Source organism: Dendrobates tinctorius, unplaced genomic scaffold, assembly GCF_039654945.1.
Source record: "Dendrobates tinctorius isolate UK_male_01 unplaced genomic scaffold, ASM3965494v1 ptg000084l, whole genome shotgun sequence".
NCBI lineage: Eukaryota > Metazoa > Chordata > Amphibia > Anura > Dendrobatidae > Dendrobates > Dendrobates tinctorius.
This window is the reverse complement of record NW_027361752.1, coordinates 40,383,898-40,528,076: the sequence shown is the minus strand read 5'-3', so window position 1 is coordinate 40,528,076 and position 144,179 is coordinate 40,383,898. Positions and strand designations below refer to the sequence as shown.

At 43.6% G+C, this 144,179-nt stretch overlaps 1 protein-coding gene across 1 annotated transcript; it reads right to left on the bottom strand.

The window, feature by feature from the left end:
• Positions 1 to 24,990: 24,990 nt before the first annotated feature.
• LOC141097502 (claudin-8-like) lies at positions 24,991 to 25,710 on the bottom strand. The gene has a single exon (XM_073584725.1). The coding sequence runs from the start codon at positions 25,708 to 25,710 to the stop codon at positions 24,991 to 24,993; it is 720 nt and encodes a 239-aa protein (XP_073440826.1).
• Positions 25,711 to 144,179: the final 118,469 nt, after the last annotated feature.

The window sequence follows — 144,179 nt, the reverse complement described above, 5'->3', positions numbered from 1 at the left end:
GGGAGAATCAAGAGGCTCACTTACACATTAGATGGTTAGCCACGCCTGACGAAATTGGAGAACTTGATGAAGCACCAAACGAAACGCGTGTCAGGGTACCGCTACTACGTAAGGTAACACAGCAATGCCTCCTATATACACCTCTTTGCATTTCAGCTTTCAATATCTCTCATAAGTGCACCTCTAGCGTCGCCACATGGCTTAAACATTTAATTGTTCTACTCTGAGTCACTCAATTGCTTTGGACATTTAGGCATTCACTTGAGCCGTTTTACACTCAGCCCTATAATACTAATAGGACCTGCATAGTCTCCATCTTATTTGGGCATTCTTTTCTTTGTCCTGAGAGTTGATTGCTGCTATTTACACATCTATTTGCATTTGGATTACTTTTTTCAATATATTGTCATGCAAATTTCTTTACAGCTTATTGCTTGCTTTACTGTGTTTTTTTTGCATAGTTTTGTCCCTATTTCATGTATATTTTATATTATATTTTTAACATATATCTCAATAAAGTTTTGTAATTTTATTGTTTGGCATGAAGCTTCATTTATTTTTTTGGATGCACATTAGATAGCTGTTGGCCAAAGGATCAGGCTTCAATCTCCATAAAAGAGCTTCTTGTCCCTACCGCATAAAGGCATCTTCCAGTGACATTCCATTGGTTTGACTTTTTCTCTCCCCGACATCATATGCTGGGGGAGAATCGAGAGGCTCTCTTACACATTAGATGGTTGGCAAGGCCTGCCGAAATTGGAGAACTTGGGTGACTTTTTTCTAATGTGCATGGTGGGCCAAAATTTGGCCCATGCAAAGGAAAGACTTGCTTTGATTGTGGAAGCACCAAACCACCAGTGATGAGATGCACCTCCATGTTGTGATTACGCGGTAATATATAGCCTCTGAAGCTTCTGTGATCTTTGGAGATATACAGTGGGTACGGAAAGTATTCAGACCCCTTTAAATTTTTCACTCTTTGTTTTATTGCAGCCATTTGGTAAATTCAAAAAAGTTCATTTTTTTCATTAATGTGCACTCTGTACCCCATTTTGACTGAAAAAAACAGAAATGTAGAAATTTTTGCAAATGTATTAAAAAAGAAAAACTGAAATATCACATGGTCATAAGTATTCAGATGTTTTGCTCAGACACTCATATTTAAGTCACATGCTGTCCATTTTCTTTTGATCCTCCTTGAGATGGTTCTACTCCTTCATTGGAGTCCAGTTGTGTTTAATTTAAATGATAGACTTGATTTGTAAAGGCGCACACCAGTCTATATAAGACCTCACAGCTCACAGTGCATGTTAGACCAAATGAGAATCATGAGGTCAAAGGAACTGGCCAAGGAGCTCAGAGACAGAATTGTAGCAAGGCACAGATCTGTCCAAGGTTACAAAAGAATTTCCGCAGTACTCAAGGTTCCTAAGAACACAGTGGCCTCCATATTCCTTAAATGGAAGAAGTTTGGGACCACCGGAAGTCTTCCTAGACCTTGCCGTCCAGATAAACTGAGCAATCATGGAGAAGAACCTTGGTAAGAGAGGTAAAGAAGAACCCCAAGGTCACTGTGGCTGAGCTCCAGAGATGCAGTAGGAAGATGGGAGAAAGTTCCCAATGTCAACTATCACTGCAGTCCTCCATCAGTCGGGACTTTATGGCAGAGTAGCCCGATGGAAGCCTCTCCTCAGTGCCAGAAGTATGAAAGCCGGCATAGAGTTTGCTAAAAAACACATGAAGGACTCCCAGACTATGAGAAATAAGATTCTCTGATCTGATGAGATGAAGATAGAACTTTTTGGTGATAATTCTAAGCGGTAAGTGTGCAGAAAACCAGGCACTGCTCATCACCTGCCCAGTACAATCCCAACAGTGAAACATGGTGGTGGCAGCATCATGCTATGGGGGTGTTTTTCAGCTTCAGGGACAGGACGACTGGTTGCAATTGAAGGAAACATGAATGTGGCCAAGTACAGAGACATACTGGATGAAAACCTCTTCCAGAGTGCTCTGGACTTCAGACTTGGCCGAAGGTTCACCTTTCAACAAGACAATGACCCTAAGCACACAGTTAAAATAACAAAGGCTTCAGAACAACTCTGTGACCATTCTTGACAGGCCCAGCCAGAGCCCTGACCTAAACCCAATTGAGCATCTCTGGAGAGACCTGAAAATGGCTGTCCACCAACGTTCACCATCCAACCTGACGGAGCTGGAGAGGATCTGCAAGGAAGAATAGCAGAGGATCCCCAAGTCCAGGTGTGAGAAACTTGATGCATCATTCCCAAGAAGACTCATGGCTGTACTAGCTCAAAAGGTGCTTCTACTCAATACTGAGCCAAGGGTCTGAATACTTACGACCATGTGATATTTCAGTTTTTTATTTTTAATAAATTTGCAAAAATTTCTACATTTCCTTTTTTGTTCAGTCAAAATGGGGTGCAGAGTGTACATTAATGAGAAAAAAATTAACTTTTTTGAATTTACCAAATGGCTGCAATGAAACAAAGAGTGAAAAATGTAAAGTGGTCTGAATACTTTCCATATCCACTGTAGGTAAATAAAAGTGATAATCAAATACATATTCAGCGTAAACTTGTGATAGATAACTGTATAGGAAAAAACGCTTCTATGATGGAGTTACTCCACAATGACGGAGCATATATTTCTCTTTTAGCCTTTATAACGCTACTCACCATTCCTCATCTTCAATTCCTACTTGAATAATGCTATAAAAACAGATATGCACGCATCTGCACCGAGGAGTCACACCGGCAAATTACAGTGCATCATCCGGACGACAACATTAAAATGATACAATTATCTGTATTGCTTCAGTTGTTGAGATGTTTAAAAGGATAAGAGTCCTGTAAAATATTTATTGAAAGCTATGTCATCTAACAAATGCATCTACATCTACAGCCGCATTGTTCATTCGCTTGTGTCATCGCTAAAATCCATAAACATCGGCCGCAGAGATAGAAATAAACGTTTTCTTTAATTAACCTGTGCTCTGTGGGACCGTCTGGTAGTAATGGTCCGCAGCTATGTACGAATGTATGGAGGCTGTAGTTATAGGAATTATTAGTATCGCTATCATTATTAATGCAGATGAGGGTCAGATGTTGGAGAATGAGAAGGAGATATTTAATTATATTTACTTTAACGGGTATTACGGTTTTCGATAGATGGTAACTGTTGTTGGGACTCTCTCACAGGTTGCCAAATCAAGGGACTGTTGTCCAGTTCTCTTATGGATCTTCCCGGATCACAAGACCACAGTGAAGCCATAGATGGTGTATGCAATGTGCAGCTCCATACAAGTCAATGGCACTAATGAACATAGCGGAGAACTGCTGGGACCCCCACAAATAGCAAAAAAAAAGGACAATTGCTTGGCATTCTGGTCACAAGATCATGGGAGGTAGAATGTGCAAGATGCAAACATCACGCATGTGCGTTGCAGCTCCTTTTAAGTCTACAGTATGTCCCTGAGCTCTGTTGGAAGCCCCACAAATCACTAAAATAAGGGGCTATTGCCTGGTTGTCCTCTAGCCGCAAGGACATGGGCAATAGGAGTTCCAGGTAGCAGAAGACCATGCTTTCGCCTTTTTGCTTCAATCAAGTCTACGACATTGACAAAGATAGCCGGGCGCTACTGGGTATCCTACAAATCACTAAAACGGGGGCTTTTGTCCTTTGTCTGTCCTGGCTGTCCTCTGGCCAAAAGATCATGGGCAGCAACTTGAATAGAACATCACCCATGTGCTCTGCTGCTCCATTCAAGTCTACAGCACTGATGAAGATAACCACCATTTGGTTATCTCCATATCTTCAGTATCATTGACTGGTACTGGAGCACCAGGGCAAATATCTAACCTGCCATTTCATGTGACACATATAATCCCCGTTCCGGTGATGTAGGACCCACATTGATCAAATAACTTATCTAGTCAGGAGCACCCCTTTAATAAAAATTGGTCACTTTTGCAATATAATTTGCATCTGTACAGTGAAAAGATGTATGTAGTTGAGCATTTATCTGAATCTGAGCAGAAGTTATAGCTGTATACATGTCAGAGCTCATTCTGCTTCTTCTGTCAACAGTCACATCTCCACTAAATACCAGTGATTCTGTTCCATCTGCAGTCATACATACCCATGCCATAACACTGCCTCCACCATGATTGACAGATGATGTGCTGTGCTTTGGATCCTGAATTGTTCCATTCCATTTCAATACTGTTCTCTTCCCATCATTCTGGCTGAAGGTAATCTTGGTATTATGAGGGAGATGTTTTAGTTAGATGGTTGGATGGAAAAATGGATGGATGAATAATGAATGAATGGATGGATTGGAGGAAAGATGGGAGAACGTTTGTTCATTGTAATCTATAGTCTCAATTTGTATGTAAACCACTGTTCACATGTACAGCCCCATTGAATCAGTGGTGCTCTAAAACGAAATAATAATAATAATAATGGATGGATGGATGGATGGATGGATGGATGGATGGATAGATGGATGGAAGGATGCATGGTGTCAGGAGTCTGAACATTTTTGGTTACCTTTTGGGCATGCCTGCCCTTTTTCAAGATGGCGTCTTTTGCTTCATGTGCCCCTTGTCTTCCTGCCTTATAACTCCATCCCATGCTCTAGTCTGTGCTACAGTATTCTGCCTGTGTTCTGCTCCTGGTGGTTTCCCAGCTTTCCAGCAGCTCCTGCAAACCTGTGTGAATATCCTGCTCCTCGCTCTCTGAGTTCTGCTGTATTCATCTGTACCAGTGTTTCTCCTGCTCCTGACTACTCGTGCTGCTTCCTCGATGCCGCTGACCTTCACTTGCAACACGTAAATAGCTGCAAAGCTCGGGACTGCTCTGCTTTCTGAGACATCCTACCTAGGCCTCCCTGGATAATTTAACACCTTGTTTTGACTTGCTTATCCATGCATGGACTAGACATGGACCTACTTGTTTCCAGCATTCTCAATTGCAAACTGCGCTTCACAGACTGTTTTGCTGATTGCATTTCTCTCTGAGGTTTCCCACAGACTTGTTAAATAGTTATTCTAAGTGTTATGGACTTGAGTTTTCTCTGCACTTGTTTGAAGCACTGTGTGTTTATAATATAGACTTTTTCACCTACAAACTATGTTCTGTAGTGTCTTGCTCCACGCAAAAAGACCCCTGAGTCCCCCAGTATAATTATTACAAATGGATGGATTGATGGATGGATAGAAGAATGGATGGATGAATGCATGGATGGATGCATATATAGATGGATGGATTCGTGGAAGGAAGGAAGGAAAGAATGAAGGCTAGATAGATAGATAATAAATAGATACTTTGGCTCATATTTGATTTAAGAGCTAGATTGACCCCAAGAGCACAGCATTCTGCAAAATCAGTGACTCCTGGGTACAGAGAGATGAGCAGACGGCCGCCGCTCGTGATGTACAGACCTCACACTGTAACAGAAATATCAATTTAGAATTCAGACAACTCAAGCAAGAAAACACCTTGTCCTTCATATATTAGCATATTCCTTAACTGAAAAAAGCAATTTCCAGTAAATATAACTCTCTCTGTCCCTCTTACCAAGTTATTTAGCACTTTACTCAGCCATTCCCTTGTGAAATCTGTTTCTGGGAAATTTGGATTTTAGCCCCTCGCTGCCATATTGGTTGTTGTCATGTAAGATGGGATAATAAGAGTCAGTGATATTGGGTCCGTGGGCCATGTCTGGTATCACAGTGAAAGGGGACCAGCTGCAAAACTGGACACAATCCATGGACAAGAGTGGCACTGTGCTTGTACAAAGACAACCTCTTTAAGAAAGAATTTTCCTGAAAATCAATGAAAGATGGAGGGGAAACTCAATAGTGAGGTCTATTAACAATGGTGACACAACCAAATACAGGCTACTAATCTTTCTACAGCAGAGAAGGAGACAATGATGCACTAATCTAAAGGAATTTCTAATCTTGCTAACCCTATATGGACAGAAGTATGTGCCCCCCACATTACTCCTACAGGAGCTTTTCTGTCAATCCATTCTAAAAATCCCCAGTGTTATGAATGAGTCACCGTAGGAGGCAAAAGCAGAAATACAAGCTAAGTCCAGAAAACCAGAGAAGTTGGCAACTATCAGATTGCAGACCCCTGAACCTATCAACACAACTAACAGTAGCCGTGGGGGGTTCCTACGATGCCCTAGACCCCTCGATCACAGCCAGAGAATTACATAGGCCTAAAGAAAGAAAGGGGAAATCTAAACTGCCCCAGAGCAGACCCCAAAGCAATAGGCAGCCCCCAACATATAATGACGGTGAAGCAAGATGAAAATACTAACACAGACAGAAAGATAGACTGAGCAAAGATGGGGCCCAAAACTACCTAGATAGGAAAGGACAGGAAGGCTGCTGTCTGCAATCTGCCAAAACCCTATCAAAGACATAAGCCAACAAGCTGATATGAAAAAGGCCCTGAAGCAGCTAGGCTTCAAAAACTAAATCAGCACTCAGGTATTTTCAGAAGACAGCGCTAAATGAATTCAGCACACCCCAGCAGGGAATGGCAGAAATCCAGAAAAACAAAGCAAAACAAAGTCAAAGCACCAAAGCAAAAGGCCGAGCAGCAAACTTAGCTTTAGAGGAGCAGGAATTCAGACTGGTCTCCAAGGATCCCACAGAGAAATCACCCGCAGGGCAGAAGGGCTTCGGCAGCCTTATATCCAGTCAGTAACTCCACTCAGCCAGTCATCATCATCAGCCTCAGGTGTTTGATAATCAGGCTCACTACCTTTCTTTACCAGAAGAGGGAGTTCCTCGGGCCTCAGTAATGAAGGGGAAAATGAACTCACAACACCCCAGCACATTAGACTAATGTCAGCTGAACCCACCAATATCAACAGGTACAGCCACCGGTCTGATGTGTATAGGGGCGCCGTACGACTGATGGCCGAGAGAGCTGTCGATCAGACATGTCAATATCGGACCACTGAATGTTATGGGGGGTGAAGGAGCCAGAGGTTATACACAATGAGCGAGGGGTCGGAGGTTATAAACCATGGGTGAGGGGCCGGAGATTACATACCATGGGTGAGGGGCCAGTGGTTATATACAACAGGCGAGGGGCTGGAGGTTACATACCATGGGTGAGGGGCCGGAGATTACATACCATGGGTGAGGGGCCAGTGGTTATATACAACAGGCGAGGGGCTGGAGGTTACATACCATGGGTGAGGGGCCGGAGATTACATACCATGGGTGAGGGGCCAGTGGTTATATACAACACGCGAGGGGCTGGAGGTTACATACCATGGGTGAGCCCCTCACCCTCCAACAATTCACTGATATGTTAATAGTGTCTATATATAATCCTGTGAATACCATTTTTTTAGTGTGCAGCAAATTGGTTTCTTAATTATTTGACAAAAGAGAAGAAAATTTAAAGTAATTATAAAATAAAATAATTTATAAATATTTATATGTTTATCTAATTTTTGTATCTTTATAGGATCTGTGCAATAATTTATGTAGAATCAAAATATAATTTTTAAAGAAAGAATATTTATTAAAAAAGAATATTTTTTATTTATAAATTTTATGACAAAAAAATATATACACATTCAAAAACCTTTCTTTTTCTGTTTATATATATTAATGGTCATAACACCATTGGTGTGACTTGACTGTGGCTCCCTCAAGAGGATGGACTCTTTGGATGGTGTAACTTTTTTTCTGATTTAGAGGTTCGTGTCCCTTCTTTTAATTTTAATTTTCTTCTTTCCTTCCTTTTTTATTTTTTTCCTGAACGCTGCAAATAAAGAAATTGATTATATATTAATTTTCATGCAATGTAAGAGTTATAACATTTTATCTACAGGAAATTACTACTGTATATACCTTGTCAATTATATGCTTATCATGTGTCCATTCAATGAACTTTGACATCTTTTTGATCAGGTGACCTGGCTGGCGCCAAGTGCCTGAATTACATTTGTATGGTTTCTCTATTTAAGACCTTTTTTCATGATACTTGTATGTGTTTTATATCCTGAGGAAGGAGTTTTGTGAAACTCTGAAATGCGTCGAATAAAGACCACTTTAATAATAATCCTTGACTACAGTGATTCGCAGCACGGATTTTTGACCACAGTTTCCTACTCTGTATCTTCAACGCCGGTCCCTCGTGGATCTGTGGTTCTGTAGCAGCGAGTCCTCCATTGCTTGTCATAAGCTCCTTTGGTGAGTGTATTGCCTGCAATTGCTATATGTACCTCGGATAAAGCACTATTGCGCTAGTTATTATTATTATTATTATTATTTATTGTTATTGCGCCATTTATTCCATGGCGCTTTACATGTAAGGAGGGGTATACATAAAAACAAGTACAATAATGTTAAACAATACAAGTCATAACTGGTACAGGAGGAGAGAGGACCCTGCCCGCGAAGGCTCACAATCTACAAGGGATGGGTGAGAATACAGTAGGCGAGGGTAGAGCTGGTCATGCAGCGGTTTGGTGGATCTGTGGTTACTGCAGGTTATAGGCTTGTCGGAAGAGGTCGGTCTTCAGGCTCTTTTTGAAGGTTTCGATGGTAGGTGAGAGTCTGATATGTTGTGGTAGAGAGTTCCAGAGTAGGGGTAATGCGCGAGAGAAATCTTGTATGCGATTGTGGGAAGAGGAGATAAGAGGGGAGTAGAGAAGGAGATCTTGAGGATCGGAGGTTGCGTGCGGGAAAGTACCGGGAGACGAGGTCACAGATGTATGGAGGAGACAGGTTGTGGATGGCTTTGTATGTCATGGTTAGGGTTTTGTACTGGAGTCTCTGGGCAATGGTGAGCCAGTGAAGGGATTGACAGAGGGGAGAACTGGGGAATAGCGGGGGGACAGGTGGATTAGTCGGGCAGCAGAATTTAGAATAGATTGGAGGGGTGCGAGAGTGTTCGAGGGGAGGCCACAGAGCAGGAGGTTGTAGTAGTCAAGGCGAGAGATTATGAGGGCATGGACTAGGGTTTTTGCAGATTTTTGGTTGAAGAATGAACAGATTCGTGAAGTATTTTTTGAGTTGAAGTCGGCAGGAAGTGGAAAGGGCTTGGATATGTAGTTCTCTCAACAGCAATTATAGAAGATGTTTTAAAGAAACTTGACCAATAAACTTTGGTGAGTGCAACCTCTTTTGTTCTATTTGGATCAATAATGGATAGATATATTGCTGTGTCACCCGGGCCACAGTGGGAGAACAAGCACCGCTTTGCCATATAAATGAACGGTAGCGCCAATAATGGCTTGTAACAGTTGGGGGTCCGCATGTATATTTTGTACTTCAGCTCTTGAACCTCTATTATTATCTATGTTTTCCATATATCCATGGTAGGTCAGAGGACTACGTGAGTCTAGATGATTCAGCACACGTGACACTTGGAGCCATGCAGGAAAACCTGGAGATTTATATGTTGTTACTTCTCCAAAAAATATGGTTAACAGCCGTATCATTAAGGAGGGTGATGTCAGCAGACAAAAATCTTAACTGGGCAAGCAGAGTAATGTGTAACCAAGCCTCGTGCCGGAAAATATCTCTTACACCGAGAGAACTGGATGTGCCTCAACCAAACCATATCTTTTCTTTTTTGTTGTTGTTGTAGATGGTGAGTGGACTCAATAATGATATATCTTAGTCTAAATGTACATGTTCCTCCATCCTGACCTGCCATAGTAAATTGGCCTTGGTGGTAAAAACGCCATACTTACTGAGCGTTCTCTACATGTGCATGCTCAATTCAGCTGAGCATGCTCGTGCTCTTAATAGAAAGAGGTGAGTGAACCTGAGCCCGACCCCTCTCTCCCGAGTCTTGGGAATGTTATATAATAAATAACTATTACTTACATTAGGATCCATGCCGCTCTCATAGTTTTTACCAATTCTGGAGTCATCACATCCCATTGTTTAGTCTGCTTTTTTATATAGCACCAAGAGAAAATCTATGTTCCCTAGTTTGCCCGTGGAGAGTGGACGGAAACCGGAGAACCCAGAAGAAACCGCCATGACTGGAATCCGAATGCTGCTGAGTGGAATAATTTTTATTTCTTCCCGGCAGTGGGGCTCTCAGTGCCGACGCCGCACGGTGTCAGAACACTATTAACCTGCAGATTAACCCCATATCTGCAGGTTTATAGCTTTATTTTACATAACAGGTTCCCATTCCGTTCTGAAGAAATCATGATGTTCTTATTAGTTAACGCGTCTGATCTGCCTAATCTTTTTACATCAGTCGGAGCACCGTCTAGCTGAAACAGGGTTCCAAATCCCCTGCATGGCAAAGTAGTGCTGGCATTAACACACAGAAATGTCTAGCAAATGCCAGGTCCCTCTGCTGCTCTAAATTTACTGTGCCCTCTATAATTACTCTTGCACTCCACCCCACAACACTTTAAGGATGCCAACTTACATAACAAGTGGGAGTTTCCATGCATTTAATTTCACCCCAAAATTGGATTTTTGCCTGTACTCAGACTAAGAACCTACTGATACGGAGGGCAGAAACTCTAACAGTGAGCCCGAAGCTACTCTGTAGCCTCCAAAAATATTTTCTCCGCCTAAAAGCTGTAACAGTAATCTTATCTATGGGCATAAGGCATGGACATATTAATATTTTTCTCGAAATGCCTGAACATTGTAAATAATAAAAATAATGGCAAGTAGAAATCAATTTTTTTTTTCTATTTAAATTATTAAAGAATAAAGATTAAATAGAATCGCATAAAAATACAGTAAAGTGAATGATCACATTCTCATAAGACTTTATAAAATAAACAACACAGTAAAAAATACATACTTGGTGTCCCTGTTACTGCAATAATCTGTACAATAGAGTAAACACGTTATTTATGGTGATGTAGTTAAGAAATGTCGTAAGTTGTTTTTTTCTTTTTGCATTTAAAACATAACAGTTAATCTAGATCTATTGGCCATAATGGCAGCTAAGAAAAGATGTTGGCATAAAAAAATAAAGTAAATAAAAAGGGATGAGGTTTTTTTTATGCTATAAAGGTGGAAACGAAAAACATAGAAACACTTTTAAAAATGTATATTATTCGCATTTCCGCCTGTAAAAGTATGGGATGAAGTTTGCAGCGTAACAGTTGCCCGTGTAAACCTGATGGCTGGGGAATTAATTATTTCTACACAAAGCCTATAATGTTTGTCAGTCGCCATGCTGCAATCTTATCACCCTTATCAGATGTAGCGGATGTCGTGCCGAATACATATGTGATCATGTAAACAGTAAGCTATGTGCATAAATCGACTCTAATCACATCTCCGTATGGACACTCCGGTTTTCCGAGCTCATCAGATTCAGGATGCCCCGGGGCTGAATCATTTCTTGAATGTTTAAAGGATAACTAAACTTTGAAATATTGGTCCTTTTCCATTATTCAGACGTCAGTCACCCTCGAAGCTGCATCTTCTTAGCGCAGCTGTGGCGCCCCCAGGAGTATGGCCGCCACACGGGCTTTGCCTTCCTCCAGGGAGGGTAATGCCAGGCTTGGAGGCAATGAAGGGTCTCTCTCGCAGTTAACCTATACATGCAACACAGTTCCACTCCAGGCCAGCAGGGGGGACTCTGAACCAGAATTGAAGGGAGGAGTGCTCTCTGAGGGCCAAGAGGAAGGAGTGGCCAGTTAGTCTGAGGAGGGTAAAGTGTGCAGACGTGGGGAAGAAGCGTAGAGATCGAGCTGAGAGGAAAGGCTCATCTCCAGTGAGAGCGCATGAACTGGAGCCTGGTCTCCACAGTTGTATGGATACTAATGGTCCTGCAACAGACACCAGAGGAGTTGGAGGCTGTAAATGCATTACCCCCATCTAAGACTCAGAGGCACAACAGCACGGAGTGAGCCAAGAGAGGAATAGCGGCTACAGCTGTCTGCCATACGAGGAGTGCTAGTAGAAGAGAATTAGGAGGAACTTCAGTGTAACTCAGTACTAGGAGTACTTCACTCAAATAAGCGCTAAGAAGGAGACTGCACAGCCCATCTGCTGAGAGAATCCCTGAGTTGCTTCCAGGCTAGCCTGCTCCAGTACTATCTGTAATCAGGACCCTGGACTGCATTTATCAAGTAAAGGTACAGAAATTGCACCCCACTGTGTCTTTGTCTGCTTCCTACCTTTCCGGCACTGCTACATTCCCGTGCCAACCGCATCTACACTGCCCTGGGACTACAGCTTCACCTGTGGGGAGCTTTTACATCTTTGCTGCACCATACCATCAGTCCCAGCGGATCTGCATGCAGCGTCGGCCTAACACCTCCCTTGCCGAACACCACAGGTGGTGTCACGAACTATTCATTTAATCAATTACATTCCACCATTCCAATTCCCCCATTACCTGGGCGCCCAGGGCCACGGCCTGGGTCACCGCCGCTGTGACACATCCCGCTGACACCGGCAAGGTACCGAGCACCCCACAGCCCTGGGAGGGCGACCCACAGCATTTTGGAACTCCTTGTCAGCCGGTCAGGCGCTCCTCGTCATCCAGGTTCCACTTCAGTCTCCCACAATTATAGTTATTTTCATCATCATCATCATCATCATCAATAGTTAACATTGCAAAATGCTTGTAATTGTTGGCTTGATGCTTGTTGATTAAGTTACCGGCCACCTCTTCGGTCTGTCAGCGGTGGCCGGTATCCAACGCTTACAAGCTCTTTGCTAAAAAGCTCGTAGTCTCATTGCTGGGTCTGTCAAGCTTAGGTGCACTTGAGCTCCTCCAGAGCTGCCTCTGCTTGCAGCAGCGCAGAGTGCACCAGCAGGTCAGTGACGAGATAGCGCTGCTTGTACAAACTGTCAAGCAGGAACTCAGGAGGCAGGGGAAGACAAGATGAGGATAACCCTTTAAGACAGTCGCCGTCAACAATGGGTTTTCCCAATTTATTCATGGGGAAAATGTGGCACAAAAATATATGTAGATAATGTTAAGACAAGAGTTCTGTCTCCTCACATAACCAATTGATGGTTCGCCCCTGCAGTGTCAGACTGAAATGGCAAAGGCCCACCAGTAATAATAATTCTTGGGGCCCACAGTTCAGCTACATGCAAAAATAACCTGGCCCTAGTACACAAATTTACCCTTGTGTCTATGTAATACTAATTTAGCTAGCTTGCTTATTGAATGATATTGTTTATTGCTTATCTTCACAGGGGCCTACCGGAGGATTCTCCTGTTCTCCCATCAGCCAGTCCAAGCCTATTCCCCTGTTAGGTGACTCATCACGAAAGCCAAAAATGGCTTGCGCCCTTTGTCATTGCCACAATGCTGAGAATATCCAGTCATAGTGCCAAAACGTAGCGATAACTGATGCTCAGATATCGGCAAGACTGGCTTGGGATAGTGCCAAGATTGGAGATGACTGGTTACTCACGGAGTACAGCAGACAGTACCACATGGCACGAAAGCTAAACTTATGCTCAAGCGCAAAAGAGTTTGTCTAAGAGCCTGCATGGGTCTCTACTTGCCTCTTAGGGACTGTATAATCTCTCATAGGACAGAATCAGGTCAATTATGCAAATCACACTCTGATCAAACTCTGATTACAGTGTGATCTAATTCTCTAGGATGAGAAGAAAAATAATTCTCCATCTTCTCCATTCTGTCAGTGTGTGGAAATTGAACTGCACTCAGATGTCATCCGAGTGCAGACCGATGATTTCCAGGCTCTCATTGACTTGAATGGCTGAGTGCAATCTGAATATCGGATCCAAGTGGGGTATACAGATGATTTTTTCCTAGGACTTTATAGAATCACATTGGTCCGAGTGCAATCCTATGTTATGTCAGTAGGACCGAAAATACAGCCAAGTGCACCAGCCCTTAGTCTAAGCTATTGATTGGGGACACTGCACAGGAACCATGACATATTTAAAATTATTTAAAGGATATGAAAACTTTGCAATCATTTTGTAAAATATTTTTCGGTACTCTATTGAGAGCTGCAGAATGAGTTATCTAAGAATCTCTCAGTAAGAATATATTTATAGGGAGTTTTTAGCTATTTTATTTGTCCTTTTTTCTCTACTTCTTTCGCCTGATTTCTGATCACACGAAAGTCCAGCGCTCCTTTAAAATACCTGTCGTCATAAATCATCTGAGAAGAGCCAGTAAAAGAGTCCGACAAACTCACCGATTTATTCACAGTTAACTCATTCTGTAGCCCACAAGGTGCAGGGAGACAAATAGTTAGGATAGAGTCACACAACCGTATTTTCTTTCAACCAAGAAAATTGATTGAATTATGTCACTCACAGTCTGATCAGAATGTCCTTGGATTTTCTAAGGCTAGTTTCACACTAGCGTTTCCTGGAGCTGCGGAGGGATGCACACGGCCGCTGTGAAGCTCCGCCCACAACCGCACCTCCTCCAGTCAGCTCCGCCTATGGGCGCATGATGCTGCATGCAACCTGCGCACCCTATCTTTAGCATTGGGTATGCAGGCCGTGTGCAGGTATGTGTTTGCCGGCGCATGTGTGGCGCCCCTGAGGCTCAGTCGCCACAGAGGTACGACACCTCCTCCTGAGGAGTGAGGAGAGAAGATCCCTGAGAGAGGGATGGAGGAAAGAGGTGCTGCAGCAGATCTCAGTGACCTGGGTCTGCTGGCACAGGAAAGGAAAGAAGGAGAAGGACATTGAACTGAAACCTGATCTTCCATAAGAAGGAGAGACTAGTACGGAACGTAGGAGTAAAAGGGAACAGAGGATGTGGGCTAGAGGAAGAACCCTGCCTAGAAGTTCTAAGCGCAAGGTCGGGGCCCGGTCCCCGAGGTTGTATGGATACTAATGGTCCTACAGCAGACACCGGTGGAGTAGTGGGCTGTAAATGCACTAAGACTTGGGGCACAACAGCAACCTTGATAGTGAGCCGGGACTCAGGAGTAAGGAGTCCCCGAAGCAGGCTACAGCTGTCTGCCGTACAAGTAGAGTTCTTGGGAACATCTGTCAGGAGGCACTCCAATGTAACTCAGTACTGGGAGTACTTCACACTTAAAGGGGCTATAAGAGGAGACATTCAGAAAGGCACATGTTGGCAGAGCGTTGGAAGGGAGCATTCCATCTGGCCTGGAGGTTGATTGAGGACACGGCACGGAGGCAGGCACCTGTATATGTACTACAGACTGTGAGTAAAGCTTTGGAACTACAAGCCTGATGTCCTCCATTGATTCTTGCGCCAACACACCCAGCACCGCTACATCTGGGTACCAGCTTCTACACCGCTTGTGCCTCTCCTCTACCCCTACATCTACACTGCCCTGGGGCTACAGCTCCACCTGTGGGGAGCTTCACCATCTTGGCTGCAACACACCACCAGCCCCTGAGGATCTGCATGCAGCGTCGGCTCAACATCTCACTTGCCGAACACCACAGGTGGCGTCACAAACTATTCCATTAATTACATTCCATCATTCAAACTTCCCCTATTAATTGGGCACCCAGGGCCACGGACCGGGACACCGCTGCTGTGACACATCCCGCCGACGCCGGCCCAGTACCGAGTACCCAGCGGCCCTGGGAGGGCGACCCACATGCGTCCTTTTGACCAAAATGCAACACAGTGCGTTTGGCGCAGGTCAGCGCACCGTCAAAAGGACGCCTGCGCCGGCAAACGCATACCTGCACACGGCCTGCATACCCAATGCTAAAGATAGGGTACGCAGGTCGCATGCAGCGTCATGCGCCCATAGGCGGAGCTGACCGGAGGATGTGCGGCCGTGGGCGGAACTTCACGGCGGCCGTGGGCATCCCTCCGCTGCTCCAGGAAGCGCTAGTGTGAAACTAGCCTAAGATGTGGATGAGATGAATAAAAAAAATTGTTAGTCTTTTCCATTCTATCAGTCTGTTAAAATTGCACCGCACTCAGATGACATCCTATTTTTTTTACGATCCCAATGACTTGCATGGTGGAGTGCGATCCGATTTATGGATGCAAATTGTGCATGCAAATCGGTCCAAGGAAAAATTAGACATGTGCGCGGCCCCATAGAATAACATTGGTCTGTGTGCGATCCAATGTTTTGTTGTATCACACTCTGACCGAAAATACAGTCCTTAAAAGCAAAACAGTGCAAAATTTGTAATGAGACCCAAGAGCAAAATATATAATTTAGCAAATATGTAATGAGACCAAAGAGCAAAATATATAATTGAGCAAATTTGTAAAGAGACCCAAGAGCAAAATATATAATTTATCCAAAAAAAATGCGTTTAAATGGAAAACAAAATGTCTCCAGTGGTGTCCAAACCCTTTAAGTTAATCTTTAAGGTTGTGCTCTTCTTACTTGCAGGTATTAGATGATGGATAGAGATAACTTATTATAGTACGTGTAGCAATGACTTGTGATAAAAGGAATCTGCTAACATTGCTGCCATACGCTGAGGTTTCCGGATTGTGACTTGGCCTTAGCAGGTCGGATCATGAATTACTATCTACTATTGAAATGGTGCCAAGATAAATGCCCACATAGCACTAACATTAGATGCTGTGTTAGCACAATGCCCCCTGCTGGCAGATACCTGACAGGCAGGAAACCAGCAAACCAGCAACCTGGCTCTAATGTGCAGTATTTCTTTTCAGTCTAGTGGTGAAGCTATAGGGGTCACCGTGGAAGAAGATGTGGTCAAGCCTGAAGCCTAAGGGTCACAAGCTGAACCTACTGTATGTGCCATAAGGCTTCAGCCTGTATTTACATCTACATTACAGGTGCTATTTGCAGCCTCCATTCCGGATCCAACAAAAAATATTGCAAGCCAGACACCATGAAAGAATTCCAGTGAACCCTTTTACAGTCAATAGGATTAGTAGGCGACTTCTTGATTCCATCTCATCATCTAAAGGATCCAGCACCGCCGTTATTTTCTGCGTTCTGCTCCAATTATGGTAAAAAACAGCAAATTAACAAACACAGGTGTGAACAGAGCTTTAGCTGCATCAGAGTATTTTTTTTTTAACTGCTGCACTTGAAAGCCACATCATGACATTGTGGGAAGGTATAAGGGTGTGACAGGAGCGGTCCTGCGCCTCTCCCCCTAAAGACAACTTCTGCAGGAACTGAATATGAATACATGTTAGAATATGGTTTTATTGAATGGGTTTGCATTGTATGAGTAATATAAAATGTGAATCTCCATTGAATCTTATAGGTACTAATATGTGTAGTAAATGTATTGTAATGTATAATGTAGTTTATGCAAAACATTTAGGAAAAGTTTGAGCATAAGCTTATGGTAGCATAAGGGATAGCATGGGATATAGAATATAGCTTATCAGATATAAGCAAGTAAAAGTGCAGTTGTGCACACAATAGATTCAGGAACTACGGTAGAAAAGCACAGGTTTAGGATACAGTTAAACATTTGGGCCCAGCCAATGGGAGGGGGAAAGGTTATAAGAAGGGCAGCATTTCATGATTAAGATCAGATAGAGTTGGAGATTAGTTGTGAAGAGTTGTGATAGCAGAAGCTCAAGGCCATTTGGCTGGAGGGCACAAACAGTTACAGACTGTCAGGCAGCATGAGAACAGCTGCAACAAACTTCAGCAGATCTTCCCTGGACGTCTAGGGCCCATGGCCCTAGTTGGGCATGGAGAAGCCAGACACAGTCGCCTATTTCAGCTGGATGTACATTTGAGGAAGTACATTTCCCTGAAGTGTATTGTAGCACCAAGATCCGACTTCTCCCTGCACTGCAATACATGCCATAGGCCAATCAGAAGCCAGCAGCTGACGTCGCCATGCTCATCATAGGTAACGCATGGCAGTGATGTCATGCGTTGCCATGCCGGCACATCGTGGGAGCGGAGAAAGTTAAGAAGAATCTGTTTTTCTTGTGTGTTAGGAAAGAGCATCTGAATGGACATTATTTGAGGAAGGGGCCCAGAATGGGGGTCATTATGCCAGGATGGGGGTCGTCATACCAGGATGAGGGTCACTATATGAGGCTGGAGCCCATTATACCAGGATGGGGGCCATTATACCATGATGGGAGTCATTATACCAGGATGGGGTCATTATACCATGATGTGGGTCATTACACCAGGATGGGGATCACTATAGAAGGATGGTGATCATTATACCAGGATGGGGCCCAGGAGGAGGGTCATTATACCAGGATGGGGCCCAGGAGGAGGGTCATTATAACAGGATGGGGGTCATTATACCAGAATGGAGGTCATTATACCAAGATACACCCAGGATGAGGATCATTATACCAGGAAGGGGGATATTATTACAGTATATTATTACAGGAAGGGGCTGGATGGGAAGCATTATACCAGAATGCGGGCCATTATATCAGGAAGGAGCCAGGATGAGGGACATTGTTACATGATAGTTGTGAAGATGGGTGATATTATTACAGGAAAGGGCCAGGACTGTAGATATTATAATGGCATGGGGCCAGAACTGTGGACATTGTTACATGGAGTGGCAAGACATGTCTTTATAATATCTAGAATGCTACAAAGGCCCAAACATCAGACCAACATGCAGGTGAGGGTCCAGATGTAATTTTTGCACCGGTGCCCAGCAGACTCTAGCTACACCACTGTAAGTGTTCACTATGGACTGTTCCTGTGAGAGCTACTGTTGACCAATCCGAGTTTAATATACATCAAGACTGCTGTTTAGAGATGGGCGAACCTGAACAGTAAAGTTCGGTGTCCATACCGAACACCTACAGTTCTGGCACAGACACCGAACACGTACTTCACCAAGAAGTCCGTCTTACCGTTTGGGTTCAGCTGCCAGAACACTGGGTGTTTGCCACACTGTCATGTGCATGACAGCGCGGCAAACACCGCTTTTGATCGGCAGTGAAATTATCCCAGCTGGTCAGAGAGCCATGGCTCCTATGCTGTTAAAAGACAGTGTGAGCGCTCAGCTGTGATCAGAGCTATAAAGTTTACCACAGGTCGCTGGCGTCAGCTGATGGGACTAGAGCTCCCATCATCCGATTACCAGCTGCCTCTAATAACAGCGAGAGCAGGAGCGGCTGATGACTGTATTCATTAGCCGTCTCCTGTGCTGTAAATAAATAATTTAAAAAAAGGCGTGGGTTCCCCTGTATTTTTGATAACCAGCCAGACAAAACTCACAGCTGGGGAATGTAACCCTCAGCTGTCTGCTTCAGCAAGGCTGGTTTTCAAGAATGGAAGAGTCCCCACGCTGTGTTTTTTTTATTCTATTCTGGTACCCGAACCTGAACTTTTTGTAACTGTTCGACCGAACCCGCTGGACCCAAACATCCAGGTATCCGCCTATCTCTAGTGCTGTGCTATGGTACTTACCGAGAACTCTGTAAATGCTGGCCTGTTTTGTGGTTTTTAAAAACAGCCTTTCCGATACTCTGCAACCAACAAGCTTTGTGTTTACTACCTGCAACCACCAAGCTCAGGGCATCAGTTTTAAAGTGCAACCAACAAATAGAGCTGTGAAAGCTTGTTGGCTCATTCTGTGTCCATCGTTCGCTAAACAACCCTGACGTGTCTGTGTCTTTCACTGTTTATGTCTGTGGGATTTTCAAGCCGTGTTCGGGGTCAATGTGCCACAGACAAGTTCTGACTCGTTAGAAGTCTTGTAAGCACAGAAATCTACACTACATTGTTAAGAAACTTGAAGCTAAACGAAGCACCTGAAAAGTGTAACAGTCTGTCATCAGGAAATGATAGATTTCCATGGAGCTTTCATTTGTCATCTTACTCTTAGGTATCAGTGGAAGCTTTTTGGAAAAGGTGCAAAAAACCTCTCAGGATGTCATCCCTGTGTTCTCCAGGCTGTCAGCTGAAGTGCTGACTCCAGGCTTTCATTTAGCGCTGTTCCAGCAGAAGATGGATAGGAAATGTCAACTCAATGTTTAGACGACTAATAAAGTGCTTGGATCACAATGGATGGGATACTACTCTACTGTGAAATGCGTCATGTGGAGAAATGTCTCTTTGTCTGGGAGAAGGGCTGTAGCTCTTATTAAATCCAGTACAAACAATCAGTTCAAATGTTTTCCACCTGAAGTGACAGAAAAGATTTTTCAGGCTTTTCACGACGCTGAGATTACAACATCTTAATACAGAACGTTCGTCTGTCAGCGCGGAATAGAGAACAGCGCGGAACACAATGAAGTGAAAAAGTACAGATGGAACGTGATATTAAAACACACAAAAAAGGAAAATACAGTAAATACAACAATTAAAAAGTTTTAAACAGACTCTCCATGGAGCAGTCAGGTCCAAAGAGGAAAAGGCAAAAAAGCTTCCCTCTCTCTACAGTCCATATTTGATCAGTGGGGTTTGGACAACCGATCCGAAGTCGGACCTGAACTATTTAAATATTAGGGGTATGTTCATATGTTGCATTTTACAACACAGGCATTTTTATTTGTGTTTTTTGCAGCACAAAAAAAAAACACTGAACGAATTGACATGCTGAGTCTTTCCCGTAGATTTGTGAACAGCGCATACAAGTACCATCCATCAGGGTGAGATTTGAAAAAAATCTCATCCTCATGCTGCCAAATTTTTCTGGATTAACCTGCGGAGTAGACTTTAAAATCTGCAACATGCCACTTTTTATGTTTTGGAGTTTTACATTGGGTGTGTCTTCCTCTAGCTCCTCCTTCCATAGAATTTAAAAAGCACCACCTGTCATCTCCTTTCTCAGTAATGGGGAAATCTGTCTTCACTGAATACAGATTTTACCTGCAAATTGAGAATTTTGAAAATTAATGATCAGTCCAGGAGGAGAAGGAAGCAGAGTTCTCTGATAAGATATACTACAAAGTTATTTCTTTTCATGTGTACTATCGATTTACGAAATAAAATTTAAAATAATGGTTTCTATTGATTCTTGAAGTATCAGACAGAAACCATACTAGCAATGCACATGCTTTAGTTCTAATTGTTTCAGTTCTATCACATGGTTCATTCCTAATTATTAGAGCCCTTTCACACTTTAGTGTTCTACTATATGTTATTCTTTGATTATCGCACGTTTGTCCCACTTATATCATGCTACCCTAAATACATGGGTCATACTTCAATTAGTTCAAATGTTTACAATGAGGTGCCTCCTGAAGAAGCTGAACGAAATGCGCATCGGGGCAGAGGAATGCCATCATATCTTTAGCGATCTACACTGACAGGTAACAATCTCCTTACATCCTTGCTCCTTGATTTTGAACATCACATTTGCTAGATAGGAATGTTTTTTCAGTAGTCACCACAAACCAGACCATTTTACTTAGCTGGGTTATACCATAACACATTATACTGATATAGCAGCAAAGTAGCACTAGTGCCTTTTCCCTGCATGTTTTTTACCTTTGTGAAATTCATTACTAGGTTCTTTCTTGTTGTAAATATATGTTATTCTTGCAGATACAGTAGGTCACAGACCCATTGCAATTAAGTTGACCTTACACATGCCTTTCTTTTTTGCAGAACGACTCTTTGCAAAAAAAAGGAAAAAGGAGACATGTCCCACTAGAAGCCATGTTTCGAATCAAACTTGCCAACTCAAGTAAATTATGCCAGGAAGAAAAATATGGGAAAAAATAAAAATATGGATAGCAAATGAGCCTCCCAATCAATCCGAGCCTCCCACTGCCATCTCCAGTACTTCTCTCATGCTGCACCAGTTTTTTGGAATGCACTACCCCAGGCAATCCTGTTAATTCCCAGCATCCACAGTTTTAAGCAGCCCTAAAAACTTTTTCTTTAGGCTAGCCTCACCTCTGTAATCTAACTAATTATTCCCTGTTTTCCCTTCCACACACTCAGTAGCACTTTGTACCTGTGCTTGTACAGATCCTGGCTGGTACCCGGTTTATTTGAATACCTTATTTATTATACTGATGGTTGGACCTTACATGACAAGAACTTTATTTTTACCTTCTTTACCTCTATTTCCTCATAGATTGTAAGTTTGCGAGCACGGCCTTCACTCCTCTTGGTATGTGTTGACCTATGTGTTACTTTAAGTCTCATCTTGTTTGTACAAGTTCCCTCTGAACTTTAAAGTGCTGCGGAATATGTTGGTACTAGAGAAATGCAAATGATTATTATTATAATGGGAGAGAGCTGCAGTACCATTCATGGCCACTTCATGAGGCATAGCGCTGTCCCATTTCTTGTGTGCTACTCCAACCTCGATCAGCTCAGTTTTTCTTCTGATCGTCTCATCACTTTGACCTGTACTATCACATTTTTACCTATAACATCAGACACGACAATCCTATGTAACTCGGTATCACCCTAAACAGTCACTCCCCGCTAATGACATGTTTGGTACAGTAATAACATCCATCTGAAAGCCATTTTATTTGCTCATCATCTCACATTATAACATCCTGTATATATAGTTTGCTCATAAGGATACACGTGCACCAATATATACAAACAATAACAAAAAAACAACATTAGTAAAAAATATATTTTAATATGTTAAATTTAAAGCAAAAAGTCAAATTTTCTCCAAAATATACTTCCTAACATTTGTTCTTATCATTGTACGCACAAGAAATATCATCAAAAATAGCAATTAAATCATTTGTAACTCATGTAGTGTAAAGTGATTGGCTCCGGCAGCCCCCACAGAGAATGAATGGAGTGGCGGTAGGGCGTCCGACCTATTGCTTCATTGTGCAAAGGGGGTAAAGGATCCCTGCTGGGGATAAAAGTTTCTCGTTCTACCAATCGGCTTGAATCTGACTGGTCGGGCTACAACCGATGGGCGCCCTTTAATGTTATGAACAACTCCTTTAAAACCCAAAGCCAAATCCTCAGCTGGACCTTTCCTAAACACCATGACCACAACACATGGGACTGCTGCTTCCCCACTTAACACCCAGGATCTACGTGTCCATTAATACTGATAATAACACAGGTGTATGCAGAAGTAGACAGATACCACTATATTCTTATAAATACAATGTGTTTTTTATGGTGTTTTACATGAATATTGCGCATTTTCGGCTTTCACATAGAGGGATCACATTTTTGTGCAATATCTCGTCCAGCAAAGTTTTGTACGTTCCATCTCCATGTAAAATTTCCCAAAAGCTCAGGTCATAAATAAATAAATAGAAGCAATGGTCATCATTATGCTAGATACATTCGTCACACTGAGTGTTTGGGTCACATACAAGCTGGTAATGGACCAGTAATTGCTCATTAGCAACCTGCAAACTCAGGATTTTACATATATCGGCAATAATCTCAACTCATTATCGAATTTAAATGCTGTTATATCTAAATTTATATTCACCTTTTGTATCTGCGGGTTGTCAGGAAATGTTCTGAACCCCCCTCCCCCATCAGCCTTTTAGAGCACCGGTCTTGAGTGAATCTTTAAATATTCGGTGCGGAGGAGGGGGATGCAGCTGCAGTCTGACTGGTTAAGGGTTAAAGTACAAAGCACAGCTCTGATATCACACCTTAGAAAGCAGTCTCTATGCTACGACTCCTAGTGGGAGGGTCTAAACAGAAGACCCCCTTCTATGATGTCATTTTGTCCTATTAGGGTATATGGAAAGGTTCTATTATAGTAAGATAAATATATAAATGTATACAAGTATAAACCACTCGGTTTGAGAGAATCATTTCATGTCTGAGCTATATCACATTTTTACATTTATTCACACCTAAAGTTTAATTCAGAATATTACTGATTGCCCTTTGAAACAGGCAGAGATTATTCTAACATATGCGCCTAGAGGGGGAGTCCATTTTATATTAACAAACATATAAGGGACAAGATTTTGTGGCAATTACTGATATATAAGTTCTACAGGTTCTCTTTCTACTCTTATTAGTACCGTCTTCCTCACAGACTTAACAGCTCTGCTGTTCCAAAAATGGAAAATAACGGAGTAGCATGTGACCAGACTTGTCCGTCAGCCTCCTCTAATTAAAAAAAATATACTACACATGGAAAAATTGTCTTTCAATTGGAAGAGTCAGGTCTAGAGATGAGCTGACCAGGCAAAATTAGAATTCGCCAGTTTGTGCAAATTTTCTCAGGAAATTCTATTCACAGAGAAATTATTCTCCTTGATTTAATGTCCCTTTTTATGGACTCTTTCTCCATACCCCAGAGCATAACAAATATAAGATGTGAAAAATGGAAAAAAAAATCCTTATACCCTCCTTACCGCTCTCAAGCCCCTCCACTCCTCACCGTCACCCGTCCGGTCTTGTTCCATCTCCTTATCCCTGTTAGGAGCTCTGAATCTGCAGCCAATTCATGCTAGGACTTTCGGCTCTGATGAGACCCGGAACGGTACTGCGCAAGGTCACGACGTCATGATGTGAACTGTGACCTTACCTGCGCATGTGCAGAAACGTTCCCAGGCCTCATTAGAGCGGGAAGACCTGGCCTAGTGTAAAGCGGGGATTCAACACTTGGAGAGAAGAAAGAAGATGCAACGAGATGAACATGATTGATGGTGAGGAGCGAGGAAGCTGAAGAGGTGCTCGGTAAGGTAAGAATATATATTTTTTTAATTTTGAATCTTTTTATGGCCTTGTATGGTTCAGTAAAATGAGTCTGCGAGGAAGCAAAATACAAAAAAAATTGGCGTATACGAATCTTAGCTCATCTCGCGTCTGGCCACCTGTTCCTCCATCATTAGTCATTTTGAGAACAGGCGACTGTGAAGAAGTCTGAGAACCTGTAATACTTATATTTTAGTAATATAAGGTCTTGTAAAACATTAGTAAAAATAAACATAAAATGGACAGCTCCTTTAAAGTTTCATTCTCACCTGAGCTTCTTCAATGATCTGCAGTCCAGTATTACACAACTCGGAGAATTCTGTAATTTGCATTGTACATGAATGGAGAAGGAAACAACTAGAAATGAGTAAGGGATGGCCTTTGCAAAGTTGCCACCTTTGAAGTGGATTCATACATTGTGCTCAAACTTAGAGTTGCCGAATGTTTATCTATATGATATTATCCTGGTTTTGCTCTTGAATGGTTTTGAGCACACAAAGTTCTTCTGTTAAATCTTTCTTTTTTTGATAGATAGTTGGTTGAATGTCTTCGCTGGGACAGATGCATCTCTCCCTTGAACATCTACATGGGTGATACCAACAAAATATAGATCCTCCGATGAAAAAGAGCATCACTGTTGGCCATGCCAGCATGATGGCCTCACCGATTTCCTCTTGTTGGACAATTTTGCAGTCGGAGAAGCAAACGTTTTTCATGATGTTAAAAGCAATTAATGTAGAGGGTGCGAGAACAAGAATTCCAGCCATGATGAAGTTGATGCCCGCCAGAAGAAGACAGCAACTGCGGCTCCTTTCGCTTATAGTGCAAAATTTACTGAACAGCATGCCGATGAGGGAGGTTACACAGCCCATAAATGCTGCAATTACAGCAAAGGACATGAAAATCCTTGAAACCTTCAGATCTGGAGTCATCGAACCCAATGTTAGGGAATAGGGTTGACAAGACTTTGGGAGGTTGTTTTGTCTCACGCAGGTCATCCAAAGTCCATCCCAACGGCCTAACCAGTGACCATCGATACGCTTGCCGTAAGAGTTGCTTTCTGCAATGATGGACACTCTCCATTGGGGCATTCCATAGATGGCAAATGTCAGTATGGTGGCCACGTTTCCCAATATCACAGCTATGGTCTGGACTATGCAGCTGACCATGTTGTCTTCTAAATGTAGTTCTACAAGGAAAATATCAGATGTCTTATTTCTGGACAAGGCAATGGCACCTCTTCTATTTAGTGGCTCTTGGTTCGCTTGTTTAGCCTTCAGGATCCAATTTAGAAATGCTCATCAGCAGATGATACAGGTCAATTTATCTTTGTTTGTGCACGTGTATAAACTTCTGTTTTCCATTGTGTTACCTAATAGGGTGTTACATATCCTGGATGTCTACACAGGTATCAAACGACTCAGCACATCAACACCTCAGGCTACACTAATCTGCTGCTCGGAACAAATGGAAAGCAGATGTTGAATGTTCGGATCTCTAATTTGTTTGGTATTTCATTTGTGTATTCAGTTATAGCTTGTACAATGCATACAACCATACACAATGCGTGGGTGAAAGATCTGTAATTAAGATTAAGCACTACAGGTTTCATTTTTGGTAGATTTATGCATCACATGAGCTAAATGAAGAATAAATAAAAATGAGTAGCTAACGATTAAATGTTTTTGATCGTTTAGTAGTGTTGATTGATGAAATCGGTAGTGGGTAGACCGTCCACCACCAATCAATCCTGCCAAACATAGACTATAACATATGAAAAAAATGTTTTAAAGTTTGGATAATCTTTATCTCTACATAGTGGTTTCAAATATGAATTATTAGTCAAATGTAGATACAGAAAAATTAGGACTCCTGTAAAAAACAACATATGGGACCCCATCATAACATACTTGTAATTTACATCTTCAGAGTAAAGGCTGATCATTGGAGGTAAAGTAGGGTCCTGAGCTGGGAACCCATTTAACATGTACATAGTTTAATTTTTAATTATAATAACAAACAGTAAAGGATAATAATGTCGCTGGTGGCCGGGAGCATTGAAGAGACTAATGACGGTGTCCCTGGTGACCTAAAATGGTGAAGGGATGAGATTGGTACTCCTCCTGCCTAGAGTGACTGAACAACTGGGCATAGCTATCAGGGGTGTAGTTTTGGAAATGGCACATGTTCGAGAAGGTCTTGTTACCAATTTTACTCTGGGCTTGGGTGCATAAAGTTATACATCTGCTACATCACCAGCATGCACCACCGTTATTTAAGACGTTAGCCACAGACTGCTTGACAATGGATGATTCTGCATGCCCTTGGAAACAGACTGATATTTTTTCTATATTCTTAGCAGGCCTTCTCAATGTTTTTCTGATGGGACTTTACACCCCATGGAAACCCCTAAGCTTCACAAAAATCCATCAGTTCTGCGTCATTCTTTATTGTCGGGTATGTGCATTGTCGATCCATTCTTGAGGGAATAACAGTGAGCCATCGAGGATAAAAGTGTCCTATTCTGCTGATCAGTTTGGGTCAATGTAATTTATTTAAGATTTGGTTTCACTTCCCATCATCTTGGTAATGGGGGTCCCAGTGGCTGGACTTCCACCGATTTAGAAGTTATTACTTGTCCTTTGGATAGGAGATAACTTATCTTCTCTGGAAAACCCTTTACATTTTCTCCCCTTTTTACACTGCTAAATGCATTATTTACCAAAAAATAAAATATTGTTAATTTACGGACCTGCTGACCAGTCCGGTACCTTGTAAATTGATTGGAACAAAATAAAGTCTTTTTCCTTCTCCATTAGTGCCAGCAAGTATATTCAGCACATTTAACACTGACTGCAGCCAAGTATTGAGGTGCAGCAAGAGACATTGTGTATTCTGGGACAAGTCATGAACGGGTGCCAAACAGTCATATCTGTGCACCCATATGTTGGGAGATTGTGTATAGGTTTGTCAGTTGTGGAGAGTGTATGTGAGAAAGCATGTAAGTAATAACTTGTGTTGTGAGGTTAGAACACTACATAATGGATTTATTTGGATACTTGGAACTGGTGGCATCTACGAATTCTTTAGTGCTATAATTTTTAAGGGAATCTGTCATGCCCCAAAAATACTATTACCCTTATGCTATAGAGTTAATCTGCAGGTTAATAGTGATACTAGGTTGTCTTACCAACTTATGGGAAGTCTGGCTACTCTGACCAACTTATGGGAAGTCTGGCTACTGGGAGAAAATTAACTTTTTTTTATCCTGGGAGCAGTCAGCTTTTAGTCGTGCCTGGAATGGCCTCTGTCACCATTCTCGGTATGGCCTCAGTCACCATTCTTGGAGTGGCCTCTGTCACTGTTCTTGGAGTGGTCTCTGTCACTATTCTCAGAGTGGCCTCTCTCACCATTTATGGAGTTGCCTCAGTCACCGTTCTCAGAGTGGCCTCTGTCACCATTCTCGGAGTGTCCTCAGTCACCGTTCTCGGAGTGGCCTCAGTCACCGTTCTCGGAGTGGCTTCAGTCACCGTTCTCGGAGTGGCCTCAGTCACCGTTCTTGGAGTGGCCTCAGTCACCGTTCTTGGAGTGGCCTCAGTCACCGTTCTTGGAGTGGCCTCAGTCACCGTTCTCGGAGTGGCCTCAGTCACCGTTCTCGGAGTGGCCTCAGTCACCATTCCCTGCCTTGTGAGCTGCGGCTGTAAGCATGACCTGGCATTCGACTGACAGTTTGCTCTTCACAGATGCGCCACAAATGAGCTGGCAATCAAATATAAGGGTTTTCTAATTTTTCTTATTTTACTGGAATAAACTTTGCTGAACTCAGTTTTCTGCCACTATTGGCTTTGACCTTACAATTGTTTCATCTTCATAATATATTGCAATATTCCAGTATTGCAATGTGCTGAACTTCACATATGCCGGCTGCCAGAGAAACAAAGATAGACTCCTTCTTTTGTCTACAAACATAAGTGTGTGTTTGCTATTGACCGTGATGTGGTAGGAATTGTAGTTCTGGAATCCAAATGTGACAGTCACCGCAGATAACACGGACATTGGTTTCTGCACTGTAGATTGACGGGACAGTAAAGGATAAACTTCAGACTTTTCCCGTGATCGGCCATTTTGAAAGAGTTGGACCACCCCCGAATGAAAAAGTCCACATCTAACGTGTATGACCACCTTTAGTGCACACCTAAGGAATAACCTTCCAAGCAGTCATACAGAACATCCATGGGGTCATTTGTTAGCCCTGAGCTTCTAATATAAAATTGCCAAAGCAATTAGGATGAAAATCATGTTATCAATGCTTTCTGTGATTGAAACCCATAATGCAGTAGGACAGATGTGATCACATGGACGCGGCTTCTGAATGAAAGAAATACCCCCACTGATGACATCTATGAACATCAGTTTGCGGTAAGAAAAAGAAGAAAATTGACGGTTATGGCTGACATGTTCAAGATCTTCTGTTTTTGGATCTCATTTCACAGCAAATAACAAAACATCTAATTAAATACTTGAGTTGGGTCATCGTGAACCTTCTTGTTAAAGGGATTGTCCTATAAACAACATAAATCACCTATCCACAGGATAGGAATTAATATAAGATCACGAGGGGCTCTCTGATCATGAAAACTAGGATCCCAAAGCCCTTTGGGTGAATGGAGTGGAAGTGAGCATGTGCGACCACTGCTCTATTTACTGTCTTATCGAAGCAGTGGTCGCACGTGCTCACTACCGATCCATTCACTCAGGACTGGTGGATGCTTCAGCAATCAGCCCCCAGGAATTATACATTTATCAACTATTTTTAATGCTGTCTTGTTGAGTAGTTGGAAAAGTTCTTCCTGACTAGCTTTCTCTTTGCATAGGAGATCTCCATTCCGCTTCAAATCATTGTGAAAAACGGCAAAAAATAAACTCATAGATCCACAAAATGGACCCAAAGGTCCATAAACAATAGTTAATTACATGTCTATACAATCACCTGGTTACACAGAGCCATAATACAATACCTACAGTCTTAAAAACACACATGTGACATGCACAATGTGAACAAGTCTGTTGGACCATGTTCACACCACCCTGACTGAAACACAAACAAAAAGCACAGAATGACAAATGTGCAAAAATACCTTACAATAAGACATATAGCAGTAATCAGCAAGTGCTGATAAAAGGTAATAACAAACACAGGGTATTTAGTCGATACTTTTTTTTGCAAAAAAATGTATGCCAAGCTGCTTCACCAACGTCAAGGTAACCTGTATTGAAGCAGTCCCTATCTAATGTATTTAAAACCTGAACATATGAACAATGTCTAAATGAGCAGGATTAAGACAGGCGCTTTCTGGTATGGGCACGTGGTGTAAGACAGCTCCTTATGTGCATGTCACACAAGAGAGGGGTGGGGTCTCTCAAATCATGCATAAGCACGAAAAAAACAGGATTAAAAACACACATGTGACATGCACAATGTGAACAAGTCTGTTGGACCATGTTCACACCACCCTGACTGAAACACAAACAAAAAGCACAGCATGACAAATGTGCAAAAATACCTTACAATAAGACATATAGCAGTAATCAGCAAGTGCTGATAAAAGGTAATAACAAACACAGGGTATTTAGTCGATACTTTTTTTTGCAAAAAAATGTATGCCAAGCTGCTTCACCAACGTCAGGGTAACCCGTATTGAAGCAGTCCCTATCTAATGTATTTAAAACCTGAACATATGAACAATGTCTAAATGAGCAGGATTAAGACGTCACCAGGTTACACAGAGCCATAATACAATACCTACAGCCTGTAGTGCTCCACCGTGTCTTCGTATGCCACTGTTTGATTACCATCTAATCGTTATTCCCATCATCATAAATGGAAATTGTGCTTGTAAATACAAGTAAATTTTCTGCCTGTTAAAATTTACAGCCTTTCTAGAGATATTAACACTTATCTTATATTGTTTACAGCTTGTTGTCTCAGAGACCGACCACCGTTGGTATCTAGCATGTAAGCGATGCTCTGAAACTGGCCAGGATTAGGAGGTTACGGCGTGATCCATTGTTCCTAAGCAGCTTCAAAGTAATTCTTACAAGTTCAGTTGAAAAGAGCTTGTAAACATTGTGCATGTTCTGCAGTCAAGCAGAGGTGGTTGGTCACCTAGACCAGTGGTCCCCAACCTTTTTTGCACCAGAGACCGGTTTCAAGCAAGACCATTCTTCCATGGCCCGGCAGGGCGGGGATGGAGGTGTGGCAGGGACGGGGCTTTGGTCATAAGGGGGCGGGGCTATGGACGCGGTTGTAGTGTATCAGAGCATACTTTTAATTAAATAACATTTATAATGTGACTCAACTCACCATAGGTTTTGAATGCGTGCTCCATCACCCCATTCTTGCCTGCTCCATCACCCCATCACTCCCTTCTCCCCATCACTGCCATCTCTCCATCATTGCCTTCACCCCATCACTCCCTTCTCCCCATCACTCCCTTCTCCCCATCACTGCCATCTCTCCATCATTGCCTTCACCCCATCACTGCCATCTCTCCATCATTGCCTTCACCCCATCACTCCCTTCTCCCCATCACTCCCTTCTCCCCATCATTGCCTTCACCCCATCACTGCCGTCTCTCCATCATTGCCTTCACCCCATCACTCCCTTCTCCCCATCATTGCCTTCACCCCATCACTGACGTCTCTCCATCATTGCCTTCACCCCATCACTCCCTTCTCCCCATCATTGCTTTCACCCCATCACTGACGTCTCTCCATCATTGCCTTCACCCCATCACTGCCGTCTCTCCATCATTGCCTTCACCCCATCACTCCCTTCTCTCCATCATTGCCTTCACCCTATCACTGCCGTCTCTCCATCATTGCCTTCACCCCATCACTGCCATCTCTCCATCATTGCCTTCACCCCATCACTCCCTTCTCCCCATCATTGCCTTCACCCCATCACTGACGTCTCTCCATCACTCCCATCAATGCCTTCTCTCCATCACCCCCATCATGGCCTTCTCCCATTACCCCCTCATGGCCTTCTCCCATTACCCCCTCATGGCCTTCTCTCCCCATCATGGTCTTCTCCTCATGTCCCCATCTCCTCCAGGGCCAGGCTCCACCTACACAAACACAGACAAACACACACACACACACACAGACATACATGTACACACACAGACAGACATACATACACACACCACCTCTCACCTGTCGCAGCATCGCCCACGCTTCCTCGCTCTGACACAGCAGCGGCGCGCTCCTCTCTGTGTCAGTCAGAGACAGGAAGCGCGGGCGGCGGGCAGGAAGCTGGACGGGTCCTTGCAGCTCCGCTCCTGCTATTCCCTCTTGCAGGCAGCGGAGATGCTTGATCGCTCCCTGCCCGCCGCTACACGCAGTTTAAGAATTGCTGCGCGCCGCCCCAGCCCCCGCTACGCCACTGACAGCCCCTGGCTCCCCTTGTGTCCACGGACCGGCAAGAGCACTGCAGCGGCCCGGTGCTGGGCCGCGGACCGGCGGTTGGGGACCCCTGACCTAAACAACGAACTGTAAACAAAAGAAAAGTGTTAATATCTCAAGAACGGCTGAAAATTTTAATAAGCAGTAAATTGCAAATTTGCTTGTATTTATAAGCTCTATCTGACCATACCTTTTTATGAAAATGAGATTAACCCTTTAAAATATCGCCTATGGTTCCATAGAATGGAACTCTTGAGTCTATCTATACCACCACAGGCCTTCAAGTTGCTATCTCTTTTGGAAACCAGTTGATCAATTCACTATTCGTCATTGCTCATATCAAAACATCCTCTTCACATTCATCCACTAGTCGGAATTTCAGAAGAACTGTTAGCGGACGCATGAAAGTCATCTGTCTCGGAGTCATACCCATAAGGAATTCTTATCAGCTCATTATCATGTAGGTAAAGTCAGAAAATAAATATTAATGTTTACATCTGCTTTTAGTGATGACTCCCACATTCACTTGATGTGACTCAGAGAAAATTAAATTCCTCATCAATCATCATAGGCAGGAAAGTCAGTGCTGGGATAACCGGAAAATGTGTTGTGTCAATATATTGCAATGGTCTATATAGCCGCGAGTTCCAGACCCAGTACATCGCAATTAGTCACTGTGTGTGGATGCCCACTGGTGACCTTAAAGGGAAAATCTGATCTGCTGAATTTTAGTGTCAGTGATTAGATTTAAGACTATAGAACACAAATAATGCATTTCTTCTATAATTTTATACATCGTAACTTTGCATTTTTTACTTTTAGACCTTTCCTGGGGGCAGCCATATTGGATGCTCACACTTCCTCTCTGTGTTATCTGTATATACAATGCAGGAAGATATGTGTGCTTTATTGTAGATGCAAAAAATTGGGAGTAAAAGGGTTTTTTCCCTCATCATAAAGTGATTTTAGTGATACTTCTTGGGGTTGGATATCTGTGATTTTTTTTTTACTAACCCTAAAAATAAAGATGCTGAGAAAGAAATACTGAAGGATGAGCAGAAGAAATGCGCTGAATGATTCATGGGCCAGGTCAGTAGTCTCTCTGGCCGCTACAACTTCCTTACCTTCTGCGATCCCCAGTGCGGATTTTGATTATTTGGGCTAATGACATCATGTCACACCAGAGTAATGAAAAGGTGTTGATCCTGGAAGGTAATAGATTCCCAGAGCTCCCGTCCAGCGGCCAGAGACTACTGACCTGACCTATGGACTGGTTGTCCTGTGAATTGATAAAATAAGTAGTGCTACATGTAGGCTGTGTAGTGGGATTCCAGATGTTGGACCAACTCAGATCATAGATGTTCACCATCCTCGGCCCCTTCCTGGTATAATGTCCCAGTTCCTGGACCCATCCTGTAATAATGCATCCTGTTCTGCTGCTATTCTCTAACATTTTTGAAAAAAAATTCTTCTCACCTTTCCTGGCTTCCACGATGCGCGTTGTCCTCTTCTATAGCTAGCACAGCTGACTTTGGCATGCCTTCAATGGGTGATGCATTAAGTTACCGCTATACGCCACCTAGGACTGGCATGCCAGCGTCAGCTGCCAACTTCTAATTGGCTGGCAGTGTGTATTGCAGTGTAGGGAGGCCGGCGGGTCTCTGCACTGAAATCCTCAGATGCACATGCAGAGGAAATAGGCATTGTTGTTGGTGGGCCCCCATCCTGCACAAGCCATGTGGTGGTCGCACCCTCTGCAACCGCGATCGTTATGCCCTTGTCACCACATTTCCATCTACCTTGAGTTGTTTTGTCCCCACTTGTTAAAGTCTGAAAAAATTGTCACTATAAAGACCACAGAAATACATGAAAATACTCTATGTGACGTTACCTTAAAACACCCACAGTTGGAGTAAAATTGTTCAAAACCTCACGTTCCACCAACCATCTAATGTGTATGAGGGAAGAGGAGGATATCGGGAAGAGGAGGGTAGGGCAACAGAACTTACACTCTTGACCCTTTCATCCTAACTGGTGATAAACCACGGCTCATTGATATGTATGGCCACCTTTAAGGCGTTATCTGAATTCTAAAAAGAAAATTTTCTGAAGGCACATAAATGATAAATGGTGTCAGATGACTGCAGAATGGGATATCAACATTTCTGGTCCTGGGGAAGACCACAAGGTGGTCTATGCTTGAGTCCGTTTATTTTATATAACATTATCGTACACCCCCTGTAATCGTTATTTGAATTTCCTTATGCAAATGCTGCTATAAGGTTTCTTGTCTAAAAATTGATATATAGCAACATTGAAAATAGACTTTTTTAAGAGCCTCCTACTGCTTTGTGTATAGAGTTTCTAAGGAGAACTATGTGTCTCCATGGTTACAGACTACAAACAAACCCCGTGTAGTCTGATCCTACAACCATTGCTTCACCTTCTTCATCTACAGCCTTCAGGTTAGCAAAAGTAGAGGGCAAAATCAATACTGAAAGACTGCAAGATCAGACTACATGGGGTTTGTTTGTAGTCTGTAACCATGGAGATTCAATAGTCTTCATGGTTACTGTTTACAGACAACAAACTATTTTGCATGGGAGCTGTATATACAAAACGGTAGAATATTTTTTTGTAATATTGTCGATACATTGAAGCAAGAATTTCCTATATTAAAATACTTGCGAATTACTGACTGTACATCATTAAAGAAAATGAAAATGATAATTAGAAGATGATAAGATGATAACGACATAATCAAAGCAAGACAAGAACTAATGTAAAACATAAAAGGTGCTGGGTAAATAACGACTGTGATAAAACCCGTAGAGAGATGCAATCAATGAGCGCGTAATCAGCATTTTAGATATATTTTTTGTTATATTGGTGACCCTACTACACACATAAACGAGGATGGAAAACCAAAGACAGGTTTATTGCTGCCGAGGACTATAATTAACTTCAATCTAAATTACGGCTCAATTTGTTGAGTCGGCAGCTTGCTATATAAAGTATGCGGGAAAGGTAGTCATTAAGATACCAGGAAGGATGAATGTTTCTCAGGATGCAGAAACATGGAACCAATATATAATGTGCACTGGAAATATCTAAAGAGGAAGGGAATGTGTGACGGAATTAATGTCATCGACCAGTTCATGGTCAGAACGTGGTATTAGGGTATGTGCACGCGCTGCGGATTCTGCTGCGGATCCTGCTGCGGATCCGCAGCGTTTCTGGCCCTGCAGATCCGCAGCAGTTCCGCAGACATTGTACAGTACAATGTTGGCCAATGGGATTTCAAAACCGCAGTGCCCACGCTGTGGATTTTTCCGCGCGGTTTTGCTGCGGTTTTAAATCCGCAGCATGTCAATTCTTTCTGCAGATTCCGCAGCAGTTTGACACCTGTTCCATTGTCCAGGTGTCAAACCGCAGGGGCAAACCGCAGGCAAATCTGCAGGAAAACCCTTAGAGCTCTATAATTTCATCTCATTCCGTTCTTTTTTTTTGCCTCCTTTTTTGTGTTACGTCGGGCATACATTTGTATGTCATTTTTATATCCTGATTCTTTTATATATATATTTTTTTTTTTGCCGATATGGGAGAAATATGAAAAAGATAAAAAACAAACTTTTTTTATTATTATTATTTTATTTATAATTTTATCATGTAAAAAAAATCAGACCAAAAACAATCATTTCACAACTTTAAGCGAACATTTAAAAAAAGCTGTTTTTTTTTGCCAGATTTCTGGCGAAAACATTTTGATGAATTGGGACTTAAATGTCCACGTAAAAAAAAAGTATTTTCCTTTTTTCGTATGAGGCTCAATCAGAGGAGATGTCGTAATGACACCAGCCATTTTTAATGGATCCGTTGCAAAAAATTTTAAAGATTTCTGAATTAGGCCTTTTTTATATTTATTTATTTTATTTTTTAAGATCGGCTTCACACATCTGAGTTTCATGGTGGTCTCCTGGACCAAACGTCCCATGTGGATATTAAAAATTATTTTTTTCAATAACTTTAACTGACTTTTTTTTTTAAAATGCTCATCTGAAGGATGCTTTCTAAGTGATCAGAAAACTGGATGCTCAAGGTCCCTACTGCACTAGTTTTTTTTCTGGTAACCTGACAAACACCGTACGGGAAGCCTGATAGACCCCATTATAGTCACTGGGGACCGTTGGGCACTGGTTGTGTTTGTCAGATGTGATGGTTCCTTCCCCTGTGACTTAGTCATGAACTTATATTTATTGTGAGCCATCACCTACGGTCTATATTTAGTGTATAAATATTGTATCGTGAAAGAAGGCAATACAGTATAGAAATGACGCCCCTACCATAACGTCAAACAGGACATTACAAGCCCGTAACCCTGCAGTTTATTAGACAGGTAATGACTTATGAGCTGTTAACGTCCCTTCCTTTGTTGCTGCGGATTACTGTTGCTTCAGTGACATTTATTAAGATCTTCTTCTTATGGCCTCCTAAAGGATTTACAAAAAAAAGTACTTTTCTGTGTTTGTTTGACATAGTTTTAAAGAGGATGTCCACTACTGGCCCAGCCCTGCTTAGTCAATTAAGGACTCGGTGTTCTATTATTTAGTACAAAATTGTACTTTTTGTTCCCTTGGCCCAAGTGCATGATTATACATTTATCTACATTAAACCTCAATTTCCATTCAAAGCCAAGTCCTCCGGCTTCCCCAAACCTCTTTGTAACATTAAATTATCCTCCTCTGTTGATTCATATAATTTGCAAACATTGAAATATTACTCTGTTATCTCTTCAATAAGTTCACTCTTAAACAGGACCTTTTTAGATGTTAGCAAAGTATTTGAAACCTAAACAGTTAATTTTTTTAAAGTCCATGTGGGTGTTACCAGAGAGATTTCTCTCGGGGGGCGTGTACTTCTTCCTCTGTCTTACACTGACCAATTATAAGCAGGCAGCAACACAATGAGGAAAGTAGAACACACCCCCACAGTAGCATTGCCAGCCTGCTGTGTTCAAGGCAGTGATTAACTGAAAGCTTTCAGCTCTCATCTCTGGCAGTCAGTGTTGGCGATGGGCGATAGTGCAGATAAAAGTGACCACAGATAAGAGTTTTAAAGGGAACTTGACAGCTGATACGTGCTGCCCCATCTATGGGAAGCATGTATCAGACATGTATGCTTGCCTCTTTGACCTTTCAGTGAAAACATACTTTCAAAACTGAGGGGGAATGGAGCCGCACAGAAGACAGGTTGAGCAGATGAGTCCTTAGCAGCTTCTCCCAACCCAAAGACAGTGACTCATTGGTCTTACCCTATACACAGATGCAAAAAGAGAAATGTCACTCCAGGGGTGCAGGTGGGGAGAAGCTGCCGAGGACTTGTCTTTCTGAATAATCTTTGAGCAGTGTCTGTCCCTGGCTGTTTTTAGAGTTTTTCATAGTCCAACATACATGGCTGAAATAATACAGCCAGGGTCTGATACATGCTGGTCATGAATCAGTCAGCTTGTGCTAGCTGTCAGGTTCCCTTTAAGCTCTCCGTTAGTATGAACTTACTCACATACTCACAGTTAACTCATTCTGCAGCCAGCAATGCACAGAGAAACAAATATCATGTAAAAGCCAAAGAGTGAAAAAGTTTTAATAAAATCCAATAACAAAAATATATATTTTTAGCCAAAATAAATGCATTCACGTTAAAAAAAAAAGAAGTTCCCCAAAACATTGTGATATCTATAATTTTTACTTATAGGAAAGCGCAACCTGCTGCACTTTTGTATATCATTGGTCTGTGCAAAAAATAAAATGAAAAAATGTAAATACGACATTGAATACACTTCTTTTTACACTGGTGACATAAGGAAGACAAGTGCAACCAGGCTTGGGCTGACACAAACAAGGTGAACAGGTGAATCCTAAGGTGGGCCCCTGCGCTGGAATGTTCCATCAACCCCCCACCGTGAGCAGTTGTTGGCGCAATCATTTAAGAAACATAGAAGAAACGCAAATTTATGAATAAGGGTAATTTAATATATGCAGGTAGTTGAACAGTGGACCCCCAGAGTCATAGTTACTGATGGACCCTTGACACCCCAGTTTGATACTGTATTCAACTGTAAGATATAAAGGAACATATATTAAGGCTTTAAACTGCGTATACGTCATGAAATTTGCTCTTGTGTGTGCACTGATCGTAAAGCCTAAAACTCTAAAAACTCTATGTGAACAGATACCTATCAGCATTGCCAGACTCCAAACTAACACCCCCTGATCAATAAGCTCTAGGTAATGTAGTCACACCCTTTGTTTCTGAGTTTCCATAATTTCTTGTTCTTCTTACTATACAACGCCTCCATGCGGATCCAATCATTAGGCCAGGACCTCGAGATTAGTGCTGGGGCCATTGGGCAAATCACACCTGCAGGCCTGCAGGGGAAGATAGATATGGATCCTCAAAGGCAGAGGATGATGGAATCCAGGTGCACGTCCATCGGTGGAGAGGGATCCCTGGAAGTAGTGGAGACAATGGGAAAAGGGATGGTCTATCGGGAACAAGTGCTAGGGCTAAAGTTATGTCTGGTACCTGAAGGAAAGTCTGTAACCTTTTGTGTGCTATCCCATATGCTCCAATGTAATCACTGTGAACTGTTCAGTAAAAGTTTGACTGTTGAAAAGCACTTGGTGTCCCCTGGATTGTGTGCGGCGGTTCCTGAAGATGGAAACCTGGAGTTATCGGAGGCCTATGGCCCACAAGTGAGTGTGATACAACCACACCTCACAGCACACTGGGACTGGGACACGATTTTAATATTGGGTGCCAGAGCATGCATAAGCAGCTCGCCCACGACTACATCGCTCAGGCACCTAACAACAACAACCTAACATCATAAACCCTTTAGCCGCCATGTTGTAAGTACCAGGAATTAAAATGCTATATGGATTAATCAGGTGCATAGATGGCCCAGACACTGGCCAGACACTGATATGTAGTTATTGCCTCATTTCTGTCACCTAAAAAAACTACAATTCTCACAGAAACCAAGATCTTACAAGACTGTTGTAGTGTGGAAATGCAAAACAATTTTTAAAAAAACCTGAAGAAATGTGAAAGGGTAAAATCACAAACTTCCACTTCCTCTTTAAAGCGTCCCTCTCCCCCTCTAAGGGCTCATTCAGACCTCCAGCTTTCACGTATAAGTGAATTCAAGTTTTCACAGATGTCCACATGTCTGATTTTTTTGGGGCAGGCCGAGTGGTCTGCATAAAATCATTAAGACTTGTCCGAAGTTGGGGTAAAATGGGTCCTACCGTAACTGGTGGTGAAACGCGTTGAGGCAAATGTTTTTTTTTCAAAATGTTTTATTGTAATAATTAGCAAAGATTATATTTTATCGTATTAGTCCACCTTAGTCAGTGATGTAGTATAAATTAGTGGACTCTTTGAGTTTTCCAGGTCTTCATTCAGTGATATTTTCTAGTGCTCACAAATCCCTTAAAAGAACCCCTTGTAGACCTTGTAAAATTGTGATACAAGTAGTGATTTTACAAGTATTTTTCCATATATACGAAATCCGTGTATCAGTTTTCGGTCTACTTCTAGCTGAAAGTGTAGGACCCAAGGTTATATAATTACTGCAAACTACAGTAATGAACAACCTCTTTACATTTATGATAAAACTTGTTTATTAATCACATTTGGTCTCAATTTTACAAAAGAGGAACAGGAACTTAAAAAAAACGTAACATTTAGTGTAGACTACCAGCAAACAGTATTTTTAAGAACTATGTTGCTTTAAGATGGACTGAAAAGACCAGTGACCCCTTAAAATATCTGGAAAGAAGCGGCATGTATGTAGAATATTGACATTTTATTTCATGAGTGGGAAGAGTTCACAATGTTTTGTAAAGGATAAAGTCATGAGCTATGTGCAATTTATAATTGTCTCTTCAGATAAGATGGAGGAACCTTTTTGACCCAATCTGTATCCTCTGCCCAGGGTATGGTGGCATGAAATGGCACTGGCCGGAGGATCCTTTTCTGGCATACACTATGTCCATTCTTATCAAATGTCAAGAAGACTCATGGGAAAGGTGAGACCTTGGAGGACTACCAAATCCTCTTGAATGAGAAGGTTTCTTGCTTGCAGGGGATGTGGAAGAGTCATACATTGGGCATGACCTCAGAACAGGGGCATTGCTATGGGGGAAATTTCCATAGCTGCACTTTGAGGGCTTTTGGGGCTCCCTAAGGGACCAGGTTTTGTGTATCAGCAGCAGCCATGCTGCCTACCGTTGAGAATTTTCCATTGTTTTGTCTGCGCTCGCTGAACAGCTTCAGACCCATAATTATTTCTCCATATTTGACAATTAAAAACAAAACATAAATTCGGTGGGTCCTATAATCAGCATTAGCCAGTCATTTCACTCTGTATTAAATTGTGTATTTCCATTTTTTCTTGAGAAAATACAGAGCCTAATAATATAATCCATCTGACAGGGAATAATTAAAATCGCCAGGTGCCGTAGACAATAGACCCAACATGTTCCTGTGTGACTGTAATAGAAGTTAGATAATACTGACAATAGGTAAGTATCATTCACAATGCCGCCGGGACGACCTGATTTCACTGGCTGTCTGGCCTATTCATTTGCTAATAATTAGTGCGTGTAAATAACACACCCCACTTACCACTTAGCCATTGTCCTCTATGTAACTATTACACATTAACATTTGTTCTGCTGGGTATTGTTTGATTTCATCCATGACACATTACACAATGCCAGCTCTGATCTCTAATGTGCCCTGATACAAAGGTCTGTTTCTTTTATTTTGCCATTTTTCATATCAAATGGCACCAGTGCCACCATATGTATCAGTAATAATAATAAACTAGGCACTCAACATAAAGATGGATTTTTTGACTTTTTAATGTAGTCAAGGCAAAACGTTTCGGCCACATTTGGCCTTTATCAATTCCAAACTATACAGGAGTGTCAGGGATTTGTGGGAAGCCTGTGGATATTTAGTGAGGGGCGCCTCAGTATGGTCACTTTCACAAGAGTGTGGGGCGCTAACCCCTTAACCACAAGGGTGGTTTGCACGTTAATGACCGGGCCATTTTTTACAATTCTGACCACTGTCCCTTTATGAGGTCATAACTCTGGAACGCTTCAACGGATCTAGGCGATTCTGAGATTGTTTTCTCGTGACATATTGTACTTCATGTTAGCGGTAAAATTTCATTGATATAACTTGCGTTTAATTGTGGAAAAAAACGGAAATATGGAAGAAATTTTGAAAATATTGCAATTTTCAAACTTTGAATTTTTATGACCTTAAAATAGAGAAATATGCGACACAAAATAATTACTAAATAACATTTCCCACATGTCTACTTTACATCACCACAATTTTGGAAACAAATTTTTTTTTTATTAGGAAGTTATAAGGGTTAAAAGTTGACCAGCGATTTCTCATTTTTACAACAAAATTTACAAAACCATTTTTTTAGGGACCACCTCACATTCAAAGTCACTTTGAGGGGTCTATATGCCAGAAAATATCCAAAAGTGACACCATTCTAAAAACTGCACGCCTCAAGCTACTCAAAACTACATTCAAGAAGATTATTAACCCTTCAGGTGTTTCACAGGAGCAGAAGCAACGTGGAAGGAAAAAAAGAACATTTAACTTTTTAGTCACAAAAATGATCTTTTAGCAACAATTTTTTTATTTTCCCAAGGGTAATAGAAGAAATTGGACCCCAAAAGTTGACTGTTTGGGCACACAGCAGGGCTCGGAAGGGAAAGAGCGCCGTGAAATTGAAATCGGACACCATGTTCTGTTTGGAGAGCCCATGATATGCCTAAACAGTGAAAACCCCCCACAAGTGACCCCATTTTGGAAACTAGACCCCCTAAGGAACTCATCTAGATGTGTGGTGAGCACTTTGAACCCCCAAGGGCTTCACAGAAGTTTATAACGCCCGGGCATTAAAATAAAAAATCATATTTTTTCCACAAACATGATGGTTTAGTCCCCAATTTGTTATTTTCCCAAGGGTATCAGGAGAAATTGGACCCCAAAAGTTGTTGTCCAATTTGTCCTGAGTGCGCTGATACCCCATATGTGGGGGGGAGCAACACAGTTTGGGCACACAGCAGGGCTCGGAAGGGAAAGAGCGCCATTTGACATGTTCAACCTAAAATTGGCTGAAATTGAAATCGGACGCCATGTTCCGTTTGGAGAGCCCATGATATGCCTAAACAGTGGAAACCCCCCACAAGTGACCTATTTTGGAAACTAGACCCCTTAAGGAACTTATCTAGATGTGTGGTGAGCACTTTGAACCCCCACGTGCTTCGCTAAAGCTTATAATGCCCGGGCGTGAAAAAAAAACAATCATTTTGTTTTCCACTAAAATGCTCTCTTAGTCCCCAATTTGTTATTTTCCCAAGAGTATCAGGAGAAATTGGACACCAAAAGTTATTGTCCAATTTGTCCTGAGTGCGCTAATGCCCCATATGTGGGGGAGAAACACTGTTTGGGCACACGGCAGGGCTCGAAAGGGAAGTAATGACATTTTGGAATGCAGACTTTGATGGAATGGTCTGCGGGCGTCATGTTCCGTTTGCAGAGCCCCTGATGTACCTAAACAGTGGAAACCCCCCACAAGTGACCGCTTTTTGGAAACTAGACCCCTAAGGAGCTTATCTAGATGTGTGGTGAGCACTTTGAACTCCCCAAGTGTTTCGCTAAAGCTTATAATGCCCGGGCATGAAAATATGAAATCCTATTTTGTTAAAACATAAATGATCTTTTAGTCCCCAAGTTTTAATTTTCCCAAGGGTAACAGGAGAAATTGGATCCCAAAAGACGTTGTCCAATTTGTCCTGAGTACGCTGGTACCCCACATGTGGGAAAAAACTGTTTAGGCACATGTCGGGGCTCGAAAGGGAAGTAGTGACATTTTGGAATGCAGACTTTGATGGGTCTGCTGGCGTCATTTTCCGTTTGCAGAGCCCCTGATGCGCCTAAACAGGAAAAAACCCACATGTGACATCATTTTGTATACTAGACCCCCAAAGAACAAATCTAGATGTGCCCCCAACTTCACTAATGTAAATTAGTAGTGCATGGAGGTGTGGTACAATTTGAAGCAATCCTTCATACACAGGCCAGGTTTTTCGGGGCAGGTGTCGCACTGGTAAATGGTGTCCTTGCATATTCCCTTTTTGTAACACACTCGGCACCTTTTTTGCGGCTTACCTTTTCTACCAGTTGGCGGGACCACCCCCGGAAAATGCTGACCTGGTACGATACGAGCACCTTCATTTTACGGAGGTGGCGCAAATGGGGGGTGGAGGGGGGTAAAAAGAGGGGGTAGGGGGAAGGGGGGATTGGGGGATGAAGCTAGATTGGGGGGATGAAGCTAGATTGGGGGGGTGAAGCTAGATTGGGCAGGGATTGGGCAGAGATCGGGGATCAGGCAATACTTACAGTTGTAGGGTTTTTCTTTCTTCTTTCTTTAGCAGGTATTGTGATGCTACAAGCAGCTGTGGCACCACAATACCCAGCACACCAGAAGATCCAGACGTATGACCGCTCTCTAGGGCATCCTCAGCTAGTGTGAGGACCCCCTGCAGAGCTGTCATACAGGTCACAGGCAGGTCAGGGACAGGTCACAGAGTGGTCACATCGCTGCTGTGACCTGTCATTGGTGGGATCGAATGATAACATCGATCCACCAATCCCTGAACTGCCTGGTTACCATGGCAACTGCCTAGGATCAGAGCTCACAGCTCCGATTCAAAGGCAGGTCATGCCCAGGTCATCAGCAGGGCACAGAGCGGTCACAGAGTGACAGCAGCTGTGCCCTGTGGTTGGCGCGATCGACGATCTAATCGATAGTGCTAACCAGCTCCTGCAGGCCTTGCTGGGCCTGTATCAAGTCCCTGCCTAGGATCGGTGCTAATACAGCACCAATCCGGACTGGTACTGGCAGGGCAGACCGGCGCAATAGCCTAGGAGATGATTGTTTCAGCCGAGCCGATTGGCTGAAACAATGAGAAGCGCTATGATTGGCTGTTTCGATTTCAACAGCCAATCACAGCACTCGGGAGGAAGGGAGGGCGGCTACAGACCCCAGGATGCCGAGGCCATCTACCATAAGGTAATATGGCATGGGAATTTTAATGCGATCATCGCGACTTAAGTTGCGATGTCGCATTAAATGCCATGACGTACTATCCCGTCCCTGGGAATTAAGTCCCAGGGCACATGGACGGGATTGTACATCATATGGCAGAAAGGGGTTAAAGAGGAAAAACCCCAATGGTAAATAAGCCAGCGGACCTGGATGTGTGGCGGAAGACGCAGCGTCCGCCGCTTGTCAGCTGGACGTGCCTCACTAAATATCCACAGGGTTCCCACGAATCATTCTGCTGGCAGCAATCTCGTTTGGGTCTCAAATGCATAGGAGCATTCTATGTTCTCTATGAGAGAGCCACTGTCAGACATCTTTGGTGGTGGCCTATCTCTTACAGAAGAAAAGATTCGGCTTTTTTAATGGAGTTATACCAAAGCTAAGTACCAGGATTTATCCAAAACAAAGTAGTTTTATTTAAAGCATGACATACCAAAACAAGACAGAGGACACAAAAAAACATGATAAAAACAATGCAAATAACATAATTTAGCTAATTGGTGCAGAAAATCTGCACAATCAAAAACCCATCAAATACTCATTGTGGAAACTTAGCCTTAGGCTTCATTCACACATCGGGGTGACAAATGTGTGTGCTGTCCAAGTTTGTTACCCCTCGGCAGCACTCTGTCCCATAGTGTAGAAAGGATGTATTCAGACATCTGTTAAAAACATGGATTTGAGAGTGATATCCCTGTGACTCAGAGCAGGTCCTGTTCTCATCTGATTTGCGGATTTGCATCTGTGTCTCACTCATCTGTTACTTAGTGTTAGACTTGAATAAAGACGTGACCTTCCAAAGGGTTTTTTCTTGGCTTGGAAGCGAGCACTTCTTCAGTGGAAAAGAACGGAAGAGAAAAAAGCATAAGCTACTAGGATGACACCTGAGAAAAAAATTAGTCCTTTTCTTTCTGATTGTTATTACTAGTAGGGAGCGTGACCACCTAAAGTGCCTAGAGCAGCTCGAACGCCAACTATGGCCCTGTTCATAAACCAAATCATCCATTGTGGACCGTCCATTACTCAGAGTAAACATCTTGTGTTGCTATAACACCTCTCTCTTATTATTTTTACTGGCTCATGATTCATTTATAATCTCATTATTCAAAGGCACATAATAGATTTTTCATGGCAAATTCATGATTGAATCATTTGAACTTTCAGTAGAGTAAAACTTTTACTACACCTTCAATCACTTCAATCCCTCATCGATGATTCACGATAGTCTTCTATGAAGAATAGATGACAGAAGATACACGGTATAATGAACTATTGGAAAATGATTTGCTTCAGTCGTACTTTCCTGTGTAAATTATGTAAAGTCATTGAAAGTCATTTGAAACTAGGTGGCCCTCCAAAACATTTAGAAGAACATCTTGGTGACACTGCGCAGGTGTCCTGCAGATGTGCTCAACTTTTTAACAGAGTACTTCCTTCGGTGCTACTCACTTGTGATAATTTTGTAATACCGTTGGAAAGCAGTATGAAAATATGAAGAAAATCATTGAATTACATCATATACAGCTCTGGCAAAAATTAAGAGACAACTGCAAAATTTTCCGCTTGTCTGATTTTTCTCTTTATAGGTATATTTCTGAGTAAAATGACAGCCATTCCATTCCAGTGTCAGTTGAATTCCAACCAGAGGACACCTCATTCTACTTAATGTGCTTCTGATTAGGTGATCACCTGAACCAAATCTTATTTAACGAAGGAAAGTATAAAAACCCTGCTGTGGTGTTCACAGTCCTCCTGCAATAGGACAAGCTGGATGGCAAAACAAGTGCTAGCAATATCCCAAAAGTAATAGGAATGAAAAAATAACTTTTAACCATGCCAAAGGAGTTTAAAAGAAAAGTCTTGAGTGAGGAAAAGAAGGGCTCAATTCTGGCTTTACTAGCAGAGGGATACAGTGAGCATCATGTTGCCTCCATGTTTAAAATTTCTAAGATGGCAGTCCATTACAACAAGGTCAAGCAGCAGACATTGGGGACAACAAAGCTACAGACCGGCAGAGAGCGAAAACGATTCTCCACTGACCGGGATGACCATCATCTTATTCGAATGTCACTCAGGAACAGCAAAAAAAAAATGGTTGGGAGAGAAAAACAGACAAATCGTGGTGCCCTAAGTGCGTAAACACAATATTGTAGTCTTTAAAGGGTGCACAATTTTATGCACTCACCTGATAGAAGACTAATATGGCTTTAGATTGTGTATCCTCAAAGATCCTTCCTTCTGGGATAATTTTTAGTAGACAGGGCTTGCAGCTTACCTCGGGTGGATCCAAGTGAAAGAGCCAGGTTCAGGCTCACACAGGATGAGTAAATCAAGAAAGGCACATCCAGCCCATAAATGGCAGCGCTTCCCAGGACTAACATCCAAAGATGATATTTCATATATTTTTTTTTACTTGATAGATTAAAAAAGGAGAAACACCGCGTTTCGGATACAGTGTATATCCTTCATCAGGTATAATAAAAACACAGTACAAATCCTAACAGTATAAAATTCAGTTCAGAATTTTATACTGTTAGGATTTGTACTGTGTTTTATGATACCTGATGAAGGATATACACTGTATCCGAAATGCATTGTATCTACTTTTTTAACCTATCAAATAAAAAAAAAATGAAATATCATCTTTGGATGTTAGTCCTGGGAGGCGCTGCCATCCATGGGCTGGATGTGCCTTTCTTGATTTACTCAGCAACCGCAGGATGACAACAAGTGACCTACAAAAGGAATAGCAAATGGCAGCTGGGGTTAAATGCACGGCAAGAACAGTTCGTAACAGGCTTGTAGAGGCAGGGCTTAAGTCATGTAAAGGTAGAAAAAAAACTTTCATCAATAAGAAGCAAAGGAGAGCCAGGCTGAAGTTTGCCAAAGAACATAAGGATTGGACCATAGAGGACTGGAGTAAGGTAATCTTCTCTGATGAGTCTAATTTTCAGCTTTGCCCAACACCTGGTCATCTAATAGTTAGACGGAGACGTGGAGAGGCGTACAAGCCACAGTGTCTTGCACTCACTGTGAAATTTGGAGAAGGATCGGTGATGATCTGGGGATGCTTTCGCAAGGCTGGAATTGGGCAGGTTAATCTTTGTGAAGGACGTATGAATCAAGCCGCATACAAGGTTATCCTGGAAAACCAGTTGATTCCTTCTGCTCAGGCAATGTTCAAAAACTCTGAGGACTGATTTATCCAGCAGCCATGCCACACAGCTAGGTAAATCAATGTGTGGATGAAGGACCACCACATCAAATCCCTGTCATGGCCAGCCCAATCTCCAGACCTGAACCCCATTGAAAACCTCTGGAATGTAATCAAGAGGAAGATGGATAGTCACAATCCATCAAGCAAAGAAGAACTGCTTACATTTATGGACCAGAAGTGGCATAAGGTCACCCAAAAGCAGTGTGAAAGACTGGTGGAAAGCAGCCAAGACGCATGAAAGCTGTGATTAAATATCATGGTTACTCCACAACATATTGATTTCTGAACTCTTCCTGAGTTAAAACATTAGTATTGTTGTTTCTAAATGATTATGAACATGTTTTCTTAGCATTATTTGAGGTCTGCGAGCTCTGCATTTTTTGTTATTTTGGCCATTTCTCATTTTCTGAAAATAAATACAAAATTTAGTGCTTGGAAATTCGGAGACATGTTGTCAGTAGTTTATAGAATAAAAGAGCAATTTACATTTTGCTCAATAGTATACCTATAAGGCTGGAGTCACACACAACGAATAAAAAATTGGTCCGATTTTTACGGCACGAAATCGCACAAAGATTTCATGTCCACGGATCCGTCTGTCATCCGATTTTCCAGCGATGAACCAATTTTATTCGCATCTAAGCATCAAATTGACATCCAATCCCAATGCCTGATGCTCTTTCCTGTTGACCTGGAGAAGTTTTGCGATTTAATCGCAAGTCACACGTGTGGTGCGTTTTCAATGCAATTTTTAATCGCATCCATAGACTTGCATTGTCGAATTCGATCCGAAAATCGGTGACAATCGCAGCATGCTGCGATTGTCTTGGTCCGAGGAACGGATCCGATCAAAAACGCATGATGGGAGCAGCACCATTGAAAAACATTGGGACGAATGCAATCTGAAAAGAGAAAAATCAGACAAACTGAAAATTTTGCAGTGGTCTCTTAATTTTTGCCAGCGCTGTGTATATATATACCTTTTAACTACACAATGAACACTGTAAAAAAAACAAAACGAAAAAAAGTACAATGAAAGAATCACATTTTTTCGGCATTTCACCATTTGTCTCTATATTTCCTGCTTTAAACACCATCAATAATCCTGAGATCACACAGCCCTTTCCATAAGACAATCTGACTCTGCCCAACTTTAATGTCTGTATTATTATTTTACAGTCTAAGGCTATGTGCACATGGTGCAGATTCACACTCGGATTTTTGCGCGCAGATTTTGCACAATCCGCAGGTAAATCCGCAGCTCAAAAGACCTGCGGTTTACCTGCGGATTACCCTGCGGTTTTGTCCTGCGGATTATCACCTCGACAATAGAGGAGATGGCAAACCGCAGCGGAATCCGCAGAAAAGAATGACATGTCGATTCTTTCTGCGGATTTGAAACCGCAGCAAAAACCGCGCGGAAAAATCCGCACCGTCTGCACAGCGGTTTCAATTTTCCATAGGCTAGAATGGTACTGTACATCACCTGCAGTTCAGCTGCGGATCCGCAGGGCCAAATCCGCTGCGGATCCGCAGCAGAATCCGCACCGTGTGCACATAGCCTAAGGGATTCAAAGAGAGTGTAAAACTGAGGAGTCGCCTTACAAACTGCCCATAATGGTTAAATGGCTGCTCGGAGTACATCCAGACCCCGCGTACATAGAGCCGCACAGTAAAATGGATATTATAGTCAGGGCCAGTTTTAGACAAAGTGGGGCCCTAGGCAAAAGTTTAAAGTGGGACCCCATATGCTAACATTGTAAAATCACACATTTAGGTTACATTACACGAGCAGGATGCGGATACAGGTGGCAGAGGGGCCTGTGCTGGCACTGTGGCCCCCATATTCAGGGGCCTTATATCAGCTGCCACTATTAGCATTACACAGGAGCATTGCTAGGGTCAGAAAAGATTGGGGGGGCCCAAGCAGATAACACAGCAGGGCTCCCAACTGTCCTGGATCCAGCGGGACAGTCCTGATTTTGACACTCCTACCTGCGGGATTGTAGTTTTCCCCACACTGCAAATCAGCAGCCGCCATGCCCACCTGTCATTTCAGAAGGGACTGTGTACCAATCGCCATACAATTCCCTCTATGCACAGCACACTGCAGAACAGAAGGATGTTTGCTTTGTCTACAGTATGTTTAAGGCCACGTTCACACTTTGCGTTTTCGGTCAGTATTTCACATCAGTATGTGCAAGTCAAAACCAGGAAGTGAGAAATCCAGAAGTGGTGACGTGTTTCTAATATACTTTTCCTCTGATTGTTCCACTGCTGTTTCTGCATTACAAATACTGATGTGAAATCCTGACCGTGTGAACGAGACCTAATAGTTTAATTCACCAAAACCACTTAAAAAATTGCAGCGAAAAATACCGTTGCAATATCTGCAGCTTTCTTTCTTACATTCTTTCATTGCTTTCTACGGGTGAAAACACACTGAAAGAAGTGACACGCTGCAGATTTAAAAAGTGCTACAGTTCTGAAATTCAGTCAGAAAAAAAACAAGCGCATGCAGGAGATTTCGGAAATCTCATATTTTGCTGGCACTTTAAAAAGCAGCTTTTGGCCACGTTCATATGCAGAATTTTTGTAGCTTTTTCTTCTGCAAATAAGAAGTTTACAGCATTTTACAGCACAAGCAAAGACTGAGATTTTCAGAGATCTCCTGCACACCCTTTTATTTTCTCCTGACTGAATTTCACAACTGCAGCATGTCACTTCTTTCAGCAATTTTTTTCACCCATAGAAAGCAATGAAAAAGTTTTAGAAAAGCTGCAAATGTCGCAACGTTGTTTTTCGCTGTGTTTTTGGTGAATAAAACTAACTTTATTAAACATGTACTGTAGACAAAATTAATACTATACAAAAAAAAAAAACAGCAAAAGCTCTAAGGGTATGTGTCCACAATCAGTAAACTCTGGATGCTGCGTGCATCCGCAGCATCCAACCCGCAGCAGCCAGATGTTACAGCATAGTGGATGGGAGTTCTAGAAATTCCATGTCCACTATGCATGCACATACGCCCGCACATCACCCGCAGAGACGGACATGCAGCACGACTCTCCAGACTGCCGCATGTCTATTTATCTTGCATAGATGAGAGTCTCCACAAGTGAAATCTCACCCCTACAATGTATTGGGTGCGGTGATTCCACACGTTTCAATGAACACATGCTGCATCACCTGCGTTCAAAAGATGGCAGCACTTTAGACAGAGCACATGTCTGCTGTGGCCAAAGTGCTGCCATTTCTGGATCGTCTGCACATACCCTAAAAATGGGTGTTTTGAAAGCAGTGTTTTACTGCCAAGAGAGCAGGCTTTGGCTGCAAAAAAACAAAAACGCTGATTCCTATGCACACCTGTGCTATATATATGTATGGTTTACCCTTATTATTTCACATGGGAATTCATTTATTTCTATATAATAAATCCCCTGATTCAGCAGACAATATCCCTGTGCACTGTCACATGACTTATGGATATGGGACGGACCCCCACTCCATCTTAAAACCACCATAACTACAGTAAACCTAGGCACTAGAATAAATACACAACACATTATTTTGGTTGTCAAAATGGCCACAGCTTTATTTAAATCACAGGATTAAAACAATCACAGTAGGAGTCAGGTGAAGTGCTAGGACATTGGGATTCACAAGTACTGTGATATCCCCAGCTGTCTGACATACAGAACCAGGCCAGACAGCCATAAAGGGGGCAGCACGCACTGGCTTGCCATTCAAGCAGAGCCAGTAAACTTTCAGGGCACCAATGACCCTATTATCCTCACTCCTGTGCTTAACCACTGTGCCCGCCCCTGATTGACGTTACCATTACAACGTCCTTGAGGCTGGCCACCAAAGCCGAGCCTGTTCACCACCATGAGGTTTTACATCCTCTATTAGTTAAAATGAGTCCACCTTAACTTGCCTGCAACTTCCACCTGAATCCTAAACCGCCACCAGAGAGGCCATTTGACACCTTAAATGGACTCGACCCCCACCAACCATTTCTACATGCTATGGAAAGTCTGTGCACACAAGTAATCAAATTAAAATTCCAGAGCTCAGACAGATTAATTTTATCAATGCCATGCTACCAAGTTATGATTGATAATACTGTAACTACAGCAAAATAGCAGTTGCTAAACATCATGCAATGAGGATCCCATAATGGGGAATGTGGAAAGTAAACCATAATTAAGGTCGTAGCCACAATCTGAATACCTGTATAATGACATCTGTCATGCCTCAAAAAACTATCATACCGCACGTATTGTAGCCAGCTCTAATAATTCACCAAATCACAGATTTTTGTTCTAGAAACCACCATTATTTACAGTAGCTGTGCAGTAAAATTTCTTAGACCCACTTACTATCACTACCCGAAAAGTGATGAACATATCAATAGAAAGATATTATAAATCGGGAGTAATTAAAAACTATACACAATATAACAACATTATAACCGACCATAAAATAACGTTCAGAATATCTGGAAGTAGGAATTTAAATAAACCTAAAGCAGAAAAAGTCTACAAAGGCATTATTAATAAAACTGACACGCCATTGTTCATTGTTTTTCATGCGCTTGATAACATTTACTGTTGACCTCTATTCACTTGATTACTTTACCCTTAGCCGCTCCCACTGGCTCAAGGGCACCGGGAGTAGGCATACTGCCCCATTGCTCTTCAGTTTCATGCTCTAGATAACTGCATTGTCCAGACGACAACCTAGTTCTCTTCTCCCCTCCAGCCGCTGTTTCTGGCTCAGAGGAGGCAATTTCTTCTGTAGGCATGCAAAATATGATTGCCATGACCCCAGGGCCTTTACCCTAACAGGGTCCTATAAAATAAAAATGCTTCTGGAGACCAGGGGGCCATACCCTGATGGTCACCCCTCCATACCAGGGGGCCATACCCGAGATGGTTACCCCCTCCACACCAGGGGGCCATACCTAAGATGGTTACCCCTCAAAACCAGGGTGCCATACCTGAAATGGTTACCCTTCCAAACCCAGGGGGGTCAGCGGACAGTTTATTTACAAATAACATAAACATTTACAATAAGTATGAAATACACAATCTTATACGACATGAGGGGAGGGTTCTTGGAGCCCCAAAAATTCTGGCTAAATATTTGGCAAAAACACAAGAACTTAAAAAATCCACGTTACCCTCAGCCGTAAACCACCAGCCTGAGGGCACCAAACATCCCGTTCCGGGAAGTCCAACCACCAAAAGCTCCCGGGTAACACCCCGTCCAGAGTTACCCGTCCAGAGCCATAACCAAAAGCTCCCGGGTAACACCCCGTCCAGAGTTACCCGCCCAGAGCCATAACCAAAAGCCAGATCCAAAAGCTCCCGGGTAACACCCCGTCCAGAGTTACCCGTCCAGAGCCGTAACCAAAAAAGCCAGATCCAAAAGCTCCCGGGTAACACCCCGTCCAGAGTTACCCGTCCAGAGCCGTAACCAAAAAGCCAGATCCAGAATTTTAACTTCCAATTCCTTTTCGCTGATTCAGCGTCAACTCCAAGAACCCCACCCCAGAGGTCCATACTTAATATGGTTTCCCCTACTGACCAATTTATAAATAACTTCCAAGGACCCACTAAAAGGGAAACAAATAACTTTTTTTTTTTTTTTTTTTAAATTTTAAATTCATGTTCTTATTAAAATAAACATAAAATAAACATCAAAGCATAAATAACATTAACATGCTGGGGGTAGTCCTTGAAGCTCCCAAATCTGGTGATTACCAAACATAAAATGTACCAACAATTACTCCCAGCCTTTACCCCACTAGATCGGGAGCACCATAGCCACAAGGGTTCCCATGTTCACTTGAATTTCCTGGGGATCCGACAAACTTTTGCCGAAACTCCCCTCCCCCTTTCACCAGGTCCAGAACCATATCAACTTCCAAAAAGAGGAATCATATCCCAATGGATCCCCCAGACCAATTTCTAACCAACTTCAAGGACCCCCCCAACCACCAGGCTCCAGGTAATCCACTCAGGCCTGTGCTATCTGCCATCTTAAGTAATATAAAAGAAGCACTTGGTGGGTATACACCGATCCCTTTTTTTTTTTTTTTTTTTTTTTTTTTATATATATCATTCACACCTTCATTAAAACAAACATACCATAAAACATCAAAGCATAATAATATTAACACGCTGGTAGGAGTCCTTGAAGCTCCCAAAAAATCTGGTGATTACCAAATATAAAGTGAACATGAAATGTACCAACAATTACTCCCAGCCGTTACCCCACCAGCTTGGGAGCACCATAACCACAAGGGTTCCAATGTTCACTTGAATTTCCTGGGGATCCGACAAACCCTTGCCGAAACTCCCCTCCACCTTTCACCAGATCCAGAACCATATTGAATTTCAAAAGGAGGAAACCATATCCCAATGGATCCCCAGACCATATTTAACCAACTTCAAGGACCCCTCCAACCGCACAAAAACGTGGGATAAGTGAGGGTGAAACCATGCAGGTTTACAACCAAGGTATACAACAGGTTAATAATGGAAAATATTCCATCCTAAGGTCCAGGAATAGACAGAGATGGGCAATGCTGTGTTATATGCTGTAACAAATGAGAAGCCGCCTGCTCCTCTACAGCAGTTACAGCCTCTAATCACCAGCTGCACATAAATGGTAAGAAATATGTAGGTCTAATATAAGCTGCCTGCAGCCATAGGTGTGTGAGCAGAAAACTGCAAGTTCTGTATCCCAGTCACTCTACTACATACAATAGACGAGAGACAGGGCTGAAAACTGGGCCCATGATGTGTTTTCCAGAGCAATGTGCAGCCTCACACTAGGAGTGCCTCCTCACCGCCCGCCATGTGCTGAGTTACAGTCATATGTAAAAGTTTGGGCACCCCTATTAATGTTAACCTGTTTTCTTTATAACAATTTTGGTTTTTGCAACAGCTATTTCAGTTTCATATATCTAATAACTGATGGACTCAGTTATATTTCTGGATTCAAATGAGGTTTATTGTACTAACAGAAAATGTGCAATCTGCATTTAAACAAAATTTGACCGGTGCAAAAGTATGGGCACCCTTATCATTTTCTTGATTTGAACACTCCTAACTACTTTTTACTGACTTCCTGAAGCACTAAATTGGTTTTGTAACCTCATTGAGCTTTGAACTTCATAGCCAGGTGTATCAAATCATGAGAAAAGGTATTTAAAGTGGCCACTTGCAAGTAGTTCTCCTATTTGATTCTCCTATGAAGAGTGGCATCATGGGCTCCTCAAAACAACTCTCAAATGATCTGAAAACAAAGATTATTCAACATAGCTTTTCAGGGGAAGGATACAAAAAGTTGTCTCAGTGATTTAACCTGTCAGTTTCCACTGTGAGGAACATAGTAAGGAAATGGAAGAACACAGGTACAGTTCTTGTTAAGCCCAGAAGTGACAGGCCAAGAAAAATATCAGAAAGGCAGAGAAGAAGAATGGTGAGAACAGCCAAGGACAATCCACAGACCACCTCCAAAGACCTGCAGCATCATCTTGCTGCAGATGGTGTCACTGTTAACATTAATAGGGGTGCCCAAACTTTTACATATGACTGTATTAGTGCCCACTCACTGCCCGCCATGTGCTGAGTTATTAGTGCCCACCATGTGCTGAGTTATTAGTGCCCACCCACCGCCCGCCATGTGCTGAGTTATTAGTGCCCACCCACCGCCCGCCATGTGCTGAATTATTAGTGCCCACTCACTGCCCGCCATGTGCTGAGTTATTAGTGCCCACTCACTGCCTGCCATGTGCTGAGTTATTAGTGCCCACTCAAGTGTGCCGAGTTACTCCCCGATTATTTATTTTACACATGATAAAACATAAACCATTTAGGCCTGTGCTATCCACCTTCTTAGGTAATATAAAATAAGGTATACTCTGATCATGCAACATACGAGGGGGAGGACTAAAGGCAGCAACAGCTACAGAAATCAAGCGCTAAGCTGGAAGTCATGTCCAGGTTATATGTACAGTCAGGAAAATGACCCGGAGACACAGGATGTCTATACCCAGCATGATCCGTATACAGCAGAGTGAGGAGTGATATCATGTATACAGACCTGTGGTACAGGTTGAGTACACAGCACAGGAATGGAGCCTTTACATATACACCACATATAGTGAGTAACCTGGTTACACTGGGTCTGCACACCCAGCATCACAGTATGTAACAGAGATGAGGTCACATACAGATCATCAGACTCCATAACCGGGAAGGGGGGTATAATCAGCACACAGCAGGGTCAGTATACAGTGCACTGACATGAAGTGCAGCCTCCCATCATCATACATATACCATCCCCCGACTGCTCCTCTCATCATCATACATATACCATCCCCCGACTGCTCCTCTCACCAGTGTCTCTAATACATGTGACTGCCCCGCTCCACCATAGTAATGGCAGACACTGTATGTGTCCCTGCCCTGTCCTATCATACATAAACCCAGAACTCATGAAGACTCTGTATAATACAGCAGTAATGTGGTATATCAGAAATGTCTGCAGGGAGGACACACAAAAGCTGCCTCTGCAATAAGTGAGGGAACATGGCGGCTACATGAATTCCTGAGGTAATCTTGATCCCAGATATGATGTAGGAGCTGATACTGTACACACTACACAATGTCTGAGGTGATTGCAGTGTAGTAGATCAAACATGTCTGCAGGGAGGTCACACAGACGTCTCACAGTCTGTGAGGAAAATGTAGCATGCACATGAGGGACATGGCAGCTCCATGAATCGCTGAGGTAATATTGGTCCCATACATAATGTAGGAGCTGATACTACACTAGTAAATGATGTCTGAGATGACTGTGCTCCTATCATCTGTAATGTGAGGTGATATCCCCAGTATTATACTCCCTGACACTGCAGACATGCTTCCTCTTGTTCATCCTGTGCATGAAAGAGGAAGAGACACAGATCTCCTGCTCTATATAATCCCCCCCTCCTCACGGTGACCCCCCAGGCACAGACATACTGGGCTTCTTACTCTTAAAGCAACATCCCTCGTGCTTAAAAATCTACACCACTAGACCAAAAAAGCTGCAGGAGTAAAGGTCCACCCATCCCCAAGTCATGTCCTCCTCCGCCTATGGCTCCAGTGGTTTCTTTACAAGCAGTGATTAGTGACTGCGGTCAGAGCTGATGCTGATCGCTGCTGTATGTGGCTGTGAATCCTGATCCTGCAGCAATCAGCACAGAGCTCTGGGACCACAGTGAGTAAATCGCTGCTCTCTGACCTGTTATTGCTGCTCTTACCAGGTTCTGTGACTTCACTTAGGCATATCCATTCTCAGGACAGTGCTAGGAGCAGCCATGATCAGGATTCGGAAGGAGACAGAGCTGCAGGCATCGTCCTGACTGTCACTGTGCTGTAATCGCCCCTCCCCCTCACTCTCAACTTTTAACCTGACTGCAGAGAGAAAGAAACAGGGGGGCTCAAGGGGCTTTGCGAGACAGACGCTCTGGACTTCAGAGCAATGCACAGCATTATTCACTGCTGTACACCCTCTGGGCTCTTCATAAATGGACTGCAGATGCAGGGGGCCCCCTTTGTAGGTGGGGGCCCCAGGCATCTGCCTCGCCTGCCTGGTCCAAACGCCGGCCCTGATTATAGTAAATGGGTAATAAATACATAGTAAACACAACAGAAATATCCGTGTGTTCTCTTCATAGCGGCATAACGCGCCAAACGTTGGGAATATTGCATAAATATGGTAATAATCTTGTTTATTTTGCGTTTTTATAGCCAATTAAGCATCATCTCCAGGCATAAAACACGTCCCGTGGGAAATATCAGAGTGGGATCGATAATACATTTTAATAAAACTCTTACGCGTGTTGAGATTCTACGAGAAATAGTAACTATTTAACAACTGGACCATTTTCGTCCTTCAGGGGTTATAAGAAGTTTTGTTTTTTGGTCTTAGCATCCTGGCGTTTTTTGGAGGTTTCTTAAATTCTTGTGCTCATTCGTGGTAGTTGTGTTATACACAATGGTATGGTGGTGTTATTTAGCTACTGCATTTTAATACTTTTAGTTATTATATGGCAATATTGTCCCACAACGGCATGGTGGTAAAATTCTTATACTGTACAGTGCTAATATTCAGTCATGGTATGGTGATATTATTTACTTACTGCATGGCAGCATTACTTAGTTTACCTAAGTTCTGTTTGGTGATATTGCCAAATTACTGTATGGTAGTATTACAGTATTAAGTTACAGTATAGTGGTATTATTCAGTTACTGATTAGTTGTCACAACTCTGTTGTCGGGTGTCCCGGGACCAGGGTCTCATTCCATGTCCCTAACGCTAGGGGGCGCCCTGCTCCTCTAATAACTTCTGATGGTGAAGATGCTGGGGCCACATACCTTGCCTTAACTCCTGAATCCGCCCTCCATCTGTGTCCTTCCCCCACCCAGGGAAGGGGGGAGTTGTACTGTAGTGCAATACACCAACCAGACTTAACAAGGTAATACGAATAGGGATAAAGGAAAATACCAATCATACAAATATTGACACATAAACAACAGAGCTAAACACCGGGGAGGGAGGATGGGATAAAACCAAAGTAGGAGAAGAAAGGGAATTATCAGACACTCAAAAAAAAGCAACAGTCACAGATAAATCCACCAAATGCCTTCTCCAATTACAACCAACAACAACCTCCAGCCATGCAGCACAAGCTAACTCTGACAATGACTGCTGCCAGGGCCCAGATTATAAGGGAGATGGGAGTGGCTAACAGTGCACAGCTGAGAGCCTTATCTCCAGGAGCTCTCAACTGAGCAGATTAACCCCTGCACTGCCCAAAGACATTTATACAATTTAAAATGAAGTTGAAGTGCTTCTATTCAGTGCAGGAGTCTGAATAATCAGACACTGCGCTCTTCTGGCTCCTCTCTGTCCCGGTAAACCCATGACAATAGTACTGTTATTCAGTTATTGTATGCTGATGTTATTTAATTACTGTATGGTAGTGGTGATATTTAGTTCTGAAACAGTAGGATTATTCAGGTATGGTATAGTGATGTTATTTAGTTGCTTTCGTGTACTATTATTTAACTATTGTATGGAATTCTCCATTAATGGTACGGTGGTAATACTGACTTACAGTATAGCGTTGTTATTCGGTCATGGCACGGTGGTGTCATTTAGTTGCTGCATTGTAATGCTGTTTAGTTACTGCTTGGCTATATTGCCAGGTAATGGTAATGTGTTATCATTCATATACTGTATAGTGATATTATTTAATCATGGTGATGTTATTTAATTAGTGTAGGTAGAATTCTTTAGTTACTGTTTGCTGGTATTGTCCAGTAATATGGTAGTAGCATTATTAAGTTACTGTATTGTGCGATTGTTCAGTCACGGCATTCTGTTATTTAATTGCTTTTGGGTATTATTATTTAGCAACTGTATGAAATTGTCGATTAATAGTATGATGGCAATATTCACTGACACTATAGTGGTGTTTTTCGGTTATGTTATTGCTATATTGTATTATGCTATTTACTACTATATTGTAGAATTACTCAGTTACTGTATAGTCTTATTGTCACGGGTTTACCACGACAGAGAGGAGCCAGAAGACCGCAGCGTCTGATTTCTCCTACTCCTGTGTTGAATAGAAGCACTTCAAATTAAATGGTGTAAATTTCTTTGGACAGTGCAGTGTTAGCCACTCCCATTTGCTATATAACCTGGGTCCTGGCTAACACAAATCATCAGAGCTAGCTTTTGCTGCATGGCTTGGAAGGTGTTGTGGGGGTTATTTGAGTAGGCGGTTGGTGGATTTATCTGTGACTGTTGCTTGGTTTTGAGTGTGTGATAATTCTCTTTCTTCTCCTACTTTGGATTAAACCCATCCTCCACTCCCCGGTGCATACCTCTGCTATATGTGTGTGCATATTTGTATGTTTGGTATTTTCCGTTATCCCTGTTCGTGTTACCTTGCTAAGTCTGGTTGGTGTATTATGGTTCATTACTACTCCCCTCTTCCCTGGGTGGGTGAAGGGTACAGACTGAAGGCGGATTCAGGAGCTAAGGCAAGGTACGAGGCCCTTCAGTCTTCACCATTAGAAGTAATCTGAGGAGCAAGGCTAGCTAGTGTTCCCCCTAGTGGTAGGGACAGGAAAGGAGCCCCTGGTCCTGGGACACCAGACAACAGAATCGTGACACTTATACAGTAATGGTATGTTGGCGGTATTTAATTACTGTATGTTAGCATTATTTAGTTATATAGATGACCAAATACTAGTTCAAGTTATTGAACTATAGGTCAGAGGGGGCTGTGAAGTTCAAATTTCCCAGTTTTGATTAATTTTTCCTTGATTTGCAATGAATTGATTTGCCGCAGATGACACTACAGAAAAGATTTTGATTGCCCTGAGAAGATGTGTGAAACACTCTGAAGTCTCTTAGGACTGTATCCAACCCCTTTCAAGCGCTTTAACACAAACACAAATGTGACCCCATCATAGAAACAGATGGTAACCTGGTAGTAACCAGCGGCTAATTTAAAAGGGCTGTTAGTTCTAAAATGATAACCATTTTAGTAACAAAGCATACATAGATACTTCATTTTTTTTTAAATTGAAGCATAATTCCTTTTTTGCCATTTTTGATCAGGCAGACTCTTCTGTGCAGAACACTGACTCAAACTGACAGTGTTGCTGTCAGAGGTAACATCTTCCTGCTACACCTGAGACGCGTGATGTGTCAAATATTCAATATCGTCCTCTGCTTTCTCCCCACTAATATGTTTGCTGGAGCTGAAAAAGGGCAATTGTAGCCCGTGTTTGGTAATACATTTTATACAACACTGTAATTAACATTTGCTAAACTTTTCAACTCAAGTTATTGAACCCTTGCCAAAAAGGGCGTAACAAGAAATGGTAGGTAGGTAGGAATACATACCGAAAACAAAATGTGACAGCAGGCTACAGTATTGCGATATCATTTGGTGTTATGGTGATGTTAGTTGCTGCATTGGGGCAGTATGTATATGAGGCCCTCTTGAATGTTTACCTGTTTCCCGTATGCAGGGTGAAACAGCGCTCACCAGGAGAGGGTGGCATTTTTCTTTCTGATCTTCATTTCTGATGCGTTATGTGTTCAGGTATCTGTGTGTAACCTGTTTGTACTTTCTGTCACATGTATCCCACTTTGCTGTATTAAATATTCTCAGGAGGATTTTGACGTGCACCATACATTTTCCAAGTCTATATGTAACAATACTCATCAGTAGCAAAATTAGTCCATGGGGCAGAATGCTGAACATGAGGCAGAATGCTGGACTGGGGCAGAATGCTGGACATGGGGCAGAATGCTGGACATTGGGCAGAATGCTGGAGACTGGAGCAGAATGCTGGACATGGGGCAGAATGCTGAACATGAGGCAGAATGCTGGACATGGGGCAGAATGCTGAACATGAGGCGGAATGCTGGACTGGGGCAGAATGCTGGACATGGGGCAGAATGCTGGACATTGGGCAGAATGCTGGAGACTGGAGCAGAATGCTGGACATGGGGCAGAATGCTGGACATGGGGCAGAATGCTGGACATGGGGCAGAATGCTGGACTGGGGCAGAATGCTGGACATGGGACAGAATGCTGGACTGGGGCAGAATGCTGGACATGGGACAGAATGCTGGACATGGGGCAGAATGCTGGACTGGGGCAGAATGCTGGACATGGGGCAGAATGCTGGACATGGGGCAGAATGCTGGAGACTTGGGCAGAATGCCGGACAGAATGCTGGACTGGGGCAGAATGCTGGACATGGGGCAGAATGTTGGAGACTGGGGCAGAATGCTGGACATGGGGGCGGAATGCGAGACACGGGGCATGATTGGAGACACGGGGCAGAATGCGAGACACGGGGCATGATTGGAGACCCTAGGCAGAATGGAGATACGGGGCATGACTGGAGACAGATGGGGCAGGGTTGGAGACAGATCGCACAGGATCATGGGGCAGGATGGATACGATGGAGACAGATGGGGCAGGATGGGGAGATCATATGGGGAAGAATGGATACTCATGAGGGTGGGATGGGAGAACATATGGCTAAAGTCAGGAATGAGACACACGGGGATCAGGATGGGGGATATTATTACCATAGGGGCTAATTAAAGGATATTATTACTGCAGTGATGTATTTAATTTTTCGAGGATACTGTTTTAATTGGGCGGGCGGTCCTGTTACTGTGCAGAGCGACACTATTTGTCACCTTTTTTTCTTCATGTGGTGCAATGTAGAAGTTGGGAAAAAATAAGTAATGTGTTCTGCAAGCGGAGCTCTGGATACCTGTGTTATTTCCTGCAGAGACGAGTCCTGGCTGGAAGACGTGAAGGCGATCTGTGCTGGATGAATGAAAAGCAAGGATGAAGGACTTCACCTAGAGACATCACTGGTGATTTAGTGTGTTACCCATACACTGACACATAGTATACTATATACAGAGGTCCTGTGTATAATGTCACCAGTGATCACTGTGTTAACTGTACATTATATACAGAGCTCCTGTGTACAATGTCATTGATCACTGTATTACCTGTACACAGACACTACATACTAAATATAGATCTCCTGTGCATAATACCACTTATGGTGATAGTATTATGTTTTTTTATTAATGATCAGTATTGTAGTATTCAGTCACCATGTGGTGGTCATAAGTGGTCTGGGCATGGTGCGGTGGTATTTGTTCCTTGTATGTGATATTATTCAGTCACTATGGTAGTAATATGTGGTCTGGTCATAGTGTGGCGGTATTTGTTCCTTGCATGTGGTATTATAGGTCACTATGTGGTGGTAATATGTGGTCTGGACATGGTGTAGCAGTATTTGTTCCTTGTATGTGATATTATTGGTCATTTTAAAAATTGAAAAATAAAAAAAAATATACCTAAATTGTATAGTAGGGTCTGGTAGGGTCTGTATAGTAGGGTCTGGTCAAAAGTGTCTACCCTGTTATGGTGGCGGCTTAAAAAAATCTTTTGTCCAAAACAAAAGCTGCTGGCTATATGTGTGATCTGGTGATGGGAACTGTTAATGTGTGATTGGTGAGAAGTGGAGTTTTTCCAAGAGAGAGCGGTGGGGCTGTGGACAGTTTGAGGGGTGGAGGCGGGGCTGGGGTAGAGCCTGGGCGGAGTCTCAAGGGGGTCCCGAAAATTTTGCCAGTATGGGGCCCCAAAATTCCTAGTGGCAGCCCTGTACACATTTAATAATATTTATGAATCTGATTTGGGTGCAATTTACTCTACATTAGCATCTTAGTTTTTAGTTATTTCAGCCAAGTTTTAGAAATTGTTTGCCACATTCACATCAGTTTTAAAAGCCAGGATTTAGGCATAAATATAAAATATGCATATAAAAAATAAAACAGATGCCAAAGGGAACAAATATATATTTCTGCTATACCCTGACTTAAGACAGTGAAGCACTTTTAGCCAGTGTGGAAGATTTAGCATAAATGTATTACATGTGTCAAAATATTAGCCTTCATTTTACAATGAAATTTGTCTAAAATTGTGTCACTTTTCATCTTCTTCCTGCAGCCAAACATTCAGTAATAAAGACTCATGCAGACGTCTGTGGATCTTGGTCTGATACCAGACCGCTGTGCACTGACTGGTCAAGGATAATGATAATCTTTATATAGCGCTAACATATTCCACAGCGCTTTACATCACTGTCCCCGATGGGGCTCACAATCTATACTCCCTATCAGTATGTCTTTGGAATGTGGGAGGAAACCCACGCAAACACGGGGAGAACATAGAAACTCCTTGCAGATGTTGTCATTGGTGGGAATTCAAACCCAGGACTCCAGCGCTGCAAGACCGCAGTGCTAACCACTGAGCCACCGTCCCGCCCCAGGATCTCTCAACTTGAGCGTGACAGCCTCATAGAAATATTTGAAGCTCTCATGCTTTGATCAGAAGACCCGCAGACAGTCTGTGCTTTGTGATCCAAGATCGGACCAAGATCCACAGACGTGTGCTTGAGCCCTTAGACAACAGAATGTTTAGAACGGTGTTCACCTGTAGATTAGTAGCATGAATGTGGGTCATTACTATTTTTTATGTTTTCTTTAAAAGAGGCAGGGGATGTCCAGACTTTTATATTGATGGCCTATCCTTAATATTTAATCTGGAGGGCGTGACACCAAGCACCCCCACCTACCATCTGTTCCTGGTACCGGCAAAGCACAGCTCCATCAACGGAATAGTGGCCTCGGCCGGCTACTGCACAATCCCCCACTATTTGAATCAAAAGCGGTCGGATATGTAGTACCCAGCTTCTGCCATTATGCAGTTAATGATGCTGTGCTGTGCAGCTTCGCGACTCGGCTCATCTGGCTGCTGACAGCACCAAGAACAGCTGATAGATGGAGATGTCAGATGTCGTTATCCTAGCAAGTGTCTTTGGCGTGCTCGAAAAATATGTTTGAGTCCCTGCCACTGCATATCTCGCGGCTGTTCAACACTTGCAGGGATTGCCTAACAAGCAGACAATCTCTTCATGCGTTGCGGCTATCGAACAGCCATGAGACATGCATCCGCAGGGACTCAAACATATTTTTTGAGCACGCCGAAGACACTTGGTTAGCCCCCGTGCATGCTCAAATAATACCTTATCAGAGCATGTTCACCAATCTGACATTGATGACCTACCCTACCGATAGGCCAACAATATAAAAGTCCTGGACAGCCCCTTTCATAAATGTATTGCTTTTTTCAAGCTGCTTTTCTGGTTTAGCAATTTCTCAGATTTTTACGTCATAGTGTTTTTTTTTTGCAAAGGTTTTAGGCAGGTTCATGTAAGACGACTTTTTTAAGAAGGCATAAAATTTGGCACAATTTTACAACAGTTACCTCCCTGAAGTGATTTAATGTTCGTCCATTATTTTAGTTCATTTTTTGTGAAGTTTTGCAAATCGTGGGATGTTTCCCTTTAAAAAGACTCAAAAAAATTAAAGACAGAAAAAAAGACAATTCTGGGCTTTAAGCAAAATTCAAAAATGACGTACATTATTTTGATTGAAATACCAAGAGCAGTAGAAGTAGTAATATCAGTAGCAGTTCCACAAGTAGTAGCAGCAGTAGCAGTAGAAAGAGTAATTGTAATAGTAGTAGAGATACAGATGTGTCCTTCCTTACTTTTCTGCATTAAGTAGCATAAGACCAGCATTAAGAAAAATAATCATGATTTTGTGGTGTCTTATCAGGAGATGTTTATGCTACATGTGTCTGTATGTGGCCACCCAATGATTGGAATGTGTGTTTTAACTTGCTAAAATTAATTTGCCCAGCCTTCAGCTTCAACCTCCCCTCATATTACATTTTTTGTGTGAGAACCATCGTTATTTGTAACCTATATATTACAATAAATGAGAAATATGGTATTTCAGAGTCCCAAGGTTCAATGGTACAATCACACACAAAGGTGAAGCACGAAAGTGCTTTATTATGTCAATGCACTTCAAGGTTTTCAAACCTTCATCAGGACCAAACCACATTGATGATTGCTATTTGGTCCTGATGTATCATTGTGGTTTGGTCCTGATGAAGGTTTGAAAACCTTGAAACGCATTGACATAATAATCCACTTTCATGCTTCACCTTTGTGTGTGATCGTACCTTTGAACCTTGGGCAGGGGCGGACACTGAACCACTATATTTCTCATTTATTGCAACATATCTCCTTGGTGGTCCGGTTGCAGCCTTAAAGAGGTTGTCCACTTCTTTTACGTTGATGACCTATCCTTAGGATAGGTCACCAATGTCTGATCTGTCGGCGTTCAGCACCCACGTCCATGTAGTAGGTTTGGTACTACACATCCGCCTTCTATTGATTTGAATAGGAGGCAGATGTGTGGCACCCAGCTGCGGCCATTACAAGTAGACGGCAAACTTCGCAATGAAGTACTTCCTGACGAAGGCCGACGACACCAATAATATCTGATCAGCGGGGGTGCCGGTTGTTGGATTCCGGCCGATCAGACCTTGATGACCTATCATAAGGATAAGCCATCAATGTAAAAGTAGTGGACAACCTCTTAAACATGCTTCCATTGGAGTTGTAACTGTCACAACCCCATCAGGTACAGTTGTGGCCAAAAGTATTGACACCTCTGCAATTCTATTAGATAATACTCAGTTTCTTCCTGAAAATGATGCAAACACAAATTCTTTGGTATTATTATCTTCATTTAATTTGTCTTAAATGAAAAAACACAAAAGAGAATGAAGCAAAAAGCAAAACATTGATCATTTCACACAAAACTCCAAAAATGGGCCAGACAAAAGTATTGGCACCCTCAGCTTAATACTTGGTTGCACAACCTTTAGCCAAAATAACTGCGACCAACCGCTTCCGGTAACCATCAATGAGTTTCTTACAATGCTCTGCTGGAATTATAGGCCATTCTTCTTTGGCAAACTGCTCCAGGTCCCTGATATTTGAAGGGTGCCTTCTCCAAACTGCCATTTTTAGATCTCTCCACAGGTGTTCTATGGGATTCAGGTCTGGACTCATTGCAGGCCACCTTAGAAGTCTCCAGTGCTTTCTCTCAAACCATTTTCTAGTGCTTTTTGAAGTGTGTTTTGGGTCATTGTTCAGCTGGAAGACCCATGACCTCTGAGGAGACCCAGCTTTCCCTCACTGGGCCCTACAGTATGCTGCAAAATTTGTTGGTAGTCTTCAGACTTCATAATGCCATGCACACGATCAAGCAGTCCAGTGCCAGAGGCAGCAAAGCAACCCCAAAACATCAGGGAACCTCCGCCATGTTTGACTGTAGGGACCGTGTTTTTTTTCTTTGAATGCCTCTTTTTTTCTACTGTAAACTCTATGTTGATGCCTTTGCCCAAAAAGCTCTACTTTTGTCTCATCTGACCAGAGAACATTCTTCCAAAACGTTTTAGGCTTTTTCAGGTAAGTTTTGGCAAACTCCAGCCTGGCTTTTTTATGTCTCGGGGTAAGAAGTGGGGTCTTCCTGGGTCTCCTACCATACAGTCCCTCTTCATTCAGATGCCGACGGATAGTACGGGTTGACACTGTTGTACCCTCAGACTGCAGGGCAGCTTGAACTTGTTTGGTCGAGGTTCTTTATCCAACATCCGCACAATCTTGCGTTGAAATCTCTTGTCAATTTTTCTTTTCCGTCCACATCTAGGGAGGTTAGCCACAGTGCCATTGGCTTTAAACTTCTTGATGACACTGCGCACGGTAGACACAGGAACTTTCAGGTCTTTGGAGATGGACTTGTAGCCTTGAGATTGCTCATGCTTCCTCACAATTTGGTTTCTCAAGACCTCAGACAGTTCTTTAGTCTTCTTTCTTTTCTCCATGCTCAATGTGGTACACACAAGGACACAGGACAGAGGTTGAGTCAACTTTTATCCATGTCAACTGGCTGCAAGTGTGATTTAGTTATTGCCAACACCTGTTAGGTGCCACAGGTAAGTTACAGGTGCTGTTAATTACACCAATTAGAGAAGCATCACATGATTTTTCGAACAGTGCCAATACTTTTTTCCACCCTCTTTTTTATGTTTGGTGTGGAATTATATCCAATTTGGCTTTAGGACAATTCTTTTTGTGTTTTTTCATTTAAGACAAATTAAATGAAGATAATAATACAAATGAATTTATGTTTGCAATCATTTTCAGGAAGAAACTGAGTATTATCTGACAGAATTGCAGGGGTGTCAATACTTTTGGCCACAACTGTAAGCATACCTATAATTTTCTACACCACTTGGTTATCGGATAAGATCCTATTTGCGCTTTCTGTCTCTCCAGTTTTATCATTTGATTATCCTATATATTAGGATCTTGAACAAAACAAAAAAAGTCAATCTATTATCAAAGTTATCGAAGTTATCAAAAGTGAGCAGTCCCACCTGCACTGTATGGCATCCCACCATTGACCCCAAATCTGGCTTTTACATATTTGAACCCCAGACTTTACCCCCTGAATCCTGTAGATGTCTGAATCTATTTTTCCATCATACTTCACAGAGCACATAAACTGCATAAAAGCCAAGCCGAGAAGAAGCATTCCATGGAAGTGTCATTACTTCAACAGCGTGAATGATGAACTCATTGAGTGACGAGCTGGGAAATTGAGTTGGGAATCCAAGACACGTGTGGCTGACATTGAGGACTCTGAGATCTGCTAAAAACACGTGTAAAGGATTAAGCATTCCCGTGGTAAGTACGGGTGAACCTGCTAACTGAGAGTATGTTCACACAGAATTTTTTGTTGTGGTTTTTGAAGTGGATTCCACCCCTAAAACCACATTAAGCGTTACAAATACACTTGCAACAAACTTCCCATTCATTTGAATGATAAAACAAGGCTATAGTGGTCAGTTTTAACATGTAAAAAAGTCACTTATCAAATCTTTGGCATGTTTTCCATGTGTAAATCATGGCAAAACAGATGCGCGTTTTAATTTTTTGTGTGTGCGTTTTGCTAACGCAAATTTGATGTGGTTTTAGCTAGAAACGGAGGAGAAAAAACACCCCGTGTTCTTGTACTCTATATTAAAATTCAAAAAATCATCAAAAACTACAAAGGAAAAAAGTGCCAAAAATGCATCAATTCAGCATAAAATAACATGTGTTTTACAAAGCCGGATAAAAAAAAAACATGGATTTTATAAGTGTTTTTTGCACATGGTTGAAAAGCCCACGTCAAAAACCTTATTGTGAACATTCCCATAGCCAATTAGAAAAAAACCATGTAATAGTTTTTGCTAAGAGACGATGCCTTGTATATTTCATTATGTTGTATTAGGCTATGTTCACATGTCCAGTAATCATAAATTATAATGGATCCAGCAGAAATCCATTAGCAAAAAAAATTGTGCAGACACAACTTTTCTGTCCATCTAAAAAAAAAACATATTTCAACTGGATCTGATTTTATTAACAATGAAGTCTATGAAAATCAGTGAAATAGCCATCAGTTATTGTTTCATTTGAAACTGAACCAGTAAGCAAAAGAATGGACTTTTAAAAACCAATTCACATTTATTGTGTTGTAAATTGCTGAAAATTTTCAGTTCTAAATCCGTCCTGAAAATCTACAGTGTCTTTACCTGACTGAGGAAGCAAATCACACGATGGTGTCATAAGTGGGGTGGCAAAAGACATCGTAATCAGCTAAGAGAGGTAGACAGCGCTTCAAATATGGTCTTCGACCAAGAGTAAAAGTGGACGAGGATTTGTAAACATTTTGTAAAACAACATATGTAAAACCAGTATTTTTGCACTGAGGAGGTCATGACTTTTTTTTTTCAACATGACTATAAATTGTTAAACATTTATAGTACAAGTTGTTGAGGATACTAAATATATCTATGTTATTCTATGTTGTCTTAAGACATTTAATAAATGTTATGGCTGTAAGGGCCATCATAATGTTTGGATGACTTTGGGACTATCATGCTGCATGGGGGTTTGTGCGGGCCATCATACTGAAAGGAAGACTGTGAAGGCAACAAACTCTGTGGGAACATCATACTGTGTGGGGGTCTGTGGGGAATCATACTGTGTGGGGGTCTTTGGAAACATCATACTGTGTGGGGGTTTGTGGGGAATCATACTGTGTGGGGGTCTGTGGGGAATCATACTGTGTTGGGGTGATCTGACTGAGTGGGGGCTGAGGGGGTATCGTACTGTGCTTCAGGGGTGTGGAGAATTATACTACATTATATTTTAAGGGACATGTGGGGACATCATACTGCCTTGTGGGCACTGTGGGGGGCATTATACCGTGTTTGAGCATTGTAGGAGCATCGTACTTTGCTGGGGGCATCATACTGTGCGTGTGGGGGTAATATGGGGGAAGTCAATGTGGGGGTATCATTCATTGTGTTGGATGGAGGCATCATGCTCAATGGGGGCCATAAAAGAGGTATTGTAGAGGGTGAGAACACTGAAGGGATTCAACAGGTGGAAAATTTCTGTAAGTGCTGAAAAACTTGTTTCTCTCCATGTCATTTAAAGTTGAGAGTTTTACTCTTCTGTGGCTTTGTCTGTTCACTCTAACTCTGCATAATGCTTTATTTGGGTGGTACAGAGGGGTCCAATTAAGTCTGTTTCTATGGGTTCCCATGATTTCTATGTATGCCCCTGGTATGATTGCCATGACGTGACCACTGCCTGCCTCTTATCACAACCTTATGTTGACAGGCAGTAAGATTTCCTAGTTTGCATTTGAGAGTAGAGAAGAAATGTGATATTCACAAGTCAAGAAGAGAAATGAGTCCTTTCCTCATTTTGGACTAGAACAGAGTTCACGTGTGCATGGCGTAACTAAGTAGACGGAAGCGATAAAGAATTCAGATATTAGCATAAGTCTGATGAATTCTTCCAGCCTCGCACATACTATGCTGTGTGATCAGTCTAGAAAAAATGATTTCCAAAATTCTTTGTGAAACTGATAAGTCCGTTCCTCACCGGGCACGTTGATGCTGCTCCTGACACTTCTCATGAGCTCATAGCGAGCAGAGCGTTTCTCACTCATTAGTAGGAATGTATGAAAGGTGCCAAACGTCGTCCCAAGACATCCTGCCAAAATAATCATTGGACTGGGGAAATCCAGATTCTGCTGGTGCAGAAACTGATCAGTGGTAAAATTCCTAGGTGATTCAGATATTTATAGTTCCCACTCATTTTGTCTGACTGGTGGGGGTTATCTTACATATTGGGCTATACTTTTATGGGAAAAGTTAATATTTTACCTATTTCTTCAAAGCTCCATTTAATATTCCTCAACTAAATTTTGCACCGTGTTACACCTGGAATAATGAGATAAAAACATTTTTTTGGTATTAGAAAAAAGGTTGTGCTGCTTTTATAGAAACGTACGTCCATGGGATTTGTTTGGAATTGCAAGTCATGCCTATTTGAGAGTAAGATGATAAGCAGTAACCACCAAAGCTGTGGGGTCGGTAAGCCAAGCATCCAACTCCAACTCCAGTACTTGTCCACATTCCGACTCCAAATCTTGGGCACGTTTATAATAACTAGTAATTAGAAGCGTAATATAGTAAAATGGTAACATAAGGTTTTTAATAAACGAATTATATAATATTAATATGTATACACATTCATATTAATATTTTGTAGATGTAGTCTGTAGATTCCTACCAACTCCATCGCCACATAAAATTAAAGCCTTTCAGACGTCAGTGAATTTTCTTGCGTGGTCAGAGTTTCAGCAGTTTTTTCTCAAATGAAAAAAAAGAGCTGATGAAGGTTTCTCAAACTTTCCCTATCAAACAGTCCATGGAAAAAAGGCAGCACATGGATGGCATCAGAGTGTTATGCAATTTTTTCATGGACCCATTGGCGAGTTTAATCCGAGACTTGGATCAAAATTGGTGATGTCTCTGTTATTTTGTGAACACCAGAATACACCAACATGTGAACAGCTCCATGGTGAAACACAACTGTCCCAATTATCCCTGGCTCTGCTTCCTTCACCTCAGTCTGCTGCCCTCTGCTGTGCTCCTCATTGGGTTTTGCAGGTTGCTCAGCGTGGCTTATTGATGTCAACTCACTAACCCTATTTAAGACCAATTAGAACATTTACTTGTGTGTCTTAGGATTGGGACTCAAGACTTCTATTTGTTGTGCACTTTCTTCGCTTAAAGTGCTTCAACTTGATTCCATCCCTGCTTGGTTCCACTTCATCCGTCCTGCTGCTGACGTGCCCGAGGGGCCGTGGGATACTTGGTACCGGGCCCATTAACTTCAATGGGAAATGTCACAGTGGCAGTGACCGAGTCCGTGGCCCCAGTCGGTCATGTAAAAGGGGTAGATTTGAATAGGGATAAAGTTTATGTAGTGATTCGTGACGCCAGTTGGAGTGTTCGACTGTAGTATAGCCAGCACTGCAGATAATCCCTAGGGGAGTAAATGGTGATGGCAGTGCAGATGTTAAACCCTCTCCAACCAGGGAAGACCCCCAGAGATTGTGATGAAAGTAGAAGGCACGGAGTAATAAGGCAGGAGACAAGGAAAGTCACTTTATCATTTACTGTAGTTCAGGTGCAGTTCAGAGGAGATATTACAACTCTCACCAGGTTACAGTCTGCTCTGGAGAATGGGAGTTATCTTTCCCTCTCTGCTGTGACTCACTGTAACTTCCTGCTAATCTAATCCCTTCTGGGACCAAGGCTTTCCGGAGTTTAGAACTTCCAATATTGCCTCTACTCACTGTGTATTTCTCCTTCAGCAACTTGCAGCTTGGATCCTTTTGTGAAGCAGCTCAAGCTCCTTCTTTCACAATCCTTCACTGATCCTAGGCTGTTACAGTATTTCCGAGGGAAAACATTTTACTGCTGGCTGTATAAATCCACACAGTCTCTCAGCTTACCACCCTGCTCTGAAAGCATGGATGGTCTAGGAGCTGGTCCCTGATGCTTCTTATCTCTCACTCCTGGATCGAGCACATGTTTTAACATGGCCTCCAAGACTTCTTCCTCCTTCTTGTTCACTGAAACAACAACTCGGCCCCTCCCAGTTAGAGTATGTCTGCAAAGCTCTAAGCTTCAGACAAGTGAGGGACTGAGGCATATTGTGTGTGTGTGTGGTCTCTAGCAGAGAAATCATAACTCCCATTGCTCACAAAACACATGCAGAACAGTACATATTTAACCCTTTTGTGGTGATAAAGACGCAGGGCGCCACACTGCTCCTCAGATTCCTGTGTGTCCAAAGTCTTCGCTTTCCACATGCCATCCTGCTTGCTACTCCAACACCTGGGATCCATGTGCCCACCCAGACCTGAGGCTTAGAGGATCCACCTCACCAGATGAGTCTAACACATAGACTATAATGGGTACAATTTCGGCTAGGACCCATATGAGAAAAAACAACTTCTGAATGAGTCCTTACTCTGACTCCACAACATGCAGAACTGCAAGTCCTTAGTATTAAGAAACACTATATAAAGAAAATACACAAAAATGTTTAGAAGTTCCAGAACGTATGTTAAGGTGCATTATGCTTGATGGTGGCTTCAATAAGGCACGATATGCGACTTTTACAGGTCAGAGTACATATAAGTAGGCCGGATGAACCTGTGATATCACTACAAGGATGTTAAGACTTTGCCATACGGCAAAAGAACAAGTTTATATTAAACCCATTTCATGAGAGGTAGAAAATAATGGGAGATCTACACTGCCCCATAGTATAACATTGGGCTGAGTACTATCCGATAAAGCATCAGGCAGCACTTGGCCGGGTTATACGCGAGGAATAAAGCTGCCTTTACACTCACCAATGTTGCAGTACTCCTTAATCACCAATCTGCATAGTTCCCAGAAACTCTCTGCCCTCTGAAGTCTGCATTTGTTACATACGCACATCGATATGGATTTCACCCTATTGATTGCAAAGCATAAAATCTATAGTAAAACTCTATATTGGACTCTTTAAAGAAAATCCACATCAATCATTGGGTTTGGGGCAGATTTTTTTCTTTTACATGTTGATTTTCAAACCCTTCATCCACAGACATTCTTTTGTAAATTGCTGCACCTTTTATGTGCTAAATCTGCGCTGAAAATCCACTGTGTGCACATTTTCCTCCCCTAACTCAGGAAGACAATAGTTACCGAGTGAGAGAATATCACCAAGAGGTTCTCTTCACTAGGGTAGACGAGTCTTCAAATAAGGTCTTCAACAGGGCGTGGAAGTGGTAGTTTATGGAACAAAAATTTCTAAAATCTGCCTTTTGCTAATCCGGTGGGTATCCCATACTTTTGTGATTATATATTTGACTTTACATTCATTGCGTATGTCAGGAATACCTGGCAGTCTGTCTTCTCAAAACAAGGCAACCATTCAACTCACTGAGGGATAAGAATACAGCTTTCTATTAAAGTCTATAGAAAAGATGCAAGATGCAGAGTAAGGCCGGTTTCACATTTGCGTTAAAGGCCGCAGCGTCAGACTGCGCGTTTGGCGGCGCCAGCATCATTTTGTCGGTGCTCCGAGCGCAACCAAATTGCAACAGGTTGCGTTTGGCGCTGGTCGGCGCACCGTCAAAAGGACGCAGGCGCCGCCAAAACGCATACTGCGCACGGCCCGCGTCCTCAGTGATAAAGATAGGGGACGTATGACGCATGCAGCGTCATGCGCCCGGAGGCAGAGCTACCGGCGGAGGTGCGGCGGGGGCGTGGCTTAGCGGCGGCCGTGCACAGGTCGACGCTGCGGTCTTTAACGCAAATGTGAAACCGGCCAAAGGGAGAGGACACACAGTAACACCTGTACCAGCACTGCTGCTTTCTAGTAAATATTTATCTAACTTCAGTGCTGGTTTTACAGCCACACTGCTTAGTTTTGCTGTTTAATTGCCTACATGCTGCTGCTGCTTCTGAACATGTGCTATGCAGAAAAAGGAGAGCAGGAATCACTCATGATTGTGTGTGCTGTATATTCGAAACATCATAGCAGCTAATCACCACCCACTAGTTGAGGGAAATATAATTAGATAATTAGATAATTAGAGATTGAGATGTAGAGGGGGAAAACTTGTTAAGAATTCAAGAAACAAGTAATGGCCAGAAATAGTGTTATTCCTCATGTTCACACACATGAAGGCTCACTTTGTATTACAATCATTGCACTGCTACTTATCATAAGCAGACAATAGCAGTCACCGTGTGATTGGGATGACCATATGATAGAGATGATGTGCTTTCTGCCTGCCGCTCATGACGAACATGTCTGCCATATGTTGATGCATCATGCGCAGTTAAGATTTCCTGGTTTGCATTTGACAGTAGAGAAGAAATGTGATATTCTTAAGTCAAGAAGAGAAATGTGTCCTTTCCTCGTTATGGACTAGAACAGAGTTCACGTGTGCATGGCGTAACCAAGTAGACGGGAGCAGTAAAAAATTCAGATATTAGCATACAGTAAGTCTGATGAATTCTTCCAGGCTCACACATACTATGCTGTATGATGTGTCTAGAAAATGTGACTTCCAAAATACGTCAGGAAACTGATAAATTCCTCATCTGGCATGTTGATGATGCTCCTGACACCTCTTATTATGAGCTCACAGGGAGCAGAGCGTGTCTCACTCATTAGTAGTAATGTATGGAAGGTGCCAGACGTCATCTCAAAACTTCCTGCCAAAATAATCACTGGACTGGAGGAATCTATATTCCGCTCTTGCATAAACTGATCCGTGGTGATCTGTGGCTCTGTGGCTGGTTCAAATCTACAACTCCCACATGGAACAGTCACAGATTGAACTCAAACGCTTCAGATATTTATTAGAGATGAGCGAGCACTAAAAATGCTCCGATGCTTGTTACTCGAACCGAGCAATTCCTAATGCTCAGATGCTCATTTCGAGTAATGAGTATAATGGGAGTCAATGGGAAATCCAAGCATTTTTCAGACAGACCCTACAAGGAGGTCTGGGGGGCAGAGAAAATATTGAAATGGATAGAAAAAGTGCTGAATGGAAGGAGAACAGAATGGGGAAGACTCCTGGAAGCATCTCTGACTCCCACATCACTGCTGAGAATAATGGTGTCACACTTTTACTACACTTTGAGAACTGACAATAAAATATTCAAAATCAAAGAGAAATTTTAGCCTACAAGAAAAAATTTTTAAGAAACATTCTTTCCCGTATAATGACTTGTATATTAGGCAAAATTTTAAAAGGATTGAAAAAAAAATAATTTAAGTCTACCAAAATTGTATTTTTTTATTAATCTTTATGAAATTCAATTAAAAAATTGGAAATGTCAGTGTAATTTATGAAGGAAGCAAGAACAGCCAAAAATTTGATGGAAGAGGGATTCAGATACACCCTGTACCAGACATAAAGGAGGGCCTCATACACATTCTGTTCAAATTGTCATGTAGTGGTACTACAAAACTTGTAAACGCTATGTACTAAGTGCAAAGCCTGCCAAAAGTTACAAGCAGGGTCATCCATACAGTCTTGAAGGCACCAACTGGAGTGCCACATTAAAATATTAAGAAAATGTAGTTGTGGTACTTCTACACTCCTAAAGGCTTTGCACACGGTGCAAAGAAAGAAAAAAAATTATAAGGAGGATTATCCATAGACCCTTGAAGGCAACAAATAAAGGGCCTCATTAAAATGTTAAGAATGTGTAGTTGTGGCACTTCTACACTTATATGGGCTCTGCACTCAGTGCAAAGCTACAGAAAAAATATAAGAAGGGTCATCCATAGACACTTGAAAGCAATAACTGGTGGGTCTCATTCAAATATTGAAGACTAAAAACACTTTATGTGCTGTTGTCATCTGGTGGTGCAGAAAAGTTGGAGCTAATCAAACCAGGCATTGTTCATTTTTATCAGAGTTTGCCTGTTAGAAATTTCTGTTGACAGGCAAATGTGCCTGTCTGTTATGACTCTCCCGACAGCATTAAGTACCCACTCAAACAATACGCTAGCGGCAGGGCAGCACAACACCTCCAAGGCATAGAGGGATAGCTCATACTAGATGTCTAGCTTTGAGACCAAATAGTTGAAGGCCACAGAGGAATTAGGGAGTATGCTGGCTTTGTCAGCCAGGTATTGCTTGAACATCTTCAGCTTAAACTTTTCATTCTTTGTCAAAAATACACATTCAACAGTGCCTGGACCCTGGCACCCTGGCCCTGGCCTTTGATAGAGTAGCCCTGCCTCTGCTGCACCTGGTGTGTGCCTCCCATGCCTCTCCTCCTTGCTTGGGCAAGGAAGCTTTCCCCATGCCGCTTGTAATGTCTGATGGGAATTTGAATTTTTTCAACATATTTTCCACAAAGGCCTTCTGGTACTGCACCATTTTAGTAAACCTCTCCGCCTCAAGAAAGAAAGATGCAGAGTTCTACTTGTAGCATTGGTCTAGCAGGGTGAATTATTTTATGGTCAAGATGAATATAACGTGAGGGTCACAGGAAAGGCAGTACTACATAAAGTAGGCCATATGTGCCAAGCTCCCTACCGCCAGCACTTACCTGTCTCCACCATGATGATGACTCTTCATCTCCTCCTCCTCCCTCTCTTCCTCCTCATTCCCCTCCTCAGCCCATCCACATAGGAGAGATGGGGCGAAGCTGGTGTGGGTACTAGCCTCTGTTGCACTTGCAACCAGCTCCTGTTCCTCCTCCACCTAGACCTCTACCTCTTCATTGTTACCCAATCCGCACTGAGCGGAGAGATGAGGCTGAGCTGGGTAGTATCTCCCTGTCTCAAGTCTTTCTCTATCTCCACCTGGCCAGCATGTAAAGCTTCAGCTTTTATTGTGAGCAGCAGCTGTTTAAGTAGGCAAAGAAGTGGGATCATTGCACTGATTATGGTGTCATCACCGCTAGCCAACTTTGTGGAGCCCTCAAAGACTTGGTGAACCGCACAAATATCAGACGTTCATGCCCACTATTCAGTTATTATGTGCGGAGGCTGATAATACCGATGGGCTCAGAATACAGATGGGTGTGTTGGAGCTGTTATTCAACAACCATCCCTTGCTGCTCACAAAGCCTTGCCAGCATGCGCAGTGTGGAGTTCCAGCGCGTGGTCATGTTGCACACTAGTTGGTGAGCTGCCACTTGCTGCAGCACTGCCAGAGCAGCGGCAGCTGTAGCTGACTTGTGGAAATGGGCAGGCACTGAAGCATCGTACCATGATCAAAAGCTTTGGCAAATTTGGGTAGATTTTCAGAAACAGCTGAACTACCAAGTTGCCAAGCTTCACAGCTGCCACCAGGTTGTGGCCATTATCACACACGACCTTGCCTGTTTGTAGGTACTGCAGTGAGAGCCACATATCTGTCTGATATGTATTCCTTTCAATTACTCTACAGTGATGTGCGATTTGTCTCCTAGACAAATTAGCTTCAGCAGAGCTTGCTGTCGCTTCACTGAGGCAGTGCTGCAGAGCTTCCAGCTTTGAGGAGGACATGCTTTGAGATACCAATTTGGAGATAGAGGATGAGGAGGAGCAGGGCAGTAGGAACTGGTGTAGGAGTTGGAGGAAACTCTGATAGAAGTAGTGCCAGCAATCCTTGGCTTCGGTAGCTCATGTGCCGTGCCAGGATGGGACCCTGCAATGTTCACCTGGTGTGCTGTCAGGGAAATGTAGGGTCCCTGGACACAAGCACTTGTAAATGTGTCAGTCATTAAGTGGACAATCCAAGTAAGTACATTGGTATGGGCACAGGTGATGTTTCTGGACACGTGCTGGGAGGAATAGTGGCGGCTGTGGACTGAGTACCGAGGGACGGCTGCTTTCATGAGTTGGTGGAAATCCTCCATGTCTATAAGCCTAAATGGCAACATTTCCACTGCAAGCAGCCTGGAAATGTCCCCGTTTAGCATTTGGTTGTGTGGCTGGGAACATTCTTTTTTTTTCCAAGCTCTGTGGTAGGGACAGCTGAATGCTGTACTGGGACAAGGATTTGGAAGTGTCTGATGATAGTGCTGTGAGGGAAGCACTGGGCCATAGTCATGGCAGAACACTCTGGTACTGTTGTGCCCGGGCCTCCTATCACAGGAAAAGGTACAACATTTTCTGCATAGCACGATCTGTACTCACAGTGCTGGCAGAGTCCTCTCTCTGCCTTCCAGGACAACCTTCGGGCACTTGCATACAAATAAAGACAGAGTCCAAGCTTAACTCACAATGCAGAACTTTACTGACGTCTCTTCGCAGCTCATCCAGATTACAATCATTATGGTTAGTAGAATCTTCATTACATTCCATAGCAGCTTTCCCTTCTTTATTCTCTATCCTACGCAGCTCAAGTTCGGGTCATACCCACTTGTACGTATTACCGGTGTCTCTTCTGTCATACTCACTATCACTGGTGCTTCTGTGGCGCCCCTGAGGCTCAGTCACCACAGAGGAACTGCACCTCCTCCTGAGGTGTGGTACCCCACCATCCAGGTAAGTTGGAGGCTACTGACCACGCTCCAACACCTGCATCCCACACAACACAGTAGTTCAGCAAAGCCACATTGCGGCTCCCTGCTTGGAGTGTAGCAGAGCACCTTTGGTGGCTCCCTGCTTGGAACACGAAACGTGCTGGGAGGTGGGTGGAGTTAGAATACATAAAAGAGTGGGAAGGTTTAGGATTTCAGGTCAGTCAGTCAGTCGGAGAGTGAGGAGAGAAGATCCCTGGGAGAGGGATGGAGGAAGGAGGTGCTGCAGCAGATCTCAGTGACCTGGGTCTGCTGGCACGGGAAAGGAAAGAAGGAGAAAGACATTGAACAGAAACCTGATCTTTCATAAGAAGGAAAGACTAGTACGGAACATAGGAGTAAAAGGGAACAGAGGACGTGGGTTAGAAGAGAACCCTTCCTAGAAGTTCTAAGCGCAAGGCTGGGGCCAGGTCCCCGAGGTTGTATGGATACTAAGGGTCCTACAGCAGACACCGGTGGAGTAGTGGGCTGTAAATGCACTACTCCCATCTAAGACTTGGGGGCACAACAGCAACTTGGATAGTGAGCCGGGACTCAGGAGCAAGGAGTCCCCGAAGCAGGCTACAGCATGCTGCCGTACATGTATAGTTCATGGGAATATCTGTCAGGAGGAACTCCAGTGTAACTCAGTACTAGGAGTACTTCACTTAAAGGCGCTATAAGAGGACACGCTCAGAAAGGCACATGTTGGCGGAGTGTTGGAAGGGAGCATTCCATCTGGCTTGGAGGTTGATTGAGTCCCTGACCCGGAGGACACAGCACGGAGGCAGGCACCTGTGTGTACTACAGACTGTGAGTAAAGCTTTGGAACTACAAGCCCTGGTGTCCTCCATTCATTCTTGCGCCAACACACCCAGCACCGCTACATCTGGGTACCAGCTTCTACACCGCTTGTGCCTATTCTCTCCCCCTACATCTACAATGCCCTGGGACTACAGCTCCACCTGTGGGGAGCTTCGCCATCTTGGCTGCAACACACCACCAGTCCCAGAGGATCTGCATGCAGCGTCGGCTTAACATCTCACTTGCCGAACACCACAGGTGGCGTCACGAACTATTCATTCAATTAACCACATTCCACCATTTCCATTCCCCCATTAATTGGGCGCCCAGGGCCACGGACCGGGTCACCGCTGCTGTGACACATCCCGCTGACACCGGCCTGGTACCGAGTTCCCCATAGCCGTGGGAGGGCGACCCACTTCCCTCTGCCATTTTGCCCTGGCTCCTAGAGAATGCGCCCAGGCTGTGAACCGCCACATAATGAACAATCGCCCGTCTGTCTGCCCTTTGCTTCTGTCAATTCTTTCACTGAGGAACTCTATCCCCCTGACCTTGCTGCTGTGCTTGTTCCTCTTTCCTGGATAGCTGGGCACTTTACTTGAATGTTGCTAGTAGTCTGTGTAGAGTCCTGAGCACTTAAGCTCAAGTCAACTGAGGGTTTTACAACCCCGGGCAACTAAGCCCGTCAAAAGAGTTCGAACACGCCTGCCCTAACTGCTCTAGCAAGGAATTCCCCCCTATTCCTATCCAGCTAACCCCTCCTATTGTAAACCCTTAATACCATACTACCTGGATAAGGAACTCCATGCCCCCATCTAGTGGCCATTACCTAGCTGTACTGTCCCTATTAGGCCTGGATCACACTTCCGTTTTTTAAAATCCGTCTAAATCCGTCGTTTTCCGTTAAAAAACGGATCCGCCATTTTTTTGGAGGATCCGTTTTTTTGTCCCATAGACTTCCATTAGCGGCTACCGTGGATCGGTCAAAAAAACCGATCCGTTTGCATCCTCTTGCGGCAAAACGGATCCGTTTTTTCACACTTTGACGGATGCATGCGGATGCCAAAAAACGGATGTGTGAAACAGGCCTTATATACATAGGTTAAACAGTAACAGGAAATATACACGTTATATCACAATACGGTTTGAATCACGATAACTCGTAGCAACGATATGTAGCAGTTAGGGCAGGGGTGTCACCAGCTAGAACCAACCAAGTCAGGTGCTTAAATGACATGTGCCTGTGCAGGTTGGTGGTGGTTAGGCCCTTAGTGGTCAGGCCGCTGCTGATCTTGGCCTGGCACAGGTTGCAAATGACCATTTTTTTTATTTCAGAACTCTTTTTTCAAAAAAAGTGCCAGACTGAGGAACACTTTACTCTTTGATGGAGAAATTTACGAGTGTTAGTGCTCTGTGGAATAGTTCCTTCCCCCCCCCCCTGGTCACCTCACTGCCTCTTCCTGTCTGTTTCGGTAAGTGTTTTTGTGTTTTTTTTTGTCTACTCCCATGCACCCCTTCTCACCCAATCATGGGTATGCGCGTCAGGAATTTATCATTTTTGTACGTTCCTCCTCCCCCTCCATGTCAACATGGTGATCATGCTACCCTCACTATAAATTGTAAGGGTGTTATGATATCAGCATTGACAATTTTTAGAGGCCATCCTCGAACATTAATTTATATATAGATACACCAAAGGGGTACATGTTTTTTTGTCCATGCACTTAGTGCATGGGCATTACCAGTTTAGGATACCCATTCCTTAAAAATGGGAAAAAAATGCTTTATGAGGCCCTCCACTACATCTCTTCAAAGGGGTATTGGAGTGCCTCCTTCTAGTTTTTGGCATACCTTGCACTTAGTGTATACACTTTACCAGTGTAGGAGACCCAGTCCCTAGTAATGGTAAAAAAATTATTTTCTGTGGATCCACGTTCTAGTTGAGGGAAAAAAAAATAAACCAAAAGAACCCATAGGTTCTATTAGTGTATAATCTAGTGCCTTGTGGACTGTCAGGTGGTAATCACATAGGGATTTCTCACACTGCATACAGGATTTCACAGCCGGGACAGGAAAGTTTGTAGAGTAAGTACACAAGATCCTAGTTTCCACGTATCAGGCTGAGTAGATGCGAAACGCTCCACTGTATTCCCCAGCAGGATTGATGGAATATAAGTTCTTGATGCTGCTAAATTAAACTAATTGCTTTTTCAGGGCAAATTCAAATAGATTGTATTCTGTTATAATACCGCTCTTATCTGGAATTCTTCAATGGTGAAGTATGGCAGTAGGTATAGTGTATGACAGGCATCTAGTCATGGATTATTGCCTTATAAATTGTAAGTCTTGCTGTTGCTTTTTTTACATGGACTCATTGACCAATTAATGTTTTTTACGGTAATCTGTACTCTAAAATTCATCCAAGCTGCCAGTGTTACTTGCGTTCCTCCAGAGTTTGCTGCTGCCACATACCAGTAAAAAATCTTTCAGGGCCGGTTCAAATCCTTTCTATATTCTACAATAGTACCTCTCTTATCTACAACTCATCTACGGTGAGGTGTTCCAGTAAGTATAGCGTATGACAGGCATCTAGTCAGGGATTATTGAATAAATCTTAAGCCTTGCTTTTGCTCTTTCTAGGGACTCATTGAACGATTCATGTTTTTTACGGTAATCTGTACTCTGAAATTCATCCAAGCTTCCAGTGTTATTTGCAATCCTCCAGATTTTGTTGCTGCCACATACAAGAAAAAATATTTTCAGGGCCAATTCAAATCCCTTCTATATTCTACAATATACAAATACTGCTCTTATCTGCAATTTGTATAGGGTGAGATGTGGCAGTAGAAAAAATGCTCGAGTTTCCCATTGACTTCCATAATACTCGATACTTGGGTAGAGCACAAGAGCATTACAGTTTGTTCGACTCGAATAACGAGTATCCAAGCATTTTAGTGCTCGCTCATCACAAGCTGGAACTCCTGAACACCCATTTATCAAAAAGTGTAGCTAGCAAGGAAGTGCAATGAAGGGTGAACTTATAGAACCACACCTAGATTGTGATAGGGCAAACCAAAGTGGGCAAATGAGAAATACCAGGAGAGGAGCAAACCAAGAATGGAAAACAGTCAGAGGAATCGACCACGCAGCAACATGTCACTAGGTCAAATCTCCAAACTGAGCCAGGGCACATATCTAGCGATATGGGAGACTGAAGAGATTAGGTCATGGGATGACTCTTGTTTTTCTAGTTGTCTGTCGAGATTTTTGGCTTCCGTGAGGACTCACGTTCCAGGATTCATTCAGGATTTCTGTGATTTTTTTTTCAGACTGATTGTGATGTTCTTCCACCGCACAGGTCATATGACAGTGCTATTGACTTCAAAGCAGGAGCTAAAATGCCTAAGGTTCGATTGTTTAACCTTTTCTCTATCAGAGAGGGAAGCCTTGAGAAGCCTTTAGTAACCTTGAGAAATATCAATTTGAAGTACATCGGGTGCTGTTCTTAGGACATTTGATTTCTGCATCGGGATTTCGTATGGACCCCGTTAAGGTGCAAGCAGTCCTTGATTGGGTTCAACCAAGTAACCTGAAAGCGTTACAGAGATTTCTTGGCTTTGCACATTTTTATCGGAAGTTCATTAAGAATTTTTCGGTCAAAGCAAAGTCTGAGAAGGGAACATATTTTTCTTCATGGTCAGCTGAGGCAGTAAATGCTTTTTCCAACACTCCTGCTCTCAGGAAGCTCAAAGTCGATGTGCCTTTTTTGTTGTTGAGGTAGACGCTCTTGGGATGGGAGATGGTCTTTTCACAGGAAAAAAGTGGATCTCTACATCTTTGTGCTAATTTTCCCAGAGGTTCCCTCAAACAAAATCTAATTATGATATAGATGACCGAGAACTTCTGGCGGTTAAAAGAGCCTTTGAAGAATGGAGACACTGGTTGGAGGGGATCAAAGAATCCCTGGATATAAGAACTTCAAGGCGGATGCTTTGTCCCAGAGTTGAGGGACAAAAAATCCAGTCAAGATTCTTAGTGAGGGGCTAGTGGTTGGTGCTTTGGGGGTAGAACTCAGGCAGTACATTCAGAATGCCCATGACAGTGCGCAGGACGGTTTACCTATAAACAAACTTTATTATCGCCCTCTTTATGCTTAGATCTTCTTAATGAAGTGCATGATTCCATTTAAGCTGGGCATCTGCGTCCTTCTACCACTTGGAGAGCTCTTTTTAGGATCTGTTGGCGGCAGAATGCTCGTAACAATATTGAAAAGTATATTCGTAAATGCAGAGTCTATGCAAGGATTAAAGCCTCTCGTCAAGCCCCCGTGGGTTATCTCTTTTCCAATGTTCCATCGCAGTCCAGGACCCACTTGTTCATGGACTTTGTCACTGATTTGCCTCTAATGGTATTACAGTCATGCGGACTGTTTTAGCAAAATGGTTAATTTGGTCCCGCTTCAAAATTTGCCAACTGCTAAGAGCTTAGCAACTTTATTCATTTCTTATATCATTAAATTAAATGTTGTTCCCAAAAACATTAGAGGGGTTCAATTTCTGGCTAGCTTTTGGAGTAGTTTTTACTCCAGATTGGGTATAAAGCTGTCTTTTTGTTGTCAGCGGATTATACAGGATACTCTCCAAGCGTGTGACAACAGAGCTTCTGTATTCAGGAACAAACAGGAACAATATATGATAAGCTTAATAGATCAGGAATAAAACATTTGTGTGTCTCTAACTGTGCAGCATCTGCAGCAGGCTGCTTCATCTTCCATACACAGACACAGGAAAAACAGGAAATTCAGTCACATGCTCTCCCTTTGTGAGCCTCTGGGAGTTTTTTTTATCTAACTTTATAAACAGCATACAAATTTAGCAACTAAACACTCAGACAGGAATGGAGTTGTTGCACCAAACATATTCCAACACTTTTTTCCTCAGGTTATCATCCTGAGACTAAAGGAAAAACAGAAAGGATGAACCAGCAGGTACAGCAGTATTTGAGATGTTCCTCTAAATATGAAGACTGGGTGGAATTTCTGCACTTACCAAGTTTGCTCTAAATTACCATATCTATTCAGCTACCAAGAACTTGCCTTTTTCCTGCAGGGGTTTCAGGGTCTCAGTCCTCCATACCAATGGAGGAAAGATTTTCTTCTCGATTAATTACGGTCTGGAGGGAGGAAAAAAGGGGTCTTCTGGTAGCTAGTGACCGGGCCAAAAGAGGTGCTAACCACAGACATAGGGAGGCTACTGTCTTAGGATAGGGGATTTTGTGTGGTTGTCATTAAAAAATCTACACTTAAAGGCCGTGTCTAGGAAGTTTGCACCTAAAACGTATAAAACTATTAAAATTAGAATCCTGTGATGGTTAAGTTGCAACTTCCTATTGACTGGAAAATCTAATTCTATCCATTCTTCCTTGTCAAAAAAAAATTGAGGGCCTCAAAACATAATTGAGGTGAATATGGAAGGAGATCGGGAGTATGAGCTAGAGTGAGTTCTTGGTTCCAGGTGCCATTTGCAGTATCTCGTTAAGTGGAAAGGTTATGGTCCTGAAGATAACTTCTGGGTTAATTCAGTACGGATCATACGGATCGCCCGGTAAGAGAATTCCATCAGCGACATCAGATGGTAGGGGCTTCTAAGGGTCGGGTGGCCCTTCTTTGAAGGGGGGGTGCTGCCATGGCTGGGTTTGGGGATTTGTCTGCCTGTTAAGCTTTTGTAATTTCTTCCTTGTCCAAATACTGATGGTTTCTGTTGTCTTTGTTTTGTGTTCTTAGTTTATTCCTCTCCAGGTTTTTCTCCTTTTCCCCTTTTGGTTTGCACTATTACATTCTGGGTGGGGTTTTATATGTTCACCCTTCACTGCACTTCCTTTCTGTCTATACCTCTTAGTGGATGTGTGTACAGAAGTTCCAGCCCTTGAGCTAAGGAGTTTGCCTTGTTTGGTAAACTCCAGTTTTATTCCTGAGGTAAGTCTGTTCATTTCCTTCCCAGCACGTTTTCCTTTTTCCGCTGCTACGTTTCTGGGAGGTTACTTGTTTTCTACCCAATATGAACGTGTTTTATTTTTCACCCTGGATTTTCCTCTTCCTGCATACTTTCCCCTTCTCTTGTTGGCAATGTGCTGCAGCCCCTTTTGGTTACTCAGGAGGTAGGAGAAACCTCTCGATGGCCTTTTAGGTTGTTAGGTGCAACGTGATGTTTTTAGTTGTGCGGCTTGGGCCTTTCTAGTTTGTACAGGGACACGTTGGGTGTAGGTGCAACATCTCTCTGTGATTGAACTTCCCTTTTTCCGTTACCCATGTGTGAGTATATACACGTTCATAACAATATGTACTCCAATCCCTGATTGGAGAAACACTTCCAGTGATACAGATGTGGGTGTTTGGATACAGTGGAACAGGGCTTTAATGTCCTACAATTTGGAATTTAAATGTCACCTGGTATCAATGGTTACATGACACACAGTGATAGATTAAAGGGGTTGTCCAGGCAGAGAATGCTAATAATTCATCTATAGGATAGATGATTAACAAGAGATCTGTGTGAGTCTGACACATGGCATCCCAACCAATCAGCTGTCGAAGCTGTATTCCGTTGGTCAGTGGGAGTCTCTGGTGTTGGACTCCCACATATCTCATATTGATGACCTTTTGTACAGACACGGGATCAATTATTTCCTCCCGGACAACCCCTTTAAGGCAGCACATGCTCCATTTATTGTGAAGGGGACTGATGAGAAAACCAATGAGCAGTAGTAAGTATGAACAGTTACCATTCCATTCTGATGGGGCTTTTCAGAATCTTTCAGTGAAGCTCCCAGCTGTCAGACCACCACCATAAGAAAGTTATCACGTATCTTTAAGAGGGCATAAAGTGATCACCGGTCTTGTTCTATCAATGCCTATAAGTTTTGCAGCTTCTTATAAATGTAGGACACTTAAATACCCTGTATCTATTACATTGCATTGTTACATATTAATGACTCAAAAAAATGTAAATTACATGCTGCACATTTAAATAATATTTGGCAAGGTGCTGATAGAGCTGATATAAAATTCTGTGTGATCATTAATTATAAAGATCTTAGTCTATCTGGCTGGAGATATATAGTTCTGTGTTGTCCTGGTTTCCAAAAACTTGGTGTTTGAAGTCCAGAATAAAGCTGACGCCGCAATTTCTTTTGTCAGCAGATGCTAACAGAAAAAAAAAATCTGACAAAACTGTCATAAAATATGTCCACAGCCCGAGCTGAATATTGTATGATACATCAAATGGCATCGAAGTAATTGAAGTAATAAATGCGGCAACCTAAGTGGATAATTATCAGGCTCCCTCTAGTGATCAGTCCTCAGCAGCGACTAAACTGAAGATTTTATTCCACAGCCTGACGCGGCTTTGTAAAATTGCACAATTTAGCCTACATAACAGGTCTAGCGAGTCTGACAACATGTATGTTGTACAGATTTTGATGATAGCATGTTTTCTTCTCCATTCACATTCAAAACTGAATTCAGTATTTTGCTGATTTCACCCAATGAGAAGGAATGAGAGTGCAAATGACAAGTTACAACGTTGTAGCAAAGCCCTTCATCAGGATGCCCAGAATAGAAAAAACATGTCTGTATTTTTCCCAGAAACAGCACCATCCCAGCCCAAGACTCTGTCTGGTATTGCAGATCAGCAAATATGAAATGCGATGACCCAAAGTGTGTTGTGGTTTGGGTTAAAATGGCAGTGGCGTAGCATGAGGAAAAGTCACAGCGTTGGTTCCCCGACTGTAATATATTAATAGGGACAAAATTTCCAAAGAAACTAAAAAGAATGTTCTACTTTCTTTATACATATTTTAAAATTTGTGGTCCTAAGAAATGTCGGCTTTAGCAACAAAGTTCAAAAGCAGTGTAAATACCACGCACTTCTGACCGGATGCCTCAAATTTCCTGGTGAGCCCCAATTTGAACTGCAAGTGCATGAACGTGATGCAAATCCACAGGTCCCAACTGTCCTGGATCCAGTGGGACTGTCCTGGATCTAGTGCAACTGTTCTGGATCTAGTGGGACTTCCTGATTTTGGAGAGCTGTCTCACTGTCCCGGGAGGTGAGGGTTATGTCCGGAATTCAGCTGCAATTGTCTCTTCAGGACACAAATGCTGCTGAATGCAATGGTGGAGAAGGGAGTCAACAAGTCCTTCTTCCACTGTTCAGGCTATATAGACTGGAGGTCGTTCCAGGACCATTGGGTTACCGGACAGTCTCATGTCACATGACTAGGTAGCAGATGAAAGGAGCAGGACACGTTGTTATATAACCCTTAAAAAACTTGTTTAAAAATGTATCGGTATTATATTGATCATCCATAGACTTTTACATGTTCTTGGGTAGATTTCAGAGGTATATACCACATTTTGTGGTTTATAAGATGCACTGGATTATAAGACGTACTCCAAATTTTGGGGAGAAAAATAAGAAACAAAACTTTTTCAGTAAAATGGTGGAGCTTCTTATAATCCATGCATCTTATTGCTTACCAGATGTGGCGGCTGCAGTGGAGCAGGGTCCCAGGGTCGCTGCTGGTGGAGGCAGGAGTTGGGCGACGCTGTGGACCCCAGGCTGGAAGGAAGGGGTGTTCAGAGTGGAGATGCGACCAGGCGGTGTTCAGTGGTTGTGACGAGCATCAGCTTACGCTGAGTCATTTTCCTTTTGAATGAGTGGACTCTCTGGGCCGTGGCACCCACCCACCTAGGGCAAGCTGACCTAGTGAGGAACCACCCCCTATACAGGGAGTGTCAGGGGCAAGACCAAGGGGGTGAGCCACCATGACTGCTGGACCAGACGGCCGGCTCAGGAAGCAAGACAAGACGAGACAAGGCATTAGTTCAAGTAAACTTCATTCAGGAACATTTCCGGGTACAACAGGTGCAAAGGTGAACCCACAAAGAACACAAAGCAAGATGCGTGCAAGGGCACGCTGAGGTCCAAGACATGAGGAACTCTTCAAGGTAAAACAGGTGCAAAACGTGAACACACAGAATCCATATACCAAGGTGCGTGCCAGGGCACGCCAAAGTCCAAGGCAGGGTACGAGGAATCGGACTCCGGAAGGCTGGCAAGGGCTGACAGGGTCCAGGCATCAGAGTGTAGACATCTGGCTCCAGACCTCCGGCAGTAGTCAGCTGGCTTCAGGAATCCGGCAGACAAACTAGGAGACAAAACAGGGTGCGTGCAAGGAGACACGCCAGGATCAGATTCACAGAACGGAGACCTGCGCATGCCGAGGGGCATGCCAGGGACGGGTACAAGGACGGAGGACTGCGCGTGCGAGGGCACGCCAGGGAGGAGCACAAGGACAGTGGCCTGCGCGTGCGAGGGCACGCCAGAGACGGGTTCAATGGCATTGGAATCCGGGGTGCTGGCATCGACCAACAGGGTCCAGGAATCAGGCTACGGACATCAGCTCCGGACATCGGGCCGCAGTCATCTAGGTCCGAACCTCTGACAGCAGTCGGCAGGTTACGGAATCCGGCAGGCAAACTAGGGTTCAGAGCAGAGCAAAAGAGGCAAAAGGCTTTGTGCAAGAGTAGCACGAAAAGGCACAGTGCGAGAACCAGCGTGCGTGCAAGGGAGCACGGAGACCACAGGGAGCACCGGCAGGTGGTACTGACGATGGCATAAGCAAGCGGGCACTACTAGAGGTGGCACTGCTGCAGCCACACAGCCGGAGACCACTATAGCACTGGACGGGACACGGCTGAGGCACACAGGCGAGCACGGCTAGAGGCAGCACGGCTGAGGCACACCAGGCAGGCACAAGCGACCAGGCACGTGCATGGAGGCACGGAGCCACAAGGCAGGGCTAGGCTAAGATACAGGACAGTGACGCGTGCAGACAGCACGGCAAAGCCTAGTACGAAAAGTGCAAGAGCGCACGAAGTATCAGAGACAAGGCATAGAGTAGTAGACAGGACCTTGCGCATGCAAAGGACATGCCAGGGGCAAAGTACAAGGCGAGGTCTGCACGTACCGAGGGGCACGCCAGGGACAGAGCACAGAACGGAGGCCTGCACGTGTAAACAGACGCGTCAGGGACAGGGACAGAGTCTAGCAGCGGAGCGTAGGCCAAAGCCCAGAGCCGGGCCAAGGGAGAACCTTGGGACTAGACAGGGTACAGAGCGGAGGCCTGCACGTGTAGACAGACACATCAGGGACAGGGCCTCAACGGACATAACAAGAAGACATAGCGAGGACAAACAGAGCACGGAGGACAACACGAGACAAAGCACAAGACAAGAGACGGAATACAAGCACGGAGCGTGTGCAGAGACATATGACAGAGCAGAGTGTAAGGGCACAGAATAGCGGGAGCAACCCCACAGACCAAGCAGCCATGCAGAGAAGCAACACAATACTCAGGCCCTGAGCATAGGAAGGGGCGGTCTGATATAGGGCATAGCACCAACGCTTCCTGGTCAGGACCAGGGAAGAGCTTCCAGTTCATATCCTCTAGGATCACAGAACGCAGTTACATGATCAGGATTCCAGACATGCAGGGATGATTGCAGAACTGGACAGTGCAAGATCCTAGGAAAGGTCACATGATCAGGGTTTCAGACATGCAGAAATGATTGCAGAACCGGACAATGCAGGATCCTAGGAAAGGTCACATGATCAGGGTTTCAGACATGCAGAGACAAATGCAGAACCAGCCTATGCTGGAACATAGGAAGGACACATGATCAGGGATTCTAGACATGACAAGATGATCTTAGAAGGCATAGCAGAAACGCAGGCATCCTGCAGCTCAACAGACATGAGGTGAGTGTGCACACTGCTCTAGGGAACATGCAGGATAGCAGACATGAGATGCGCGTGCACACCGCTCCAGGGGTTCTTGAGGCAAAACAGACATGGCGGACATGACAGATATGGCGAGCATGACAGTGGTGCATGGGCTCCACCGACATTTTGTGAACGCCCAGAGCTCCCACACATCTATGGTTTACATTGCAGTGGACTCTGGTAAAATGGCAGCCGAGGGCGGCGCATGCGCAGATGCAGATCTCACCGATGAGATTTTTTGGTGCATCTCACTCCATTCCATCCTCATTCCACATTTCTTGATGAGTTTTCAATTCGGCACATTTTTGAGACTTTTCAAAAAGATTTGCAACTTTTGGAGCAAAGCCCGGCTAAAGACAAAAATAAAGAGCGTTTTTATTTTGCACCAAATTCGTGAACTGTGTGAACCATTTTGAAGAGTTTGGCTCAAATGTCTGTGAATAATCAAGATAAAATAAGAGAAATGACTTCAATAAATTGCAAATGATAAATCGAGCCCAGAGAGATAAAGGTGATGACTCGGCCTCGAAAAACTCTGATCTAAATCCAATCGAGTATGTCTGGGATGTACCAGAAACCAAATCTGATCCATGGAGGTTGCATCTCCCAATCTAATAGTGCTATATATTTTTTTTCGTTTTGTAATTTTGTATTTTGTTTCCTTCTTTCTACTATTTTTTATCTCGTATAATCGTCACAAGTAACGTTTGGGGTTTGTTTTTGCTTTTTACTTTTGCTTTTTTTCCCCTTTTGTCGTGGTGGAAAGAAAAGCATAAAAAATCCCTACGGTAAATTCTTACTGAAGATCGCAACACGTTATCCAAGTACTCACTGTATCCACATCTATATTAAAGCTATAAAAAAAAAATTTGCCATAGATCTGTCACACTCCTTTCTACAGAACATATTGGTGGCGACTAAATCTGATATACAACTGCCATTTCTTTTATGGTCACATTAATTACACAGACAGAATTACCCTCTAGTCGCTGCGTCGCCTCAAGGCTCAGGAAAAAGACCAATTTCATGCACAGAGCAACATGTTGCACGGAAAATGACATTTTTGCAGGAGTTATCATCATCTCACTTTACCGCACAGCTCTATAGATGAATACTGGTGTAATACAGACTTGGATACTAATGCAGTTAACCCTTCCAATATTGGCCTTGCATGGAATAGTATAAATGAACAACTCAGTCACAATGAGGTCACTGACCGGCACTGACTGCACGGCATTTAATGAACATAGTCTACGGAAGCATTCGACAACAATACATATGGTCAATATGTGGACCTAGGTTGGAACAATACAATCTGTCTAACCTTATTATCAGTAGTATCGTCAGTACACCAGGTGCCCTCTTAAAGGGAATCTGTCACCCCATTTTTCGACTATCAGCTGCCGGCACCGCCATCAGGGGCTTATCTACAGCATTCTGTAATGCATTCTGTAATGCTGTAGATAAGCCCCCGATGTAACCTGAAAGATAAGAAAAATGAGTTATATTATACTCACCCAGGGGCGGTCCGGATCCAGTTTTGGTCCGATGGGTGTCGCGGTCCGGCGCCTCCCATCTTGTAGTGGTAACGTCCCCTTCTTTGCTTCCTGTCGTGGCTCCTGCGCAGGCGCACTCTGCTCTGCCCTGTTAAGGGCAGGGCAGAATACTGTAGTGCGCAGGCGCCGGACCAGATCAACAGGGCAGGTAAAGTACGCCTGCGCCGGAGCTGCGACGGGAAGCAAAGAAGAGGACGTCACCTCTACAAGATGGGAGGCGCCGGACCGGGACACCAATCGCACCCCCGAGTTAGTTTAACCCCTTCACCCCCAAGGGTGGTTTGCATGTTCATGACCGGGCCAATTTTTACAATTCTGACCACTGTACCTTTATGAGGTCATAACTCTGGAACGCTTCCATGGATCCCGGTGATTCTGACATTGTTTTCTCGTGACATATTGTACTTCATGTTAGTGGTAAAATTTCATTCAAATAACTTGTGTTTATTTGTGAGAAAAACGGAAATTTGGCGAAAATTTTTAAAATTTCGCAATTTTCCAACTTAGAATTTTTATGCCCTTAAATCACAGAGATACGGCACACAAAAAACTTAATAACTAACATTTCCCACATATTTACTTTACATCAGCACAATTTTGGAACCAAAATTTTTTTTTGTTAGGAAGTTATAAGGGTTAAAAGTTGACCAGCGATTTCTCATTTTTACAACACCATTTTATTTTTAGGACCACATCACATTTGAAGCCACTTTGAGGGGTCTATATGATAGAAAATACCCAAAAGTGACACCATTCTAAAAACTGCACCCCTTAAAGTGCTCAAAACCACATTCAAGAAGTTTATTAACCCTTTAGGTGCATCACAGGAATTTTTTTGAATATTTAAAAAAAAATGAACATCTAACTTTTTTTCATAAAAAAAATACTTCAGGTTCAATTTTTTTTATTTTACCAAGGGTAACAGGAGAAATTGGACTGCAAAAGTTATTGTGCAATTTGTCCTGAGTACGCAGATACCTGATATGTGGGGGGAACCACTGTTTCGGTGCATGGCAGAGCTCAGAATGGAAGGAGCGCCGTTTGACTTTTTCAATGCAAAATTGGCTGGAATTCAGATTGGATGCCATGTCACGTTTGGAGAGTCCCTGATGTACCTAAACAGTGGAAACCCCCTACAAGTGACCCCATTTTGGAAACTAGACCCCCCAAGGAACTTATCTAGATATGTGGTTGTGGGTTCAAGGGCTTTGCAGAAGTTTATAACGTACAGCGGTACAATTAAAAAATCATATTTTTTCCACAAAAATGATCTTTTCACCCCAATTTTTATTTTCCCAAGCCAGGGTATCAGGACCCTAAAAGTTATTGTGCAATTTGTCCTGAGTACGCTGATACCCCACATGTGGGGGTAAACCACTATTTGGGCGCATGGCAGAGCTCGGAAGGGAAGCAGCGCCATTTGACGTTTTTGGCTGGAATTGAGATCGGACACCATGTCGCGTTTGGAAAACTCCTGATGTACCAAAACAGTGGAAACCCCCCACAAATGACACCATTTTGGAAACTAGACCCCCTAAGGAACTTATCTAGATGTGTGGTGAGCACTTTGACCCCCCCCCCAGTGCTTCACAGAAGTTTATATTGCCCGGGCGTGAAAATAAAAAATTCGTATTTTTTCCACAAACATGATCTTTTAGTCACCATTTTTTATTTTCCCAATGGTACCAGGAGAAATTGGACCCCAAAAGTTGTTGTCCAATTTGTCCTGAGTATGCTGATACTCCATATGTGGGAGAAAACTACTGTATGGGCACACGTCGGGGCTCGGAAGGGAAGTAGTGACGTTTTGGAATGCAGACTTTGATGGAATGGTCTGCGGGTGTCATGTTGCCTTTGGAGAGCGCCTAATGTACCTAAACAGTGGAAACCCCCCACAAATGACACCATTTTGAAAACTAGACCCAGTACGGAACTTATCTAGATGTGTGGTGAGCACTTTGAACCCCCAAGGGCTTCACAGAAGTTTATAATGCCAGGGCATGAAAATAAAAAAATCGTATTTTTTCCAGAAACATGATCAATTAGTCCCCAATTTTTTCATTTTCCCAAGGGTAACAGGAGAAATTGGACCCCCAAAAGTTGTTGTCCAATTTGGCCTGAGTACGCTGACACCCCATATGTGGGAGAAAACTACTGTATGGACACACGTCGGGGCTCGGAAGGGAAGCAGTGACGTTTTGGAATGCAGACTTTGATGGAATGGTCTGCAGGTGTCATGTGCGTTTGGAGAGCCCCTGATGTACCTAAACTATTGAAACTCCCCACAAGTGACCCCATTTTGGACACTAGACCCCCCACGGAACTTATCTAGATGTGTGGTGAGCACTTTGAACCCCCAAGTGCTTCACAGAAGTTTATAACACTCGGACGTGAAAATAAAAAAATCATTTTTTTCCACAAAAATGATATTTTTGCCCCCATGGGCTTCACAGAAGTTTATAACATAAAGCCATACAATTAAAAAATCATATTGTTTCCACAAAAATGATCTTTTCACCCTCAATTCTTATTTTTCCAAGGGTAACAGGACCCTAAAAGTTATTGTGCAATTTGTCCTGAGTACGCTGATACCCCACATGTGGGGGTAAACCACTATTTGGGCGCATGGCAGAGCTCGGAAGGGAAGCAGCGCCATTTGACGTTTTTGGCTGGAATTGAGATCGGACACCATGTCGCGTTTGGAAAACCCCTGATGTACCAAAACAGTGGAAACCCCCCACAAATGACACCATTTTGGAAACTAGACCCCCTAAGGAACTTATCTAGATGTGTGGTGAGAACTTTGAACCCCCATGGGCTTCACAGAAGTTTCTAACATAAAGCCATACAATTAAAAAATCATATTTTTTCCACAAAAATGATCTTTTCACCCTCAATTCTTATTTTTCCAAGGGTAACAGGACCCTAAAAGTTATTGTGCAATTTGTCCTGAGTACGCTGATACCCCACATGTGGGGGTAAACCACTATTTGGGCGCATGGCAGAGCTCGGAAGGGAAGCAGCGCCATTTGACGTTTTTGGCTGGAATTGAGATCGGACACCATGTCGCGTTTGGAAAACCCCTGATGTACCAAAACAGTGGAAACCCCCCACAAATGACACCATTTTGGAAACTAGACCCCCTAAGGAACTTATCTAGATGTGTGGTGAGAACTTTGAACCCCCATGGGCTTCACAGAAGTTTATAACATAAAGCCATACAATTAAAAAATCATATTTTTTCCACAAAAATGATCTTTTCACCCTCAATTCTTATTTTTCCTAGGGTAACAGGACCGTAAAAGTTATTTTGCAATTTGTCCTGAGTACGCTGATACCCCACATGTGGGGGTAAACCACTATTTGGGCGCATGGCAGAGCTCGGAAGGGAAGCAGCGCCATTTGACGTTTTTGGCTGGAATTGAGATCGGACACCATGTCGCGTTTGGAAAACTCCTGATGTACCAAAACAGTGGAAACCCCCCACAAATGACACCATTTTGGAAACTAGACCCCCTAAGGAACTTATCTAGATGTGTGGTGAGCACTTTGACCCCCCCAGTGCTTCACAGAAGTTTATATTGCCCGGGCGTGAAAATAAAAAATTCGTATTTTTTCCACAAACATGATCTTTTAGTCACCATTTTTTTATTTTCCCAAGGGTACCAGGAGAAATTGGTCCCCAAAAGTTGTTGTCCAATTTGTCCTGAGTATGCTGATACCCCATATGTGGGAGAAAACTACTGTATGGGCACACGTCGGGGCTCGGAAGGGAAGTAGTGACGTTTTGGAATGCAGACTTTGATGGAATGGTCTGCGGGTGTCAAGTTGCCTTTGGAGAGCCCCTAATGTACCTAAACAGTGGAAACCCCCCACAAATGACACCATTTTGTAAACTAGACCCCCTAAGGAACTTATCTAGATGTGTGGTGAGCACTTTGAACCCCCCAGTGCTTCACAGAAGTTTATAACGCCCGGGCGTGAAAATAAAAAATTCGTATTTTTTCCACAAACATGATCTTTTAGTCACCATTTTTTATTTTCCCAATGGTACCAGGAGAAATTGGACCCCAAAAGTTGTTGTCCAATTTGTCCTGAGTATGCTGATACTCCATATGTGGGAGAAAACTACTGTATGGGCACACGTCGGGGCTCGGAAGGGAAGTAGTGACGTTTTGGAATGCAGACTTTGATGGAATGGTCTGCGGGTGTCATGTTGCCTTTGGAGAGCGCCTAATGTACCTAAACAGTGGAAACCCCCCACAAATGACACCATTTTGAAAACTAGACCCAGTAAGGAACTTATCTAGATGTGCGGTGAGCACTTTGAACCCCCAAGGGCTTCACAGAAGTTTATAATGCCAGGGCATGAAAATAAAAAAATCGTATTTTTTCCAGAAACATGATCAATTAGTCCCCAATTTTTTCATTTTCCCAAGGGTAACAGGAGAAATTGGACCCCCAAAAGTTGTTGTCCAATTTGGCCTGAGTACACTGACACCCCATATGTGGGAGAAAACTACTGTATGGACACACGTCGGGGCTCGGAAGGGAAGCAGTGACGTTTTGGAATGCAGACTTTGATGGAATGGTCTGCAGGTGTCATGTGCGTTTGGAGAGCCCCTGATGTACCTAAACTATTGAAACTCCCCACAAGTGACCCCATTTTGGACACTAGACCCCCCACAGAACTTATCTAGATGTGTGGTGAGCACTTTGAACCCCCAAGTGCTTCACAGAAGTTTATAACACTCGGACGTAAAAATAAAAAAATCATTTTTTTCCACAAAAATGATATTTTTGCCCCCAATTTTTTATTTTCCTAAGGGTAACAGGAGAAATTGGACCCCAAAAATTGTTTTGCAATTTGTCCTGAGTAGGCTGATACCCTACATGTGGGGGTAAAACACTGTTTGGGAGCATGGCAGAGCTTGGAAGGGAAGGAGCACCATTTGACTTTTTCAACTCAGAATTGGCTGGAATTGAGATCAGACGCCATGTTGCATTTGGAGAGCCCCTGATGTGCCCAAACAGTGGAAACCCCCCAATTATAACTCCAACCCTAACCCCAACACACCCCTAACCCTAATCTGAGCCCTAACCCTAGCCCTAACCCTAGCCCTAACCCTAGCCCTAACCCTAACCCTAGCCCTAACCCTAGCCCTAACCCTAACCCTAGCTCTAACCCTGTCATGATCCAGGACGGGATTTCGCTTTGACCCGTCCTGGTTAGACTAGGGGTTAATTGTGCTGCCTCTCTCTGGCAACAGGAGGCTATTTAGTGCTCACTGGACCTGGGTCCGGTGTCAGTTATACTCCTGCCCTCGGCTGAGTTAAGTGACCTCTTGTATACGTGTGCCTTGTGCCTGATATCTTGCTTGTTTGTTCGGTTGTGATCTGGTTCTGTCCCTGTTACGAGTTCTGCCTGACCCTCTTGTACTGCGCTACCTCTCGTGTATGACTCTCTGCTTGTGACCCGACTTCTCTCTGCTCGTCCCCTTGGTACCACGTCGCCCTCTTGTGTATGACCTTTGGCTCAGTCTGACTACCCATCTGTTCATCCCTCCTGTACCTCGTTCGCCCGTACTGTGTGTGACCTCTGTTTTTGCCTGACTCTGAGTTGTTGTATGGTGTCCTGTCCTATCTGAATACAGGACGCTAAGCCCCTCCCCCTTGCAGTCACATGACCATAGGTCCCGTGCACACTATTCAGTTTTAGTGTCCGCAGGTCCTATGCATCTTTACTTTCCAGCCCTGACTGGACCCTGACACTTTTAGCTTGAAGCACGCATGGTAACCTCTGCTGCACACTCCACAGGTATCTTTTAGCACTGCTTCTGTACTCAGGACACGCGCACTGGCTCTATGAGCAAGTGCAGTGCGGTGTCTCTGACATTATAACTGACCCATACCATTTTTTTTCTCTGCTCCCATTCACCTGTGTGTGTGATGGATCCTGTGCACGCTCTTTCTGAGCAGGTTAAGCATCTGACGCAGATGTCTCAGAAACTCTTTGGAGAGCAAAGAGTCCTGGCTCAGTCTCAGCAGCTGATCGCCGACACTGTGCAGGGGGTTCTTTCATTGGGGGCTCGGGATGTTACATTAATTTCCCCTGAGTCTCCAGTGAAGTTACCAGATACCTTTTCTGGAGATAAAAATGACTTCAGAGTGTTCAAGGAGGGCTGTAAGCTTTTTTTTTCCTTAAGACCACACTCTTCTGGGGATGAAAGTCAGAGAGTGGAGGTCATTATGTCTCTGTTAAGGGGAGCCCCCCAAGCTTGGGCTTTCTCCCTTCCTACCACGGCCACTGAGCGTATGACTGTGGATGCATTTTTTGAGGCCCTGGGGCATATTTATGATTAGCCTGATCGGGTGCGTATGGCTGAGGACAGGCTGATGAATGTTTGCCAGGGGAAACACTCAGCCGAGTGGTTTTGCTCAGAGTTCAGACGCTGGGCTGCTGAGGTCTGCTGGAACGACGCTGCTCTCCGGGGGTTGTTCCGCAGAGGCCTGTCTGAGCATCTGAAAGACGCCTTGGCTCTCCACCCCCCACCTGATGCCCTGGAGGAAGCTATGACACAGGCCGTCCGAATGGATCGCAGGTTACGGGCAAGGGGAGTGATACAAACTGAGACATCATTGTTCTCCCAAGGAAGGGGAGCCAGTTCTTCACTGAAAATCACGGCGATGGGAACCATCAACCGTAAGGAGGAAGAAAGGAGGCAACGGCACGTGAGAAAATGCTGTGTTCACAGTGGCGAGTCTGGACATGGGAAAAAGGATTGCCCCTCCCGGCCACTAACCAACAAACGACTGAGCCCGGGTGATTATCGTGGAGGTCACCCAGGCTCTCAGGTACCCTTTTCTGCATTTTCTAAAATGTCATTCCAAGTGGAACTTTGTTGTGGGAGTGTCTCCACATCCACAACTGCCTTCGTGGATTGCGGTTCATCATTGAACTTTATTGACTCTGACTTGGTGGCCAGGTGTAAGTTAGGGACAGTTAGGTTGGAGACTCCGATTCACCTTGTTGCTATTGACAAAACACCACTGGGTAAGAATGACATTGTGTTTTGTACTGAAGAGTTTCTCCTTAAAGTGAGTTCCTTACACCAGGAACGTATTTCATGTTTTGTAATGAACAACCTGCCTGCGGGACTGGTGTTGGGGTTCCCCTGGTTACAGCTGCATAATCCTGTGATTAATTGGGAATCTCGGGATATTGTTAAATGGGGTCCCTATTGCTCTGAGAAATGTCTTGTTTCTGTGTCTGTGTCGTCCGTGGGTCTAGAAGGCATTCCGGAGTGCCTGATAGATTATACTGACGTTTTCTCCGAAAAAGAGGCTGAGGTTTTACCACCACACCGCCCATTTGATTGTGCCATTGACCTGGTTCCAGGTGCTAAATTGCCCAAAGCCCGCCTGTATAACCTCTCGGGTCCGGAACGGGCTGCGATGAAGGAATATATTTCTGAGAGCCTCCGTAAGGGACATATTCGTCCTTCTGTTTCTCCTGTGGCGGCAGGGTTCTTTTTTGTAAAAAAAAAGACGGTGGTTTGCGCCCATGCCTCGATTTTCGTGAGTTAAATAAAATAACTGTGAGGAATACTTATCCCCTTCCACTTATTCCTGATTTATACAATCAGTTGTCCGGAGCTAAGTGGTTTTCGAAATTAGACCTACGGGGAGCGTATAACCTTATCCGAGTCCGGGATGGAGATGAATGGAAGACCGCCTTTCTCACTACTGAAGGGTTGTTTGAAAATTTGGTCATGCCCTTCGGCCTGACCAACGCTCCAGCGGTCTTCCAAAATTTCATAAATCATGTGTTCTCCGATTTGATTGGACGTTTTATGGTAGTGTATTTGGATGACATTTTAATCTACTCACCTGATAAACAGACTCACATTGGTCATGTTCGGGCAGTTCTCCAAAGGCTCAGGGAGAACTGTCTGTTTGCTAAACTTGAAAAATGTTTATTTTTTGTTCAGGAACTGTCCTTTCTGGGGTTCATCGTGTCTGCTGAAGGGTATCGCATGGATCCTAATAAGGTGCAGGCCATTCTCGAGTGGGTTCAACCGTGTGATTTGAAGGGTCTGCAACGTTTCCTAGGGTTCGCTAATTATTATCGGAAATTTATAAGGGGGTTCTCACAGGTGGTTAAACCCCTCACAGACATGACTCAAAAGGGGGCCGATATCAAGAATTGGTCAACCGCAGCGGTAGCGGCATTTCAGTTTTTGAAAAAATGTTTCATGTCGGCCCCGGTTCTTATCCAACCGGACCCCTCTGAACCATTTATTGTTGAGGTAGACGCCTCAGAGGTGGGGGTGGGGGCGGTATTGTCCCAGGGACCCGCCACTTTGACCAATTTAAGACCTTGCGCCTTTTTCTCAAAGAAGTTCTCTCCGGCAGAGAGAAACTATGATGTGGGGAATCGGGAACTTCTGGCCGTAAAATTGGCTTTTGCAGAATGGAGGCATTTTTTGGAGGGGGCTGTCCATCCTGTAACGGTAATCACGGACCACAAAAACCTAGCTTACATCGAGTCTGCTAAAAGGTTGACTCCCAGACAGGCTAGATGGTCACTTTTTTTTTCTCGATTCAACTTCTCGATCACTTTCCGACCAGGATCCAAGAATATCAGAGCGGATGCGTTGTCACGCAGTCTAGATCCGGTGTCCCCCCTCCATCCTCCATTCTTCAGCCTGGGGTGGTGGTGGCAGAGATTTCTAATGTGTTGGAACGAGAGATTCGAGAAGCCCAGGCTCTTGCACCTCCAGCTAAGCCGGTGGATAAACTTTATGTGCCAGCTCAGTTTCGTCTCAAGGTCCTCCAGGAGTTCCATGACTCAGTTCTGGGTGGACATCCAGGGATCTCAGCGACCCGGAAGGCCATTGCTAGAATGTTCTGGTGGTCTTCTTTAGCCTCTGATGTTGGGGAGTATGTGTCTGCGTGTGAGGTTTGTGCCCGTGCGAAAACTCCCCATAACCGGCCGGCCGGGGAATTGGTACCACTGCCAATTCCTGAGAGACCATGGACTCATCTGTCCATGGATTTCATCACCAACCTTCCCCCTTCCAAGGGTAATACCGTGGTCTGGGTCGTAGTGGACAGGTTTAGTAAGCAGGCACATTTTGTACCTTTGGCAGCTCTACCTAATGCGGAAACATTGTCCAGATTGTTTGTGGAGCATGTGGTGCGGTTGCATGGGGTACCCCTGAATGTGGTGTCTGATAGGGGAGTGCAATTTGTGTCCAGATTTTGGAGAGCCTTTTGTAGGAGGTTGGGTATTAGTCTGTCCTTTTCATCCGCCTACCATCCAGAGACTAATGGGCAGACTGAGCGGACCAATCAGTCTCTGGAGCAAATTCTGCGTTGTTTGACCTCAGCCCGACAGGATGATTGGTGTTCTGTGTTACCATTGGCTGAGTTTGCTTTTAACAACCGCACTAACCAGTCTACGGGTACATCTCCTTTTTTTTGCAATTATGGGTTTCATCCTCATTTTGGAGAATTTTCCCGCTTGAATTCTGGGTGTCCTGGGGCGGACGAGTCGATCCAGCGGTTGGGGGAGGTATGGCGGGAGGTCCAGAATAACATTACGAAGGCCCAGGACAAATTTAAATTTTTTGCGGACAAAAAACGATCCGTGGGTCCAGTGTTTCAGGTCGGGGATAAGGTATGGTTATCCACCAAAAATATAAGGCTCAAGGTCCCCTCTGCGAAGCTTGGACCCAAGTTTATAGGTCCCTATGTAATTACCGAAGCAGTTAACCCGGTGGCTTTTCAGTTGCAGCTCCCGCCATCTCTGCGGATCCCAAATGTTTTCCATAAGGCCCTTTTGAAACCTGTGAGGTCCAGTGGGGAGGGATCATCATCTTCCCCGACACCGGTTCTGGTAGATGGGCAGGCTGAGTACGAGGTGGAACGAATTGTCGACTCCAGGTTGGTCCGTCGCGCCCTTCAGTATTTGATACATTGGAAGGGCTACGGTCCTGAGGAACGCTCGTGGGTTCCTGCTCGATCAGTTCATGCGGATCGGTTGATCCGAGCCTTTCACGCCAAGTACCCTGAGAGACCTGGGGGTCCGGTGGCCCCCCATTGAGAGGAGGGTACTGTCATGATCCAGGACGGGATTTCGCTTTGACCCGTCCTGGTTAGACTAGGGGTTAATTGTGCTGCCTCTCTCTGGCAGCAGGAGGCTATTTAGTGCTCACTGGACCTGGGTCCGGTGTCAGTTATACTCCTGCCCTCGGCTGAGTTAAGTGACCTCTTGTATACGTGTGCCTTGTGCCTGATATCTTGCTTGTTTGTTCGGTTGTGATCTGGTTCTGTCCCTGTTACGAGTTCTGCCTGACCCTCTTGTACTGCGCTACCTCTCGTGTATGACTCTCTGCTTGTGACCTGACTTCTCTCTGCTCGTCCCCTTGGTATCACGTCGCCCTCTTGTGTATGACCTTTGGCTCTGTCTGACTACCCATCTGTTCGTCCCTCCTGTACCTCGTTCGCCCGCACTGTGTGTGACCTCTGTTTTTGCCTGACTCTGAGTTGTTGTATGGTGTCCTGTCCTATCTGAATACAGGACGCTAAGCCCCTCCCCCTTGCAGTCACATGACCATAGGTCCCGTGCACACTATTCAGTTTTAGTGTCCGCAGGTCCTATGCATCTTTACTTTCCAGCACTGACTGGACCCTGACACTATTAGCCTGAAGCACGCATGGTCACCTCTGCTGCCCTGCTCCCCAGGTAACTTTTAGCACTGCTTCTGTACTCAGGACACGCGCACTGGCTCTATGAGCAAGTGCAGTGCGGTGTCTCTGACAAACCCTAGCCGTAACCCTAGCCCTAATGGGAAAATGGAAATAAATACTTTTTTTTTAATTCTATTATTTTTCCCTAACTAAGGGGGTGATAACGGGGGGTTTGATTTACTATTTATGGCGGTTTTTATGTTTGGCAGCTGTCATACGCTAAAAGATGCTTTTTATTGTAAAAATAGTTTTTGCATCACCACATATTGAGAGCTATAATTTTTCCGTATTTTGACCCACCGAGTCATGTGAGGTCTTATTTTTTGTGGGACGAGTTGACGTTTTTATTGGTACCATTTTTGGGCACGTGACATTTTTTGATCGCTTTTTATTCCTATTTTTGGGACGCAGAATGAACAAAAACCAGCGTTTCATGAATTTCTTTTGGGGGGGTGCGTTTACACCGTTCCGCGTGCGGTAAAATTGATAAAGCGGTTTTATTCTTCGGGTCAGTACGGTTACAGCGATACCTCATTTATGTCATTTTTTTATGTTTTTGTCGGTTTTATGCAATGAAAACTATTTTATATAAAAAATAATTATTTTTGCATCGCTTTATTCTGCGAGCTATAACTTTTTTATTTTTTCGCTGATGATGCTGTGTGGTGGCTCGTTTTTTGCGGGACAAGATGATGTTTTCAGCGGTACCATGGATATTTATATGCGTCTTTTTGATCGCGCGTTATTACACTTTTTGTTTGGCGGTATGATAATAAATCATTATTTTTTGCTTCGTTTTTTATTTTTATTTTTTAAGGGGTTCGCTAAAGGGGTTAACTAATGGGACAGTTTTATAGGGCGGGTCATTACGGACGCGGCGATACCTAATATGTGTACTTTTATTGTTTGTTTTTTTTATTATTTCCAAAAAATGGATTTATTGGGGGAATATTTTTTTTTTTTTTTTCTAATTTATTTGGCGATTTTTTTTTAATTATTTTAACACTTTTTTTATTTTTTTTTTACTTTATTAAATAGTCCCAGGTGGGACATCACTGCCCTGTGACAGATCGCTGATCTGTCACATCACAGATCACTGTGACAGATCAGCGATCTGACACAGGCACTGCAGAAGGCTTCCTCATGCCTGCGCTTTGCAGGCACTGAGGAAGCCAGCTTCCTCAGGCCCCCGAAGGCCCCCGTCGCCATCTTGGATTCGGGGGCCTGGAGGAAAGGAGCCCCCCGCAGCAGCGCTGCACATTGCGCTGCCGTGGGGGGCTCAGGGAAGCACGGAGGGAGCCCCCTCCCTGCCGATGCTTCCCTTTAACCCCCGGTACACCGCGATCATGTTTGATCGCGGTGTGCAAGGGGTTAACGTGTCGGGGCGGTCCGTGACCGCCCCTGACACATTGTGCTGGGTGTCAGCTATGATAATTCGCGCTAGACGTACTATCCCGTCCATGGGCATAGGGGCCCAGGTCCCATGGACGGGATAGTACGTCGGATGGCAGAAAGGGGTTAATATAACTAATTTTTCTTATCTTTCAGGTTACATCGGGGGCTTATCTACAGCATTACAGAATGCTGTAGATAAGCCCCTGATGGTGGTGCCGGCAGCTGATAGTCCAAAAATGGGGTGACAGATTCCCTTTAACACCATTAGGGTCCCATTACACTAAACGATGCACCAGCGATCCCGACAACGATACGACCTTGTCAGGATCGCTGGTGCCTCGCTACATGATCGCTGGTGAGCTGTCAAACAGGCAGATCTAACCAGCGATCAGGACCAGCGAGGACGCTGGTATCCAAGGTAAATATCGGGTAACTAAGCGCGTGCGTCACTTAGTTACCCGCTGTTTACCTTGGATACCAGCTCCCAGCACGAGAACGCAGGTATCCAAGGTACACAGCGGGTAACTAAGCGACGTGCGCGCTTAGTTACCCGCTATTTACCCTGGTTACCAGCTCCCAGCGTCTGCTTACAGCGCTGGGAGCACGCTGATTGTTGGTCTCCCGCTGCCACACGCGATGGGTGCTGGCCAGCGGGAGACCAACGATCAAAAAATGGCCCAGGACATTAGAACACGATCAGCGATACCCGGCGGGGAGGCCGGTCGCTGATGCATGTCACACACAGCGAGATCGCTGGTGAGATCGCTGTTTCATCACAAAATCCTTTAGGTCTTTTGCCTTTAGGTTCTTCTGCCTTTGCTTGGCTTTGCTGATTTGTCTAATCATAGGCATCCATGCGATTAGCGTACAATAAAAGAGAACTCCTGAAAGATAAAATTTGCCACCAGCCTACATGGTGAACAGGCTGAAGTGTTAAAGGTGTTGTCTGGCTTTAGGGTAAAAGTGCCTCAGGTGGTTAAGTGACTGCAAGTATACGATTTGCCACATTCCGACTAGACATGGACTTGCATTGATCAAGGTCCTGCATGTCTAGTCAGTGTGCGACCTAATATATGCAAATCACATACTTACGGTCCTGCGCCCGCCACTCCCAGGATCGGCACAGGAGAATCCTCATGGTGCGCGCAACGTGAGGATTCACAAGTCTGCAGTCACATAGAGTGACTGCAGACTTGTACTCTAAGGCTGGACAATTCTTTTAATATGCAAGTTCTGAGTGCCTCGGTCAAGAGAATTTTTATTGCTACCTTAACATCTTAAAGTAAACCTGTCATCCTGCATGAACGACAAATAGCAGTATGAATCTGACGCTTCCGAAGTTATTGAGGCAAGGAACACTGTGCCGTTTCAGAGAAAACAAACCTTGAAAATCCTGGGACTATGGGACCCATTCAGTATCACATTTGCCCCTGTTTTTTTTCTTGTGTTTTTTGCTTCTTTTTTTGGCACCAAGTTTATCTTTACATTTGAGCCTTTTTTTGGAGTCTATTTTGATGAGTTCAACTGCTTTTTCTTAAAAGACAGGGATTAGGGTTTCCAGATGTTTTGTCAGATTTATTATTTGCGACTCTTCAATAAGTCACACAAATTATCGCAATGGTATGTAGGAGAGTGGGAGAATGATCAGCACCCCTTGAAGATCAACATCATAATTGTAATGTGTTATGTTGATGCATTTTTTCAATTGCTGCAATGATTTATACGTTTAATGTGAAAAACTATTGCTAGCTGCAGAAGTTTTGTGTAGGAAAGGGTTAGTAATTAGTGAGAGGCTGAGAGATGGGCTTCAGCTCTATAAGGGGCTGTTGAGGCCTAGTACATTAGAATACCTGTAGTTACAGCACGGAAAGCATCAGACAGATTGAAAGTTAGTTCTGTCAAAACAGGAATCCAACAAAAGTGGCAGAAGCCCTATCCTACAATAGAAGTGAGTACACCTAGTGGGAAGCTGGGTGGGGTTCAAATAGTAGCATTGTTAGGAAGCATGAGCTATTAGTGGTCCTGAGACTGCTATGGGTTAAAAAAGATCAAATGAATACAGTTATTTATTGCAAGTTGCCAACCTAGTGTGGAAATGTAAAGTGCCCAAGTGAGGTAGTCATGGGCGAGTTGTTGATCCCACTCGCTATGTCACTCTACAGACAACATGTGTTCCCATCCCGGGGTGCTGCTGTGTGTGGGGTACACCACACTTACTTCTGGCCTACAGGCCTCCATTGGCTTCAAGTTTTCCTCTTCTGGAACCCTGGCATGAACTAATCTTGGAAACACAGAATTCGTAAAAGCAATCAAATTTTTACTGGACAGTTGGTAGTCTTTACAAAGAGACATATTGGATAAGGCCCAACGGGTTGTCTTCTTTCCCACATGTACTGAACACAACTTCTGCCCTTGCTCTTGGTATGGGTAGAGTGTCTCTCTTGCCATCTTCGTTAGCACTAGGAAGTCTTTTCCACCACTAGCAGCTTACTGCAACACCTCCCACCCCATAGAGTCTGAGTCTCTCTTTCCTGTAGCTTCACAGGATGAGTGAGCCCTTCTTTTGCCAAATGGGTTGTCCAGTATAAAATGAAAAGTATGTGGCGTGCCCCACAGGCCGTGGGGTACTCGGTATCGGGCTGATCCTTCAGGGAATGTCACAGCGGCAGTAACCCAGTCCGTGGCCCTGGGCGTCCATTAAAATAAATGAGGAAAGTTTATAGGGTATAAACTCGTGACGCCACCTGTGGTGTTCAGCAATAAGGGGATGGCAGACGCTGCCTAAGAGACCGCTGGGGCTCTTGGTGATGCAGCAGAATTGTTACAGCTCTCCACGGGTAGAGCTAGGCCCCAGGGCAGTTATAGTTCTTATAAAGGATAGTGACGTTGGGGTGCAGGACGGAGGGAATAATGACTAACTGCATAAATATGAACTGTAGTTTCCTTTACCTATAATTGATGGTTTGGAATGCAGACCGGGGTGTTATGAATAGGTAACCGAGGAGGATAGCAGGGGAATAGGCTAGGCAACCAGATATCCAGAGAGGTTGGTAACTTAGCGGATTGCAGGCCCCCTACACTGACAACACGACTAGAATTAGCCGTGGGACGTACCTACGATGCCCTAGACGCCTCGACACAGCCAAAGAATTAACTAAGTGTGGAGCCCCCAGGAGTATGGCCTCCACAGTGGCTTTGCCTTCCTCCAGGGGAGGGTAATGCCAGGCTTGGAGGCAATGATGGGTCTCTCTCGCAGTCAATCCATACATGCAACACAGTTCCACTCCAGGCCAGCAGGGGGAACTCTGAACCAGGATTCAGGGGAGGAGTTCCCTCTGAGGGCCAGGAAGAAGGAGAGTAGTTAGTCTGCGGAGGGTGAAGTATGCAAACGTGTAGAGAGAAGCTGGGGGTTGAGCTAGGAAGGAGAGCTCCCTCAGCTTGAGAGCGCACGAACTGGAGCCTGGTCTCCACGGCTGTACGGATGCTAATGGTCCTACAGCAGATACCAGAGGAGTAGGAGGCTGTAAATGCCCTACTCCCATCTAAGACTTGAGGCACAACAGCAGCTTGGATAGAGAGCCAGGACTCAGAGAAAGGAGTCCCCGAGAGAGGCTACAGCTGTCTGCCGTGCAAGTACAGTTCTTGGGAACATCTGACAGGAGGAACTTCAGAGTTGCTTAGTACTGGAGTGCTTCATTCAAACAAGCGTTAGGAAGGAGACAGCACAGCCCATCTGCTGAGAGAGAATCCCTGAGTTGCTTCCAGGCTAGCCTGCTCCAATACCATCTGTAATCAGGACCCTGGACTGCAGTTATCAAGTAAAGGTACAGAAATTGCACCCCGCTGTGTCTTGTCTGCTTCCTACCTTTACGGCACTGCTACATCCCCGTGCCAACCACATCTACACTGCCCTGGGACTATAGCTTCACCTGTGGGGAGCTATTACATCTTTGCTGCACCATACCATCAGTCCCAGCGGATCTGTCTGCAGCGTCGGCTTAACATCTCCCTTGCCGAGCACTACAGGTGGCGTTACAAACTATTCCATTCCATTAACTACATTCCCCCATTACTTGGGCGCCCAGGGCCACGGACCGGGTCACCGCTGCTGTGACACATTCCCCTGACACCGGCCCGGTACTGAGTACCCCACAGCCCTGGGAGGGCGACCCAATTTGGCATCATGAACAGGATGACGAGACCCGATACCATCAGGTTCTGTGTGCCTGAGATTTGTGAGACTTTGAACTTTTGAAAATGTGCAGAAGACCTAATTTAATAGACTATAAAATGGACATTAAAAATGGCCGCTGGCGCGGAGAAGAAGGGCGTGAAGAGATGGGAGGTCCTAGGAAAAGACCACGAAGAGTATTGGGCCTTCCCTGCCTGAATTACTATGTGACAGATACATGGCCCACCCCCCGAGGGGTTCGTATACTGGCTTGGTATGGAGGCGTTGGAAGAACACGCCGCCCCCGGAAGGAGGGGCAGAAGAAGCCAGTGGCGGGAAAGGGACCGAGGCAGGAAGAACGCCAGAACGCCATTTTGGAGAGTATGGGAAGGAGGCCTGCGGAGCGCGGGGAAACGGATCTCCCTGGCACCATGGCTGAAGGCTCCGACCAGATCTCAGGGATGAATCATCAACAGCTGGAGGACGAGATTATCCAGCTGACGCGCCGCCTGCGACTGAGGCGAGAGGCGCTATGGACATTGAACCAGCAGGGTGCCTAGGAGTGGCCTACACCTGTGGTACCCGCGACACCGGTACCCGCTGCTGCTGCACCGGATCTTTTCCTGGCAGACCTTGCAGAGCTTGGAGCCGCTGCCATGCCATCAGCAGCGTATACTGTCCCCTCTTTGCCGCTAATACCAGAGGAGTTGTACACAGCCCAGGGAGCTGAAGCGGAGGAAGAGAAGCTCCTGCCCGGACCTGGTGCGGCTGCGCAGGTCCCGCCTGCAACCCCCGAGGAACCGGATCTGCTATTGGCTCCACCGCCATCCCCGGTGTCTCACCGGGCTGCGCCCGCTGCCACCATGCCTGCACCGGAGCAGAGACCGCACCGCCGGGAACTCCCAGGTATATACCCCGGCCTTCCTAATGGGTTGATGGGGAGGAGGAGGAGGACCCTGCTGCTGGGGGTACGGTTGGAGCCGGCATGCTCGATCCGACATCTACAGGAAAGAGGGGGATCTGGATCGTTTTGGGACAGTGATCTCGGGATCCCTTCACTGCCAAGTCCCCAGGTAGTTGCCTGCCAGCGCCGACAAGCTGCAGAAGCCCTAGGAGCTAGACATCGTACCAGGACAGCGGAACCACCTAGCGAGGAGGAACAGTTAATGGGCGTTGAGATACATCATGGGTTCCATTTGCCACAACTTCAAGGTCCTTTAGTAAGAAATCAGAATCAGGATGAGGACAGTTCCAGTTCAGCTTCCAGAACCCCAGGAGGGGAACACAAGTAGAAATTTACAAATCTCGTTACCCAGGAGGGTTTGTTTGCAATAGTTGTGCCTTTTTGTTATCATGTTTTTGTTTTTCTGGTAGCACTTTTGTTGCCTAGTTTTTGATTGTTGTTTTCTGATTGGAACTGAGGAGATCATGGACGTTGAATGATCCAAAACTGTGTTTGTAAATAGTTTGCACCTCTTTAGGTGCTCTCTCTTGGTTTTACATATAAAAGACACTTTGCAAAGATGATGTTTTACATAGAGACACTTTGCAAAGATAATGTTTTGCATGGACACTTTTCGAAGATGATGTCTACCTCAAAGGACACTGCAAGAAATCCCGGCTGGGAGTGGTGTCCAGCACTTACAAGAATAACTGTTGAATGTTTTACTGTGAAGTATTTCATAATGTGTTTTATAAGATTATTAGTAACTGAGAAATGGCTTTTATAGAATAATTAGGAATGTCTGATATAGAGATGAGTGATATGAATAAAGAATTGAAAGTGACAGGTGACGGAACAGGTATTGGCGGTCAGCGTCTTGCGTCTAGAGAAAGAGAGGAAAAATGAGAGAAAAATGTGCTGCAGAGAATAGCACTTTGAATTGAGAATTGCTCTTAGAATTAAAAATTTTAGATAGAATTTAAGATAGAATTGTTTGTAACGTTCAAGATGAGTACCTCCTATACTAGGAAGATTAGTATAAGAAAAGTTTGTTATGCATTACAAAATTTTTGTATGTTTCTTTGCTGTTAACTTTAATGTCTTGCAGCCCGCGGACATGCTGTGTTTAACAGGGGGTATGTGGTGCCCCTGAGGCTCAGTCGCCACAGAGGTACTGCACCTTCTCCTAAGGTGTAGTGCCCCACCACCTAGGTAAGTTGGGAACTCCTTTCCACACTCCAGCACCTGCATCCCACACACAGGATAGTTCAGCACTGACCACATTGCGGCTTCATGCTTAAAGGGTAGCAGAGCACCTTTCGTGGTTCCTTGCTTCGTAACACGAGATGTGCTGGGAGGTGGGTGGGGTTAGATATAAAAGAGTGGGAAAGTTTAGAATTAGAAATTAGTCTGGAGGCAGATCAGTCAGAGGGTCAGCCAGTCAGGAGAGACTGAGGATGGATCCCTGGAAGAAGGGATGGAGGAAGGAGTGCTGCAGCTGCCTCAGTGACCTGAGCCAGCTGGCACGGGAAAGGAACAGAAGGAGAAAGACGTAGAACTGCAACCTAAGCTTCCATAAGAGAGAGAAAGAACAGCGCGGAACGAAGGAGTAGGAGACCAGAGAGGAGTTGTGGGTTGGAAGAGGAACCCTGCCAATAGGTTCTCAGCGCAAGCCCGGGGCCCGGTCCCCGAGGTTGTATGGACACTTATGGTTCTGCAGCAGACACCGGTGGAGTAGTTGGCTGTAAATGCACTAATCCCATCCAAGACTTGGGGCACAACAGCAACTGAATAGAGAGCCAGGACTCCAGAGAAGGGAGTCCCCAAGAGAGGCTACAGCTGTCTGTCATACAAGTAGAGTTGTTAGGAACATCTGACAGGAGGAACTTCAGAGTACCACGGTACTGGAGCTCTTCACACTACAAGGCGCAATAGAGGAGTCGTTCAGGACAGGTACATGTTGGTGGGGTGTTGGAGCGGAGAATCCTGACTTGCCCGGGAGGTTGATTGAGTCTCTACCCCGGAGGACACAGCACAGAGGCAGGCACCAGTGTGTACCATGAACTGTGAGTAAAGCTTTGGAACTACAAGCCCTGGTGTCTTCCATTCCTTTGTGCGCCAACACTGTCAGCACTGCTACATCTGGGTACCAACATTCCTAACACCGCCTGTGCCTATACACTGCCCTGGGGTTACAGTTTCACCTGTGGGGAGCTACACCATCTATGCTGCAACACACCATCAGCCCCAGAGGAGCGTTGGCTTAACATCTTGCTTGCCAAACACCACAGGTGGCGTCACGAACTATTCCACTTCATTACTAGATTCCCCATTACTTGGGCGCCCAGGGCCACGGACCGGGTCTCCGCCCCTGTGACACATCCCACTGACACCGGCCCGGTACCGAGTACCCCACAGCCCTGGGAGGGCGACCCATAAGCCTAAAGAGAGAAAGGGGAAAGCTAAACTGCCCCGGAGTAGAACCCCAAAGGAATAGATAGCCCCCGAAGATATATTGCCGGTGAGACAAGATGAGGCACAAAACACAGGCAGAAAATAAAGTAAGCAAATGATGGGGCCCAAACTGTCTAGATAGAACAGGACAGGAAAGGATACTGTCTGCAATCACGCAAAAAAACCCTAAGAAGTAATCCAACACTTCTGATATGCAAAAATACTGAGGCCACACGACCTCTCCCCGACTAAATCAGAACTCTGATGTGAACTGGATGCAAAACAAATGATACTGATATAACAGGGGATTAGAAATACTGAAAAGACTGACATGAGCTGTGGCAGTTCCCTGCCCTCCAGATTTAGCTGCTGGGACTGTTATACCCGTGCAGCCACAGACTCCAGTGTCCGGTTTTAGCGCTCTGTTCTGGAGTGAGCTTGGTCACAGCTCCATTCCCCAGCTTTTCCTAGACTTCTCTCTTCCTCTATAACTTTTCTCTGACTCAGACTACAACTCTAGTCTGGGAACGAGCTCCTCACTTCTCCAGTCCCCACCACTGACTGCTTCTTAGATTTGGGGGCTGCCTAAAGCACAGTAGTGGGGGGTCTGGAAAAATGGATTGTAATCGGGCATCTTTTTTAGTAAAGGTTGTAATTTCCATGCAGCTCCCCTTATCACTTCCAGATTTGGGTTGTAGGTGACTACTAGAGGCACCTGGCTATTTTCTTCTTTAGCTTTGTAATGGTGCAGATGATTCCCAATCAGAGGACAATAAAACATCCAGACTCCTTATCTATGACCTGGTCCAATATTTATGTTTCTCCCTCTCCCACAATGATAGTTCTGCTTCGTGTCACTTGTCTCATCTATTGCATTTTTTCTGTGCTGTGTGGTGTATAAATATGTGATTCTTCAGATGTTGTATTAGTCAATGCCTGATGAGGAGACCTGAGTAGTCTCGAAAGTTTGCAATGTGTTACCATCTTTTCAGTTAGCCATTAAAAGGTATCAACCACTGAGGACTCTCAATTCTGAATATATTTCACAATTTTAGATACATTTTCATGACATTTTGCAAAACATGCAACATTTTACTCTAAAAAGTCGCAAAAAAAGTTAAAGATCATTCCTGACTTTGAGCAAAATTCCTGAACCTTTTCATGAATTTGTCATAAAAAGAAAAATTTGTCATAAAAAGAACCCACAATTGATGAATTTGGACCTATGTTTCTCATATCACCTCCCCTTACCCCACTCCTCACAACTGACAGTTCTTTCCCTATGTATGTGGAATATCGAGAGACCTGTCAGTCTATGTGGGAAGAGGACAGGGAGAAGCTTCGGGGACCTGCCTTGTAGTGGTCATCCCAGACACACAGACATCAGATGGCTTTTCAAGATTTGTTTTCTCTGAAATGCCATAAAGTAAAACCGACACGACTGCAATGCCACCAATGTCAGATTCACACTACTTGTGACCAGTTCCCTTTAAGGCTGACAAAAAAAGGAAGAAAGTTTTCCATAAAACGGAGAATATATGTACGGTACTGTGCTAGATCTTTTTTTTTTTTTTTTTTTTATACCGTTAGATCATCCCGTGCATCACTGCTGGAAATCTATGGACTAATGTTTGAAAAACTGCTTTAGAAACAGGATATAAGTAAAGAACGCAGCATGTGACCTCTATTAGTAACTCTCCAACCTTTTTATAGGGTAATCTAGAATTTTATTACCAGGAGCGAAGGAAAAAACGTCTACTTTTCCATCTATTTTACATTTAGATTGTAGCGAGATGGCCTTCCTAATGGATCTCATGACCTCCTGCAATTACCCTGGGTACTCAGAACGACATCCAATATAGGTGTTTGATTATTTAACAGGAGAGGTGTAAAAAGAAAAAAAATACAGGTTGATCTGAGAATTAAGAGCGTAAAGATGAAAGAAGATTGATCTGCAACATTCCGATGACTTGACATGTTAATCGAGAGTTCTGCATTTAGTGTTATGGAGGGAAGTGAGTTTTTATTATCAGTTTATGGTTGAATCTTTACAGGGGTAAAGTGATGTTGGCCATAGACACTGAGGGGGAAATGTATCATAATGTTGCAGGAACCATTTGTACAACTATGTGAAAGAGTTTTAGCAAAGTCTGAGATAATGTCAGAATGGTGTCATGTCCTCCTGGGAGACCTGGAGTTAGATAGAACACGTCGTCGGGTAATGAATTGCACTCTTCTTTAGAGATGGTGTAATTCATGTCCTATTTTAAATGGATTGCCTTTCCTTTGGTGCTGAGAGGGTTAAGGACTCTTTCTATGCTGGCTGAGACCATACAAACTGGTTGTTCTCAGCTGCAACTGCTTATCATTTACTCCCTCTATTTATACTGACTCTGGGTGGTTAGTCCTTGCTGATTAAAGATTGGTCTTCCTGTGCTGAATGGTTGGAGTGGAGTTGTTGTAGTAGAGATCTGTAATACGCGAGTGTTTATCTCCTGGTCCCTGGTCCCATTTAGTTTATTCCTCCCTGTCCCTAGCCTCCTCCCTATTGTTTGGTTTGAGCTTTTGTATGATAGTCGTTTCTGTTATCCCTGTGTTTTTGTGTCTCTTGTTTACCTTACATTTCTGTCACTTGCCCCATGGGGTGGGGAGAAGACAGATTAAGGTTTAACAGGAGCATAGCAAGGTCTGAAACCTCTACCTTCAAGAGTACCCCTGGGACAGGGATAGTTAGGGTCCCAGCTTCAGGGATAGTTTGAGGCCCCTCTCCCTTACTGAAGACTGTCACAGTGTGACAGATAAGTGGCTTACAAAGCAGAGAGCAGATCCCAATGCAAGGATTAAAATGGTGCCAGCTGGGATTGTGATACTTAGGCTGGTTTCACACTAGCGTCTGATCGCGCAGCGCATCGTGCGCTATCGGGCGCACGCGCAATGTTCCCCTATCTTTAACATGGTGATCGCAGGGTCTTGCGAATGTACGCACTCATCAGCGTTTAGCGTGCGCTGTGCATTTTACAGGTGTGCGCCCAGACGCGCCGAACGCTACATGTTGCATTTTTCGTTCCGCCTACATACTTTAAAAAATTGCGTGCGCATGTGTGCGCCCAAAAATAGCATTACTGTCTTTGTGATCGCTGACAAGCGCTTGGCACCGCGCACGTCAGCGCCTTGTGCGCGCACGCGCTTTGAGTAAACAATATCTAGACACTTGTCTAAAACTCCCCCTAAACAAGCAACATTGTTTGGGAGGAGTGTAGATAAAAGAAGGTGTCTTCAGGGTCAGACAATTACTCTACAGACAGCCTTGCAGAGAGACCAGACAAAAGCCCAGAAGAGCCTTCCAAGTGTGGATTCAAGCTTCAGGAGCCAAAATGTGAGTATTCTTCAACATAATGTCTGTGTGTCCTGTACAATTTTATAATGTACTAATGTTTATTTTGTTTTCATTTCAGCATGTCTTCTTCTGGATCGGTCTATTCGCCATCTTGGCAAGAACTGGCCCAAGCTGATCATGAGGTGACAATCTTGCTGCCTTTGGGTAAGTTTAGCTGCCTCTTGAAATGTGTTTTAATTTTTGATTTCTTTACAGACATCGGACACGGGCAGTGAAGATGGAGTGCAGGAGCGGTCTGAGCGGGAGCGGTCTGAGCGGGAGCGTTCCGAGCGGGAGCAGTCTGAGCGGGAGCGGTCTGAGCGGGAGCGGTCTGAGCGGGAGCAGTCTGAGGATTCAGAGCGGGAGCAGCGTAGTCAAGTCGTGGCGAGGAGATGCAATGTGAGTATACAGTGGGGCAAAAAAGTATTTAGTCAGTCAGCAATAGTGCAAGTTCCACCACTTAAAAAGATGAGAGGCGTCTGTAATTTACATCATAGGTAGACCTCAACTATGGGAGACAAACTGAGAAAAAAAAAATCCAGAAAATCACATTGTCTGTTTTTTTTTCATTTTATTTGCATATTATGGTGGAAAATAAGTATTTGGTCAGAAACAAGCAATCAAGATTTCTGGCTCTCACAGACCTGTAACTTCTTCTTTAAGAGTCTCCTCTTTTCTCCACTCATTACCTGTAGTAATGGCACCTGTTTAAACTTGTTATCAGTATAAAAAGACACCTGTGCACACCCTCAAACAGTCTGACTCCAAACTCCACTATGGTGAAGACCAAAGAGCTGTCAAAGGACACCAGAAACAAAATTGTAGCCCTGCACCAGGCTGGGAAGACTGAATCTGCAATAGCCAACCAGCTTGGAGTGAAGAAATCAACTGTGGGAGCAATAATTAGAAAATGGAAGACATACAAGACCACTGATAATCTCCCTCGATCTGGTGCTCCACGCAAAATCCCACCCCGTGGGGTCAGAATGATCACAAGAACGGTGAGCAAAAATCCCAGAACCACGCGGGGGGACCTAGTGAATGAACTGCAGAGAGCTGGGACCAATGTAACAAGGCCTACCATAAGTAACACACTACGCCACCATGGACTCAGATCCTGCAGTGCCAGACGTGTCCCACTGCTTAAGCCTGTACATGTCCGGGCCCGTCTGAAGTTTGCTAGAGAGCATTTGGATGATCCAGAGGAGTTTTGGGAGAATGTCCTATGGTCTGATGAAACCAAACTGGAACTGTTTGGTAGAAACACAACTTGTCGTGTTTGGAGGAAAAAGAATACTGAGTTGCATCCATCAAACACCATACCTACTGTAAAGCATGGTGGTGGAAACATCATGCTTTGGGGCTGTTTCTCTGCAAAGGGGCCAGGACGACTGATCCGGTACATGAAAGAATGAATGGGGCCATGTATCGTGAGATTTTGAGTGCAAACCTCCTTCCATCAGCAAGGGCATTGAATATGAAACGTGGCTGGGTCTTTCAACATGACAATGATCCAAAGCACACCGCCAGGGCAACGAAGGAGTGGTTTCGTAAGAAGCATTTCAAGGTCCTGGAGTGGCCTAGCCAGTCTCCAGATCTCAACCCTAGAGAAAACCTTTGTAGGGAGTTGAAAGTCCGTGTTGCCAAGCGAAAAGTCAAAAACATCACTGCTCTAGAGGAGATCTGCATGGAGGAATGGGCCAACATACCAACAACAGTGTGTGGCAACCTTGTGAAGACTTACAGAAAACGTTTGACCTCTGTCATTGCCAACAAAGGATATATCACAAAGTATTGAGATGAAATTTTGTTTCTGACCAAATACTTATTTTCCACCATAATATGCAAATAAAATGAAAAAAAAACAGACAATGTGATTTTCTGGATTTTTTTTTCTCAGTTTGTCTCCCATAGTTGAGGTCTACCTATGATGTAAATTACAGACGCCTCTCATCTTTTTAAGTGGTGGAACTTGCACTATTGCTGACTGACTAAATACTTTTTTGCCCCACTGTATAATGTGCCTTTTTTTCTGTCTTTATTTTCATCTTTTATCTTGCTTCTTCTCTGTTTCTTTTTCTATCTTTTTCATTCTCCAAAATTACAAACATTCTAATATATATCTTTTTTCTAGGTTCCACAATGGGATGACGAAGAAGTCTACATCGACAACGAGCACCTGATCCGCCTCATTGAGGGGTGTATCCCGTTGTGGGACAGCCGTGATCAGCAGTACAAAGGCACAGTGGTGATCCGGCAGCTCTGGAATGAGGTGGCCGCAGCGATGATGGATGGCTGGGACAGTGCCTCTGCAGCTTCCAAAAGGGCGTTCAGTAAGTATAAAGATGATCTGTGATACTGCATTGATTTTTTTGTCCTGATGGTGCTGGTGTTTTTTTGGAAAGATATATTCTTGCATTAAAAACACCAATGCCATGTGGCACACTGTGATTGATTTTGGTCTTCAACTGCTGCATTGATTTTTGGTCCTGATGGTGCTGGTGTTTTTTTGGCAAGAGATATTCTTGCATTAAAAACACCAATGCCATGTGGCAAATCATATAGATTGGTTTCAAAAAAACCAAACCAATCTATATGACTTGTCTTTTCCACAGTAATCTCTACATTCTTGTGATATTGCACGGTTCCCCAACTCCAGTCCTCATGGGCCACCAACAGATCACGTTGTATGGAATCCTCTTTTTATTTCATTACAACATGATCTGTTGGTGGACCTTGAGGACTGAAATTGGGGAACCTTGCTGTATCCAGTCTGTGCAATATTACACGAATGTAGAGAGTTACCTACTCAGGAGTATTAGTGAATTCATGATGCACAAAACACAGCATCATAAATTCACTGATACACCTGGCTACTTGCTAATGGTATTGGGAATGTAAAAACAGAGAATGCACTCAGTACAGGTATCAAAACAGTTTTTTTTTATTAACATACCAACAACATGCAATAAAAATTTTTTAAAACATTTGCTCTTCCCATTCCACCCGTCCTACATCTGAGTTGAAGTAGGCCGCAAATTGTTCCCTCATTTGCCCAATTTCAACGGATGACCTGAGAGGGTGCTGTGTAAATTCTGGCAAAGGATTAGGAGCAACATCATCAAGATCAAAGTTCAGGTGCTCTCGAGAAATTACAAAATTATGTAGAACAACACAGGCCTTGACCACCTCATCCACTGTTTCCAGTTTAAGATTAACAGCTGTGCCAAGAATGCGCCATCTCGATACAAGTATACCAAAAGCACACTCTACTGTTCTCCTGGCCCTGGTCAGCCTGTAATTAAAAATTCTTTTTTGTAGGTCCAAGTCCTGGCTGGAGTAGGGTTTGAGGAGGTTTTGGCACATCTAGAACGCTTCATCACCAACCATTACAAATGGCTGTGGCGGACCTTCGGTGTTGGGAAGAGGCCGTGGCATGGAGAAATCGAAGTTGTTGCCATACAACCTCCTGCCCATGTCCGATGTCTTAAAAGCCTGGGAGTCATTCCCACGGCCAAATGCCTCAATGTCCACTGCAATAAACTTACAGTCTGCATCCGCAATGGCCATCAGTACAGTAGAAAAGTACTTTTTGTAGTTATAGAACTCAGAGCCAGTTCTTTTGGGCTTGATAATCTGGATGTGTTTCCCATCCACCGCTCCTAAACAGTTTGGGAAATTGCATACAGTCCAGAATCTTTCGGCGATTTCCAACCACTTTGCTGCAGTGGGCAGGGGCAAGAATTTGGGACAAAAAACGTTCCAGAGAGCCCGGCAGGTGTCCGCTACAATTCCAGACAACGTGGAGATTCCAATCCGGTACTGGAGGTGCAGTGACGAGAGGGTCTCTCCAGTAGCCAGGAATCTGTGACACAAAGAAAAAAACAATAATTAATATTTGTGTATACGTAATTTTTTTACACATGTTTAATTAAAAAAACAAAAACAAAAAAAATCTGCAGCCTTTGGTTTATGAAAACTACGTACCTTAATTTGACCAGGAGCCGTTCCTCAGGAGTAATCGCACGCCGGAGCTGCGTGTCCTGTCTCCATATGACTTCTTTTACCCGACCAAGCAAATAGTGAAAGGTTTCTTTGGTCATCTGAGTATAATCCGTAAATTTCTCCGGGTTTGCCTGTAGCTCGCTGTATAGGGTGTGGTACGCTCCACAGCTCTCCCAGAGTTCAATAATGGGATGTATCCACATATGCCGCAGCTGCCGTCTTCGCTGCCTCTCTCTCTCCCTCTGTTCATGGCAAGCAATGGCATAAGCCTGAGCCGTCCTCATGTCCAGATCCAAGTCAAAGTAAAAGCTCTTCCAGCGCAGATCCATGTTTCTCAAGTCAAATGCAAGCAAATGTGAAGAATTCAGCTGTAAAAAGGGTCTATATAAAGAATTTCCATAAGACACGCCCACTGGTGTACCATTGCTTGAGTGTGTTGTAAGAATTTTTCAAGGATTTTTTCTCTAGTTTATTGCGCATAAAAAATGCAAACGCATGAAAAACGCTGCGATTTTTTGTCGTTATGCGCACAATAATGCTACAAAAAAACGCAGCGTTTACAAGCGTTTGTATTCGCTTTTCACATGCGTTTCATGTGCGCTCCTAACGCAGCGCAAAAAAACACTAGTGAGAAACTAGCCTTACCCGGTCCCCACTGGTCTCTACTTCAGTTTAGTGTGTGAGAACTGATCCTTCTATACAACTGACTCTCCTAGTTTTACTCCCTTCAGAACATATAGTGCCCAGGTGCATTACAGGAAAATGCCCTGTCAGCCAATCACTGACTGAGGTGGACCACCACTGCAGCTTGTGTGTGAAAGATGGGACCACAAAGTAGAGACCAGCAGTGATCATACAGTATCAGGAGCCGCAGAAAAGAAGCATCACGGTGGGAGCTGAAGGAGCTTGATTAGAGTGATTGAATATGTCTTCTTTTTTTTTTTTTTTTTTAAATCAATCTAATTCTTTGAAAAAAAAATTCTCATCATGACAGCCCCTTTTAAGGCTTTAGTTTTCTTTTCTTCATAGATTGCTTTTAGACAAAACTAATGGCTGACTTCTCATGCATCTTGAAGCTGAATATTCCCAGATTTGCTATCCTAGGGGCCTCCACTGCTGTTATGAGGAGACCAGATTGTCCCGACTGCTAGGAAAACCTTCAGGACAATTACAAAGAAAAAATAGTAATGCATTAAGAAATTAATATTTATCAAAGATGCTGCCAGCAGAGGGCAGTATGACTCTCCAGCACAGCACGAGTCTTCATCACTGCAATGCGATCCCATTCAGGTGAACGGGGCCAGCTGATATCTCCTATATGGCAATAACATAGGAGAGGGCACAGATATCCCATTTAGACCGGGTCCAGATGGCCATGCTAAAAACAGTCATGTTCGAAAATTGCAAGTGTCACTGGTTCCAGGTATAGCCTTGTGTGCTCGTCCACGTGGCAGATGAGAGCCGGAGATGCCTGTTATTGGCATGCATTAGTCAGGTCTGTAAATCGGACCAACATAGTGCATGCTACAATTTTCTTTGTCCATGCAGACCGCTTGTCCGTCTTGAAAATAGGAACTGGCACATTGGCTATAATGGGTGAGTGTGCGCTTAATGTGCGCTCATCTGAACGAGCCCTTAATCTCAGGATAAGGGAGCGGTCAGACAATCGTAAAAATCGGACCGAGATCGGACTGCAACACTTAGACTGGCCGGCGGCTCTCCGTACCCGAGCATGACAGCTTCATATATTTCTATGCACCTGTGACATTCTGGTCAGGAGATCTGCCGGCAGTCCACATATTACCGTCCGATCTCAGTCCGATTTATACAGCTTTCTGACTGCGCCCTAAATGAGACCCCCAGACCTTTACGAATCATAAAGTGTTTGACCATTCTTGCAATATACCATCACTTGATCCTATAGGAATACCCCTTTATGAAATCCATGAATGTGTAGGAGGAGGAGTCCCCACTGTGTATCCGGGCCGGAACCAAGCGGGCGTCACCAAGGTTCCTAGGGAGACTGTTTCCGGGGGACACAATTTGGGGACGGACTGCAGAGACTTCTAGAAAGGTTGGGGGAGGGGCTACTATAAAAGGGGTTGAGGACGCCAGCAGGAGTCAGTCGACGCAGCAGGAGAGGAGAAGAGAGGAAGCTAGAGGGTGCCAGAGAGCCAGAGCGAGAGCCAGAACCAGAGCAAAGAGAGCAGAGCAGCAACAGGAGAGACTGAAGGGAGACTCACTGCTAACAGAAGGGAGTCGGCACCGAGCCGTCCAACGGAGACACCGCCCGGCTCCGCCCCACGGGTGTGGCTTGTCTGCTGCCACCCGCGACCGCCACCGCCTGACTCCACCCCGCGGGTGCGGCCCGACCGCACCTGCCAGCAGCAGCCGACACCCGACTCCACCCCGTGGGTGCAGCACGTCCGCTCCCGCCCGCGGCAGCCGATGCCCGACTCCAGCCCGCGGGTGCGGCCCGACCGCTCCCGCCCACGGCAGCCGACGCACGACTCCACCCCGCATGTGCGTCCCTTCCGCTGCTGCCCGTGGCTACCGCCACTCCATTCCAGCCTGCAGTGGCGGCCTGTCAGCTGCCGCCTGCGGCCCCTGCAGCTCGGCTGCGGCCTACACCGTTCAGACCCCGGGCAACGTCGTCCCACCTCCGCCGGGAGGTGCGATGCAGAGGAACTCTTCAGGGGCCTGCTGTGCCCCCACTTCGCCGGGGCATAGGAATGCCCGAAGTCTCCGCCAAATCCTCGTCGGCTGGGCCCAGCGGCTGATACGCCGAAGCATCATCGACCATCGCTCTGCCGGATGTCAGAGAGGATAAGTGACACGTTATAGTTAACATTCTGGACCTGTAGTCGGCCATACCGCGGTCCTATAGTGACCGGTCTTTGCTGGGTTAGTCGTGTTTGTGTTACCAGTGTATTCTTGTGTTGATCCCTGCGAGGATAATTGCTGTTAACTTGTTTGGTTGCTCGAGATAGCCCCTATAGGCATATATATATATAAAAGTTACATCTTAAAGTTCCTCCTGTCTCCCACCTCGTCACTACATCCTGCGTACCTGCGATTATTACAAATGGGCTAGATATATGCATATGCGTGCTGAGATAAGGTGTTATCCGCCATGCTCGGGTGCTAACCCAGTGTCTTTGACGTGCTCCAAAAATATATGTGAGTCATTCGGCTGCATGTCACGTGGCTATTCGACAGTCACAACACATGCAGGGATTGCCTAACAAACAGGTCATCACTGGATGTGTTGCGGCTGTTGAACAGCGGTGAGACATGCAGGTTAATATTGGAGAGAAGTTGGAGAGAAGCTCGTGTACACATGTACATCCATTAAATGCTGTAATGCAGTGTAGTCTGGGTATGGGACAGGTCACCAAAGCCTGGTTAGCGGGATTACGATCACTACACTCTCCCGTACAACGTCTTTTCTACTAGAGTTGAGCGAATTTTTCAAAATTCAGTTCCGATTGTGATCGACGGCGAATGTTTTTGCAATATTTGCCGAACGTCATTGGAGTCAATGGGAGTAGAAATTAATGAATATGTTCAGAACCGATCATAAAACATAAATTTGGCACCAATAGGATACACACATGGCACAAATATGGCAAATTCAGATTCGGCGACCAATTCCGAACATATTCGCTCAGCTTTATTTTCTACCTATAAGGGCTGACTTTTATTTTGGGCAATCCCTTTGTGTTGCAAAAAGCATTCTTTTGAAAAAGTGAACCCCGTCCATCAGTTGTAATTTGTTGGCAAACTTGGCAGTAAGTGTTTAATTTTTCTTCAGTGCCTCCACAGGAGAGATGAAGCATTACAAACAGACCATTAAAATCTACAAGTTATCTGTGTCAAGAGTCTTGACTTGACTCACGACAATTCCTTCAGAGCGAGAGACCTTCCTTATAGCATCTCTCTCTCTACTTTGATGTAGAGATGAGGATCCTGAAAAGGGGACATTACTCAAAGGACAATTCCTTTAGTCACAAGCCTATGGCTGCCACCATAATCATGTAAAAAAAAAAATACAACTACAAATCTTTGATCAGTAAAGGGGCAAATTGACTCACGCCACCGAGTCTTTGCGGCCTATAACAGTAGACAAATTATTAAAGGGGTTGTCTCAGCTTCTTAAATGGATAAAATTGCAAAATGCCTGTAAAAAGCAGCAATTTTGCAATTTGCCTCTTGATAACGTTCTTCTATGTTCTGAAGAATCGAGGGATTTTGATCTGTATTGTGTAGGGCTTGATGCCTAGGTTATTGGTCCCTCTACAGTCTGTCAGTGGTGGCTAGAATCCCCAGCAAGGAGGAAGTTTGCTATTCTGCTGCCAAGCACAGCTCTAAAGCAGCAATCCAGCTGGCCTCAGTGCCCCTGTGCTCTTTAGATGTGGCAGAAGCAAAGCAACCTCTGCGTGTAGCATCAGGGGAGCACAGTTTGGAACAGTGGTTCAACCGCTGGTTCGATTTGTTAATCATCAGGAGCACATGAGAAATGCGCAATCTATCCCTCCCCATTTTATTTTTTTTACTAAGGGCCTAAAAGCTAATAAGCAGGTAGTTGCTGCGAACCTGCCTGTTCTCCCTGGCGGTGACTCAGTGAGGTCACCGTCCACTCCTGCATGGGATTTGCTGTTCCATGTTAACAGAGCGGCTCTTCTTCTGCTCTGCTCTGTTGACTGGGTGTGACTGCTAACGTCATGCTGATTGACAGCCGGCTCCTTGCAGTTAGATAATGGGGAGGCGGCTGTCAATCAGCATGACGTCGGCAGTCAAGCACTGTCAACAGAAGAGAAGTCGCTGCTCTGTCGACGTTACTTCAGTGGAAGGTCTTTGACCACTCTGTTCCAGCAGAGATCAGCGCTGAGTATAACAGGCGGGTGGGTAACCACTATCTGACCAAAGTCGCTCAACTCTACTTGTTAGTCCTTAGGCCCGTAGTGAAAAAAAATTAATAATCCTGGATAACCCCTTTAAAGGTGCAGTCATTAATATACAGTATTTGATGTGGTTCCAAACCAGCTCCACTTTAAACTTTTCTCTTTTTTCCTTCCTAATATTATAACTAGAATAAATTACATTATTGTCAAACTTCTTTCCCGTTGGTAACCATTTTATTGCATTTTATTTAGATAAAGCAATATCGGTGTGACAGCGGCATTTACAACCTTCTCGCCGTTACAAGTAATTAGAGTGGAGTTGCCATGAATAAATGCCGTTGCTTGTAGTAGCATGCAATATTTATTACCTGACGCTAATCCCATTCTCTGTGTATTCTAATAGCACATTCATCACGGCGCACACTTCTACAGCTCCGATTTTTCACTATGATTTATATGAATTATTCATTTTTACCATAAATTTTTCCGCAGATCACAGATTTTTTATTTTATTCAAATTTAAGAGCGATTTATTGAATGCTTAATGAACACTTGTTTTAACACCGAAATCTCTCATGGATTAATATTCCAACTTTAACATGAATGTTAATAGAATATAAAGGTGAAAGGTTCCTTATAAATTTAATCTACCATATCTATGAAATAACGTAGTTCTAGTATTTAAAGGAATAGTGTCATAATGTCTTTTCTTTCTTTTTTTCCTTAAATTTGTTTTGTTTTGCCATATTTATAGAGGATCTGTCACTTGCTATAATTATATATATTGGTGTAAATGCCGCTTTTATCCTGAATCCGGCGTTGTTGTTTTTTTGTTCCTGCGCCTCTCCGTTCCTGAAATATGACCCCCATTTTCCCTGCATGTAAGCTTATTTTTGTTAGCGAAATGGGCGTGGCCATCAAGTGGATGACCTCAAACATTAAGGACCACGCCCACTTGACTAAAAAGACTAATTTCATATACCGGGAAGAGGAGGTCATATCTCAGGAACTGAGAGGCGCAGAAACAAAAAAAAAATGTCTCCGGATTCAGGAGAACGGCGACATTTACAACAGAGTTTTTTCAAAAAATACATATTTATGGCTAGTAGAAAATCTTTGCTAGAATGAAGAAAAAGGACATCAAGTCCATCTACAAATCTAGAAACCCATGCTCCTTTTCTTTATCCATTTTAGGTGGCATGTTCTCAGCCGGTAGCACAAAGGTCACCTTGTGTTTCTGTAAGGTGTGTCTGCGAGGATCTGAAGTCTGAAATAGAAACCATCTGTCCTGACAATGTCTTCCTATCATTTCCAAGAAGATTTTACCATAAAAATACAAGTTTAAACACAACTACTTAATTAAAGGGATTTTTCGCTTTCAAGAAAGTGGACCTCAACTGCTCTATAATACCTAAAACTACAATCCGAGCAGGTACTCACCCTCCCTTAATCCAGCACCAGCTCTGACATTTTGGCTGCAGTGGTGACCTCACGTTGTTAGCACACATCATGGCTGGAGGCAATGAAGGGAGAAAGGACACATGTGGCGCTCCTGAGGGTTCAGTCTCCACAGAGGTACTGCAACTCCTCCTGAGGTGTAGTATCCCACTTCCAGGTAAGATGGGGACACCTGACTAGACTCCAGCACCTGCACCCAGCACGGAAACCTTAGAACAGCAGAGCACCCTTTATGACCCCTGCTTGGTTCATGAAGTGAGCTGGGAGGTGCGTGGAGTTTAGTTTGCACTAGAGGAGGGGAAAACTGATAGGAAGTCAGGAGCAGTTCCCCACAGGGGGAAGTAGTGAGAGGACGTGTATGCAGCAGCCTCCTGTAAGCTGGAGCTGCTGGAAAGGAGAGTGGAACAGAAGGATCAGTTCTCCAGAAGAAAGATAGGAAAGGATGGGATGTGAGGAGGAGAGAGCTGGGGACTGGGGCTAGAGCAGAGCCCTTCCCTAAGTTAGTGCGCCAAAGGCCGGGCGCCGGTATCCGAGGCTGTGTGAATGCTAATGGTTCTACAGCAGAAACCGGAGGAATAGAAGTTGTGACCATTTTATTCCCACCTAAGACTCGACGACACAGTAGCAACGTGTGTGAGCCGGAACATGATTGTAAAGAGTCCTTGAAGTACGCTACAGCTGCCTGTCATGCGAGTGGAGTTCTAAGTAACAGCAAGAAAGAGGAACTTGAGTGTAATTCCTAACTGCAAGTACTTCAGATTAGCGCTAGTAAGGAGATGTTCAGAAAAGGCACACGGAAGGGAGTGCTGGAAGGGTGTACTCCATCTGACTGGGAGTTGATGAGCCCCTCACCTTGAGGACACAGCACTGAAGCGGGCACCTGTGTATGCCAGAAACATGAGTAAAGCTTTGGAACTGCATTCAGCCGTGTCTCTGCCTTCTTCCTGCGTCACCTTCTCAGCACTGCTACATCTGTGCCTGAACACTATGCCATCTACCTCAACATCTATTCTCATCTTCCCTGGGACTACAGCTCTGCCTGTGGAGAGCTATTACACCTCTGCTGCATCACACTATCTGTCCCAAAGGATCTGTACTGCAGCGCTGGTCCCCTTTTGACCAGATACCACAGGTGGCATCACAAGCTTATCTAACATAAACTTCTTTCAGGATCCATCTTCCTATTTTACATGGACACTCAGGGCCACGGACCAGGTCACTGCCACCGTGACACTTCCCCTTTAAGACACCGGCCCGGTACTGAGTAAGCCCAACAGCCCTGAGGGTGATCCACACACAGCCATCCTGTATCATTTATACTTGTGTCATAAATGGCACTTATGCACAAGGGTGTTATGATTCGGTAACCGAGGAGGATAGCCGGGGCATAGGCTAGGCAACTAGAACACCAGAATGGTTGGTAACTTAGTGGACTGCAGACTCCTGAACTGACAACACAACTATAATTAGCCGTGGGACATACCTCCGATGCCCTGGACGCTTCGGCACAGCCAAAGAGTTAACTAAGCCTAAAGAAAGAAAGGGAAAAGCTAAACTGCCCCGGAGTAGAACCCCAATGGAATAGACAGCCCCCAAATATATATTGCCAGTGAGACAAGATGAAGCACAAACACAGGCACAAAATAGAGTAAGCAAATGATGGGGTCCAAACTGTCTAGATAGAACAGGACAGGAAAGAATACTGTCTGCAATCACGCAAAAAAACCCTAAGAAAAATCCAACACATCTGATATGCAAAAATACTGAGGCCACACAACCTCTCCCCCACTAGATCAGAATTCTGGTGTGAACTGGAAGCAAAGCAAAAGATACTGCTATACCAGGGGACTAGAAATACTAAACAAACTGACATGAGCTGAAGCATATGGAACGGGGTCCAGCGCAGGTCCCCGCAGGGAACAAGGCTGAACACACAACAGCAAAGCAGAAATCAGAGTATGGCAAAAACAGACAATTGACTTATCTGAAAGATGCAGGACCAAGCAGGAGACAAACAGACTTCCAAAGTGCACAGGGAGAAAAGAAATCACCAGCAACAATTGAGGGAAGGTTGTTCACTTAAATCTTCCCAGTCAGTAACACCTGACCTCCAATCATCTTCTTCAGGTGATTGACCTCTGTCAGCTAGACCTCTGTCAGCTAGACCATCTTCAATACCCGCTGCAACCACCAGATGGAGCCCAAACTCAGAAGCCAGGTCAAACGTGTTCACAACACAAGGGCACAGGTAAGACTGCCACCCCATACAGCAACACCCCTTTTTTATGGCATATTCTGATATCATGTCATTCATATGTGAAAGGGAAAAACCCCTTTAATACAGGACACAATGGAGTTACAGATCAGAAGAATTATCCTGAGCATTGCACAATTTAGTGCTATTTATGCTTTGTAAACAAACGAGTAACTAAGGGAATGATTATAATAATACTTGCAGAGAGTTACGCAATATACTTACCGGGTCACAATGGAATGTAATAATCTTGGCCAAGTTTCTTCATATCCCAGGAGTTAATAGACAATAATAAACTAGGTTGTGCAACCACAATGTGTATGAGAGGTGAGACAACCATAGCACCTGCTACAAGACCCACCCCAGAGGATGCTTTGAGGAGCTATTAGGAAGAGGATGCTAATTTGCTGAAATCAGCTCCGTGGTCTTGGTTACTGGCATTCATCATAGGAAGTGAAAAGTCTATATATACAGTGTGTTTTGGCAATAAATCTTCTAGAAGGAAGGAGTTGTCTTATTCACTGTACTTTTCGGTGGTGACAACCTACTCAGGACTCCCCTCCCCAGAGGGACAAAATTATAGCAATTAAAGAAGTAGGAAATTGGCTCAAGGCTCATGGAAAATGGATGGAGCAGGTAAAAAACATCTGACCCTACTATCATAGGTGCCAAAACCCCACCTCGCTAAAAGAGCTCAATATGATCTTAATGAAGGGTTCCCCTCCTTCTCTCTGCCAGTTTACTACATTAGATGTTTCATATTTGCGCCTCTACCAGATAAGAAGATACGAGTATCATAAATGGCACATGGTAGGTTGGTGTCCATGTTTCAGATGGGTTGAGAGGAGCTTCAGGTTAGGCCTCAGGCTATACATTTTCTTGATAGGAACCGGATTCAACTTCTGGTGACGTAGGTGCTAAGACCCTCAATTTGGTCTTGGTGTGTGATGACGATGGGGTACTGTAGTTCAGGCAGCAGGGTGGCCTGGCTGGATGTACTCTGTACATAAAACTAAATTAATCGTGAAAAAAGAACTCAAAGCTCTTTCATACTTCCTCTTATTCTCTTGTTAAGCTCTATTCACACTTCCATAGTGCTTTCTGCCTATAAGGAAACTGCAATGCACAACAGGTGCTATTAATGCACAATAAGATAAGAATCTTTCGTAGTTCCTGTGGCTTTTGGACTAATAGTGAAGCTTTCAGCACAATTCTTCTTGTCACATCTTCTGGACACTGCAGTGTCCAACCAGAGCCTCTTAGTCATACGGCATTGTGAACATAGACTCAATAACAAAGTCATAGGCCGGATTCACATGTCTGACATCTAACTATGGATCTTGACGTGGAGCGATGCGTATCCTGACTCAAATCTCATACCCATAAATAAGGCTGCCGAGTTCAGGCTGATGGCTCAGACATCATGGTCCGTATTTGGACCGTGATTGTTAGATGAGTGAAAATGGCCTTTTCTTGTGATCTATGCTTTATTGCTGGATTCCAGTCATTTTTCTTTTTGCTGTAAAAAGAGAATTGACAGCACCTCCAAAATCATACATTGATCTAATGCCGCTAGGCAAAAATATTTACAGTGGGTATGGAAAGTATTCAGACCCCTTTAAATTTTTCACTCTTTGTTTCATTGCAGCCATTTGGTAAATTCAAAAAAGATATTTTTTTTTATCATTAATGTACATTCTGCACCCCATCTTGGCTGAAAATAACCAGAAATGTAGAAATGTTTGCAAATTTATTGAAAAAAAACTGAAATCTCACATGGTCTTAAGTATTCAGCCCCTTTGCTCAGTATTGAGTAGAAGCACCATTTTGAGCTAGTACAGCCATGAGTCTTCTTGGGAGTGATGCAACAAGTTTTTCATCCCTGGGTTTGGGGATCCTCTGCCATTCTTCCTTGTAGATCCTTTCCAGTTCCGTCAGGTTGGATGGTGAACGTTGGTGGACAGCCATTTTCAGGTCTCTCCAGAGATGCTCAATTGGGATTAGGTCAGGGTTCTGGCTGGGCTAGTCAAGATTGGTCACAGAGTTGTTCTGAAGCCACTCATTTGTTATTTTAGCTGTGTGCTTACAGTTATTGCCTTTTTGGAAGGTGAAGTTTTGGCCAAGTCTGAGGTCCAGAGCACTCAGGAAGAGGTTTTCATCCAGGATATCTATGTACTTGGCCGCATTCATGTTTCCTTCAATTGCAACCAGTCGTCCTGTTCCTGCAGCTGAAAAACACCACCATAGCATGATGCTGTCACCACCATGTTTCACTGTTGGGATTCTATTGGGCAGATGATGAGCAGTGCCTGGTTTTCTCCACAATACCGCTTAGAATTATCACCAAAAAGTTCTATCTTCATCTCATCAGACCAGAGAATCTTATTTCTCACAGTCTAGGAGTCCTTCATGTGTTTTTTAGCAAACTCTATGCAGGCTTTCATATGTCTGGCACTGAGGATAGGCTTCCGTCAGGCCACTATGCCATAAAGTGCCAACAGATCAGATCAACACACATGATATCTCAACTAGTCAATAATAAAATCATGTGTATATATGGATTACTAACACCTATCGTCAGTTACCACATAGACAAACAGTTGTGGCCAAAAGTATTGACACCCCTGCAATTCTGTCAGATAATACTCAGTTTCTTCCTGAAAATGATTGCAAACACAAATTCTTTGGTATTATTTTCATTTAATTTGTCTTAAATGAAAAAACACAAAAGAGAATGAAGCAAAAAGCAAAACATTGATCATTTCACACAAAACTCCAAAAATGGGCCAGACAAAAGTATTGGCACCCTCAGCCTAATACTTGGTTGCACAACCTTTAGCCAAAATAACTGCGACCAATCGCTTCCGGTAACCATCAATGAGTTTCTTACAATGCTCTGCTGGAATTTTAGACCATTCTTCTTTGGCAAACTGCCAAAGAAGGCAAATTAAATGAAGATAATAATACCAAAGAATTTGTGTTTGCAATCATTTTCAGGAAGAAACTGAATATTATCTGACAGAATTGCAGGGGTGTCAATACTTTTGGCCACAACTGTACATAAGAAAAAGATGATTACAAGGCAAAACGTTTTTAATTCCAAAAATGTAATTTTTATTAGAAAAATACATTAAAAACATACTGCCAAGATATAGGGAAAAATGAGGAGGGCAAAAAATGCTCACTTCCATAATCACTCATTAACATGCAAAGCCAGAAGGCAGAAAGTACAATAAGTCATAAAGAGGTTAAATTACAAAATCCACATAGCAACCAGAGCAGCATAATCGATGTAACTAATAAGCACAGTGCTTGCTGCCAGAAAATGCTCCACCCAATAATAGATGGACACTCAAATAATTTACTGATTGCCGCAATCCCTTGTACAGAAACAACACCTCCTCGAAACACTGTTGATCTGTGTATCCATAAGATACAATTACCTCTGAAGGATCACAGTGATGTACTGCTGCCACCTGGGGCTGCACGTCTGCCCCGACACGCGTTTCAGTCTCCTTCCTCTAGGGGCAGCAGTACATCACTGTGATCCTTCAGAGGTAATTGTACCCTATATATTTGGTCATTGATCCGGTATATGTATCATCTTATGGATACAAAGATCAACAGTGTTTTGAGGAGGTGTTGTTTCTGTACAAGGGATTGCCAGGTCTAGGAAGACTTCTCGTGATCCCAAATTTCTTCCATTTAAGGATTATGGAGGCCAATGTGCTCTTAGGAACCTTGAGTACTGCAGAAATTCTTTTGTAACCTTGGCCAGATCTGTGCCTTGCCACAATTCTGTCTCTGAGCTCCTTGGCCAGTTCCTTTGGCCTCATGATTGTCATTTGGTCTGACATGCACTGTGAGCTGTGAGGTCTTATATAGACAGGTGTGCGCCTTTACAAATCAAGTCCTATCAGTTTAATTTAACACAGCTGGACTCCAATGAAGGAGTAGAACCATCTCAAGGAGGATCACAAGGAAATGGACAGCATGTGACTTAAATATGAAAGTCTGAGCAAAGGGTCTGAATACTTATGACCATGTGTTATTTCAGTTTTTCTTTTTTAATAAATTAGCAAAACGTTTACATTTCTGCTTTTTCAGTCAAGAAGGGGTGGAGAGTGTACATTAATGAGAAAAAAAATAACTTTTTTGAATTTACCAAATGACTGAAAAGAAACAAAGTGAAAATATTAAAGGGGTCTGAATACTTTCCGTGCACACTGTATAACTGAACATGTATAAAACTGTATGAAGCCCACTGTCACGTCATGTCAAACGTCTAAGTGGGTCCTAACTATTGTGTCCTTTAAGAAGCGGCATTGTGCGCTAACCACTGTCGACTCCAGACCGCACCGCCTCACAAGCACAGTTAGGACCCACTGAGAGGTTCACCGCGACACGACAGTGGGCTCCATATGATTGATTTGTATGATTTTTGGAGGTGCTGTCCATTTTTTTTCAACATATTGCATGATCTTTCCTTTTTTCTTACGATGTGCACTCCTCCCATTTGCAACAGGTGATTTTAATTTACAGGAGCCTGCACAGGGGGTCCAGCCTATTTTTGCTCTCATTTCAGAGTTTAGGGAAGGTGAGTTTCAATGCTCCTTCCATTTTGTGTTGGTGGCCATTATTGCTGTTTAGTGTTTGTGGAGCGGTGCGGTCTGGAGTCATGGGGACTCAGTCTTGCAGCACCAGGCCGCTTGCCCTGCTGGTATATTGTTGCTGCAATGGTAGTTAGTGCACAACACCACTCTTTTAAGGCTGTGTGCACACACAGCGTTTTTTTAGTGGATTTGCCAATAAATCCGCTATAAAAACGCTAAAAATAAGCTTCCCATTCATTTCTATGCATTTTGCACTTTTTGTGCATATTGATGCGTTTTTTACCGCGAAAAAAACGCTTTGCGGTAAAAAAACGCAGCATGCTCATTAATTTAGTGGATTTTTCCGCATTTCTGGCCATTTCTATGGGTCTGGAACTGCGCGGAAAAAAACGCATAAAAAAACACGCTTTTTTTGCGCACAAAACGGACAGAAAAAAACATGCGGTTTCTGGGAAGGGAGTCCGGTTTTTAAGCAGAAATTTTCTGCTACGTGTGCACATAGCCTAAGGCAATAAAACTTTATACAGTCTGATCGGAATGTCAAACTAAGATCCTCATGTTCAGTTATATATATTTTTGCTTAACAGTATTAGATCAAAGTACAATTTTTGGAGGTGCTGTACATTCTCTTTTTTAATCATTTTCCTTTTTCTCCAGTACATTTGGGAAGTGTAGGTAGTAGTGGGTGTCAAGTACAGATAAACAGATCTTTTGAATTTGCCAGCTTTGCTAAATTTTCCAGCCGCTTGACTAATACACATGGGTGAGAGGAGCGAGAGCTCCGCTGACCATAAGAGCTTACAGTCTACAGGAGAGAGAGAGAACCCCACTGACCATAAGAGCTTACACTCTACAGGAGAGAGAAAGGATCTCACTGACCACAAGAGCTTACACTCTACAGGAGAGAGAGAGAACCACACTGACCATAAGAGCTTACACTCTACAGGAGAGAGGACCCCGCTGACCATAAGAGCTTACACTCTACAGGAGAGAGGACCCCGCTGACCATAAGAGCTTACACTCTACAGGAGAGAGAGAAGACCTCACTGACCATAAGAACTTACACTCTACAGGAGAGAGAGAGGACCCCGCTGACCATAAGAGCTTACACTCTACAGGAGAGAGAGAGAAGACCTCACTGACCATAAGAACTTACACTCTACAGGAGAGAGAAAGAGAGGACCTCACTGACCATAGGAACTTACACTCTACAGGAGAGAGAGAGAGGACCCCGCTGACCATAAGAGCTTACACTCTACAGGAGAGAGAGAGAAGACCTCACTGACCATAAGAACTTACACTCTACAGGAGAGAGAAAGAGAGGACCTCACTGACCATAAGAACCTACACTCTACAGGAGAGAGAGAGAGAAGACCTCACTGACCATAAGAACTTACACTCTTCAGGAGAGAGAAAGAGAGGACCTCACTGACCATAAGAACTTATACTCTACAGGAGAGAGAGAGAGGACCCCGCTGACCATAAGAGCTTACACTCTACAGGAGAGAGAGAGAAGACCTCACTGACCATAAGAACTTACACTCTACAGGAGAGAGAAAGAGAGGACCTCACTGACCATAAGAACCTACACTCTACAGGAGAGAGAAAGAGAGGACCTCACTGACCATAAGAGTTTACGTTTTACAGGAGAGAGAGGACCTCACTGATCATAACAGCTTACACTCTATAAGAGAGAGAGAGGACCATGCTGACGATAAGAGCTTACACTCTTCAGGAGAGAGAGAGAAGGGACCTTGCTAATCTCAAGAGCTTACACTTTACAGGCAAAGAAAGATGAGAAGACTGTGCTGACAATAAGAGCTTACACTCTACAGGAGACAGACTTACCCAGTGACTCTGGAGATGGATAATGACTCGGCTCTACGAACTGTGCTCGGCTGGAAAACGCTGATCTGTGATGTCCCACATAGTTACCACCACTATACAAGGTGTGATAATCTGCTAGATGCAGAGCATCATGGGGAGCTGCTCATGTCCACGCAAACAGACATTAGCCTTCTCTCTGATGCTCCAGCAGTGTGAGAAATGGTGTTGGGCAAGATTTTTTCTTTTGTGAACTGCAAATGAAATCTCAAAGTGTTCAAATTTGCGTGAAACCGTGAACTTCAGTAAATTCAAGTCAAACTATAATAATTTGGTATTGGGATAGAGGTGTTTGTATAAGGATAAAGATGTAGTATTTTTGCATACTTTATGGAGATATTATTTATGCACTATAAGGTAGTATTATTTGGCACCGAGTGGCAATAAGGTGAGGGGCACCGTCCTAAAGAATAACTAGTAATCGTGTGGAACCAAAATGTACTGAATTAAGAAATTATGAGAACAAGCCACTACACTATACTGTATATTAGGTGGTCTTAAACAACCTTAGGTTATAATATGGGAAAAAAATATTAATGTTAAGGCTGAGCAACATGCATTTATCCTCAGTGTTAATTGCCAGTGATATGATTTTGACCAAGACCTTAAAAATGGTGACCAATCGAGCCACTGGTTTGGGATGAGTTGTACATATCATGGTGCTATAATTTGGATACGGCGTGGCACTCATCTGTGGGCACTGTATACATTTGGACCATAACTTGACATTAAGAGATCTTCAAAGTGTTTTTTTTTTGTAACCAAAGTGCAATGCAAATCCCGTAATAAACGTGAAAGACTTCCTGATACATTGTATTGTTAATGATATAATACTTAATGAGATCATATTTGCCATCTGCCAGGAACAGGAAGCCTCCAGGGTATCGGTTACCTCTGTATAAATAAAATAATTCTCCAAAACAAATATAAAGAGCTTACGTGCGTGACCCAGGATCCGAAAACCTCACACTTTCTGCAATAGAGTCTCTGCGAGGATTTGTTCGGTGGACAATTTACTGTTAATGTTGGACTTGTCTCAGGTTGCGGTAAATCTGCCATAGTTTTCAGTAACTAAAACTCCATTAATAAAGTAGATTTCCTGTTGTAATTATTCAGTAGGGAATCCGTCACGCTCGCTAAAGCAGTTTTTCCCAAACATTGAGGTAAAACACCCCCACATTGTTGATCCTGTGGTTGTCATTGCCGATCTGCTATGAGCGCTGCCCCGTGGGCGGCGTTCATAGCAGATGAGCATTTCTGCTATGTGTAGCACAAGCCATGAAACGATCGCAGCTTCAAGTCTCCTATGGAGATTATTGAAGCATGTAAAAAGTATAAAAAATGTTTTCACAAATATAAAAAACAATTAAAAAATATAGTTAAAATCACCCCCCCCCTTTGCCCAATTCAAGATAAAACAATGAAAGAAATATCAAAAATACAAATGATTGGTATCGCTGCGTTCAGAAACGCGCAATCAGAATGTAAAAAGAATTAATCCGATTGGTAAATGGCATAACAAGAAAAATAGGCAAAAACACCAAAATTACGTTCTTTTGTTCGCTGCAACATTGCAATCAAATGAAATAACAGATGATCAAAAGATCGTATCTAAAATTATATGGATAAAAACTTCAGCTTGGTGAGCAAATATTAAGCCCTCACCCAGCCGGAGATCCCGAAAATGGGTCTTGAAAAATGGCGCCATTTCTTTAGCAAACCTTTCCCGGTGCCTGCGCACTGCAGTACTCTGCTCCACCCTCATCAGGGCAGAGCAGTGTGCCTGCGCAGGAGCCGCGACGGGAAGCAAAAAAGAGGACGTCATCGCTAGAAGATGGGAGGCGCCGGACCGGACCGTGACACCCATCGGACCAAAACCGGACCCGGACCACCCCCCGGGTGAATATAATATAACTCGTTTTTCTTCTCTTTCAGGTTATATTGGGGGCTTATCTACAGCATTACAGACTGCTGTAGATAAGCCCTGATGGCGGTGTCGGCAGCTGATACTCGAAAAATTGGGTGACAGATTGCCTTTAAATAAAAAAGAACCTATACATGTTTGGTATCTGCAAGCTGGTACTGACCTGGAAAATAATAATGGCAGGTCAGTTTTAGCATTTAGTGAACATGGTTAAAATAAAATAAAAAAACAGTTGTGAAATTGCACTTTTTTTGCAATTTCACCATGCTTGGATTTTTTTCTGTTTTCCAGTACATTATATGGTAAAATTAATGGTGTTTAAAAGTACAACTCGTCCCACAAAAAAACAAGCCCTCACAAGGCTATATTGATGAAAAAATGGAAAAGTTATGGCTCAGGGAAGAAGGGGAGCAAAAAACGAAAACTGAAAAAGGAAAATAGCCCGGGGGTGAAGTGGATAACTTTAGGAATTTTAGAGATGATTTCATCTTCAACTTGCTTAATTGTTCACAAATACAGTAATTTTGACCAGAACTATTACATGCTACTGTAAATGAGCTGTTAAGATCTATGGGCTGGACATAGATCTCCCTGAAAATCTGCCTCCAGATATTATTGTAAATGACAAGGGGCGTTAACAGTGTGAGACATTTGATGACTGACAGTCTTCTCTCCTGATCTACATGTCTCACACTAGCAATGCCCCTTTTCATTTAAAATAAGCTCTCAAGGCAGGTCATCAGGGAGATCTATGTCCGGCCCATAGATCTTAAGAGCTCATTTGCATATTAAGAAAACCATGGATTTCTTGGGAATGAGGCACTGGGTCGCAGATATCAAGGTGTCATTTTATTCAGCTTCCTATGACCTACCTGCCCACATAGTTAGCTTAGGAGGGTTGATCCTACTGACAAATTCCCTTTAAGTCCAAGAGAATGCTATTAGATATTATTCACTGGGGGTGTGTACTTTTGACTCCTTTATAACACTCACCATTCATTGCACCAATATAGAAGTGCAGAAAGACCTGTGACGATGTCTCAATGTCATATGACCTGAGTCCACAGGTTCTGCCAGCCGGAGTGTGCATCCTAAATAATCACTGAAGATATATTACACAGCACAGAATTTTGGCACTATTAGTCCAAGTCTAAAAAAAGCAAAAAAAAGTGAAAAGCAAAACCTTTTGATAATATTAATATATGTAATAAAAAATGTTGAAACCGTCTCCCCCACCTTTCACACAACTTAAAACATAAAGAAAATAAAAAAGAAACAAATTTGGTATCACCACATATGCAGCTGCAAAAGTTTGATCTATTAAAATATAGAATTATTTAACCCATACTATAAACACCACATAGCAAAAAAGAAAAAAAAAATAGAAATGCCAGAATTTCAATTTTTGGGGGGCATAATTTTGGATAAAGTGTCCAACTCAAAAACGCAATAAAACGAGATCAAAACATTGTAAGCAACCCAAAATTATACCAATGAAAGCTACAGCTCAGCATGCAAAACGCAAACTGTCACATGACCTCATCAATGGAAAAAGAAAAAAAAGTAAGTGGCGACACAAATCAAACATTTTTATTACAAGGTTGTGAATTCTTGCAACCAATAAAATATAAAATACATGTGTATTTTGCGTCTTAGTGTTTTCGCTTTTTATGTGTGTTGAACCCCAGTGCTGCCGCCCAGTAATGAAGCCAAGAAGTGAAGGTTGTAATATACATTATAAATGAAGCACTAATGGACCTTTTACATGGTGCACATGATTAATTAACCTCTTTATACAGAGAAAGGAGTAAAGTCGGTCAATAATACATCAGGTAGTATAAATAAAACTAGAGATTAATAAAGTATATTTATTTTAATTAGGGATTTCAATTACGGCAGTTTTCAGTTTTACTATCATTTGTAAGTCAGGACTTTGGAACCGCACTTACCAGCTATCTTTTATTTTCCACATTGTTGGCTGCTGTTAGCGCTGCTCTATTAAGGATTTACGCAATCAGTAAGGGTTATGGGAGACAGCACAATGTTATGAATGGGTCACCGAGGAGGAATACAAAGCCAAGCTAAGTCACAGAAAACCAGAGAGGTTGGTAACTACGCGGATTGCAGACCCCTGATCCTAACCACACAACTAGCAGTAGCCGTGGAGTGTACCTACGATGATTCTAGATGCCTCGTCACAGCCGGAGGACTAAATAAGCCTAAAGCAAGAAAAGGGGAAATCTAAACTGCCCCAGAGCAGACCCCAAAGGAATAGACAGCCCCCACACATGTATTGACGGTGAGACAAGATGAAAGCACAAACACAGGTAGGAAAATAGGCTGGGCAAAAGATGGGCCCCACACTAACTAGACAGGACAGGAAAGGAAAGACTCTGTCAGCAATCACGCAAAAAACCCTGCAAAAATGTCCAACACGTCTGATAGCAAAAAATACCCTGAAGTCACTAGACTTCTCCCACTATATCAGCACTCTGGCATATTCTGAGAACAGAGCAAAAAGAGGCCAATCTAATAAGGGACAAAAAGCAAACTGGCACATACAATGACATAAAAGTGGAAATTCAGCACAGCCCCAGCCGGGGCTGGCTGACCACACAAAAAACTGAATAGACCAAACCAAATCAAATGTGAACATAAGCAGAGATAACTTAGCTTGAGAAGGCAGGAACTGAGCTGGAACTAAGACCTCAGGAGGCAGGAAAAAATCAGCATGGGAATAGGGAGTCGACTGTCTTAAATCCAGTCTGAGACTCCAGATGTCCAATCCTCTTACTCATTATCAGGTGGCAGGTCTCTGTTAATTAGATCAGCTTCATTACCTCCTGCCACCACCAGAGGGAGCCCGGAAAGAGAACTCACAACTCCTCTGTCAGCACAACCAGCTCCCTCACCAGAAACCAGAGGCAGACCAGAAAATGAGTTCACAACAGCACAATTTTTTTCCATCGTCATCTTAACCCCTTCACAACATCTGCCATATGTGTATGGTGCAAAACGGAACTGGGTGTATGGAGCGGACTCACATAATGATCCCGCCCCATACCCGACAGATGATGGCTGTGTACTACAGCCAGGACCTGCTGCTAACAATCGCGGGTGGAGCGGTGCTCCTCCCACGATTGTTAACCTGTTAAATGCCGCTGTCAATCTCTGACAGCAGCATTTAACATGTGCTGGCATGCATGTGCATCATTCTCTCCCCCATTGGGTGGCTGATGGGTTGTCATGAGAGCCGGGGATCAGCTGATGACCCCTGTGCCTGTCATTATGGAGCTGTTTTGAAACCTTGCTTGAAACACCATCTGTAAAATAGCTGAAGGTGAAAAGAGGATGGCTTCTACAAATGGATAATGATCCTAAACACACATCAGAATCCACAATAGACGACCTCAAAAGGTGCAAGCTGAAGGTTTTACAATGGTCCTCACAGTCCCCTGATCTGACCATCATTGAAAATCAAACTCACTCAAAATAGCAGAAGATGCAAGATGACCCAGGAATCTGAGAAATGGAAGAATTCTCCAAGGAAGAATGGATGAAAATCCCTCAAACAAGAATTGAAAGACTTGTCTGGCTACAAAAGGTGTTTACAAGCTGCAATAGTTTTGAAAAAGGGCTGCTATGTACTAACCATGCAGGGTTTCCAAACATTTGCATTAGCCAATTTTCCTATTTGTAATTTTAAAAATGAAAAACAATGACAATAAAATTTTTTGCCTAAAATACAAAGGAAATGTGTCATCTTTAACTTTAGGCCTTTCAGAGATCATTTCATCTTCAACTACCTTAAAGGGAATCTGTCAGCCCATTTTAGCCCTATCAGCTGCCGACACCGCCATCAGGGGCTTATCTACAGCATTCTGTAATGCTGTAGATAAGCCCCTGATGTAACCTGAAAGATAAGAAAAACGAGTTAGATTATACTCACCCTGGCATTCGGTCCGGTCCGATGGGTGTCACCATCCAGTCTGGTGCCTCCCATCTTCATACGATCATGTCCTCCTCCTTGCTTCTCCCTCGGCTCCTGCAAAGGCGTACTTTATCTGCCCTGTTGAGGGCAGAGCAGAGTACTGCAGTGCGCAGGCGCCGGACTTCTCTGACCTTTCCCGGCGCCTGCGCACTGCAGTACTTTACTCTGCCCTCAACAGGGCAGATAAAGTATGCCTGCTCAGGAGCCGAGGGAGAAACAAGGAGGAGGACATCATCGTATGAAGATGGGAGGCGCCGGACCGGACTGCGACACCCACAACACCCGACTCCGCTCCCGGTGAGTATAATCTAACATGTTTTTCTTATCTTTCAGGTTACATCGGGGGCTTATCTACAGCATTACAGAGTGCTGTAGATAAGCCCCTGATGGCGGTGCCGGAAGCTGATAGGGCTAAAATGGGGTGACAGATTCCCTTTAACTATTCACAATAACAGTCATTTTGACCAGAGGTGCCCAATATTTTACATGCTGCTGTAGCACAAGCGATAGGATGATCACATCTTCATGTCCCTCAAGAAAGCTAACAATAACAGTGGAATGTAAATAAAAAAGTTTTAAAAAATATGAAGAAAAATAAATAAAAGTTCAAATTACCCCTCTTTTTCTTCATTGAAAATAAAGATATTAATAAAATACACGTGTTCAGAAATGTCTGATCTATCAAAATTTAAAAACAATTAGCCTGATCGGTAAACACTGTAAACGAAAAAAATTTAAGAACGTCAAAATTATGTTTTTTTGCTTGTGGCAATACACAAAAAAGGCAGTAACAAGCAATCAGAAAGTCACACCTATACCAACATAGTACTAATAAAAACATTGTCTCACCTCGCAAAAATACGCCATCACACAGCTCCATCGACAGAAAAATAAAAATGTTATGGGTCTCAGAAAATGGCCACACATCCCTAAAAATTTTTGCAAGCTTCTGATAATTTAAAAAAATGGACACTAAAAAGACCCACCCACTGCATACAACAACTTGAAAAATATTTAAAAATGGAGGGCTTTTAAATATTCAAGCAGGGATAGATCACAGACATGAGTAATACTGGTATTGGTCCTAATTTCGGCCTAGTGGTTACCGTACCATGCCGCGAAGGTTGGCACCCTAGGAAGCTATATGGCGCCCTAACTGACTCTGCAAAAAAAAAGCTCCTCCATGAAAAACAATCAGCTATACGTGACTTTAAAAAATTTTAACATCATAAATACAGAACTATTTGTAATGAGGACACTATATAAATGTTAATCATGTCTCATAAGTTAGTTAGTCAGAAACAGTTTGCATACACCGCATCTCATAGATAGTGAACATCAAGGACATTTCTTGGTGAGAATAGACAAGAATAGTGTCTGGTTTGTCAAGTACAATCGGTGATAGATATGGACACTTGGGATACTGACCCTAATTTTGGACTGATAGTATCCCTACCTTGCCGCATAGGTTGGCACCCTAAAGAGCGATATGCCGCCCCCGCTCGATGTCAGTTCACCTTCGATGGCCCTGTTATACCCTACAGTATAAAGAAGAGGCACCACTATAAAAAATTAGCAAGAAAGGTATATGTGACCAATCATATTCCAATTGGTTACCTAGGGCTAATATAACATCATACGAAAGGAGATAGTCGTGTCCAAGGCACAAATAAATGGCTATAATATGCCAATAATCCATTTATAACTCACATACACCTCATCAGAATGGATAATATGTATTGTGAGCATTTTTTATAATAAATCACATCCGAATGATGTCTGGACTACGATCCTGTGTAATCCTCCGGTAATGTATAAAGGTATGTTGCACAAGCCAAAATGGCCTAGAATAGTCACATCAAATACCCTGAGATATGTACTTTGTACAATCAACATATTCAAACACAGTCACACATTGCACTCGCCCAGTGGTTTCATAATGTTAATACATGCACTAGGGCACGCACATTAAAAATTCAGAGACATAATCAACATATCATAACTGATAACCCATGGGAAAAATAAGAACACAGGAACATAATCACACATAATAGCTAATAGTCCACAGGAGACGTATAAATGATGTCTATAAGGTACTTATCGTAAATGTCCATCCCAATGCCTTTCCCTCTCTCATGTCAGGGGTTTATTAGGGAAGCAGTGTACCAAACAGCAGTTTTCTAGGCAGGAATTCTCACAAATTGAAGAGATGGCGTCGTCATTATTCTCCCGTTCCCTAGGGTGCCAGCCTCCACAGCAAGGTAGAGTAACCACTAGGATGAAATTAGGGCCAATACCCCTATTGCTCATGTCTGTGACTTATCCCTGATTGATTATTTAAAAGCCTTCCTTTTAAAATAATTTTCAATTAGAGTCGTTGTATCTAGTAGGCTATTTTGGACCTGTTAAGGTATTTTGATTTTTGGGCTTTTAGTAGTGTAACCACCAAGTTCAATGCCACTCTATAATAGTGTAAAAATCAAGATGAATGCTACAGTATTGTAGTATAACCACCGACCTAAATGCCACTGTATAGCACTGTAACCACTTACTAAAATGCCATTTAGGTTGTAGAATTAATTTTGATTTTTACACTATTATAGAGTGGCATTGAGCTTGGTGGTTACACTACTATACTGTGGCATTGAGATTGGTGGTTACATCACTATTCAATGGAACTAAGCTGGGTGTTTACAGATATATAATATAGAATATTGTGGCATTGAAATTGGCCATAACAGAAATAATCTCATTATTAGCAATTAGGCTGCAGCCTTCCTTACTGTATCAGTCCTCACAAATTTCATGGACCAGGCCATAGCTCCTTTTTCTCTTTCAGACCAATGCAGAACTCTCCAATTCACAGCCTTCAATTTTGCAAGCCACGGAACACTCAGCATAAGGCCAGAGTCACACTACCGTAGAATACGGCCAAGTACTATGCGAGAAAACATTGCATAGCATTCGGCCTAGTGTTAATCTATGGGGCAACTTATATCAGCATTTATGTTCTCAGGCATATTCGGCATGAGTTTAAAATCGCAGCAGGCTGCGATTGGCACCGAGACTCAGCCAAAACTCACCAACGCAAGCCAATGGGTGTGAGAAAAAAATTGCACAGCACTGGGACCATGTTAATTAAACCATATTTATGACCTTGCCCATTCCACCGATGCCATTGTCTTCTGCAAAAGAGTAAAAAAAACAAACAACAATATTCCTCACCTTTCCGCAGAAAAGATGATAATCCATTTGTCCCATGACAGGTTTAGCTCTGCTACATCTAGACATCTAGATGGCAGGTTGCGTGGTTGCATGGTGCAACCATACAGCCTGTTATCCAGCAGACACTGAGCACTATATGTTCAGTGTCTCTCTGTGAACTCCTATTCCCTGTCTGCTGGCACCACCAGCATGAGAAAGTTCTCCTGCTCGCGGTGCCATCAGAAAGGTCCTGGGAGTTCACAGCTTATGATCTCCCTTCACCTATGGACGTAAGCGCAAGCACGGTGGGAAATTTTCTCACCGCGCTCTCGCTGACGTCAGAAATCTATCTATCTATCTTATACTATATATATATATATATATATATATATACAGTATATGTCTTGAAGAATATTTCCTTTGAAAATGATGTGTAAATGACAGAAAATTGCTCTATGTAAAAGTTCATGTTAAAATAGCTGTGCAATTGGATGTAAGTCGGATTCTAGGTGTGAAAAATCGGATTGTACTCGCATGACACTTGCATTATACTCGCACGACTCTCGGCAGTGAGAATCGGAACAATTTTTTTATGTGTTTAGTGTGACTCCACCCTTACAGGACACGGCCCTCTTGATTTCTCATGTCACAGAGACTATCAGTGTCAAGTCCATACTCTGCTTAACTGCCTCGGGTCATGCTAGACCACCATATGTGGTCTCAGGGAAAGCAGGCTGGCACAGTCAATCAGTGCAGGTGAATTTAGGGTTTCTGTCAAAGTACTTGATGTCAAGCTCATGCCCTGACTGGTGGACGTGAGCCAGGGGGTTGTGGCCCCACTGTGCCACAAACCAGACTACCCTGGAAGGGGCATGACTAGGACAGCTGCCTTGGTTTTCATTGGCAGCTGCCAGGTGCCACACCAGGGTGGTGTCTGGCTTTGGCTACTAATCGCACTTGGGGAGATGGCGACACGGCTGAGACACTGGCAGGTGGGCACGGCAGAGACACTGCAGACGGGCATGGCAGAGACTCAGGGCAAGCGGGCACGGCTGAGACTCAGGGCAAGCAGGCACTGCTGAGACACAGGGCAGGCAGGCAAGGCTGAGACACAGGGTAGGCAGGCACAGCTGAGACACAGGGCAGGCACGGCTGAGACACAGGGCATGCAG

Bases quoted from the DNA above. Each gene is read 5' to 3' on its own strand.
- LOC141097502 (XM_073584725.1), bottom strand. From the start codon at position 25,710: ATGGTCAGCTGCATAGTCCAGACCATAGCTGTGATATTGGGAAACGTG.